This window comes from Rhinoraja longicauda, chromosome 31 (genome assembly GCF_053455715.1).
Source record: "Rhinoraja longicauda isolate Sanriku21f chromosome 31, sRhiLon1.1, whole genome shotgun sequence".
Classification (NCBI taxonomy): Eukaryota; Metazoa; Chordata; class Chondrichthyes; order Rajiformes; family Arhynchobatidae; genus Rhinoraja; species Rhinoraja longicauda.
This window is the reverse complement of record NC_135983.1, coordinates 16,407,716-16,551,894: the sequence shown is the minus strand read 5'-3', so window position 1 is coordinate 16,551,894 and position 144,179 is coordinate 16,407,716. Positions and strand designations below refer to the sequence as shown.

The window sequence follows — 144,179 nt, the reverse complement described above, 5'->3', positions numbered from 1 at the left end:
TGTTGCCCCACATCCCTGGGTACAGTGAATTTCCTTTTTTGCTTCAAACTCAGCAAAAATCTTAACTGTACATTCGCACAATCATATTTAAGTACAAAAATGAAAGAGTAGTAGATAACACTGAGGTTATACACAAGAGACGCCACGTTTCTGGATTTATCTTGTCAAGTTAAAAGTTGTTGGAAATGTAGAGCCTTGTCCATAAAGGCCAGTTGGCCTGACAGCGGCACTGGGTTGGACTTGCAGAGGTCGGCCTGGGCCAAGGGCCTGTTCTGTGCTGGACTGATCTAAGTTTGGTGCTTTTGCAGCATTGCTTGCTAGCAAGCATCAGTTCAAGGGAGTTCTGGCACCCAGCAAATGTGAAGAAGGGTCTCGACCCAAAAACGTCCACCCTATTGCAGATGATACAAAGCTGGGTGGCAGTGTGAACTGTGAGGAAGATGCTATGAGGTTGCAGGGTGACCTGGACAGGTTGTGTGAGTGGGCGGATGCATGGCAGATGCAGTTTAATGTGGATAAGTGTGAGGTTATCCACTTTGGTGGTAAGAATAGGAAGGCAGAGTATTATCTGAATGGTGTCAAGTTAGGAAAAGGGGACGTACAACGAGATCTGGGTATCCTAGTGCATCAATCACTGAAAGGAAGCATGCAGGTACAGCAGGCAGTGAAGAAAACCAATGGAATGTTGGCCTTCATAACAAGAGGAGTTGAGTATAGGAGCAAAGAGGTCCTTCTGCAGTTGTACAGGGCCCTAGTGAGACCACACCTGGAGTACTGTGTGCAGTTTTGGTCTCCAAATTTGAGGAAGGATATTCTTGCTATTGAGGGCGTGCAGCGTAGGTTTACTAGGTTAATTCCCGGAATGGCGGGACTGTCATATGATAAAGACTGAAGCGACTAGGCTTGTTTTCACTGGAATTTAGAAGGATGAGAGGGGATCTTATCGAAACGTATAAGATTATTAAGGGGTTGGACACGTTAGAGGCAGGAAACATGTTCCCAATGTTGGGGGAGTCCAGAACAAGGGGCCACAGTTTAAGAATAAGGGGTAGGCCATTTAGAACTGAGATGAGGAAAAACCTTTTCAGTCAGAGAGTGTGAATCTGTGGAATTCTCTGCCTCAGAAGGCAGTGGAGGCCAATTCTCTGAATGCATTCAAGAGAGAGCTAGATAGAGCTCTTAAGGATAGCGGAGTCAGGGGGTATGGGGAGAAAGCCGGAACGGCGTACTGATTGAGAATGATCAGCCATGATCACATTGAATGGCGGTGCTGGCTCGAAGGGCCGAATGACCTCCTCCTGCACCTATTGTCTATTGTCTATTCCTTCTCTCCAGAGACGCTGCCTGTCCCACTGAGTTGCTCCAGCATTTTGTGTCTAATGTGATAACAAGCTGGCCATCAGCCAGTGGCCTCCTCCACTTCCATTCCCGACCTCCTCCTGTAACATTTGGGGTCGTTCAAGCAACATGTGAATATTTGAAATTGACAGGGAGAATAAGCAGCCGGGGCTTTCAGCCAACATCACATGTTGTGATTGGGTAGCTCACAACTCAACGGTATGAACACTGAGGTACAAGGACCTGTAGAGACTGGTCTACAATAAAAGACACAAAGTGCTGGGGTAACTCAGCGAGTTAGGCAACTTCTCTAAAGAACATGGATGGGAACATTCAACTCTCCAATTTTAAGTAACACCTTGACTCCCCTCCTCGCATCTCTTTCCTGTCCTTCTCCCCCCCCCCCCCCCCTCCCCCCTCCCCCCTCCCTTCCTGGTGCCAATCCATTTCTCCCACTGTTCCACCCCTCTTTCCCCCATTGCCCATCCCGGTCCTCTTGCAACCATGTCCCTCTCTCTAGCTCTAAACCACTCATCTTCCCTCCGTATCTGACAGTCTTTAGTCTCCTTTGACCTCAGACCTCTGTCTCATACCCCATCCATCCTTTTACCTCACGCCCTTGTCACTTGCTCCAACCCCCCCCCCCCCCCCCCTCACCTGTATCCACCATTCACTTCCCTGGCCTTGTCCCAACCCCACCTCCCATTTCCAGCTTTCTCCCTCCCCTTCCCGCCACTACAAACAGTCTGGATAAGGATCCTGATCCAAAACATCACCTATCCAATTTCTTCGCAGATGCTGCTTGACCCACTGAGTTCCTCCAGCACTTTGGTATTTTTTGCTTTCAAAGGGGATTTGCCACAAGAAAAAATAATTTGCAAAGCTCTGGGGAAAGAGCAGGGAAATGTGGTTGACTTAAAGTAGTCTTTATTCAAGGTAATCTTTATTTAAAGTGTTCTTTATTCAAGGTAGTCTTTACTTAAAGTAGTCCTTATTCAAGGTAGTCTTTATTTAAAGTAGTCTTTATTCAAGGTTGTCTTTATTTAAAGTAGTCTTTATTCAAAATAGTCTTTATTGAAAGTAGTCTTTATTCAAGGTAGTCTTTACTTAAAGTAGTCCTTATTCAAGGTAATCTTTATTTAAAGTAGTCTTTATTCAAAGTAGTCTTAATTTAAAGTAGTCTTTATTCAAGGTAGTCTTTATTTAAAGTAGTCTTTATTCAAAGTAGTCTTAATTTAAAATAGTCTTTATTGAAAGCCAGACAGACTCAGTGGGCTTTTTACTGTGCTGTGAACATTTTACAATTCATTTGTTCAGTCCCTTCCTCTGTGCCTATTACCTGGCCTCCAGTCCCTACAAAATATTCATTTATTATTGCCAGGTAACATCGCCCTTGGAACAAGAGTCCTTTTAGTGTTGGTCAGTAAATGCATAATTATGTGCGCTGTTCTGTAACAAATTACGTTCCATTCTGCCCCCGGTGCATTTACTGAGGTGAATCCACTGAACTGACATTAATCTCAATGGGTTTTTGACAAAGGATGAAAGGGAATTATATTCAATAACATGGTACCAAAAGTCACTAACGACTCTTAAATCTAGCTGCAATAATTACTTCACTTGCGCTGTTAGAATGGGATATAAGGTCCCTTAATAACTACAGGGTCAAAGCTGGACCTATTTATGGTTCGGATAGTGCTGACACAGTACACTGTTGATTAAAAGTACCTTCCTGTGTGTTTAACAAGAGTTCCTGCTTAGCTGGATAATCAGCAGGAATCAATGTGCTTGAATAACTCAGCATGACCCAGGGAGGGGCAGGTACATCATCCAGGGTACCTGTTCCTCGTTGCCTCCACATCTCCCTCTGGTAGCAAAGAAATGCAGTGAAAATCAGACGAGGGTGACAGAGAGAAAAGATTGCAGGTGCTGTAAGCGGGAGCAAAAAAACAACGAGCCAGACGATCTTGAACAAAACGTGAAGTGTGAGGTCGGGCTACATCCGTGGAGGGAAATGGGCAGATGACGAATCGGTCTGGGACCCTTCTTCAGACTGATGGAGTAGAGGAGAGAAAGCTTGGAGAGAGGTGTGGGGTGTGGGGCAAAGCCTGGCAAGCGATAGGTGGGTACAGTTGACTGGGGTTTAATGGGCAGATGGGTGGATGAAGTGACAAAGAGGAGAGGCGAAATGGAGACGAGAGAGCATCAGATGAGGAGAGGAGTGAAATGTAAAGCCAGAGGGAGGGAATTGGGTAGAAGAGGATGGGGTGGGGGGAGGGGGGGGGTGAAAGGAGTGGATAAAAGGGAAATAAGGGATTCAGGAGCAGGAGATGAGTTTAGGAAGGAGGGTGACTGGGGTATGTAGGTGGCTTTACTGAGGCATAGGACGGGGGAGCCAATTTGCCCTCAAACAAGAGTCAGAACAAACGAAGGTGTAGCAGAATGAGATTTTGGAGACGTACTTTGACCAAGTGCTGGGGGTTGATCGGTTGCTTGTCTGCTCCCCGCACTCTGTAGATTGGACCACCTTCTCTGCTCTTGTACATTGACGCTGGGAAGGAGACGATGGTCAAACGGCTCCTGGAACGCGGCAAAACCAGCGGGCGTGCCGACGACAACGAGGAGACCATCACCAAGCGCCTGGAGACGTATTACAAAGCCACCGAGCCCGTCATCAACTACTACCAAAACAGAAAGATCGTCAGGAAGGTGAGGACGCCCCCTGACAGCAGCAATGTGGCTCCCTTCGCGGCCTGAGGACAACTCACTGATGGCAGCATCTCCCAGCTCCACCTGGTTATGGCTCAGCAAACCAGTAAAGCAGTGGCGATTATTCACAAAATGCTGGAGTAACTCAGCAGGTCAGGCAGCATCTCGGGAGGGAAGGACTGTGTCTGAAGAAGGGTCTCGACCCGAAACGTCACCCATTCCTTCTCTCCCGAGATGCTGCCTGACCTGCTGAGTTACTCCAGCATTTTGTGAATAAATACCTTCGATTTGTACCAGCATCTGCAGTTATTTTCGTATAAAACAGTGGCGAGGCTGGTACAGCCTTTACCGCACAGCGCCAGGGACCCCAGTCCGATCCCGACCCGTCTGTGTGGAGTTTGAACTTTCTTCCTATGATCACGCAGATTTCCACTTTCCCCTTACATCCCAAAGGCGTGCGGGTTTATAGACAGAACATAGAACAGGAATATGCCCAACAGGGACAATATTTACGCTCGTAGGCTGGTTGGTATACAGAACGAGGTGTCATAGAGGAGGTATATCAGGCAGGTACACAGTTAAAAGACACTTGGACAGGTACATGGATTGGAGAGATTGAGCGGGATAGGGATGAAACGCGGGCAAATGCAACTAGCTTAAATGTGGCTTGGAAGAGTTTGGACGAAGGGCCTCTTTACATGTGTTTGAGTCAATGTGCTGGGGTTGATCAACATCAACCTATGGAGATTGATGTTAAAGTGTGTCACCTATACAGTCTGCAGGTGCTTCAGAAAGGTGCAGATATGGGAAGATAAGGGAGGGTGGCAGGGTCGGGTATTTTTCACCATCGTGGGATTTTGTTGACTGTAAATTAGGAGGGATCTCTCGATTTCCTGAGTCGCTGACTATTTTTCTTCCCCACCAACTCCATAGATAAACGCAGAGGGCACAGTGGACGAAGTCTTCGCTCAGGTCGCGACTGCCCTCGACGCATTAAAGTGATCGGAAGACTAAAGTGTTTCAGCAATTCCCCTCCTCTCCCCTCGCTTCTTCCCAAAGCCTTGATACCCCCCCCCCCCCCCTCCCTTCCCCTCCCCCTCCCCGGTCTAAGATTTATGGACGGTGTTACAAAGGGAAAAAAATGTGGTTTTGGCCAAATTGGGCAAGCCAAGACTTTTCACCCGAGAAGTAGTTTGGCCCCATTTCTGCATCGTGTCCTGTCACTGTAGAGGATTAGCAATGAAGCTGCTGCATTAGCAACACCGGGCCGTGGAACACTGTCTGCGGAACGGAGCGGCAATGAACACCCCCCACCATCGCGATGACCCCCTCTCCGATCACACCCTCGCAGCTCATTTGCTCTGCACTCCAAGGTCCCACACTGAGCCAGAAGAGAGGCGAGTTCAGATGCGTCGCGGGTATTTTTTGTCCGATGATCTGTCAAGAATTATTGACGACAGAAAATATTATCACCGCCCACCATCATGTGCCCCCCTCGCCGACTGCCCGCTGTGGGATTGAGGTCACGATGGGGAGGGGGATTTTCTGTAATTGATATTATTTTTGGCGCATTCGGAAGCCGTGATTGTGTTTGCAGCCGTGAATGAGTGCGAACTGGTGGAGAATGTTCAACCGATCTCTCTTCTTCACCAGCTGTCAACAAAGAGATAGCTGGATCTCCAGCTGCTAGTGTAGGCTCTTCTGCGCTCACCTCCTGTGGGGTAAAGATTCAACCTCTGCCGCTTGTGATAAGTGTGTGACGTTAATGACTTGTGTGTGTGTGTGTGATGTACTCGCTATCCAAAGGTAAGGTCAGCGAACTGGATTCCAGAATCAGAGTACTCCCCACAACAACCACATTAAACACATGGCGAGGAATTCCTGCCCACAGTATCCCTAACATTAACCCCACAAAATGTACTCAAATACCTAGAATAACTTTGATTGGAATATTTAACACAAATAATGTTAACCATTTGGGCACAGTGTGCCTTGCGACTTTTCTATCTCCGTTTCTTTTTATTTCAGTGTATTTCATCGAGAAGTCTTATCCTCTTACTTAAAGCAACACTCCCACTTGTCTCTCCCCTCCCTACAACCCCACCTTCGCCCACAGGTGAGAGAAATCTCCCCGTAACGAGCCGATGGGGTTTCACTGGGAAATAATTGGTTTTTGTGCCCGTGACGCCCCCCCCGAATAATCCAAAATGCCCGACCGACAAGACTCTACTGAGACTCAGACTCTACTGAGACGGCCTGTCCCAAAAGCCCACGCCCAGCCAGACAATTCCAAGTTGACATCGGAACACAAGTTGGCCACTCAGCCCCTCCAACCTGCCCCACCATTCAGTGAGATCTCTTGTTGCCACCAACCTGCCTTGGCTCCCAACTCTTCCCCTGTCCTTTGTGACTTTCATGTGAAGTTTCGTTGCGAGCAAAGCACTTCCCAGTTAAAATACAAATCCTTTCAACTTTAACAACAGATAGCTCTGCCGATCTTCGGTGAAGACCGCACTTAAGGTCAGTGTACCACAGCTGACGCGCCTATCTGTCTTCCCAGACCAATGCCCCTCACAACCAATCCTGTCTGTCGAAGTCAAAGTTAATGCTCATTTCAACAATTAATCAACCATGCCGACTTTGTAACAATATAACTTGTATCAATAACCCGCCTGTGAAATTCTGAGGGTAGCTGTTATGACTTCCAGTGGCAGGATATCACGACCTGTGATAGTGTGTAGTCAGAATCAACTTCAGGAAACAGTACCCAACAGCCTTAATGACAGTCCCACAGAACGTTATAGGCTGCATGATCTTTTATCACAAGCTGTGTATCACCTGTTGTGTCGCCTTCTCTCTCTGTTTACTCTTAAAGTGGCTGCATTTTTGTCCATTCCTTGTGCAGAGTTTTAACGAACAAGCTGGTGAAGGAGTGGAGTGGGAGGGAAGGATTCTTCGGTTCTGATCAAAGTAAAATGCAGAATGTTCGTTTTCCAATCCAAATTTTCTTTGTTGTATGCACTTAATTCCCAGCGAGCGTTCTTGTTACAATTGTTAAGGATTTCACACTAGCTCATCAATGTGTTTTGTCCGCTCATCAATATCACACGTGTATCCAAAGCAACGACAATTCATAAACGTTATAGCCAAACTATAGATACTTTATATATCGTAGCTGTCTCTGTCGAAACCAAATCAGCAATATTGTTTTTCTAATGCTGTTGCAAACCTAAACTTGTACCAGTATTTATTGGAGCCTCGCCTGATGGGTGGATTGGAGGAGGTGACTGAATGTACATTTAATAAAACTGAACTGACCTCAGTGTTGTGCTGAATGAAATTTCTCTGCAATGATTTGACACACGGGTCTAACTTTTGTTTAATTCTTGGCAAAGCTGCATCCTATCTGCAGCAATGTAAGTTTGTGACAAAGAGAAATCTTACTTCAGGACGCTTGGTGCAAGGTTAGTGAGGATCAGCGCATCAGGCTGTGCGTGTCAATAGAATCTTCCAATTCCTTGATGCTTCAGACATAACGGTCCACATCAATTGAGGACCAGACTTAGTTTAGTCTGAAGAAGGGTCCCGACCCAAAACGTCACCCATCCATGCACTCCAGGTATGCTGCCTGACCTGCTGAGTTACTCCAGCATTTTGTACCCTCCCTTCGTTTAGTTTAGAGATACAACCTGGAATCTGGCTCCTTGGCCCACCGAGTCCACGCTGACCATCGATCACAATAGACAATAGGTGCAGGAGGAGGCCATTCGGCCCTTCGAGCCAGCACCGCCATTCAATGTGATCATGGCTGATCATTCTCAATCAGTACCCCGTTCCTGCCTTCTCCCCATACCCCCTGACTTCCGCTATCCTTAATCATCATCATATCATATATATACAGCCGGAAACAGGCCCTTTCGGCCCACCAAGTCCGTGCCGCCCAGCGATCCCCGCACATTAACACTATCCTACACCCACTAGGGACAATTTTTACATTTACCCAGCCAATTAACCTACATACCTGTACGTCTTTGGAGTGTGGGAGGAAACCGAAGATCTCGGAGCTCTATCTAGCTCTCTTGAATGCATTCAGAGAATTGGCCTCCACTGCCTTCTGAGGCAGAGAATTCCACAGATTCACAACTCTCTGACTGAAAAAGTTTTTCCTCATCTCAGTTCTAAATGGCCTACCCCTTATTCTTAAACTGTGGCCCCTGGTTCTGGACTCCCCCAACATTGGGGACATGTTTCCTGCCTCTAACATGTCCAACCCCTTAATAATCTTGTACGTTTCAATAAGATCCCCTCTCATCATAAGATCCCGCTCCAGTCTTTCAACATATGACAGTCCCGCCATTCCTGGAATTAACCTAGTAAACCTACGCGGCACGCCCTCAATAGCAAGAATATCCTTCCTCAAATTTAGAGACCAAAACTGCACACAGTACTCCAGGTGTGGTCTCACTAGGGCCCTGTACAACTGCAGAAGGACCTCTTTGCTCCTATACTCAAGTCCTCTTGTTATGAATGCCAACATTCCATTGGCTTTCTTCACTGCCTGCTGTACCTGCATGCTTCCTTTCAGTGACTGATGCACTAAGACACCCAGATTACGTTGTACGTCCCCTTTTCCTAACTTGACACCATTCAAATAATAATCTGCCTTCCTATTCTTACCACCAAAGTGGATAACCTCACATTAAAGTGCATCTGCCATGCATCCGCCCACTCACACAACCTGTCCAAGTCACCCTGCAACCTCATAGCATCTTCCTCACAGTTCACACTGCCACCTAGCTTTGTATCATCCGCAAATTTGCTAATGGTACTTTTAAATCCCTTCATCCAAGTCATTGACAAGTCATCCAAGTCACTGGGGCCCTCTACAACTGTTCATATCCCACTTTCTCATCTGCTCCCTGCACACCAGGGGCAATTTACAGAGACCAATTCACCTACAAACACCAACGGCCTGGGGATGTGGGAGGAAGCCCACGCAGTCACAGGGAGAACGTGCAAACTCTGCACACACAGCTCCCGGGTTCAGCATCGAACCAGGGTCTCTGGCTCCGTGAGGCAGCAGCTCTACTACTGCTGACAGCACTGGGAGTGAAATCCGTGCCCAAGTTGCAAGAATTAAACTGATTTCAGACTGAAATGGTACAATATTCTGTCCCTTTGCCCTCTAACAAAGGCTTGGTCATTGGTTTAATTTTCAGCCAATTATATTAACTCTTATTAAGAAACAAGCATTATTGATTCAGTTTCCCAGAGTAAATGAACTAGAGGGCATGGGTTTAAGGTGAGAGGGGAAAATTTTAAAAGGAAGCTGAGGGGAAACGTTTTCACTCAAGAGAGGGTGATGGGTATGTAGAACAAACTGCCAGAGGAAATAGTTGAGGCAGGAAATATAACAACATTTAAAATACTTTTGGACAGGTCATAACGGATAGGAGTTTGGCCCATCAAGTTTACTCTGCCATTCAATCATGGCTGATCTATCTCTCCCTCCTAACCCCATTCTCCTGCCTTCTCCCCATAACCTCTGACATACGCACTAATCAAGAATCTATCTCTCTCTCTGCCTTAAAAATATCCACTGACTTGGCCTCTACAGCCTTCTGTGGCAAAGAATTCCACAGATTCACCGCCCTCTGACTAAAGAACTTTCTCCTCATCTCCTTCCTGAAAGAACGCCCCTTTAATTCTGAGGCTGTGACCTCTAGTCCTAGACTCTCCCGCTAGTGGAAACATCCTCTCCACATGGGTGTTTCAATCGGTAAGGCCTAGAGAAATATGGGACAAACACAGTCACATTGGAGGTATTTATTCACAAAATGCTGGAGTAACTCAGCAGGTCAGGCAGCATCTCGGGAGAGAAGGAATGGGTGACGTTTCGGGTCGAGACCCTTCTTCAGAGAAGCTGCCTGACCCGCTGAGTTACTCCAGCATTTTGTGAATAAATACCTTCGATTTGTACCAGCATCTGCAGTTATCTTCTTATACAGTCACATTGGACTAGCATAGACGGGGCTTCTTGGTCGGCATGGACGCATTGGGCCAGAGATCCTGTTTTCCGGGCTATATGACTCCATGATGCTGGCGATCCAAGAACCTTTTCAACTGAGGGGTAACTTGGATCTGTTTTTGCATCGTGTGCTGCCATGGTAACTGTTTGGGGACTCTGGATGTCCATGGAACTGTATCAACTAAACTGGGTAGTGGAACATCACCTGTTGAGTCAGTTTCTCTCCACAGATGGCCGTGAGAGACTTCCAGTATTTTCCGTTTATACGGGGGTGAAGTCTCTGTTCTTCTGTACAATGCTTTCAAGCTGTGTAAGATCACAAGCAGGCCTGATTTCCTATCAGAGAGGCACAAGAAACTGCAAATGTTGGAATGTTGAGCAAAAGACAAAGTGCTGAAAGAACTCAGTGGGTCAGACAGCATCTGTGGTGGGAATGGACAGACGGCGTTTCGAGTTGGGACCCTGATCAGACATAACCCAAATGTTGTTTCCATATCAATAGTTCAGTGTATTGGCTTTCAGAATGTGCGGCATTGAATACGTTTATTGGCCATGTATGTGCATATACAAGGAGGCGTAGAGTTGCTACCTTACAGCGCCAGAGACCCGGGTTCGATCCTGACTACGTGTGCTGTCTGTACGGAGTTTGTACGCTCTTCCCATGACCAAGTGGGTTTCCCCTGGCGCTCCGGTTTCCTCCCACATTACAAGGATGTATAGGTGTGTTGGTTAATTGGCTTCAGTAAAGATGATAATAAATTGGCCCCGGTGTGGGATAGTCCTCGTGTACAGGGTTGGGTGGTGGGCCGAAGGGCATGTTTCCGCGCTGTGTTTCTAAACTAAACTAAATTTGCCTCCACGGATGCCGCAGAAGAGAGTGTTTATGGAGCAGGAAGCGGGTCCTTGTGTTTGTTTAAGAAGATAACTGCAGATGCTGGTACAAATCGAAGGTGTTTATTCACAAAATGCTGGAGTAACTCAGCAGGTCAGGCAGCATCTCGGGAGAGAAGGAATGGCCATGTCTGAAGAAGGGTCTCGACCCGAAACGTCACCCATTCCTTCGCCTTGTGTTTGTTTTACTTGCTCACCAACTGACACAGAGGGAAAATAGATGTTGCAAGCAGGAAGTAAGTTGTGTCAGTACTTGTTCTCGAAGGCAGCAGGTTATTTACGAAACTAGCAGGTTGCCACAGAATTACGAAAGTGATTGCACCTTATTACGCAAAATTCCCTCTGGTCGAGGGGGAATAACATTGACAGCTCGATAAATCTAACACTGTTTAGCGCCTGACCCAATCTCATTCCAGTGACTGCACAGAGCCCCGTACTGCCGATCCTGCGTTACTGAGTAAGCGCGGCGCTGTCAGATTATAATTGTCACCTGTACAGTGATACAGTGAAATGCTTGTTCTGCATGCTGTCCATTCAAATCGTACTAAATACAGGTACAACGGAACCTCTTCCAACACGCAGAGTCCCACGCATCAACATTAACTGTAGGTCAGTAGAACGGAGATGAGGAAAAGCTTTTTCACTCACAGAGTTGTAAATCTGTGGAATTCTCTGCCTCAGAAGGCAGTGGAGGCCAATTCTCTGAATGCATTCAAGAGAGAGCTAGATAGAGCTCTTAATGATAGCGGGTCAGGGGGTATGGGGAGAAGGCAGGAACGGGGTACTGATTGTGGATGATCAGCCATGATCACATTGGATGGCGGTGCTGGCTCGAAGGGCCGAATGGCCTCCTCCTGCACCTATTGCCTATTGTCTATTGGCAGCATCAGACCCGTGTGGACATCAATGGCTTGGGAGGTTTGGATGGGTGGTGGAGAAGGGGATGGGATTATGTTTCATTCAAAGACAACATCAGTAGAATAATTGCTTTATCCAGCCGGGAACAGCTGAAGATCATAAGTAATAGGAGCAGAATTAGGCCATTCGGCCCATCAAGTCTGCTCCGCCATTTGATCATGGCTGGTCTATCACTCCCTCCTAACCCCATTCCCCTGCCTTTTCCACATAACATCTGACCACCGCACTAATCAAGGTTAACAATGAGAGTAACCTGGGTCGAAAACACATTGTGAGCCTGAACCAGCAGAGAGACTGGGAGATGGGGAGAGGGAGAGCACGCGAACGAGGTGGATGGCGAGATAAGAGAGAGGTTAGAGTAAGACAAACATGGAGTCGGGTCATCACAGTCATGGAGACACAAGGAACTGCAGATGCCAGAGTCTTGAGCAAAACATAAAGTGCTGGAGGAACTCAGTGGGTCAGGCAGCGTCTGTGGAGGAAATGGACAGGTGACGTTTCAGGGCCCTTCTTCAAATGCTGCTTGGCCCACTGAGTTCCTCCAGCACTTTGTGTTTTTTTGCTCGATTCATGGGTGTGGCCACGGGAGCTTCCATTTACAGGACAGGCTAGATGTTTCCAGTGCTGTCATGAAGCACAAAGCCAAAGCATGCCTTCTGCTCTTGGAATTCCCTGGGTTTCGACAGAGCTCGAGTTGCAATCACTGATCTCTCTCTTGCATTACAACACGTACGTACATGACAAAGAGAGAATGAGCAAGCACTGAGCCGAGACGTATCCAATGTACTGCCCCACCCGGTGAGGACGATTTGTGAATTCCCCAATTGCGACAGGACCGGAATGAACACAAAGCTCCCATTCCCATCTGGTCACCACCAGGCTGGGCGTTCAACTGTATCCTGGGGCACTGCAGGCCTTGAAGGGAGAGGGAGCAAATGTAACCCTAACAGAGGAAAATAAAGGAAGAAAGAAAACGGGGACCAGTTAGCCTAATATCAGTACCAGGGAGACACAAGGAACTGCAGATGCGAGAATCTGAAGCAAAACACAAAGTACAGGAGGAACTCTGCCGGTCAAACGGCATATGTGGAAAAGATGGACAGACGAAGTTTCGGGTCAGGACCCTTCTTCAGACTCAATCTGCACTAGGGAATTTAGAGTAATTAAATCATAGTCTAACCTAAATCACAGGGAAAGGCCCTTCAGCCCAGCACGTCTTTGCACTCATCTACCCTAATCCCATTGACTAGACAATAGACAATAGACAATAGGTGCAGGAGTAGGCCATTCGGCCCTTCGAGCCAGCACCACCATTCAATGTGATCATGGCTGATCATTCTCAATCAGTACCCGTTCCTGCCTTCTCCCCATACCCCCTGACTCCGCTATCCTTAAGAGCTCTATCTAGCTCTCTCTTGAATGCATTCAGAGAATTGGCCTCCACTGCCTTCTGAGGCAGAGAATTCCACAGATTTACAACTCTCTGACTGAAAAAGCTTTTCCTCATCTCAGTTCTAAATGGCCTACCCCTTATTCTTAAACCGTGGCCCTTGATTCTGGACTCCCCCAACATTGGGAACATGTTTCCTGCCTCTAACATGTCCAACCCCTTAATAATCTTTTATGTTTCGATAAGATCCCCTCTCATCCTTCTAAATTCTAGTGTATACAAGCCTAGTCGCTCCAGTCTTTCAACATACGACAGTCCCGCCATTCCAGGAATTAATCTAGTAAACCTACGCTGCACGCCCTCAATAGCAAGAATATCCTTCCTCAAATTTGGAGACCAAAACTGCACACAGTACTCCAGGTGCGGTCTCACTAGGGCCCTGTACAACTGCAGAAGTACCTCTTTGCTCCTATACTCAACTCCTCTTGTTATGAAGGCCAACATTCCATTGGCTTTCTTCACTGCCTGTTGTACCTGCATGCTTCCTTTCAGTGACTGATGCACTAGGACACCCAGATCTCGTTGTACGTCCCCTTTTCCTAACTTGACAACATTCAGATAATAATCTGCCTTCCTATTCTTACCACCAAAGTGGATAATTTCACACAAATCCACATTAAAAATGCATCTGCCATTCATCCGCCCACTCACACAACCTGTCCAAGTCACCCTGCAACCTCATAGCATCTTCCTCACAGTTCACACTGCCACACAGCTTTGTATCATCTGCAAATTTGCTAATGGTACTTTTAATCCCTTCATCCAAGTCATTAATATTGTAAATAGCTGCGGTCCCAGCACCGAGCCTTGCGGTACCCCAATAGTCAATGCCTGCCATTCTGAAAGGGACCCATTTATCCCCACTCTTTGCTTTCTGTCTACCAACCAATTTTCTATCCATGTCAGTACCCTACCCCCAATACCATGTGCTCTAATTTTGCCCACTAATTTCCTATGTGGGACCTTGTCAAAGGCTTTCTGAAAGTCAAAGTACACTACATCCACCGGCTCTCCCTTGTCAATTTTCCTAGTTTCATCCTCAAAAAATTCCAGAAGATTAGTCAAGCATGATTTCCCCTTTGTAAATCCATGCTAACTCAGAACGATCCTGTTACTGCTATCCAAATGCTCCGCAATTTCGTCTTTTACAATTGACTCCAGCATCTTCCCCACCACTGATGTCAGACTAACTGGTCTATAATTTCCCATTTTCTCTCTCCCTCCTCTCTTAAAAAGTGGGATAACATTAGCTACCCTCCAATCCACAGGAACTGATCCTAAATCTATAGAACATTGGAAAATGATCACCAATGCGTCCATGATTTCTAGAGCCACCTCCTTAAGTACCCTGGGATGCAGACCATCAGGCTCTGGGGATTTATCAGCCTTCAGTCCCATCAGTCTCCCCAACACCATTTCCTGCCTAATGTGAATTTCCTTCAGTTCCTCCATCACCCTAGGATCTCTGGCCACTAGAACATCTGGGAGATTGTTTGTATCTTCCTCAGTGAAGACAGATCCAAACTACCGGTTCAACTCGTCTGCCATTTCCTTGTTCCCCATAATAAATTCCCCTGCTTCTGTCTTCAAGGGACCCACATTTGCCGTGACTATTTTTTTCCTCTTCAAATACCTAAAGAAGCTTTTACTATCCTCCTTTATATTATTGGCAAGCTTACCCTCGTACCTCATCTTTTCTCCCCGTATTGCCTTTTTAGTTATCTTCTGTTGCTCTTTAAAAGAGTCCAAATCCTCTGGCTTCCCACTCTTCTTTGCTATGTTATACTTCTTCTCTTTTATTTTTATGTTGTCCTTGACTTCCCTTGTCAGCCACGGGTGCCTCTTACTCCCCTTAGAATCTTTCCTCCTCTTTGGGATAAATTGATCCTGCAACCTCTGCATTATTCCCAGGAATACCTGCCATTGCTGTTCCACTGTCTTCCCTGCTAGGGCCTCCTTCCAGTCAAATCTGGCCAGCTTCTGCCTCATGCCTCTGTAATCCCCTTTGCTGTACTGTAATACTGACACTTCCGATTTTCCCTTCTCCCTCTCAATTTGTAGAGTAAAACTTATCATATTGTGATCACTGCCTCCTAATGGCTCTTTTACCTTGAGTTCCCTTATCAGACTAGCACTGCAGCCTACAGTTCCTTGGAAATTCAAGTGTGCATTGAGTTGGACTAGAGGTGCCAAGGTACAAGGAGCTACAGTGAGACAGAATCTCTTCAGATCCACCCCTAACCCTTTTACTACTTGCTTTAAACTTTAGTGCTCTAGATTTAGTTGCTTACATTATAGGAAGGAGTTACACATTAACTACCCTCTCTACGCCATTCATAATTTTGTATACCTCGATCAGTCCCCGCTCCAGGGAAAACAAACCCAGCCTCTCTACTGGCTCAGCAAGTGGAGCTGCTGCCTCACAGCACCAGAGAACGCTGTTCAATCCTGACCTTGAGTGCTGACTGTGTGGACTTTGCACATTTTCTCTGTGACTACATGGGTTTCCTTCCCGGGTACTGATTCCATGATCTGCAGTCCCTTGTGCCTTCATTCTACTGCCTCAAACTCTCCTCAAAGCACAATGACTTTGAAAGAAGTTCTCCCCCTCTCTCTGACGGGGGTTCTGTGAGACCCTCCTCCCCCCCCCCTCCCCCTCTGTGATTCCTACTGCTCTCCTGCTTTGCATGTGGATGCTCCAGGGTTGTGTAACAAGGTTTTGCTGAGTCAGCATCACTTACTGGAAAGGCCAAAGCCACACCTCCCACAGGGAAGTTAGAAGAGGAAGTGAAAATAATCCCGATCGCACTGAATAAAACTGTGTAATACAATCCCATTCAGTTTCTCCATGCCAATAGCAAATACTTAAAAACATCAATGTTGGAAATGAGCTAAAGAAAAGATTCAATTTTTATATTTGTTTTCATGTTTTTATTCATTAATATCCTTGGCTCCCCCAACTCCAGAAACTCTATCCAACTTGACTCAAGGCGACCACTCCTTTTGTCAATATTAATCCACAACTAGAGACACAAGGGCCTGCAGAAGCTGGAATATTGAGGAAAACACAAAGTGTTGGAGGAGCACTGTCAGAGGGTCGGGCAGCATGGGTTCGCAACGAAATGTCCTCTGTCCGTTCTCTCCACAGATGCCGCCTGACCCGCCGAGTTCCTCTAGAGCTTTGTGTATTGGTCAATAATCCTAAACCAGCTGTCAGGAACAAAACAAACAAAGCCAGTGCAATGGCCTTGCATTCTCCCGTTCCCTCCTAGTGACCGAGCCGCTCTCCACGTAGAATCTGGTGAATAGTAGGCATTCCTTTTCTTTCACTTTAGTCTTAGAGATGCAGCGTGGAAGCAGGTCCTTCGGCCCACCGAGTCCTCCCCGACCCGCGATCGCTGTACGCTAGCACTATCCTACACACGAGGGACAATTTACAAATTTTACCAAAGCCAACTAACCTACAAACCCGTACATCTTTGGAATGTGGGAGGAAACTGGAGCACCTTGAGAAAACCGACACAGCCACGGGGAGAACGTACAAACTCTGTACAGACAGCATCCGTAGACAGGATCGAACCCGGCTTTCTGGCATTGTAAGGCAGCAACTCTACCGTTACGCCACCGTGCCACCCCTCTTTTACAAATATTCCCAATTTCTACTTCTTCACTGACGGGAGTGCCTTCCATCCGGAATCCCTTCCATAAACTGTTTTACTTATCTCTGCCTCTCCTCCTTCAAGACGTTAACTTCTGATCATCAGTCCCATCGTCTCTTGTGCCCCAATCTCAAATTTGTTCCAGAGTAGCTCCAGTACTCCAAGTACATGTGTTAAAAAGGACACATCAGTCCGTGATTGAGGGTGGCACCTTATAAAATATGGAGGTGTGGGGAGGGGGGGGGGGGGGGGGGGAGGGGGGTGGGAGGGGGGGGGGAGGAGATCAAGACCAAAATGCTGGACTAACTCAGCAGGTCAGGCTGCATTTGTGGAGGGAATGGGCAGATGGCATTTTGGTTCGGGACCCTTCTTCAGAACCAATATTCAGGATTGCAGCATCCACAGTTCCTTGTGTCTCCATCAACTGGCATCTAGCAGTCCCAAGCCACTATTGTATTAACAAAGGTTCCATCTGACAAACACATTAAAAACATAAACAGTGTTCCATATCCCTGGGCAGCTGCATGTAAATGACACCGTGGCAACACTCTGAAGAAGAGTAGGGCCATTCATCAAGGGTCGTAGCCATCTTTACAAAATGGATTATCACTCATATGACTGACAGCCTTTTATAGGATCTCTCAATGCACAAACTAGCTTCCGGTTTTAACTCACAGACAGCCACGACCAGATGCTAAATATAATTCAGTTGCTCTTAAGTGCTTTGGGATATCTTGAGATAGGTTGGGGATGCAGGTTCCTCCGTTCATAGGTGGCCCAGGGCTCCACAAGTTGGTCAGAGATAAATGGCAGAAGCAGCAGCAAGATTAACATTGCCAAATATTCCCAGGTGTTGAATCAAGGTCAAATCGAGATGAGGAATTGTAAGGGTAAAAAGACCCTAATGGGAGTCATCTACAGGCCCCCAAATAGTAGCCTCGACATAGGGTGCAAGTTGAATCAGGAGCTAAAATTGGCATGTCACAAATGTAATGCCGTGGTGGTCATGGGAGATTTCAACATGCAGGTAGACTGGGAAAATCAGGTTGGTAATGGACCCCAGGAAAGAGTGTTTGTGGAGTACCTCCGAGATGAATTCTTAGAACAGCTTGTACTGGAGCCTACCAGGGAGAAGGCAATTCTGGATTTAGTGTTATGTAATGAACCTGACCTGATAAGGGGACTCGAGGTAAATGTGCCATTAGGAGGCAGTGACCACAATATGATAAGTTTTACTCTACAAATGGAGAGGGAGAAGGGAAAATCGGAGGTGTCAGTATTACAGTATAGCAAAGGGGACTACAGAGGCATGAGGCAGGAGTTGGCCAAAATTGACTGGAAGGAGGCCCTAGCAGGGAAGACTGTGGAACAGCAATGGCAGGTATTCCTGGGAATAATGCAGAAGCTGCAGGATCAACTTATCCCAAAGAGGAGGAAAGATTCTAAGGGGAGTAAGAGGCACCCGTGGCTGACAAGGGAAGTCAAGGACAGCATAAAATAAAAGGGAAGAAGTATAACATAGCAAAGAAGAGTGGGAAGCCAGAGGATTGGGACTCTTTTAAAGAGCAACGGAAGATAACTAAAAAGGCAATACGGGGAGAAAAGATGTGGTACGAGGGTAAACTAGCCAATAATATAAAGGAGGATAGTAAAAGCTTTTTTAGGTATGTGAAGAGGAAAAAAATAGTCAAGGCAAATGTGGGTCCCTTGAAGACAGAAGCAGGGGAATTTATTATGGGGAACAAGGAAATGGCAGAAGAGTTGAACCGGTACTTTGGATCTGTCTTCACTGAGGAGGATACACACAATCTCCCAAATGTTCTAGGGGCCAGAGATCCTAGGGTGACAGAGGAACTGGAGGAAATCCACATTAGGCAGGAAAAAGTTTTGGGTAGACTGATGGGACTCAAGGCTGATAAATCCCCAGGGCCTGATGGTCTACATCCCAGGGTGCTTAAGGAGGTGGCTCTAGAAATTGTGGACGCATTAGTGATTATTTTCCAATGTTCTATAGATTCCGGGTCAGTTCCTGTGGATTGGAGGGTAGCTAATGTTATCCCACTTTTCAAGAAAGGAGGGAGAGAGAAAACGGGAAATTATAGACCAGTTAGTCTGACATCAGTGGTGGGGAAGATGCTGGAGTCAATTATAAAAGACGAAATTGGGGAGCATTTGGATCGCAGTAACAGGATCATTCCGAGTCAGCATGGATTTACGAAGGGGATATCGTGCTTGACTAATCTACTGAAATTTTTTGAGGATGTAACTAGGAAAATTGACAGGGGAGAGCCGGTGGATGTGGTGTACCTCGACTTTCAGAAAGCCTTCGACAAGGTCCCACATAGGAGATTGGTGGGCAAAATTAGAGCACATGGTATTGGAGGTAGGGTACTGACATGGATAGAAAGTTGGTTGACAGACAGAAAGCAAAGAGTGGGGATAAATGGGTCCCTTTCAGAATGGCAGGCAGTGACTAGTGGGGTACCGCAAGGCTCGGTGTTGGGACCGCAGCTATTTACAATATACATCAATGACTTGGATGAAGGGATTAAAAGTACCATTAGCAAATTTGCCGATGATACAAAGCTAGGTGGCAGTGTGAACTGTGAGGAAGATGATGAGGTTGCAGGGTGACTTGGACAGGTTGTGTGAGTGGGCGGATGAATGGCAGATGCATTTTTAATGTGGATATGTGTGAAGTTATCCACTTTGGTGGTAAGAATAGGAAGGCAGATTATTATTTGAATGGTGTCAAGTTAGGAAAAGGGGACTTACAACGAGATCTGGGTGTCTTAGTGCATCAGTCACTGAAAGGAAGCATGCAGGTACAGCAGGCAGTGAAGAAAGCCAATGGAATGTTGGCATTCATAACGAGAGGAGTTGAGTATAGGAGAAAAGAGGTCCTTCTGCAGTTGTATAGGGCCCTAGTGAGACCGCACCTGGAGTACTGTGTGCAGTTTTGGTCTCAAAATTTGAGGAGGGATATTCTTGCTATTGAGGGCGTGCAGCGTAGGTTTACTAGGTTAATTCCCGGAATGGCGGGACTGTCATATGTTGAAAGACTAGAGCGACTAGGTTTGTATACACTGGAATTCAGAAGGATGAGAGGGGATCTTATCGAAACGTATAAGATTATTAAGGGGTTGGACATGTTAGAGGCAGGAAACATGTTCCCAATGTTGGGGGAGTCCAGAACCAGGGGCCACAGTTTAAGAATAAGGGGTAGGCCATTTAGAACTGAGATGAGGAAAAACTTTTTCAGTCAGAGAGTTGTGAATCTGTGGAATTCTCTGCCTCAGAGGGCAGTGGAGGCCAATTCTCTGAATACATTCAAGAGAGAGCTAGATAGAGCTCTTAAGGATAGCGGAGTCAGGGGGTATGGGGAGAAAGCAGGAACGGGGTACTGATTGAGAATGATCAGCCATGATCACATTGAATGGCGATGCTGGCTCGAAGGGCCGAATGGCCCACTCCTGCACCTATTGTCTATTGTCTATTGTCTATTGAATCTCTCTGTGTTGGAAATTTGAACTCCTATCTAAGCTAGTCCTATTTACCTTGTCTTATGCATGTATGTCTTTCTAATGTTATTGTACCCGCTTCAACTACATCTGAAGAAGGGTCTCAACCCGAAACGTCACCCATCCCTTCTCTCCCAAGATGCTACCTGACCTGCTGAGTTACTCCAGCATTTTGTGTGTACCTTCAAGTACATCCTCCGGCGACTTGCTTTATGTACCCCACCACTCTGTGAAAAAGTTGCTCATCAGGTTCATATTAAATCTTTCCCCTCTCACAATAAACCTAGGCCCTCTGATTCTTGATTCCCCTTCCCTGGGTAAAAGACTCTACGCATTCATCCTATCTATTCCCCTCATGATTTTATACACCTCCATAAAATCATCTCTCGGTCTCCTGTGCCTCAAGGAGTGAAGTCTTGGTCAGAGCTCTCAGGAGAGATTGGGATTGTTATGGCTCATAGTCAGACTTACGATATTTCGACTTTGCGATGGTGCAAACGGCAGGGGGGGGGGGGAGAGGGGGCAAGGGGATTAGGGGGGATGGAGTGGGTGAATGGGGGTGGGAGGGTGGTTGTACGGAGGGTTGCCGGGCCCGCAGGAGAGATTTGGACCTAAAGGGTCCACGCCCGTCTAGTTTTCTTTTAAATGTTGTTATTGTACCTTCCACAACTACATCCCACTACGGCTCATCCCATACACCCAACACCCTCTGTGTGGAAAGAGTTGTCTCTCCTATTCAATCTTTCCCCTCTCACTTTAAATCTATGTTCTCTAGTTCTTGATTCTGCCATATCTTTACCTACATAAAGACAGGCAATTTGTGAACTTAACCAGCGAGACACCATTGCTCTGTTTCCAATTCAGTCTATGTTCTTTCTTTCTTTCGCCTCCATTTATATACAGTGTTGGATCCTTACTCTGAGTTTGATTGCTTGCTTTTCTGAATGCTTTTGACCAGATAGACATTTGATACAAATGGACTGAAGCTCCTTCAGAAGGTCCTGATGTTGCATCCAGCATCATTGTGGATACAAGAAACTGCAGATGCTGGAAACTTGTGCAGAACAAAATGCTGGAGTAACTCAGCATTTCAGGCAGTGTCTCTGGAGGGCCTGGTTATGCCTTTTTTTTGGGTTGGTATGTGTTCTCCAGAGATGCGGCTTGACCCATTGAGTTACTCCGGTACTTTGTGTTGAGTGTGAAGAAGGGTCCCTACCCGAAACGTCGCCTATCCATGTCCTCCAGTGATTCTGCCTGACCTGCTGAGTTACTTCCAGCATTCTGTGTTCATTGTGGCAATCCCCTGGTTTTGTGGGACCGCGTTACTGAATAATTGAAATCCAAATAGAACATTGTTATTTTTAATTGTGCAATCCGCTTATCTTAGCTCTTGTTTAAAAAAGTTAAAAATTGCCCTGTCATGTCACTAAAAATGAAGAGGTAATTGAAATATACAGAGCTTGTCATTGATGCTGTTTGAACATGTGGTAAAGTTGAGGCAGTGGTAAAGTCACATGGTGTTCAGATTTTGAAATACGTACATATTTATTCAGATTAGGCGTGGTACATAAAAAGTAATGGATGTAAAAAAGGTTTGTACGGCTGCAGCGTGATTTGTGATCAGTGGTGAGATTACATGTGGTGCTTTGCTTTGTAAAGACCAGCAGAGACTGTGATTTGAATTAGAGGTCATGATTGCCAAACTGGGCAGTGTTATTGGGTAAAGAGCATGGCCCAAACACGGTCTCAGGCTCCATGACAGAAGAGCAAGTGAGTTCAAACACAATGTTCAAAATAACCAAGCACAGAAAATAGATTTCAAGAAAAAAATTTGGTTTGGTTTGGTGTATTTATTGTCAGGTGTGCAGCGAAATGTTTGTTCTGCATGTTATCCAGACAAATCATACTATACATTAGTACGTTACATCCTCTCGTGGAACAGCACGCAAAGGTCGCCACGTTCCAGTGCCATTTTAAAACGTTCACGTCTCTGAAATGTCTGATCTTGCCCCAAGGAAGCCTGTCATTTCTTATTTTCTCACTTAGCGGCACGGGATCCCTGGTGGCACGGGATCGACACAGTTGGGGTCGACCTGGCCAAATGCAATGCCGAAATAATGGAATGACAGCCTCCGATACAAGCAGAACCTATAGCGGTGACCTGCAGGTGAAGTGTATTTGGATTTCCAGAAGGCATTTGAGTAGACACTATATAAAAGCCTGGTGCCCAGTGGAGGGAATCGCTGGTCTCCGGAGAACATGGATAAGTGACATTTCTGGTCGAGACGTGTTCTCCAGAGATGCTGCCTGACCTCTTGAATTCTCCAACACTTTGTGTCCATTTGTAAGGTTTTCAAGTTTGCTGAAGAGCCGAAAGTGTCTTTGTCTCTTTGCAGATGCTTTGTGGAGGATAGTTGGATTCTGCAGAAGGATATGGACAGTTGAGTGAGTGGACGAAAACTTGACAAATGAGGTCTACTGTCCAACATGAAGTCATGCACATCAGTGAGAGGAATTAAGAGGCTAACTATTACCTTGATTGGAGAGATTGTGAGTGAATGGAGTGGAAGGAATGTATCTGTCCTTTTAGATGAATATCAAAACATCTAGTAGATAGGAAGGAAAACGGCATATTATTCTTTATTGCAAAGAGGTTGGAGCATCGAAATGGCAATGTGTTGTTACAATTTTGCAGTTCATTAGTGTGATACACCTGGAGTATTGTGTACAGTTTTGATACCTTTATTTAAGACAAAAGATTTTACTGGCAAGTGACTGGGAGGTTGCACAGAAGAGGACGAAGGCCTGGGGTAGATCGGCCATGATCATATCAAATGGTGGGGCAGGCCAGCGTGGCCTGCCGGCAAAGTCTTGCTCCTTTTTCTTGTGTTCTTGTGTCTTCAAGGATTATTTTCTGGATAATCTTTCATTTTTTTACAAAAAAGGAACATTGGCGCATCTGGTAGAACTGTTGCCTCACAGCACCAGAGACCCTGTTTTGATCCTGACCTCAGGCGCTCTCTGTGTGGAGTTTGCGTGTTCTCCCTGTGACTGCAGTTTCCTCTCGCATCCCAAAGGTACACAGGTTCGTAGGTTAATTGGCCTCTTGTGAAAAGGGTAAGAAAAAAATTTGATTGAGCAAGATTAAAATTTGATGAGAAGTTAAGCCATCGTCCAATGTAAACTACATCAATGGTCAACCCTGGACCTTGGTACAATAATTTACATTTGACTTAGTTGGCAACTTGTTTCTTTTTGTTTTAACTGCCCACTTGGTAGTCCTTTTATCCAGGATTTGGAGTAAGACTCGACCAAGTGGGCCCAAACCTCTCCTGCATTGGTGCAGTGCCCTCTCCTCCTCCCCTCCCCCTCCCCGCCCCCCCTCCCCCCTCCCCCTCCCCTTCCCCCTCCCCCTCCCCCTCTCCTCCCACTTCTCCTCCCCCCCCACTCCATCCCCCTCAAACCCCTTTATCCTCCCTCCATCCCTCCCCCCTCCATCCCTAGGAGATAGATTTAAACTTTAAAATGTGAATAACTTTAAAAATATAACGCCGATTTCAATGAAACCTCTTCCATTAGCACCAAAGGGACGACAGTGAATAAGGTGGGCCTAAAATTGCCGTGCACCATTTTGGCTGTAGTTCAGGAACAAACAAACAAACAAACAAGAGTTTTAGTATTTAGATGGAAATCCATTGGCACAAATTTGCAATCAAATTGTATGAAGAAATACTTGCTTATCCAGCAGATTGCTGATTATTTGGTTGTTTGCTGCTGGCAATAAGTTACTATTTAACATTGACAGGGTAACATTAAAATGTGATGAAAAGCCAAGTCATTGCCTAAAGCAAATAACATCTAAGGTCATCTTTGGATCTTGGTGCACAAATTCAACTTTGACAAAGTGGCAAATTGTTTAATTTTTTTAAAATTAATGTCAAATAATAACATTTATATCTCACAGAAATATGGTTTTTTTTCCCTCTCTTTTCACTTTGAAGAGAATACTGATACACATTGGGTTAGAAGGAAAATATACGCTTTCAAAACAGCAGTATCTAATGCAAAAACATTTGAAAATTATTTGTAAAAGAAAAATGTTTGTTTTCTAAATATTCCAAACTACATCTATTGTAAAAGTAAGAAAATGTAGAAAGCTAGTACAAGCAGATTATGTATTTGCACTGGTCCTAAAGACTGAAGCAGTTCAAGGTGTTTCACCTCGCTAGGGGCTCATAGAAATGGGCACTCCCTTAAAATCAGTTTATTTAATGTATCGTCACTGGTAGAGAGATATGGTGAATGCTTGATCTGCATAGTACATGAGTACGACAGAGGTGCAGCTGGTGAAGTTCATGCCTCAGCGCCAGAGACCCAGGTTCGATCCTGACCGAGTGCACATTCTCCCTGTGACCATATGGGTTTCCTCCGGGAGCTCTGCTTTCCTCCCACATCCAAACGACGTGCTGCTTGGTAGGTTAATTGGCCTCTGTAAATTAGCTCCAGCATGTAAGGGATGCATGAGGAAGTGGAATCACAGAGAGCTAAAGTGAACATGTGATCGATGGTTGGTGATGACTCTCTGCGCTGAAGGGCCACTTTCAAAGGTCTCAAAGGTCTTTTATTGTCACATGTACCAAGTGATGTGCGAATTGCCATATAGCCAAAAGCAACAAGCCACACAGCAACATAAAAGTTAACATAAACAACAGATTCCCCACATTCCTCACTGTGATGGAAGGCAAAAACCATCCAACCATCTTTATTTTTATTCTTTATTCTCGGGGGCAGTTGAACCATCCGTCGGGGTGATCGAAGCTCCCGCAGCCGGTGGTCGAAGCTCCCACGTCGGGGCGGTCGAAACTCCCGCGTTTTGGAGTTCCCGAAGTCGGTCTCTGACTAGAGACCGCGGGCTCCATGATGTTAAGTCCACTAGCACCCATGGCTGGAGCTCCGAGGCCGATCCCTGGCAAAGGGATCGCGGGCTCCACGATGCTAAAGTCCCATAGGCTTCCCGCAGTGGAGCTCTCGAAATCGGTCTCCAGCAAAGGCCGCCCACTCCTCGATGTTAGGCCGCAGTGCGGACGGAGATACGATACGGGGAAAAATCGCATCTCCGTCGAGGTAAGAGATGTGAAAAAGTTTCTCCCAACCTCCCCCCCCCCCACATAAAACAAGCTAAAGAACACTAAAAGCATACATTTAACACATACTATTTAAACACAAAGAAGGAAAGGACAGGCAGACTGTTGGCGAGGCAGCCATTGCTGGTGCCACTCGGTGCTTAAAACTAAACTAGTAGATCCTCTTGTGGAACAGCATGCAGAGCATCACCACGTTAAAGTGCCATCTTGCAACTTCCAAGTCTCTGAAAAGTCCGATCTTGGCTGAAGATGACACACAATTTCCTATTTTCTCACTTTAGGGCCTGGTATCTTGGCGGCACTGGATTGACGAAGTAGGATTTATTCTGGCCAAGTGCGATGCCTTCGGCTCCTTCCACCTTCGGCTCCTTCCACCTTCGCTCTTTGCAGCTGCCTCAAGCTGTGCTCAATCTGCCCACTCACCCCACCGTTATAGGGTCTCCCGCGGTCACCTCCACCATACCACGACCCACGACCACCACAAACACCTGCAGCTGCCACCCGTCCTCTTCCACGTGCTGCGGTCATCATGTCCTGCTCCCCCTGCCGATCACCTAACTTTAGAATACTTTCCAAGGATCTCCAAGTTAGTTTAGTTTAGAAATACAGCATGGAAACAGGCCATTCGGCCCACCGAGTCCGCACCGACCAGCGATCCCCGCTCTTTAACACAATCCTACACACACTAGGGACAATTTACACTTATATCAAGCCAATTAACCTACAAACATGTACTTCTTTGGAGTATGGGAGGAAACCGAAGATCTCTGAGAAAACCCCCGCAGGTCACGGGGAGAACGTACAAACTCCATACAGACAGCACCCGTGGTTGGGATCGAACTCGAGAATCCGGCGCTGCAAGGCAGCAACTCTACCGCTGCGCCACCGTGCCACCCTAAGTTCATGGAATTAATAAATATCGTCACAGAGATTTTGAGTTCCGATCCAGGTCATTCTGACAATCATGCTGATCAGAAGAGAGCAGAAAAAGAAAAGAACTGCAAGGAAATGGGACAAAGAACATGGTGGACGGATCTGAGGCAGTACCTATGACAGTACAGAATAGATGTGCATCAGAACAGTTGGTGCAAGGTGAAGGTCAAATGTTAGCTAGGCCTTAACTCTCCCAGTTTGCATGTGTGCAGAATCCCCATCTCTCTCTTCATGTTCAAAATCATGAGAATTTACTAAATTTAAATCTTGTAACATTTTAATAATTAAAAATACGCAAAGTAGTTTGATTTACGTGCAATGAAGAGGACGCTGTAGCAAAAGGTTGGGCTGAAAGTTGAGTCATTGTGATGTTGCAATCATTGAGGAAACCTTTAAGAAAAAGAATAGGGCCTGTACTCGCTGGAGTTTAGAAGGATGAGGGGGGGCCTAATTGAAATTTACTGATTAGTGAAAGGCCCGGATAGAGTGGACGTGGAATGGATGTAGAGAGGATGTTTCCATTAGTGGGAGAGTCTAGGAGCAGAGGTCATAGCCACAGAATAAAAGGACGTACTTTTAGAGAGGAGATGAGGAGGAATTTCTTTATTCGGGGGGTGGAGAATCTGTGGACTTCATTGCCACAGTTGGATGTGGAGGCTAAGTCAATGGATATTTTCAAGGTGGAGATTGACAGATTCTTGATTAGTATGGGTGTCAGGGGTTATGGGGAGAAGGCAGGAGAATGGGGTTGAGAGGGAAAGATAGATCAGCCATGATTGAATGGTGGAGTAGACCCGACGGGCTGAATGGCCAAATTCTGCTCCTAGGACTTATGAATGTGAATACGATTGTTTCATGTGGAATTGAGTATCTTCATAATTTTTGCTATTTTCACTTATAGCAGGAAGTGATTTGATAAAGATTTTAATTACTGGTGGGGTGGTGGGACAAAATTAAGAAAATCAAAGTTGTCACGAAACTAATTTTTAACCAGAACATAAAACATGTTCTATATTGGTAGCAGTATATTGCACTCTGCTCTGTGGAATAAATGTTGGAGGCAGTGTACAATATACTGAATTGACAATGTAAAGTATTCAACACTACCAACCAGGGTAAATTCTAAGCAGAGAAACAAAGAACTACAGGGTCTGATTAATACACAAAATGACTCAAAGTGCTGGAGTAACTCAGCAAATCAGGCAGCATCAGAGAACATGGATAAGTGGCAGGAGAACTTCTTCAGAGTACGGATAACTTGAGGAGATTTTGCAGTGGAACAATTAAAATGAAAAGGCTCTCAACCCAAAACATCGCCTTTCCATGTTCGTCAGAGAGGCTCAAAAGGACAAAAAGTGCTTGTGCAACTTAGCAGGTCATGCAGCATCTCTGGAGAACATGGAGAGATGACATTTCGGTCTGTCATTTTGACATTTCTACATTTCCCCAGAGATGCTGCCTGACCTGTTGAGTTAATTCAGCATTTTTTGTCCCGAATTTCTAAGCAATAATTTTCCTGTGACTGAAGGACCTTGCATGAGGAGAAGTCACAGAATAAATGAAACGTGAAATGTCCAGTGCCATCTCACAGGTCCTTCAGTGAACTACCATGAGAAAGGAAATATAATGTCAACTAGTGAGGATTAAGACAGGGTTTGGGAGAGTGGGGTGGTGATATTATGAAATGCCATTGAGATTAAAATGAAGACTTTGTCAATATTTAAGAATAAGTCAGACGATTGAAGGAAAATGTGATAAGGAGATATAGCAATTCAGCACATAGAAGATTAGGCTTCCTAAAGTTAATCACAGGCAAGTGTTTTTAGTTGCTCTTGTGTTCTATAATAACAAGCCTTGGTAAGCAACAGTATTTACTGAGTGGAGCAATGTAGGTACTAGGTTACTACATTATTTGGAGAAAATATTGTGAAATGTAATGGTGTAAGAGCAGAAGGATCTGGCCTAATGAGACAGCCATTTATTTCTGACAAAATATATTGGAACAATATGGATTGCAGAAGGGGATTTTTTAAAATCTCATCAGTGGCAGAGAGTTCTAAATCCTGCTGTCCTGAGACTTCTTAAATTAACAATCCTTCTTGCAAAACAGCCAAGCCAAAATGTAAGAAAACTCGTCAAAAGAGTTTATAACAACCTGGTTTAATTACGAAAGGACGTATTTTATTTTTAAATCAGTGGAATATGTGAATGTTAAACTGCACTTTTCTTATCTTTGGGGAAAAACCCCCCCATAAAAACATGAGAAAACAAATTCAACTCAGTGGGTCAGGCAGCATCTCTGGAGGACATGGATAATAATAATAATAATAATGCATTACATTTATATAGCGCTTTTCTAAACACTTTACAAGGTTTACTAAAACATAAAAGAAAATAAATAGATAAATAAGTAAACGAAGAGAAAAGGAAAAAGAAGGTGAGGTGACGGTCAGTGGTTGAAGGCAGTGCTGAACAGGTGAGACTTCAGTGATGTTTTGAATGTGGTGACTGAGGAGGAGTCTCTGACGGTTTGGGGTAGTGAGTTCCAGAGTGTGGGAGCAGCGATGGAGAAAGCCCTGTCCCCCCAGGAACTGAGTTTAGTCCGGATGGGGGGGGGGGACAGGAGGTTGGCAGCAGCAGAGCGGAGGTTACGGGTTGGAGTGTGTCTGTGGAGGAGGTCAGTCAGGTAGGATGGGGCCAGGTTATGGAGGGCTTTGTAGGTCATGAGGAGGATTTTGTACTGGATTGTCTGGGGGATGGGGAGCCAGTGGAGCTTGTAAAGGACGGGGGTGATATGGTCACGGATCGGGGAGTGGGTAAGTAGACGGGCAGCGGAGTTCTGGATGTGTTGGAGTTTGTTAATGATTTTTGAGGGTGAACCATAGAGCTGTTGCAGTAGTCCAGACGGGAGGTGATGAAGGCGTGGATGAGGGTTTCTGCAGCTGTGGAGGAGAGGGATGGACGGAGACGGGCGATGTTTTTGAGGTGGAAGAAGGCTGTCTTGGTGATGTGTTTGATGTGTTTGTCGAAGGAGAGGGTTTGATCAAAGATGATTCCAAGATAGGTGATGCTTCGGGTCGGGACCCTTCCCCATGCACAAGTGCATGAAACTGTGCTGAGGGTGTTACAACAGTGCAGTAATGTGCCACCACATAACTCTGATAATATTCCTCCTTGGTGTGTTATCCTACTAAATATGATTAATTTAGTTTAAGTATGTGGTGCATTACTCCACTTTCACAGACTCTCCATGTCCTGTGAGGTAGCTCTTAACCAGTCTGATATCTTTGAACTGCCTTACTTCTTTCTCCAGTCATTAACCATACCACTCCTTTGCTTTTTGGCAAAAATCAGTACGGATAATGCTCCTCTCCTTTCAGTGTTCTCCACATTCAGTGTGGTGCATACAGAAAGGATTATCAGCGTCACATCTTGGATATGGAAGTCACATCAGACAACAATATTTCAGTGTCATTAAGTCACAGAGCCAGAGAGTTGTACAGGACAGAAACAGGCCATTCGGCCCACCTTGTCGCATACTGGGCTAATCCCATTTTCAGTCGTCAATCCTTACCTAGCCCCACTTCCCACGTTACCCTTTGTCCAACTACCTGGGATTTTCCAGGGTTTAAATTCAGGTAATATTGCTACAAATACAAAACCCAAAGGAATGGGAAAACATATTTTAAAGGACTACACCTCAATTTTAAAGCTCACCACACCCAATGCTTACTGCTGCAGTTTTTATTTCTTTTTTAGGGTTTAAAATGAGAACATGGATAATTGTACAAAGGTTGTAGTGAAGGCTGAGCCAGTCTGCAATTGTCAACTTTAACAAACCATGGGGAAAGTGTTTCTATGTACCTTCATTATTAACATTCCCAGCACTTAAGGTGAATGGGGAGAGATTTAAGAGGGACTTTCTCACTTGGAGGGAAGTCAGTATTTAGAACGAGCTGCTAGAGGAAGCTTTTGAGGTGGTTACAATTACAAATTTTATCAGAAATAATGATAGATGTATGGATAGGAAGGGCTTCGAGGGATATGGGCCAAATGCAGCTAATGAAATTAACCCAATATGCAACATGGTGGGCCGAATGGCCTGTTTCTGTCCTGTACAACTCTCTGGCTCTGTGACTCTATGACACTGAAATATTGTTGTCTGATGTGACTTCCATATCCAACATGTGACCCTGATAATCCTTTCTATTTGCACCACACTCAATGTTAAGAACGCTGAAAGGAGAGGAGCATGATCCATACTGAATATTGTCAGCAAACACTGACGTAGTGATTGGATCCCTGCAATTCTAATGGTTGATAAATGTTCTGTGAAGCATGGACCAGCCAAGGGTGAAATGGGGGGCAATTTTTAGGTCAATGGAATGGGGGGGGGGGGGGGGGGAGGAAGAGAATGGGGGGGGGGAGATTACTTTCTGTCTTGCAGTTACATCAGTTAATTATTATTGAAAATAATGATAATGCACATCTCCAATGTATATTGTGCTGGTTTCACAATTAATGGGACTGTTCTTCCATAAACATATACTTCCCTTTTAACTCATCCAACCTTATTAATACTAGACTGCCCCAACAAACTCCTACTCAGATGTTTCCTGAGTGAACAAATTAATTGGGCAAAGAGTGAAACAGTTTTATCATAAGGTTTTCAGTATTTCCCGGAGATATACTCTCCGGCACAGTGGCGCAGTGTAGAGCTGCTGCCTTAGAGTGCCAGAGACCTGGGTTCGATCCTGACTGCGGGTGCTGTCTGTACAGGTTCTCCCTGTGATCTGCGTTTTCTCCGGGAGCTCTGGTTTCCTCCCACACTCCAAAGACTTACAGGTTTGTAGGTAAATTGGCTTTGTATAATTGTGTATTGTCACTAGTGTGTGTAGGATAGTGTTAATGTGTGGGGATCGCTGGTTTCGGTGGGCCGAAGGGCCAGTTTCCGAGCTGTATCTCTAAACTACACTAAACTAAACGAACCATCAAATTCACGCTATTCCCATTCCCCAGCTGGTATGTCACAACAATTCAAAAGATTGTCCAAGTCATTGGTGAGACCACACTTGGAACATTGCGTGCAGTTTTGGTCACCCAGCATTGCTGGGAAAGATGTCACTAAGCTAAAAAGGGTGCAGAAGAGATTCAGTTGTAGAGTTTGGATAGACTGGGACTTTGGTTTCTGTGGGGTGACCTGATTGAGATGTACATGATCACGAGGGACATGGATAAAATGAACGCTCATAGTCTTTTTCCCCCAAGGTAGGGGATTCTAAAACTAGAGGGCATTGGCTAAAGGTGAGAGGGGTAAGTTTTAAGAGGCATCAGAGGCAACTCAGAGGGTAGCCTGCATCTGGAATGAACTGCCAGAGGAAACTATGGAAGTCGATTCAATCACAACTTTTAAAAGTCATTCGGACAGGTAAATGGATGGATAGATATGGAACAAACACAGGCAAATGGGGCTAGTTCTGTATGCTAACTTGATCAGCATGGAAAGATGGGCCGAAGGGCCTGCTTCTGTGCTGGGCTGCTCTTCAACTCTGTGCTCTTCTCTGCCTCCACCGTCCAAAGTATCAAGTGGGAGACCCAGAGCAAGGGTCCAATACACCTGTTGGTACCAGAGCAGAGGAAGGGGAGGGAGCGGGTCTGACTGCCTGGCCGGGCCGGGCCACGGGGAGGGGGGGAGCGGGCAGTGAAGGCACCTCCCATCCATCCATCCATCCCTCCCTCCCTCCGCTCCATTGGCCACATTCGCCCTGCCCCCCGGGTCGAGTCTGCGCACAGGCAGCGCCGACACGGGTTAAAGTGAAGAGCTGAGGGGCAGAGCGGACACCCACACACACGGCGACACACGGCAGCAAGCAAGCAAGCAAGCCCGGCACACAGGTGAGTGGCAGCGCGGCGCACAGGTGAGGCGGCCACCCGCAGGTAGAGCGGGTGGGTCACGCACTCACTCACACACACATTTCCCCCCCCTCTCGGCAGCGACCGTCGGGTGGAGCGCAGAGTACACACAGGCACACACACACACAGACTGAGAGAGACACAGACAGAGAGGGAGACACAGACAGAGAGAGAGACACAGACAGAGAGGGAGACACAGACAGAGAGAGACAGAGGCACACGCACACAGACACACAGACAGAGACACACAGACAGAGAGGGAGACACAGACAGAGAGAGAGAGACAGAGAGAGAGACAGGGAGACAGAGAGAGAGAGAGAGAGAGAGAGAGAGAGAGAGAGACACACAGAGAGAGACACAGAGAGAGAGAGACACAGACAGAGGGAGACACAGACAGAGAGAGAGACAGACAGAGAGAGAGAGACACAGACAGAGAGAGACACAGACAGAGAGAGACACAGACAGAGAGAGACACAGACAGACAGAGAGACACAGACAGAGAGAGAGACACAGACAGAGAGAGAGACACAGACAGAGAGAGACACAGACAGACAGAGAGACACAGACAGAGAGAGAGACACAGACAGAGAGAGAGACACAGACAGAGAGAGAGACAGACAGAGAGAGACACAGACAGAGAGAGACACAGACAGAGAGACACAGACAGAGAGAGACACAGACAGAGAGAGACACAGACAGACAGAGAGACACAGACAGAGAGAGAGACACAGACAGAGAGAGACACAGAGAGAGAGAGACACAGACAGAGAGAGACACAGACAGAGAGAGAGACACAGACAGAGAGAGACACAGACAGACAGAGAGACACAGACAGAGAGAGAGACACAGACAGACAGAGAGACACAGACAGAGAGAGAGACACAGACAGAGAGAGAGACACAGACAGAGAGAGACAGACAGAGAGAGACACAGACAGAGAGAGACAGACAGAGAGAGACAGACAGAGAGAGACACAGACAGAGAGAGAGACACAGACAGAGAGAGAGACAGACAGAGAGAGACACAGACAGAGAGAGAGACAGACAGAGAGAGACACAGACAGAGAGACACAGACAGAGAGAGAGACACAGACAGAGAGAGAGACACAGACACACGCACAGAGAGAGAGAGACAGACAGAGAGAGAGACACACACAGACAGAGAGAGAGAGACACACACAGACAGAGAGACACACAGAGAGAGACACAGACAGAGAGAGACACAGACAGAGAGAGACAGAGAGACAGACACAGACAGAGAGAGACAGAGAGACAGACACAGACAGAGAGAGAGAGACACACACAGACAGAGAGAGACAGAGAGAGAGAGACACAGACACACAGAGAGAGACACACACACAGAGAGAGACACACACACAGAGAGAGACACACACACACACACAGGCAGAGAGAGAGAGAGAGACACATAGCCAAACAGAGAGAGACACACAGAGAGAGACAGACACACACACACAGACCCATCAGCGGGGCACAGGGACGGGGACACACGGGTGTACGGGGCACAGGGAGGGGGACACACAGGTGTACGGGGCACAGGTGTACGGGGCACAGGGAGGGGGACACACAGGTGTACGGGGCACAGGTGTACGGGGCACAGGGAGGGGGACACACAGGTGTACGGGGCACAGGTGTACGGGGCACAGGGAGGGGGACACACAGGTGTACGGGGCACAGGGAGGGGGCAGAGTGGGCCCCATCCCTGAAGATTGACCATCCATCCGCTCCCACAGAAGCTGCCTGACCTGCTGAGTTCTTCCAACAGTTGGGGTTTTTTTTGCTCCAAAATAATTGTTTATGCAGTACAACCTAAAACTGCCCCAAGTGTAGGTGCAGGGAATGATGTTGGTGCCCATGACCCCAGCTTCAATGCGGTTGCAAAATCCTGTTGGCTCCCTGCCCTTAAAAAGTTGACCTGTGAAATCTATAACTTCTGTGCCAATGAAGTGTGATCTTCATTTTTTGTTTTTGTTTCCAGGCTTAGATATTTATTGGTTGATTAGGTTGATTATTGTCACTTGTACCGAGATACCGTGAAAAGCCTTTGTTTGTGTATTATCCAGTTAAATCAAATCGTGTTGTCTTTGAGGACAATCCAGTCACAGTGGCGCTGCTGGTAAAGCTGCTGCCTCACAGCGCCAGACCACCCTCACTCAAGCCCGACCTCTGGTGCTGACTTTGCAGAGTGTGAATGTCCTTCTTGTGGCTGCGTGGGCTCCCTCCAGTTGCTCTGGTTTCATCCCACATTACAAGGATGTGCAGGTTTGTGGGTTAAACGGCCTCTCTAAATTCCCCCGGGTGCAGCGGTGGATGCAAAAAGTTAGATAAATGGTCAACTAATTAATTGTGAGCTTGTCGATGGGGACTCAGTGGACTGAAGAGCCTATTTTCACGCTGCATCTTTCAATTAGAGTACAGCAGGTACCAGAGGGCAGTGCATAGGATCGCCCCTTAGCTTGTGGGAGGAATGTGGTAACATTTCAGGACTGGAATCAACTAATTTCAAGAACCTAATCGGCCAGTAGAATAAACATCTCCATAAAGCAACTGTAATTCGAGTTCCATCACAATTCAGGAGGTTGGAAACACTCTAGGAAATCTGGATTCTAAACTTCCTGATGGTGTAGGTAGAAAAGATATGAACGGTAATTGTAGTGGATTTGAAGAAGATGTGTCCCCTGATCTTCAGGGAGAGATGTAATGCATATAAGACGGAATTAACAGATTTCAGATATTCCCAGGAATACGCTTTCCCATAGAATGGCCTGAGAAAGGCGATGTTCCCAGGCATTGCGAGTTCCCTCTCGTGGGCAGGTGCCAGGTCAATTCTCGGTCTGAATCTTGCTTTCAAGGGGCTATGGTATGCAGGGCTGCTAAGTTAGCTGATAGCTCCATCCCACATTTGAGCTGAAATTGCCAGTTTAACCCTTACAGGGTAAGGGGGGCATAACATTTTAACATTACACTAAACTAAGGTGGGGTGGTTGATGCATGTAAAGAGAAGCTGGATGTAAGGGAGAAAAGAATATGTTCCTAGTTTTAGATGATGTAGTGGGGCAGGAATTCCCTATTCCCTTTATCATGTATCTGTACACTCGGGATGGCTCGATTTTAATCGTGTATTGTCTTTCCGCTGACTGAATAACAAGCAGCAAAAGCTTTTCACTGCACCTCAGTACATGTGACAGTGAACTAAACAATTGCACCATAGAACTGTGCTACAGGTTGTGTGGAAGATAGAAACATAGAAACATAGAAAATAGGTGCATGAGTAGGCCATTCGGCCCTTTGAGCCTGCACCGCCATTCAATATGATCATGGCTGATCATCCAACTCAGTATCCCATACCTGCCTTCTCTCCATACCCCCTGATCCCTTTAGCCACAAGGGCCACATCTAACTCCCTCTTAAATATAGCCAATGAACTGGCCTCAACTACCTTCTGCGGCAGAGAATTCCACAGATTCACCACTCTGTGTGAAAAAAAAAACGTTCTCAACTCGGTCCTAAAAGACTTCCCCCTTATCCTTAAACTGTGACCCTTTGTTCTGGACTTCCCCAACATCGGGAACAATCTTCCTGCATCTAGCCTGTCCAACCCCTTAAGAATTTTGTAAGTTTCTATAAGATCCCCCCTCAATCTTCTAAATTCCAGCGAGTACAAGCCGAGTCTATCCAGTCTTTCTTCGTATGAAAGTCCTGCCATCCCAGGAATCAATCTGGTGCACCTTCTCTGTACTCCCTCTATGGCAAGAATGTCTTTCCTCAGATTAGGGGACCAAAACTGTACACAGTACTGCCAGTAATTCATTATTTCCGTGTCATGCTACTGAAGACTGCTGTGATTGGTTCTTGTTCTATTTGCTACACACAGCTGCTGTGGCAAGACTCGGTGTAATGGGTGTGTTTTGTTACACAACTTCCACATATCCATTTAAAAAATGTTTTATCCAACAGTGATAAAATGCTAATGAATACTGGTTGCTGTAGAGTCGATAAAGATCTACTGAACATATTTTAAATGAGCAGCCACTTCAGATTATATTAACATCTGAGTTGATGTTTGATGTGTAGATGCACTCATTGCCTCTAGGCTATAGCTTCATATTTATTGGTCCAGATAATGAGGTCAAGTATGGTTTTGCTTATGAGGCTAAGTTTAACCATTTTAGGAGCTTGGGTATTTTTTTAAAACAGGAATCTTATCAGATTGCATAGAAGTGAAGTTTATTGTATCAGGCTTCCTGGGTCTCCTGTTGGTTGATCGTATTCATAGCCTTCACTGGATGGTTCAGGTGGGGGAGACCAGAAGGTTCTCGACCCGTAACGTCACTCATTCCTTCTCTCCCGAGATGCTGCCTGACCCATTGTGTTACTCCAGCATTTTGTTTCTACCTTCAATTTAGACCAACATCTGCAGTTTTTGTTCCGACACTCCTAGTTATTTGTATCTGTTTTTTTGTGCATACTCTGGGAGTTGCTGAAAGAATTCTCTCTCCACAAGCTCTTGGACTTGTTAATTCGTATCACAAATATTGTGTCAAAGTTGCTGTGTTCAAAGTAGATTGGCGTAACAACAGAAGTTTCGAATCAAAGTTTCAACTTTGAATACATTCCTCCCCTCATAAAATGTCCAACCTAGACAACAACCGGCTATTCAGTCACGGTGTGTAAAATAAAAAGTGGATAAACTGGATACATCCAACGCCTTCTTTTTAAAAAAAAAACTCCCATGGGAACGTTTATGCAATTGATTCCTTGCAGTTACTAGCTGGCAGTTACCGCGCATTATTGCAACATGTACATTAAATCTGCTGATGATTAGCTAACACCAGCCCAATCCAGTCACCTCTAAATAATTAAAAATGGGAGGTTCCTTCTTTAGTTTTAGCCTTATTATTGTAAAGCTTGTTTTGCATGCTATCCAATCAGATCAGATAATAGGCATGAATATAATCTACAAACTGTAAGCAAAGGGGAAGATACAGAGTGCAAAATATAGTTCTCACCATTACAGTGCAATAGTTCCAGAGACAAAGTCCAATACCTGCAATGGGGCAGAGGTGAATCTGACAGTATCCTAGCTTACGGAAGGACTGTTCAGAAGCCTGAAAACAGTGGGGGGGGAAAGCTGTTCACAAGTTATGGAAGTAGCATTAGGCCATTCGGCCCATCGAGTCTACTCTGCCATTCAATCACGGCTGATCTCTGCCTCCTAATCCCATTTTCCTGCCTTCTCCCCATAACGCCTGGCACCTGTTCCAATCAAGCTTTTGTCTATCTCTGCCTTACAAATATCCACTGACTTGGCCTCCACAGCCCTCTGGCAATGAGTTCCGCGAGACTCTTCCTGAGTCTGGTGGTGTACACTTTCAAGCTTCTGTATTTTTTGCCGGGCAAGAATAAGGAGGAGGAGGAAGGACTGATGGGAAAAGTCTTTGATTATGTTGGCTGCTTTCCTGAGGCAGTGCGAAGCAGGAGTATGTTGGAGAAAGTGTTCAAAGTGGGAAAATAATGTCAGAGGCCCAAGCAACTCCAGAAACTGAAACCTCGAGCAAAAAACAAAGTGCTGGAGCAAATACCCACAGTGTTATGATTTGCAGAGGATAGGTTATAAATTACATGATTACACACTTGCCCTAACAGCTGCCAATAAACAAAATCTGTTTAAAAATCAGGAGCTCAACCGGTCAGGCAACATTTGTGGAGGGAAGGACTGGCAACAATTCAGCATGGGGCTGGACAAATCATGGCAAGTGGATACAGCTGAGGGGAGTGACAAGGGCTACAGAAAAGGAGACGAAAAGAGAGTCTGAAAAGTAAAGGTGGACGGAGAAATATGGATAGTTTAGGTTTATTATTGTCACATGTATGGGTTAGTTTAGGTTTATTATTGTCACATGTATGGTGAAATCTTTTGTTTTGCATTGTATCGAAACAGATCAGACATGCTATACTTAAATACAATCAAGCTGAACTCGGGTACAATTGGTAGAGCAAAGGGTTAGATGCAGAGTGTTGAATATAGTTCTCAGCATGGCAGAGGGGATGGCATAAAAGAGAAATGTGGGATGGGAAATAAGAGGAGAGGAGCAGGGTGATGGGGGGGAGATGGGTGATTTTTTTTTCTAGTTGTATACAGTATTTTTGTTGGAAAGCCGGTGGGAAGACGTGAAAGTCTTTTGGACAGATTCTGAAGGCAATGGGATTATTGCTTTCAGGTGAGAGGTGTAAAGTTTAAAGGAGGTGTGTGTGGCAAGTCTTTACATGGAAGTGGTGAGTGTGTGAAATGTGCTGCAGGGCGTGATGGTGATGACGGGTGTGATAGTGGCATTTAATGAGCGTTTAGATGGGCACGTGAATTTGCAGGGATATGGATTATGGTTTGATGCCTTGAATTTGGGATTTCTGGAAATGTCATGGCACAGGGTGCTCAAACAGCAACTTTGCTTAGAGCTACAGCATGGCAATGCCATTGGGCCCATTGATCCACACCAACCATTTGATCACTGATTGACACTGATTCTACATTATCCCAGTTCCTCGTCCACAACCACCACACTAAGGACAATTTACAGAGGCCAATTGACTGACAAACCCATGTGCCTTTCATAAATGGGAGGGAACCAGAGGAAACTTGTGCAATCGCAGGGAGAGGTGCAAACTCCTCACAGAAAGCACCCAAGCTCAGGATCACACCCGGGTCTCTGGTACTGTGAGGCAGCAGCTCGACCAGCTGTGCCACTGTTCAGTGCTTAGAACAAACTACTTTTCAGCATAGAACTGCTGGGCAACTCTAACATATTCGTGAACCCAAGCATGATCCACCATCTTGTATCGGAGTTTCGACAACTTTGTTAGGCAACAATGCGCTCTTGCTGCAGTTGGCAATGGAGGATTGGAAGATCTAGCACTCTTCAATTTAAAAATGGAGAAAAGTATTGACTTGGAGAGCAGAGGCTAATCATTCTGGCAGTAATAGCGTGGCAAATTGTTGGGAACATCTCCAAATAGCGCAAAGCATTGCAAGAGGCAGGTGTTAATGATGGGGAGCAGTGCGACCTGAGGTGGGGGAAGATGGTGTCTGAGTAATGAAGACATTTGTTTAATGATGTAATGAGAGGTGTTCCCGTGTTCACCTTGCACGTTAGCAAGGACTTTGACCAGTCCCTCGATGGAGAGGGTAAAGTCTAGAGAAATTAAAGGGAAATGGTAAACAATTTGTATATTGACAGAAAGCAAAGGGTAATATTCGTGAGTACTTGTTGGCCATATGTACCAGCAGCAAACAGATTACATTATTTCTTGCTGCAACTGTAAAAGGCTTGTATTTAGTCAGAATCTTTGTCAGGTGCTGACCAAGTTGGCATATTGGGCTAGTCCCAATTGCCCCATGACCCTCTAAACCCTTCCTATCCTTTTCATCTGTCCAAATGTCTTTTAAAAGTTATATAATATTAAAAGTTATCCATTTCTTTAGCTTTTGTACAGTACCAGCTTTTGTGGTATATGTAAAAAGATTTGGCTTGGTTGAATTTAATTGAGAAGTTTGCCGCTGGAACCAAAAAGTGGGAGCTTGGTTGAAAGTGAGGAAGGAAATTCTAAGCCGTAGGAAATATCAATGTATTGCTTAGATGGACCAAAGAAGCAGATGCATTTCTGTCCGGAGGAGTGAAGGGTGATGCATTTGTGGATGACAAACATGGCTAGGGTGCAAGGTTAATGGTAGGACAGTAAGTCCTAGAGTACCTTAGGGAAGTAAGTCAGTCTGAAGAAAAGTCACCCATTCCATCTCTCAAGAGATGCTGCCTGTCTCGTTGAGTTACTCCAGCATTTTGTGTCTATCTTCGGTTAAAACCAGCATCTGCAGTTCCTTCACAGGCAAGTTAGGGAACATGTCCACAAATCCCTGTATGCAGCATAAAAAGTAGATAAGGTGTTTACGGTCTGGAGAGACAGAGTATGGTACTGAGATGGAGTATTCGCCATGATTTTACTGCATGGTGGAGTAGGCTTGAAGGACATTTACATGACATTGGGCATGTACTTGGGTAAAAACATTTTGGAGATGTGTGGGCAAATGGGAGTAGTTTAGATGGGGCATCTTGTTCGCATGGACGAAGGCCCTGTCTCCGTGCTGTACGACCCTATGGTTGAATGTTCCACTGCTATTTTTCTAAATGGATCCTTGCCTTCATTTGCCAAGGCATAGAACGCACGAGCAGGGAGGGAATTGTGGAACAACACGAAGCATTAGTTGGGTCCCACTAGAGTACTGTATAGTTCCAGCCATCACACTGAAGAGAGGATGCAGAGGATATTGTCAAGGATGTTGCCAAGGCAGGAGAATTATAGTCGGGAGAGGGGACTGTCTAGGCTACAATTGTTTTCTTTGAAATAAATTGGATTTAGGGGGACCTTTAAGGTGTACCCAATTCTCAAAGTCTGGGCAGCGTAAACTGTAAGAAATTGTTTCTCTTAGCAGAGAAGTTGATAACCAAGAGTCAAGAATATTTCATTGTCATTTGCAGTGGGACTGGAACAGCGTAATCACATGGAACAGCATAGGAACAGGCCCTTCGGCCCACAATGTCCATGCAGAACCTGCTAAACCAGTCTCATCATGTGATCCATATCCCTCCATTCATGCCATAACCACAAGCTAGGCAGTCACATTAACTCAGTCTGAAGAAGGGTCTCGACCTGCAACGTCACCCATTCCTTCTCTCCTGAGATGCTGCCTGACCCGCTGAGTTACTCCAGCATTTTGTGATACCTTCGATTTGAACCAGCATCTGCAGTTATTTTCCTAGTCATATTATCTTGCTGCAGCCAACTGCTGTCTGTCGGTCTTTCAGGCTTTGTTTCATTCTCTCTTGTTCTCCATTTTGAATCACTGCAAGAATCAATTCTTACCGTTTGTGCTGTATTAATGTAATGTGAATGATCTACTGTTAGTTTCCAGTCACACAACTTCAAAAGACTTTTGAATGTTAGTCATTGAAAATTACGTTCGTGTACCGAGCCTCAGCCAAAACATTGTTTTGACAATTAGTGAAACTGAAAGGATTCCTGCTCTTTCACACAATGATAAACTAACAGTAACGACCCGAAACGTCACCCATTCTCTCTCTCCTGGATGCTACCTGACCTCTGAGTTACTCCAGCATTTTGTGATACCCTGCTCTTTCATTTGTCAGAGTGGATCAGCAGAACCATTCTGTTTGGAAATACTAACAACCCTCTTTGTACCCACGGAATAATTTTGAATGGCACAGTCATCCCCTCTTGAGGAGATCGTTTGACCTAGGGCGTTTTTTTGACGAGGCAAGAGACTGCAGATGCTGGAATCTTGAGCAAACCACAAAGTGCTGGAGGAACTCGGGTGGGTCTTCCGTTGCCTCAGGCAGCATCTGTGGAGGGAATGGACCGTTAACGTTTCAGGTCTGGGGATCTTCTTCAGACTGAAGGGACCCGACCCAAAAGGTTGTGCGTCCATCTTCAGACTTGTGTCCCGATCTGAAAGGTCGTCCTGTCCATTCCCTCCGCCGATGCGGCCTGACCAGCTGCATTCCCCGAATACTCTGTATTTTGATCTAATTTTTATATTCCTACGATCATATCATATCATATATCTACAGCCGGAAACAGGCCTTTTCGGCCCTCCAAGTCCGTGCCGCCCAGCGATCCCCGTACATTAACACTATCCTACACCCACTAGGGACAATTTTTACATTTGCCCAGCCAATTAACCTACATACCTGTACGTCTTTGGAGTGTGGGAGGAAACCGAAGATCTCGGAGAAAACCCACGCAGGTCACGGGGAGAACGTACAAACTCCTTACAGTGCAGCACCCGCAGTCAGGATCGAACCTGAGTCTCCGGCGCTGCATTCGCTGTAAAGCAGCAACTCTACCGCTGCGCTACTGTGTAAAAATGCTAAATTTACAGCCTGTTTTCCGCCTGTCTTAAAACTGGATATTTAAAGTTCTGATGAAGGGTCTTTGACCTGAAACTTTAACTGTTTCTTCACAGATGTTGCCTGACCTGTCGAGTGTTTCTTTTATTTTCTGTATTATTCCAGATCTCCAGCATCTGCAGTTCTGTTGATTTTCGATGATATTTCATGTTGCTTGATATTTCATCTTTTAAATGTGATGGAAACAATTTTTTAATCAAATTCTGAGAATATTTCTCAATTTTGCTTTACGATGGACAGTTATGGTAATGTTCAATAACCTTGTTTTCTTTCTCCTCTTTCCACTCCCCCCCCCCCCTTTTTTTCTAATTCTTTAAGGCTAAATGTCTCAAGTAGCTCAAATGGCTCAATCAAAAGGCACGGTGGTTCTCGCCTACAGTGGTGGTTTGGACACCTCCTGTATTCTGGTCTGGTTGAAGGAACAAGGATATGAAGTTATTGCTTATCTGGTGAGAATAATTTTGTGGTTGTTTTGTTAGTTTATCATTGTGTGAATTAATCCCTATTCACTGGGTCGATGCTAAAATGTTTAACATATGGAGAGGACGATTCTATTGTATAATGCAACATAGTGTGTCATGAAAGTTTTGAATAAAAATGTGAGATGGGATTGATTAATCCATGTGTTTTCTTCATGCTTTTGGGAATTGCAATCTAGTCCACGCAGAAGAGAACATGCTGGAGAGGTTTTGGTGTCGACGTGACTTGGTGTGAATTATTGCACTGTGACATGCACTCTGTTTTTAATTTATCGATTTCATTTTTGCCGTCAGTACAAATCTCTTTTCTGAAGTCAAACTGACTGCGTTTGGTTCAAGGTGTCATTGAAAGACCAAACTGGCCACGAGGTTGCTCTTCCCGAATGTTGCACTCAACTGGTTGGATAAAGTCCTGGCTGAACCCATGGGCCCACCTCCAACTGAGCGAAACACATGACCCTTGGATGGCTGGTGCGTGGGGCAGTGAGGGCTGGGGTGTCCAGTTGATAATTAGCGGGGAAGTTGGGGCATTGAGTCAGAGTCACGTTGTAGACTGAAAGGACTTTGGTTAGGCTGCATTTGGAGCATTGTGTGCAGTTCATTACGGGAAGGATGTGGAGGGTCTGGAGAGGGTGCGGAAGAGGTTTACTAGGATGCCGCCAGGATTGGAGCGTATTAATAATGTGGAGAGTCGAACAAAATTGGATTGTTTTTTCTGGAATGTTAGAGGCAGGAGGAAGTATATGAAATTGAGAGGCATAGGTTGAGTCGACAGTCAGAATCTATTTCAGGGTGGATGTGCAGGATTGTAGATTAATTGGCCGTAGTGTGTAGGTGAGTGGTAGAATATGGAGGGGAATTGATGACAACATGGAGAGAATAAAGTGTAGGATTAGTGTGCAAAGGTGGTCAATGATCAGTGTGGGCTATAGGGCCTGTTTCTGTGCTGAGCGTTTAACTTGCACAGGGAGCTTTTGAAAATCTGTTTGCTTTCTTGCTAATTCCATCTGTAGCTCTGATTAAAACCCATCGCCAACTTGGGGAGGGGGGGGGGGGGGGGCAGTAAAGATCACTGCACTGTTTGCTGAGATATGCGTGGAGTTGCGAGTTAGCCCTTTCATACCGCATAAAATCTCACCGACCTACAGCCCACAACTGTTCCCCACCACTTACCCAATGAATATTCTGCTTTGTTTCGTGTTCGTTTTTCCTTGCCTCCCTTGGAACCTGCCTTGGTTCAGCTGGCAGTGATAATTAAGGGGCACTGCTAAAGGTTGCCAGAAGAATTCTTGAGTGAAATGCCAACTCGTGCTGAAGCTTTGAAGGCGAGCTAGAATTAGAAAGGCATAATCCTTGGGCACTGTAACATTATCCACTGGGAAAGCATTTGCTTTCCACCACAGTTTAAATTTTTTTTTCTTCTTTGACCAAACTTTTTAGTTGGGTTTTCTCTGCCCAGCTGCAGTGAACGAGCATTTGACTTCTGTGAGTCAAATGTTGTGGAGCAAAGAGTTACTGATGGTGCCATGGAATGATTATAACGTTATTTGACGTAAAACACAATGGTTCTAAAGATCCATCTCGTGACTCGCTCTGCAATCTTGATGAGTTGAAAGCCTGTGAATGTTTACACTGCTAAGTAATTGTTCTAACTTGCTGGTTCTTCCTTTTTGAAACCGGAAAAGTACATTTCAGCGATGACTTTGCAGCCTGATTTATAGCTGGAATAATGGGTGCGAGTGCAGATAAACTTTGAGACTTGCGTAGATATGGTGCTCCCAAACTTGCTGGCTGAGCCATGCCAGGCGATTCTCAGCGAGATTCAAGAGTGTTTAATTACCGACAAAGACAATCTTCCCTTTAAACAGTGACAACCTCTAAAGGGTGGCAGTAGGGGAGCGAATCACGCGTTGTTTGCAAATAGTCGTACAGCACAGGAATGGGCCCATCAGCACAACTTATTCATGACGAACAAGATGCCCCGTCTAAGCTAATCCCATTTACCTGTGTTGGGCCCGTATCCCTCTTAAAACCTTCCTATCCTCTGGCAGCTTGTTTAGGATACCTCTGGGTGACAATAGACAATAGGTGCAGGAGTAGGCCATTCAGCCCTTTGAGCCAGCACCGCCATTCAATGCAATCATGGCTGATCACTCTCAATCAGTACCCCGTTCCTGCCTTCTCCCCATACCCCCTCATTCCGCTATCCTTAAGAGCTCTATCCAGCTCTCTCTTGAAAGCATCCAACGAACTGGCCTCCACTGCCTTCTGAGGCAGAGAATTCCACACCTTCACCACTCTCTGACTGAAAAAGTTCTTCCTCATCTCCGTTCTAAATGGCCTACCCCTTATTCTTAAACTGTGGCCCCTTGTTCTGGACTCCCCCAACATTGGGAACATGTTTCCTGCCTCTAATGTGTCCAATCCCCTAATTATCTTATATGTTTCAATAAGATCCCCCCTCATCCTTCTAAATTCCAGTGTATACAAGCCTAATTGCTTGAGGGGATCCTCAAGTCCTTGCAACCTCTTTGTAAAACTTCTCTGCCCTCTTTTCAGCCCAATGGCATCCTTCTTGTAGCAGGGTGACCAAAACTGCGCACAATTCTTCAGGTGTGGCCATGCCAATGTCTTGGCACAACTTGGTATGGGCATGAATGTTTCTTGTAGGATTTGTCAGGTTGTATGAACTTTATATTATTTAAATGTACGTCATGTATTTTTTTGAAACAAAGTAATATCTCTCAGTGGTAGAATGGAAATTCTCTATGATGCAAGAGTTCCCTCTGGTGGCCTAGCATCTTTCTGTACGTTCTGTAATCGGGTGTCTGAGTCGACCAAGCTGGCGACATCGAGGACATTTAATTTAAGTTTAAGAAAAATATTGTGCTTGGTGTCAACAGTCTCAAAATGGGGCATCAGAGTTTCAAATGCAGAGTTTCCACCCATTGTTAAAATAATTTGAGAAATTGCCTAAAGAAATTATTTACTTGACCGGAGAAATTAATGGAAATGGGGATATAGATTTGGCATGGTGACTAATTTTTCCCTCTTATTCCAAACAAAATGATGAAATGGAAGTGATAGAATGGGACTGGTAATTGCTACTTTAAATGATGAAATACTGAGGGAATAGGCAGGTGATGAAAGATTACTTGGAAGTGAGAATGAACAAAGGGTCCACAATCCTGAAAGGTGTTTCTTAAAGAAAAGAGCAAGGGGTGCCTTCCTTTGTTAGCCGAGGCATTGGATCAAAACCCGTGGGAACATTAAGGAAAATAGTGAACTTGATGAACAAGACCAGGTGTCCCTGAAGGAGGCAGGCGAAGGGGTGTAGAAGGCGTATTGGATACTTGCCGCCTTCATTTGCATCACGGAATACAGAAGCAGGGGGGTTTATGGTTCAGCTTTGGGAAGTAAAGGTTAAGTCACATCTCCGAACTAAGTGCTGTTCTGATTCATGAAGCAAATATTAACGATTCCTTTTCCCGTCATAAACAGGCTGACGTAGGGCAGGATGAAGATTTTGAAGCCGCTCGCAAGAAGGCAACATTATTGGGAGCTAAGAAGGTAAAATTAATGTTCAGCTGTAATACCTGTGGTCCAAAATAATTCAACCTGGTGCCACCATCTGCTTTGGCTTGACAGTTCAAGGATGTGAGTGCAGAGCTAAGGCCCCGGGCTTGACTGTGACCTGTTTTTCTCCTCACAAATGCTGCCTGACCTGCTGAGTGTTTCCAGCATCTTTTTTTTGTTTTTGTTTTTTGTTTCTGATTTCCAGGCAGCAGTTTCCCCCTGATGAGACCAAACATGTACGAATAAAACTAATCATATTGGAAATACTCAGCAGATTGGGCATGTCTGTAGAGTGAGAAGCAGTTATCATTTCAACAGAAGGTTATCAATTTAACAAATCGATCAACCTATAACAATAAGTATAACTTTTTCCACAGACGCTCTCTGACTTGCTGAGTGCTTCCAGCATTTTCTATTTTATTTGACATTTCGGGGATCTGCAGCATTTTGCTCCTCTGATTCCAAATGCCAACTTCCCAATGCCCTTGTTCTCAATGTTGGGGGAGTCCAGAACCAGGGGCCACAGTTAGGGGTAGGCCATTTAGAACGGAGATGAGGAAAAACTTTTTCAGTCAGAGAGTTGTAAATCTGTGGAATTCTCTGCCTCAGAAGGCAGAGGAGGCCGATTCTCTGGATGCTTTCAAGAGAGAGTTAGATAGAGCTCTTAATGATAGCAGAGTCATTATGGGGAAAACTATGGGGAGAAGGCAGGAACGGGGCACTGATTGAGAATGATCAGCCATGATCACATTGAATGGCGGTGCTGGCTCGAAGGGCCGAATGGCCTCCTCCTGCACCTATTGCTTATTGTCCATGGTACTGCATGTAGTGTGGAATTCTGTGCTGCCATGGAAGGAAGCAGTCTCTGCAGGACCTTGACACAAGTTTGATTCTTCAGGAAATTCAAGCGTATATCAAGGAAGAAACCACTTTTACAAAAACAAAGCGCTGGGGGAACTCGATGGACTAGGTGACGTTTGGTCAGATGGCAACCCTAACCCAAATCATTGTCCATTCGCTCCACAGATGAAACATAGAAAATCGGTGCAGGAGTAGGCCATTCAGCTCTTCGAGCCAGCATCACCATTCAATATGATCATGGCTGATCATCCAAAATCAGCACCCCGTTCCTGCTTTCTCCCCATATCCCTTGAATATTGAAGGACGAGGGAGGTGATGGTAGAATACTTGAAATGCTGCCTGACCCTCCAACACTTTGGTTTTTTTTTCTTGGTCAAGATGCCAGGATTTTTTTCTGCATCCAAAGCTCCTTTAAAAGTAGTGATTTAATGTTGAGATTGCACACTCTTTCAGAATGGAAATGCACCCATTACAAGGACTGATGTTGATGCATCTTAATTCTGGATGTGATTTTTTTAAAAAACAAAATTGAGAATGGATTCTTTACCATTTTTTCTCCTTGATACTGGACGATTGACTAGAGTTCTGCTGAAATGCAACGTTGAACTGGAATGTTGAGCCTTGTGCTTGATGTGTTGATCACACAGGTGACGAGTTTGAATCTGTGCCGTGACCACATTAATATTCTTTGGCTTTTTTTTTGCATAAAACAATGCGTGCTGTGCTTTTGTTCCAGGTTTTCATTGAGGATCTGCGGAAGGAGTTTGTGGAAGAGTTCATCTGGCCGTGGGTCCAGTCGAGCGCCGTGTACGAGGACAGGTACCTCCTTGGGACATCGCTGGCCAGACCCTGCATTGCCAGGGGTCAGGTCAAGGTTGCGAAGCAGGAGAAGGCTCAGTTTGTGTCCCATGGCGCTACAGGAAAGGTATGGGACCGGCAACTCAATTTGAAACTCTGTCCCGACAGAAATAAAATGCCACTTTGCAAGAACTGATGCAGCTAATTACTGTAGAGGCACAGTGCGGAAACGGGCCCTTCAGCTCACCGAGTCTGCGCCGACCAGCGATCATCCTGTACACCTAGCACTATCCTACACACTAGAGACAGTTTTTATAATTTTTACTGGAGCCAATTAACCTACCGACCTCCACATCTTTGGAGTGTGGGAGGAAACCGGAGCACCTGGGGAAAACATACAAACTCTGTACGGACAGCACCTGTAGCCGGGATCGAACCTGGATCTCTGGCGCAGTAAGGCAGCAACTCTCCCTCTGCATCAATACTGATTTACTCCAGCTTTGTGTGTTTTGCTCAAGATTCCAGCATCTGCCGTCTCTTGTCTCTAACACTGAACAGTATTCTGGCTGGGAAATACTCTGCATGTTGCCACTAGGTGGCAGTATTTGTCCAGTGTCAGCCTAAAACTGGGCAGCATTTTACCACATCCTTAGATTGTCTCTCCTCAGGCATTGCCACAAGTTTGATTTTATTTCAATCCTCCCGGCAAATGCCACTCTGCCACTGCCCCTGGAGCAAGCCCTTTGCTACTTAGATTTTAGATTTAGAGATACAGCGCGGAAACAGGCCCTTCGGCCCACCGAGTCCGCGCCGTCCAGCGATCCCCGCACATTAACACTATCTATCCTACACACACACACTAGGGACAATTTTTTTACATTTACCCAGTCAATTAACCTACAAACCTGTATGTCTTTGGAGTGTGGGAGGAAACCGAAGATCTCGGAGAAAACCCACGCAGGTCACGGGGAGAACGTACAAACTTAATGCTGAATTGATTCGGAATGTGGATTTGGAGGTTAATTGGCCTCTGTAAATTGCCCCCCAGTATTTTGGGAGTGGATGAAAGATTGGGAAAATACAGGTGTCAGAAATTATTGGAAGAAGGCAGGAAAATGGGGTCAGGAGGGAATGATAGATCAGCCCTGATTGAATGGCAGAGTAGACGTGATGGGCCGAATGGCTTAATACTGCTCCTATCATTTATGTTCTTATGATCTTAACCCACTACAGTATCTGAAGAAGGGTCCTGACCCGAAACGTCGTCTATCCGTTCCCTCCTTAGATCCTGCCAAACAAACTGAGTCCCTCCAGCATCTACTTGTATCCCCACACTATCTTTAGCCTGGAATCATAATTTTCATCTTAACATATTGGCCGCGGTGATTGTGGTACATTTTGTTCTGGCGCTTAAGATGGCCATCTGAAATCTATCGTGGGAGCTTGCTCCTCTAGAAATAGTATCAGCAATATAAGAATAACATTTAAATAAAATCAGCATTTGCTATTTTCAAGCCAGTCAAATAATTCAGTAAAACAAGTATGGCCATAGATCATGTCTTCATTTTTCAATCTGACATCTGAACTTCTTTAATAGATATGGTGCTAAATAACTGCTGTACATATACAGTTTTGTTTTTCTGTGCAGTTCAGTTATTTATAACTAGGGGTGGCCCAGTGGTTCGGTTGGCAGAGCCGATGCCTCACAGCGCAAGAGACATGAGTCTGCACATTTTCTCTGTGTGGAGTTTGCACATTCTCTCTGTGACCGTGTGGGCTTCATTCAGGTGCTCCCGTTTCCTCCCATATCCTAAAGGCATGTGGATTTGTAAGTTAATTGGCCTCGCTAAATTGCCCCCAGCATTTTGGGAGTGGATGAAAAGATGGGCAGTCATAGAACTAGTGTGTACGGGTGAGTGATGGCCAGCGTGGACTCGAAGGACCTGTTTCTGTGATGTATCTCCAAATTAAACTGAAATTAGGAATATACCTTGCTGCATCTCTTGAAATTTCCCTTTAGCGGAAGGATTGGAAGTCTTTAATCAGATACTGGGCCCGACCCACTGAGCCTGTGTGTTTTTTTTAATACTTACTGGGGTTTCAACAGCACTGACCTCACTGTTCTGGGAAAGAGAAAAGGTTACACCATAATTCCTAAAGGTTAAGTGGGTGATTGAAAGATTTGAGAGGTTAGTTGAGTGGCAGCCCCTCGTATTCCTTTATTATCTCAGAAACGATAAATACGCTAATTGGGCTTCTTCATTAGTAACGGCCGACTTGACAGGAATGGGGTGTTTGGGTGGATGGGTTAATGTTACACTCTGCATCGACTTTATAGATTAATTGGCCTCCATGAAGTGCCTCCACAGTGTAGAGAGTGGATGAGAAAGTGGGATTACATGGAAGTAGTGTGAACTAATCTTCTGGAATATTTTGAGGATGTAACAAGTAGAATGGATAAGGGAGAGCCGGTGGATGTGATGTATCTGGACTTTCAAAAAGCCTTTGACAAGGTCCCACACAAGAGATTAGTGTGCAAAATTGGAGCACATGGCATTGGGGGTAGGGTATTGACATGGAAAGAGAACTGGTTGGCAGACAGGAAGCAAAGAGTAGGAATCAGCGGATCCTTTTCAGAATGACAGGCAGTAACTAGAGGGCTGCCGCAAGGCTCGGTGCTGTGACACCAGTTATTTACAATATATAGTAACGATCTTGACGAGGGAATTAGATGTGATTTCTCCAAGTTTGCGGATGACACAAAGCTGGGTGGCAGTGTGAGCTGCGATGAGGATGCTCTGAGGCTGCAGGGTGACTTGGATAGGTTGGGTGAGCAGTATAATGTGGATAAATGTGGGGTTATCCACTTTGGTGGCAAGAACAGGAAGGCAGATTATTATCTGAATGGTGTCAGATTAGGAAAAGGGGAGGTGCAATGAGACCTGGATGTGCTTGTTCATCAGTCACTGAAAGTAAGCATGCAGGTACAGCAGGCAGTGAATTTATACCTGGGATGAGGAAAAATGTATTCACCCAGAGAGTTGTGAATCTGTGGAATTCTCTGCCGCAGAAGGCAGTGGAGGCCAATTCACTGGATGTTTTCAAGAGTTAGATTTAGCTCTGAGGACTAAAGGAATCAAGGGATATGGGGGAAAAAAACAGGAATGGGCTACTGATTTTAGATAATCAGCCATGATCCTATTGAATGGCGGTGCTGGCTCGAAGGGCCGAATTGCCTACTCCTGCACCTATTTTTTCTATGTCACCCATTGCTTCTCTCCAGAGATGCTGCCTGTCCTGCTGATTTACACCAGCATTTTAAGTCTATCTTCAGTGTAAACCAGCATCTGCAGTTCCTTCCTACACAAATAGAATGAAATGCTGTTATCATACCACTAGATGTTCACCAAATTCACAACAATGACTTAGTAATGAGCAGCCTTAACATTTACTGCTCCAATTAATCATTGCAGGAGCAGTTTGGAGGTGAGCAGGATTTGCTGGATGTGAATAAATATGTGGCTTTCAATGTATTTAACTTTACTTATTTTCTTTTCAGGGAAATGACCAGGTTCGATTTGAACTGACTTGCTATGCACTTTATCCTGGAGTTCAGGTGAGGACTTTGTTTCATAATCTTTGCATGTATTTCTTGCAGCAAACATTGTCATTGCTCTTGCATAAAATTGTAATTATTCTGGAATGATTAATTTGTGTGCTGTTTTGATTACCCTGCTATACGAACAATGGGGAGAATGGATGGGGATTTAACATGAGCACAAGGGGCAACTTTTTCTACACAAGGTGGTGGATATATGGAATAGGCTGCCAGACGAAGTAGTTTAGGGAGGGACATTAAAAACATTGGCAAGATATTTGCCAATGTATGGATGGGAAAGGTTTAGAGGGATATGGGTGAAATGCAGGCATTCTGACTCTGTTGGCATACTGGACTAGTCCCATTTGGCCCATGGCCCTCTTAACCCTTCCCATCTACATCTGTCTAAAACGTCTGAAGAAGGGTCTCGACCCAAAACGTCACCCATTCCTTCTCTCCAGAGATGCTGCCTGTCCCGCTGAGTTACTCCAGCATTTTGCGTCTACCTTTGATTTAACCCAGCATCTGCAGTTCTTCCCTATATATCTGTCTAAATGTCTTTTACAAGGCATACTTGCCCTCCCGTCTATAGCTTCCTCTGGCAGCTCATTTCCAATACGGACTGCCCTCTTGAGTGGAAAAAGTTGCCCCTGAATTCTGGTTGTTCAGAAATAGTCGTACTACGAGGTGGTTTTAGTAGGACAGTGATACAACTGAATTCACCATCGCTCCCAATATTACCACCTGGTAGTAGTGTTTTGTGTGTTTCTCTCTTGTATCAACACAGAGAGGTGCTTCAATACTATAACACTTTTTTAACAATTTGCCGTCTTGGTTTTTCTTGAGAGCTTTGAAAAACACCTGCAGAATTTAACATATGTGTTCAACTTTCTGGGTTGGAAATATTAAAAATTGTGTTCAGGGATAAAGTTTTCAGGGTTGTCGAGGTGAATTCAAGAGCTCTGATTTTGCTGGTTTGATTTTTATCAACTTTGGTTGATTCCTTTTTGCTTATTTTTTCTTATCACAGATCATCTCTCCCTGGAGGAAACCAGAGTTTTATAATCGATTCCTGGGACGCAAGGAGTTGGTGGCCTATGCCAAGGTTTGTTGGAATGTTAAACTTAAATCATAAGATCATAAGTGATAGGAGTAGAATAAGGCCATTTGGCCCATCAAGTCCACTCCCCCATTCAATCATGGCTGATCTATCTCTCCCTCCTAACCCCATTCTCCTGCCTTCTCCCCATATCCCCTGATACCTGTACTAATCAAGAATCTATCTATCTCTGCCTTAAAAATATCCACTGACTTGGCCTTTACCTCCAGGAATTCCACAGATTCACCATCCTCTGACTAAAGAAAATCTTCCATCTCCTTCCTAAACGATCGTCCTTTAATTCTGAGGCTATGACCTCTAGTCCTAGACTCTCCCACTTGTGGAAACATCCTCTCCACATCCACTCTATACAAGCCTTTCACTATTCTGTACGTTTCAATGAGGTCCCCCCTCATTCTTCTAAACTCCAGCGAATATAGGCCCAGTGCCGTCCAACGTATGTTCTGAAATTGGATTAAAAAATAAATAAAGGTAACTTCAGTCTTGCTATCATAAGGGAAATACTTCATGTGTAATTGTTTAAATTGTAACAAATTTTAAAAATCAGTCAAAAATTCTAGAGCAACACGCTGGGTTAGACAGCATTTCTGGAGAACATGGATAGGTGATGTTTCGGGTCGTTCTGAAACCTTGCCTTTCCATGTTTTCCAGAGATGCTGCCTGACCGGCTGAGTTACTCGAGCATATAGTGTCTATTTTTTCTAAACCAACAGTTGCCTTTCCTTGCGTCAAAGAAAAACAGAGCTGTTTTTGCCACCAAGTGGGTTTGGGGATTTTTGTCTTGCAACTGCTTTTAAATTTAAAAGAGTTTATATCAGATTTCCACCCCACACTGGATACACACATTGGACAGTTTCTCTGGAGAGATCAGAAATCTGCCTAGTGTGGAATAATCCAGGTGTCACCCTGATGCAGCAGATGCAAATGTATATTTTCAGCAAACTTACCAAGAGTTGTACAAACGTGCACTACAACCAGTGCTTTTTATTTTGTGATGGTATGCCCTAGTGTGGCCTATCGTTACCTTTAACATGATATGTATGTTTATTAATCATGCTGTGAATGAATTATAACATTTATTTGTTTAGTTTGGGATCTCCGTAATGATACAAGCTAAAGTGTCCACAACATTCGGCATATTTATCACAACCCAAAGTGCTGGAGTAACTCAGTGGGTCAGGCAGCATCTGTGGGAGGGAATGCACAGGTGATGTTTTGGTTTGGGACCCTTCTTCAGTCTTGCCCAAAACGTTTCCTATGCATTCCTCTTCTCTCCACCCCCAACCCCCCCCCCCCCCCCCCCCCACAGATGCTGCCTGACCTGCTGAGTTACACAACCACTTTGTGTATTGCTTAAGATTCCAGAATCTGCAGTTTCTTGCATCTCCATGTTAATGGTTGATAAATGTAGCCTGATTTTTGATTGATATCCATATATATGTCCACAAAAAACACTGACTACAACCAACAGTATGGACTGGCATTTAAAGTAAAAACTAAGAATATTTTCCAAGACATCCTTGTTGTTAATGAGTGAATGCCATTCCAATACCAACACTAACACTAACACCAACACTAATTAGACTAAATGTGATATCTTGAACTTGCCCTGTATATGGGCATTGCATGCGACCTATTCTTGTCATTGTACAATAGTGGGTACATTGTTTGATTCTGTGAATCTATAATATAGGCCCTAGTTAAAAGCTTCATTGGTGTTATTTCTCAACGAGGAAGCCCAAGGACAGGGGCTGGAGTCATGGTATGAATGCCCTCTCTGCCTCTCTCAATGTTTGACACACACCAAATTGTAAGAATTTGATATTTGGACAGGTACATGAATGGGAAAGGTTTAGAGGGATCTGGGTGAAATGCGGGCACCTGAGGCTATTGTAGATGGGGCATCTTGGTGGGTGTGGGAAAATTGGGCCAAAGGGCCTGTTTCCATGCTCTATGACTATGATTAACTATTGGCAGGGTAAACTCGTCTCACTTGCAGTCTGAAGCACCTTGTTGACTTCATTTTAAGCTCCATTTCCTTTATATTAAAACAAAACTGGCTGTGCGATAATGTGCCTGGATTGCTCGAGTACCCAGCTACCCCTGACAGCCTCCTGCACTGGCTAAATAATGTTTAAATAGGTGGGATCGTACATAAACCTAGGGATTACACATCCTTGCCCTGACATCAGCCCTTTGGAAGGACAGGCTTGGTCGGGCAGAAAGTGTTTGATTGAGGATGTGTGGCTGAAACTAAATGTGTGTGGGTGTTGGCAATGCATCGATTGGCTGATGGGTACAAATGCCAAATAATGTTGTAGGTTTAGGTTTGAGATACAGTGTGAAAACGGGGCCACCGAATCCGCACCGACCAGCGATCCCCACACATTAACACTATCCTATACACTGGAGGGACAATTTACACTTGTGCCAAGCCTATTAACCTACAAACCTGTATGTCTTTGGAGTGTGGGAGGAAACCGAAGATCTCTGAGAAAACCCACGTAGTCATGGGAAGAAGGTACAAACCCCGTACTGACAGCACCGGACAGCAAGCGCTGTAAGGCAGCAACTCTGCTGCTGTGGCACCCTGGATAGAATGGATAGACGGGTAGAGACTGATCATCAATCTGAAGAAGAGTCCCAACCTGACACCTGCCGCCTGTCCATTCCCTCCACGGATACTGCCTGACCCGCTGCGTTTCTCCAGCACTTTTCTTTGCTGTTGCTTGTAACCTTATCCTGCATCAGCCAGGCTAGTGGATCTGTGCGCTGTAAATAGAATTGCCAAGTTATTCCCAGTGCAAATATTGGATGGCCCACTACATACAAATATAGACGTCACAGTAGATGTAAAAATTGTGCGTGTTAATGTGTCCACAGTCTAAATTCATAGTTATTACCTATGACGCCAAACTATTCTGAAGAAGGGTCTCGACCCGAAACGTCACCCATTCCTTCTCTCCTGAGATGCTGCCTGACCCGCTGAGTTACTCCAGCATTTTGTGCTACCTTCGATTTGTACCAGCATCTGCAGCACGCCAAACTAGTTAACATCTTTAGCAAATTCCTTTCACGTTAATTGAGCAAGTGCATTAATAAGCAACCTGCTTGTTTTGTCCAATAGGTTATATTTTACTGCATTAGTAAATACGCAACACAATTGTCACCATACAGTCACCGTTTACACAAGAGATTTCTTTACAACTGTGAGAATTCTGAATAACAACATGCTTGCAGTTGCACATCACGACCACATGGGGACAGGCAAAGCTTTTGGGAGAATGTGAAGCAAGAAAAGACCATGAAAGAGTTAGTGGTGTGAAAGTGGGTTTTTTGCCCCGCTGCAGGTTAAATTCCTGTAATCACACACAAATCTTCTGTAATCATGTCAAACACAACCACATTATTCTTGATGGCTGTGTTGCACAAAAGCATGTATAGAAATGTCAACAATGAATCTCCTGCAATGGTTCAAGTGACAGCAAATGACTCTTGTGGATCATAATATTTGAATTCATCAGTATTTTCTCGTACTCCTGAATTATTTCTTTACGCTGTGGAAATCCGGCCCCACTTGTGAGCCTGGCAGCATTCCGTGATTTTAAATGTTATTGCTTCTTGTCCGATTTGCATGCAGTTAAAAACGTGTTTAAAATATAAGCACCAGCCAGTTCTGATGTCGCCAAAGTTAATAGAATATAAACTAAACAATTAAACTACTGCCTGTAGTCTTGATTAAGAGGACTGGGATGCAGATAACGTTTTTGTTGTCACTTAAGAAAGATATCACGAGTGTTCTGTTAGTTTATCTGTTCTAATGGTGTTGACTTGGTTCCTCTGGAGCATCAGAGGCTCAGGGGACACCTGATCGAAGTATATTTGAAGTTATGAGAGGCATAAATGGGGTGGAAGGTCAGAAGCTTTTACCCAGGGTGGAAATGTCGAAGACTGTAGGGCCTAGCTTTAAAGTGGGGAGGACAACAATTAGAGGAGATGTGCAGAGCAAGTTGGTTTTTGTACAGAGTGGCAGGTGCCTGGAACCTGCTGCAGAGGAAGTGGAGGTGCAGGCAGTTGCAATAATGGCACTCTGGAGATATTTAGAAAGGCACCTGGATTGGCAGCAAATGGAGGTACATGGGTCACGTGCAGGAAGAGGAGATTGGTTTAACGTGGCATCGTGTTTGGAATGGACATTGGGTTGAAAGGCCTGTGCCTTTGCTGTTCTGTTCCATGTTCTTGTACCCACGATCTCCAAGAAAAAAACATTCGGCTGAAATCATTTAACGTAATGTTGATCCAATGAAAATCTCCATTCAACCAAAGATTTTGCCTCTTAACTATTGCACATTTTATTTTGACATTGGTGCTTGGTTACAACAAATCCATAAATGAGTCATCTTCACTTTATAAATGATCCTGTTTGCTTACCCCCGCACATGCAACTATTATAAATATGATCTGCATTGTTGTTGTACCCATAGCTGTTTTCTACTTTAATATAAATGAACCCAAAAGTGTTTTGTGCTCTTGTATCAAATCTCAACGTCCTTTAGCAAATATTCTACCGAAGAGTGTAATCTAACTTAATTAGCAAGTAACTAAAATTCTGCACATTTACAATAATGTTGCATATTTTTCTTAAGATGTTCCCCGCCCTTCATCTATTAACTCTTTTTAATTCCCTGTTTAAGATGAGCACTGGGAAGAATGAAGCATTTATCCTCGATAGTTCCCTCTACAAACCTTTTGTTTCCTTCACTGACAACCTCTTGGTCATTTGCCTTGGTTGGAACTAAACTGTTTCCAACCTTGCTCATATTTGACGCTGTTGAGACCTTCTGACCAAATACCTGCTCCATTGCAGGACCAGTTGCTTCCACTTCAGTAAAAGCACCTGTCTCGTTTGCTAGTGGAACTCTGATCCATGCCTTTGATTCCCCTCTGGTTGACTATTGCTCTGCCCAGACCATCACCCAAACAAGCCTCCCTTCCATTGACTCAATTTATACCTCGCGCTGCCTCGGCAAGGCCAGCAGCATAATCAAGGACAAGTCGCACCCTGGCCACTCCTCCTTCTCCCTTCTCCCATCAGGCAAAATGTATAGAAGTGTGAAATCGCACACTTCCAGATTCAGGACAATTTCTTCCCTGCTGTATTCGGGCAACTGAACCATCCTACCACAACTAGAGAGCAGTCCAGAGCTACTATCTATCTCATTGGTGACCCTCGGACTATCTTTGATCGTATTTTACAGGCTTTGCCTTGCACTGACTGTTATTCCCTTGTCCGTCTATACCCTAGATGGCTCGTTTGTAATTATGTATCAATAGACAATAGGTGCAGCAGGAAGCCATTCGGCCCTTCGAGCCAGCACGGCCATTCAATGTGATCATGGCTGATCATTCTCAATCAGTACCCCGTTCCTGCCTTCTCCCCGTACCCCCTGATTCCGCTATCCTTTAAGAGCTCCATCTAGCTCTCTCTTGAATGCATTCAGAGAATTGGCCTCCACTGCCTTCTGAGGCAGAGAATTCCACAGATTTACAACTCGTCATCGTTACGCTGACTGGCTGGCACGCAACAAAAGCTTTTCACTGTACCTCAGCACACGTGACAAGCTAAACTGAACATTACTGAGCAGACTGACATTCCACTCTTCATAAACTAGGAAGTCTTTCAAAATTCTATTTCCTAATAAGCATCAAATTCCATACATCCAACATCCCTGCTAACCAACACTGGCTACCAGTCCGGCAAAATTCAAATCCATGTTTTCAAATTCTTCACGACCTTGCACCTCTCTGTAACCTTTGCAGCCCGTGACACTCCAGTCTCTACACTCTGCATTCTAGCCTTGGGCATTCCTGATATATTCTTTGTTCCACATCATCTGCCAAGGCCCTGGACTTTGAAGTCCCTCGCTGAATCCCTCAAAGTCCCCACATCAAAAGATGCTCCTGAAAATGTATTACATTGACCAAGTTGACCCATTCTCTCCGCATCTGGTTTGGAGTTGAATTTATTCAATGTCTTGAATTCTGTAAAGCGGCACCATGTTTTAATCAATTGCGGCAACAAAATGCACGTCCGTGATTTGCTTTGTAACTAATATCAGGAATATAACACTTGCAGAATTTTAAATTAATTTCTTGGCCTATTTGCAGACTTTGGAGTTACTAAGGGGGTGCATTAGAGTTTCTTGGTAGAAATGTTCAAGCTGCAGAGAATAACTTCATGGCTGTAACTTTGGTTGATTATTATAAAATGTAACCACATTGTTCTTGTTTTTGGCAGCTTTAGCCTTCAGTTGGTGCATTTCCTTTCAATCGTTCCTGCATTACACTTGTCCACCCCCTTTGCAGCACCATATGAGACCTGTGGTTGAATAAATCATATAATTCACTCGAAATTATCTATCATTCCAGTGCTTTTTATTGTTTGGGGGGGGGGGGAGTGGAACCCAGATGGTGTACAGGCACCTCCTAAAAGTTAATAGCTAGATTTTCAATTTTTAAAAAATATTACAAAAACAAATTTCAAAAAAAAGTATTGATTAAATTAGACAATAAAGCCTTGAACAGCTTATATTATGATCATCTGCCATTGATACTAACAGTAAGGAGCAATGTGCATACCAACGCTTTAAAAAAAAAATCATTACTCTATTTCTTAACACTTAATATGTGCTATTTATTTTAACTTTGCAAAACTTTCAAGGGTTTTATTAATGGTAATGCATTTTTTTACAGTTTGGAAGTAAAATATTTGGTTTCTTTGAGCTAGTTGTAAAATTTCTATTAGTTAAATCTTTATGAACTAGTAGAGCCAGATACTGACTTAGTTACCGTGGTTGCAGACGACAAAGGTGAGATGTGCTGGGCCAGTGGAACAATCAGTGATACTGTTGAGAAATAATGTTCCATTCGGTGGATATGGCGAATGCAGTTTTTGTTTAGTTGAAGTTTATTAAAAAAAGAAACCAAGCCGAAGTGGTGGGCAATATTATCCTAATGCATCAAAGGCAGAATTGTAATGAGCGTGGAACTTCAGATTCACTGAGTCGAGGCGAATGAACCAGACAATTAATGGGATCATTTGTTCTCTCTCTGGTGATTCCTGCAGTTCCATTTTTGGCTGATTCTTATCTTGTGGTGTTTGCATTGACCAGTTACATCACTAAATGATTCTGTTCTTTTCAGTGTAACATTATTGATTGTGGGCCATATGTTGTCAGGTTGTTGACAGCGAGCTTGTGCGGTGGGTGGGAGGGAGGGAGGGAGGGAGGGAGGGGGGAGGTGTGGGCCCTCATTAGGAGCTGATTAGTGACATTTAAAGGAATGACAGCTGCAAGGGAATCGGTGTCGAAAGTAGATGGAATCTAATGTGGTTAAACTTAAGACAAATAGTGATGCAAGAGAAAGTGTTAACGAGTAGGCTGGTTCAATCAAATCCACTTTTATGTACAGAAAACAGTGTCCCCTCCTAGAGTATTGGCGTGAAGAATTGCAGTTCAGAATATCGAGAGTTGTTACGCTGGTGTTTTTAAATGTTGTGGCAGATTGAATGAACTTGTTTTCCGAGAGTACATGTGATTTATTGGGGTGGCCCTTCGAGGTGTTTAGAAGATAAAAGCATCAGGAGCAGTGGTAAAATATCTATTTAATCATGGTAGTTGGTGGAAGACAGAATAAAACATAATTAAAGATTGGATACTGAGATGAGGAAAAGCTTCAAAGAATGGAAGAAATATGGAACAATTCTTTAGAGGAGCTGTAGATTCTGGGTCAAATGGCGATGCTTGTAAAATTGAGATCATCGGTAGGTATGTGAGGGCTAGAAGATGGATGGACGTGAAGGGCTGGTGGTAGGGATTTACCACAGTTTAATTTGGAGTGGGAATAGCCCTGGACTGGTTCCTATGAAAGCTACCCCAGCTGTGTGATCGCAGAGTAAAGGCCCAGGTGTCCCTCCACACAACATCTTGCCAGTAAATTGGCTGAACCTCAAATCGCTGCTGTCCTCGTAACCTCAATCAAACTGACGTCTCAAATACTGATTGGATTCGTGATGCTCCTGCCTTGCAGAGTGAGGCTATCAGCGTGAGACTAACGGGGCCTAACTATGAACAGAGGATCCTGAAGCAGGACCCTGACCCAAATCATTGCCAATCCATTCCCTCCACAGACGCTGCCTGACCCACTGAGTTCCTACAGGACTTTGTATTTTGCTATCTATGAATCGCGAATGTTTAGAGGGATATGGACTAGCGTAGATGGCATCTAGGTTGACATGGACATATTGACCCAGAGTGCCTGTTTCCATCCTGCATGTTTAGATTAATTTACAGATACAGAGCAGAAATGGGCGCTTTGGCCCACCGTCCACACCGACCAGTGAGCCCCACACACTTACACTATCCTGCACACACGTGCCCCACACACTTACACTATCCTGCACACACGTGCCCCACACACTTGCACTATCCTGCACACACGTGCCCCACACACTTACACTATCCTGCACACACCAGGGACAATGTTATATTTATACCAAGCCAATCAACCTACAAACCTATACGCCTTTGGAGCGTGGGAGGAAACCGAAGATCTCTGCGAAAACCCACATAGGTAACGGGGAGAACGTACAAACTACATATAGACGAGCACCCATAATCTGGATCGAACGCAGGTCTCTGGCGCTGTAAGGCAGTAGCTCTACCGCTGCACCACCGTGCTACTTTGTGTAATGTTGTTCAACGATCTCGCTCAGTGGTTAAATGTGATGACCGTAGATCGTCATACCCAACAGCTATTCCGATTGTTTTGTGAGTGGGAGAGATACACACAGTCAAGTCTTTGTAGCCGGGATCGAACCGGGTTTCTGGCACTGTAGGCAGTGCGCCACCATCTCGACAGTATGTATCTGGGTTATCTTTGGAAATATATGATGCCCTCCGGCTTGGGTCAGGTTGAGCTAGTCCAGCTCTGTGTCAGTGAGTGCTAAAGGTCAGGATTGCTCTACAGCTGTTCCATGTCGCTTGCTAGTGGAGGCCCTGCTGTGCTGGGTCAACTGGACATGGTTGTGTGTGGCAATGATGGGTTGAGCTTTCAGCTTCAGTTCCACTTCAGATTGGCTGTGGTTTGGGTCGGGTTTCGGTTTCAGCAGAACATCTGATGCTGTATTTCCAAATACTGGTCGTGCTTTAAATTATTGATGGAATGAGAAGCGGATTGAGATGCCCTATCTGTAAATAAAGTCAGCACAAGGCAAATGCACTGTTTAAAAAAAATTAATATATCAGCTCAAATTTCTACTCCTGGTTGCTGAAAGTATCAGATGTTAATTGTTAAACTCGAGGATCTGCAGATGCTGGAATCTTGCATAGAACAAAGGCCAATTGGAGGTACAACCACTGGCTAGTCCTTTCCCAGGCAGTGTTGATTCAAATAGACACACAATGCTGGAGTAACTCAATGGTCAGGCAGCATCTCTGGAGTACATGGGTGACATTTTGGTTGGGACCCTTCTTCAGACAGGTTGTAGTTGGGGGAGAAACCTAGACAAGAGGTGGGGGTGAGAATTGAGGACCTATGAGTCTGGTTATGATTTTTTTTGTTTTGTTTTCCTATGTAGGGTATGGCTTCACAATGGATGTATGGCCACTTCTCCCTGGGTTTGTTCATCAGCCAAGGCTGGTTCAACCATGAGTACCTCAATGCAATAGGATTGTGCAATTGGATGCAAGTTCTGTTGCTAATGTGGCTTCCATAGGGTTCATAGCCATACAGCACAGAAACAGGCCCTTCAGCCCAGCTCATCCATGCTGATCAAAATGCCCCATCTAAGCTAATTCCATTTGGCCTAGACCCCTCTAAACCTTTAATATCCAGGTACCTGTCCATGCCTGTTTGAATGTCAGTATTGTAACTACCTGAACACTTGTACCATAGGGCCACCGAGTGTAAGAAACTGCCTCTCGATTCCAATTAAATCTTTCTCCTCTCACCTCGACCAATGATTTACATCTTGAAGCCAATGTGTAATTTCCAATAGAATCACTGAGGTAACTGTTTTGTAAAATGACTAAAGTAAAAGTGAGGAGAAATTTCTTCAGAGGGTGGTGAATTTGTGGAATTCTTTGCCACAGAAGGCTGTGGAGGCCAAGTCAGTGGATATTTGTAAGGCAGAGATAGATGGATTCTTGATCAGTACAGCTGTCAGAGGTTATGGGGAGAAGGCAGGAGAATGGGGTTAGGAGGGAGAGATAGATCAGCCATGATTGAATGGTAGAGTAGACTAGATGGGCCGAATGGCATAATTCTACTCCTATTCATTATGACATCATGACCTTGTAAGTGTGAACAAGATTGAGTTAAATTTCTTTGCCCTGAGTGGAATTGGATTCTGATCAAAATATAAAGTGCTAGAGGATTTTAACAGCTCGGGGCACAACTTTGGAGGGCATGGACAGGTGACATTTCAGGTCGGGAGCCTTCTTCAGATTGATAGTAGATGGGGGGGGGGGGGAAGCTGGAAAAGATGTAGGGGGGGGGGAGCTGGAAAAGATGTAGGGGTGGGGAAAAGACTGGCAAGTGATGGTTGGATACGGGTCTTTGATTTACAGATGGGTGGAGTGTGACCAGCTATTTCTTGGAAAAAATTACCTTGGGTGGAATTATTCTATAAAGCCCTGCTATGTATTAATTAAGAATCAATGGAAATTTAATTCTTCCCAATCAAAATATTCTTAAATTTGCTTTTGGTGTTGAGGAATTGAGAACGATCACTAACCATTTTCTTTTGAGATCTTCTTGTCAATATATAAATATACCAGAGTAGAAAATTAATAGCTGTGGATGTGATTTAAATAATTATTACTTGACTAAACTGCCAGAAATGTGGTTTGATCTGCCACTACACTATTTACTTTCTTATTTGCTGAAGATGTCATGATGTTATGACATTTTAAATTACACTGTGTGGTATTTTTCTATCTAGTTATCACATAGTTGTAGGTGATTTTGCTGAAAATGTGGCATTGAATTACTGAGGTTGCTCTACACAGGGCGACATAGTTGTGCAGCGGTAGAATTGCTGCCTTGCAGTGCCGAAGACTCTGGTTCAACCCTGACTACGGGTGCTGTCTGTACACGGTTTGTCCGTTCTCCCTGTGAGAGGGGTTTTCTCCGGTTTCCTCCCATTTTCCAAAGACATGCAGATTTGTAGGTCAATTGGCTTCTATAAAATTGTCCCTCTTGTACAGGTGACCATTGGTCAGTGCAGGTTCTCAGAGCCAAAGGGCCTGTTTCCACTCTGTGTCTCTAAACCTAAACTTACACGTGCTGAAGAGGGAACCTCGTCGGCATTAGTATTTCACTATTCCTTAACTTCCCACAAAGTGGGAGTAATGTTTTGAATAAGCCAACATAATCCATTTCCTCTTGTCCTCTCTGCTGTTCGGCAAAGGATACAAAAGCTTGAAAACACCTATCGCCAGATTCAGGGACAGCTTCTTCTCTGCAGTTACCCGATTACTGAACAGTCCTCCCTTAAACTCGGGCGCAGTCCCAATCTGCCAACCTAGCCCATTGCAGACCCTGGACTTTTTCGGTGTAACTGCAATGCTATATCCTGTAAAATAATATCCTGCACTCTGGCATTTTTCTCTTTGGGCTACCGGTTTTATCTGTGTTTGGCTTGATTTTATTAGTGGATAGTATAATTTGATTTGACTGGATAGCACGCAAACAAAAGCTGCCCACTGTATCTCGGTATAAATGACAATAATGATCCAATACCAATGTGGTGATGAGAAGAATGAGTAGTTGTCCCCACGGCTCATGTTAAAGTCATGGGTGTAATCTTTGATTTCTGGATTGAAAGTCATAAGAAGCCTTCCCAACCCCAAACTGTGGGTTCCTAGCAGGACATCAGTCTGAAGAAGGGTCTCGACCTGAAACGTCACCCATTCCTTCTCTCCTAGATGCTGCCTGACCTGCTGAGTTACTCCAGCATTGTGTGATACCTGTGGCTCCAAGCAGGAATGTGAAAGCATTGATAATAAGGTAGATGAAGGGATGCTTGAATGACGTTCTCACAGTTCACAAGAGGAAAGAGTTGACGCAGTGGTGCCTCGTTGCATTTTAAGTTATAATGTCCAATTCAATATGCAGATTGCTGTACATTGGAAACATCCTGCCATGAATACCTGTCTGCAGCAGTGTGACGCAAAAAAAAATCATAATACCCTTGAAGAAAATAAAATTCGGGTTTAGAACACAAAGGATTTGTGTCGGCTCCAAATGATAGTGCTAGACTTGCACAGCCGATAAACGTTCCGTGGGCATCTGACAGCACGTTGCTGTCAGCCAACTGTCCACTAAGAACAGACAGACATCTGGCACAAACCACCAACTCGATCTCTGTAAGCAATCGTATGTAAAATGTGTAAAGTCTAACCCAATCTGTTGGAATTTGAAATCCCAAATTACAAGTGAATTGGAAAAGGAGGGATGGACTGATTTGAAAAATGAGAGAAAAGTTGTTGTTTTTTAACTCAGGATTTATAACGTCTGGAATAAAACATCACATTCAGAAACTTTATTTTGCTGTTCTAGAGAGAATGTGGTTCCATTATTTTTGGTTTTGATTTAATCCATGTAATAATGAATATCTTCCACAGAAATACTTATTGGTGTATTGTTGTATTTAAGGCTTTAAAGGTCTTTTATTGTCACCTGTACCAATTAAGGTACAGTGATATTCAAATTCATTTACCAAGATACAGTGGAAAAACTCTGCCATCAAATCATACTATACACCAGGACAATGATGTTGTACACGAGTACTACAGATAGAGCAAAGAGGAAAATAGCAGAGTGCATGATAAGGTGCTGCAGCATTATGTTCAGAGAAAACAGAGTTATAGCACTTCTGTTAGAGGAAAAATACATCGTAGGAAAGTTGCTAAATATTAGTAGTTTAAGTTTTTTGCTTTTTCCTAATACTGTCAAAATGCACCCGTCTTGGTCAAAGAAATTTCAAATGTGGTATTTGCATTTCTTGGGTGCCATTCTGTAATACCACAATGCATTTGGCCTAAATGAATTGGACTCTTATCTAAAATAGATACAAGATGCTGGAGTAACTCAGCGGGACAGGCAGTAGACTGAAGAAGGGTCTTGACCCGAAACGACACCCATTCCTTCTCTCCACAGGTGCTGCCTGTCCTGCTGAGTTACTCCAGCATTTTGTGTCTATCTTCGGTTTAAACCAGCATCTGCAGTTCCTTCCTAGACTCTTATCTATGTGGGAGTTCAGTATCATAACATTGCAGAACTCAAAGCCAGTGTTCTGGGGAAGTGAGTAGGGATCCCACTATGACAGCTAGACTGTACCTCCAGACCACTAATGCAATTGATTCACGATCTGCCTCCTTGGTGCAGAAACATTAATGCAGTTTTGCCAGCACGGTGGCGCTGCTGGTAACCTGCTGCCTCGCAGCGCCAGAGACCCAGGATCGATCCTGACCTCGGGTGCTGTCTGAGTGGAGTTCGCACGTTCTCCCTGTAACTGTGTGGATTTCCTCCTTGTACTCTGGTTTCCTCCCACATCTCAAAAGGCATGTGGGTTTGTAAATTAATTGGCCTCTGTAAAATTGCCCTTCGTGTGTAGGGAAAGTGGGATAACATAAAACTGGTGTGAATGAATAATCAATGGTCAGTATGGACTCGATGGGCCAAATGGCCTCTTTCAGACTAAACATTGTTTAGAGTTTTGCATCTCTAAACGAAACAATGTGCACACCCGCTGTGAATGGGGAAAAAAAAGACATCTTAAATTTAATTTGGGAATATAAATAGTTTCCATTTATAAAATCACAGTATTGCCTGTTACACAATTGTAAGTTGTATCTTTATACATAATCTTTTAAAATGTGAAATATCCATGCAGTGCTGCTGTCAGTGATACAGATACAGGTCCTTACCCCTTGTAAAACCAGGGACAAAAAAAATAACACAAGAAATGTGGGGTGGGTGGGCGTGTTGGCATTCTGAATGAGCTGAAATAGGTGGGCTAACTAGTAGCCGTCTTGGCCCTGACTGTGTCCGTGTGGATCGGAGACCACCTCTTCGGGGTTGTACCCGGCGCTGATGATAACAGCCCACTGAAGCTAAAAGGCATTCAATGAAAAAACAACCTCTTGAAACCTAATGAACCATTCAGTGGCTTGGTTGCTCAAGCATTAACAATTGCTCCATCTTCTTGTGACATGAGGAAGGCACTTTGTAACAGTGGGTAACCTGTTGACATCACACTGATACAAAACTGCTGGGGGGGGGGCAGAGGGTTGGGGGGGGGGGAGAGAGGTGGGGGGGGGAGGGAGGCAGAGGGTTGGGGGGGAGTGAGGTGGGGGGGGAGGGAGGCAGAGGTGGGGGGGGGGGAAGGAGGGAGGCAGAGGGTTGGGGGGTGCAGAGGAGGTGAAATCGGCCCAGGTAAAAGTATCAAGTAAATAGCTGCCATTTAACATGTATTGTTAAGGAACAATAACGCACAACTGCATTTTGTCTAACTACAACTCATTGACAACCCATCAGCTACTAATGGCTTTATTTTCATGTTTATTCTAGAACAGATCTATAGGATATTTACTGACCGCTGCAGTTTATAATAGGAGTGCAAACGACCCATAACAGCAAGTGACTTATATAGTCTTTCAAACTCTGAAACGCACTGAAGCTTGAATCACGAGTCACTCTTGCCCTCCTGTAGTGAGCCACTACCATAGTACCTCCGACTGATCACCCAAAAAAAGACACCCTGCTGGAGTAACTCAGTGGTACTCCGGCACTTTGTCTCACACTGAATTACTCCAGCACTTTGTCTTTTTTTTGTTGTAAACCAGCATCTGCAATTCCCTGTATCAATTGATCGTCCAACCCCTATTTTGCCAGTAAAGATCTGTATTTCACGAGTGTCCTGCATTTGGATATTATAGAAACATTGAAAATAGGTGCAGGAGGAGGCCATTTGGCCCTTTGAGCCAGCACTGCCATTAGACAATAGACAATAGGTGCAGGAGTAGGCCATTCAGCCCTTCGAGCCAGCACCGCCATTCAATGTGATCATGGCTGATCACTCTCAATCAGTACCCCGTTCCTGCCTTCTCCCCATACCCCCACACTCTGCTATCCTTAAGAGCTCTATCCAGCTCTCTCTTGAAAGCATTCAACGAACTGGCCTCCACTGCCTTCTGAGGCAGAGAATTCCACACCTTCACCACTCTCTGACTGAAAAAGTTCTTCCTCATCTCCGTTCTAAATGGCCTACCCCTTATTCTTAAACTGTGGCCCCTTGTTCTGGACTCCCCCAACATTGGGAACATGTTTCCTGCCTCTAATGTGTCCAATCCCCTAATTATCTTATATGTTTCAATAAGATCCCCCCTCATCCTTCTAAATTCCAGTGTATACAAGCCTAATTGCTCCAGCCTTTCAACATACGACAGTCCCGCCATTCCGGGAATTAACCTAGTGAACCTACGCTGCACGCCCTCAATAGCAAGAATATCCTTCCTCAAATTTGGAAACCAAAACTGCACACAGTACTCCAGGTGCGGTCTCACCAAGGCCCGGTACAACTGTAGAAGGACCTCTTTGCTCCTATACTCCATGAGTATACAACCATGATCACATTCATTGTGATCATGGTTGATCATCCACAATCAGTAACCTGTGCCTGCCTTCTCCCCATATCCCTTGATTCCACAACCCCTGGAGCTCTATCTAACTCTCTTTTAAATTCATCCAGTGAATCCTAGATTAAATTTATCTGCACTGGAAATCCATTAATCTCCACATATATATATATATATTTTTTTTTATTTTTATTAAACTGAGTCCTCATGCAGGGAAAGTGTTTGGGCAGCTCTCCAAAGACCTGGGTCTGAAGAAAGAACCGACCTGAATCTTTGCCTTTCCATGTTCACTGTTGCTGCCTGACCTGCTGAGTTACTCCAGCACGAGTTCTTCACTGAATATGGGGAGGTTATGAAATGGTTCCGTTGTTCTTATCTTGTTGCAACTTTGTTACAATATATACCTTTAATGTTTCCTTTTACTGGGATTAGGTTTAGATTAGGGTTTGCAATCTACTCTCATTATTACAGACCTCTTTATAACTGATTTTGGTTATCGTGTAAGAAGCATCCTCACAATCATCAGACTCTTAAGACTCTTCAGTGACTCTGTCACTGGCTGCAAGTTACACTACGGAGGTCATGGAATTGACATGCATTTGCTTTGGTCGATGCTTAATTACAAACAATTAGCATTTTTAACCTGTGGTAACAAAAATATTTTTTTAGCTGTTAAAAAGAACTCTCTACACTCAATAGGTTAGGCAGCATCTTTGGTAAGAGAAATGGAGTTAACTTTTCATCCTGAGCTCTGGGTGGGTAGATGATCAAGGGAATCTCACTTGGAGCAGGACAAGGTTTCCTCGCCACACAACCCCAACGCCTCAGACCTCTCAATCTCTAAATGCGGGAATCGGCTGCAGGCACAGCAGTTATTGCCGTTCCCCAGCTGCGCTGGACGAGGTGGTGCTGGACGACCTTCTTGGGTTGCTGCACTCTGTGTGGTGAGGGAGGTCCCACTGTGCTTTCAGTGATGGGGCTCCAGGATTCTGACCCGGAGCCCTGGCAGTGATGTCCATGGGGGGAAAACCCTTGCTCGATTATCGCAGACAATCCACAATGAAGGACACCATTTCCCCTTCTTCCTCCCCTCATGGTGCGTTACTGTCACATGTACGGAGATGTAGTGAAATGCTTTGGGTTGCACACTATCCCATCAAATCGAACAATACTCTGAATACAATCAAGCCAACACACGTCTAAAAGGTAGAGTGTAGAGAAAGACACCAGATGGCAGAATATAGTTCTTGGTATAATAGTGTAACAGATTCAGAGACAAAGTCCATCGTCTGCAGTGGGTAGAGGTGAATCCGACTGTATCCTAGCCTATGGAAGGACCATTCAGAAATCTGATAATGGAGGGGAAGAAGCTGTTTCTGAGTCTGCTCGTCTGTGCTTTCCAGCTTCTGAATCTTCTGCCCGACGGGAGCTGGGAGACTGGAGTGGGAAAAGTTATAGTTTTGGTCGTGTTCAGGGCCGATGCTTTTCTCAGTACTGGGTGCGGTACAATTGCCAGGTAGCTCTTTGAACAACTCCTGATGCTCAGTTTGGAAGCGGTGTAACAGGTCCGTGTTAACTATGGGAGATACACGACAGAGAGGACACCTTCGTCTCCCACCTTCAGCAACAGACGTTTGATATCCACCAAGATGGATATCAAACTGTACAACTCCTTACCCTTCTGACATGGGGTAGACTGACTCTTTCCCCCCCCCCACCCCCACCCAAAATCTTTGCATGTCCCCAACCCTGGACTTTCCACTCATCACTTTGATTTTGTACTTCATGTATCTTATGTTTTATGACTGTTGGCAAACCAATTTCCCTCCTGGGATAAATAGAGTTCTATCGTAGCTTGTGCATTGCATTGAGGAGAAATAGCACAAATTGGAATGAAAGGACCATTTAAAAAAGAAACTTTTAATATTAAATTAAGTCCGATAGCTTAATGTATTGTTTTCATTTTATTTTAATGACCTAAAAGCAGAGATGATCATGGTTACGGGGCCCCGTTTCTTAGTTAAGACTGAGGTAAAGTGGTTTGTCATTCGTTTTATTGTTGTGCAAATTTCACTTTAAGATACAGAGAGCTCTGGCTGTGACATCTTTCTCCTCTGATCTGAACTAAAATGCTAGATAAAAGTGCCATAGCTGAGAGGATAAATGAGCATTTTCAATTTAAAGTGTATATACGCAGGAGAAAGAAATCACTTTTCTGCACTGTACGTAGCTCTTAAAAGCAGATTTCTTCCTGTCTGGGAGAACAGCTTATTACTTGTGCGATGTTTGTCCAAGATTGGTCTATTTCTTTCTTGAGCTGCTACAAGATATCATTTCTGCCTGCAGTAATATGGGCATCCTTAACTCTAAGATAATCGAGCGTCACGGTGATTTGATAGTGGGATATGTACAGGCGTGATGCCTACTTGATGGGCCATCTTTGAGCATTGTTTATACTTTCTGATTTTATATCTGCCGCTCGGCATTAGTTAATGTCATCGCTCTGCTAGTCAGCGTGGCTGGCTGCTGCAATCTTTCTTGTTTTGAGATTCATTTTGCCCTTCTTAGAAATACTGACCCCCCCCCCCCATCCCCGACAGTGAGAACATTGCTCACTATTGCTGTAGACCTGGGCAATAAAGGTGCTTAGGAATTAATCCAGAGCGGCAAGGATTGTCAACAGCATTAGTGCCTTATACTCTGCCTCTGAACCTCATTCCATTTCAAGTGAAACCGGGTTAGCATAAAGGTAGACACAAAATGCTGGAGTAACTCAGCGGGTCAGGCAGCATCTCTGGAGAGAAGGAATGGGTGATGTTTCGGGTTGAGACCCTTCTTCGTCGGCTCCTTACCATAAAGGTAAGCAGGGTCAGAGAGTCTGGTGAAGGGTCATGTATCTATACACTTATGTATCTATACACTGTAAATAGATCGATTATAATCGTGCATTGTCTTTCTGCTGACTGGTTAGCACGCAACAAAGGCTTTTCACTGTACCTCGGTACACGTGACAATAAACTAAACTGAACTGGTCCCGACCCGAAACAGCACCTATTCCTTTTCTTCAGAGATGCTGCCTTACCCGCTGAGTTACTCCAGCATTTTGTGTCTATCTTTAGCATAAAACAAGGCACTAGAGGAACTCGAAAGGTCAGGCAGCATCTGTGGGGAGAAATGGACAGATGACTTTTTGGGTCAGAATACTACTTTGTACTTAATTTACTCCACCACGAAGTGGTTTGTTCAAGATTCCTGCATCTCCTGTTTCTTGTGCTCCAACAGGATTAGCATGATCGATTTGGGATACATTTTTAAACGAGTACAAAAATTAATTGACTATTCGTGACTTAAAACCCCTCCCATTCATGGCAGAGTCTGATAGTTTCACCACCAACCAAAATCGCTGCAGATCCCGTAATAAGTTCATATGTTCTAGGAACAGAATTAAGCCATTCAGCTCTTCAAATCTACTCCAACATTCAACCATGACTAATACTGTAAGTATTTTTATGAATTTGGAATTAAGATTCTTCCAAAACTGAAATCTGCATTTTTTAAATTTCTCCCCAATTTTGAATTTTGAATCTTGAAACAAAAATCCAGCAATTTCAAATTTTCAATTGGGATTGAAGTTTACATATTTATATTCCTATTTTCTCAAGCTGCAGATAGAAATAATCCTCTGAATATTTGATCAATGTAGGGCTTATTGTCCCGAATTATCTAATTTTGTGTTTTGGTTTACGACATATGTGCTGTTGTGACATAACGGCACTGGTTTTTAAAAGGCTCAACGTCATTATTTTATTTTCTGGCCTTGTCACGCAAGTTTATTAATGTTGATTAATACCGGCGCCTTTTCCCCTTCTACAATAAATGCGCTGATCTAGATGAAAAAATTACAAATATGAATTGTTCTGTGCAAGATTCCAGCACCATATCTGAGGAAGGATGTGCTAGCTCTGGAGAGGGTCCAGAGGAAGTTTACAAGAATGATCCCAGGAATGAGCAGGTTAACCTATGATGAGTGTTTGTTGGCACTGGGCCTGCACTCGCTGGAGTTTAGAAGAATGAGGGGGATCTCATTGAGACGTACAGAACCAAGTGAAAGGCTTGGATAGAGTGGATGTGGAGAGGATATTTCCACTGGTGGGAGAGTCTAGGACTAGAGGTTATAGCTGTAGAATTATAGGACTTTCTTTTCGGAAGGAGATGGGGAGAAATTTCTTTAGTCAGAGACTGGTGAATCTGTGGAATTCTTTGCCACAGAAGGCTGTCGAGGCCAAGTCAGTGGATATTTTAAAGGCAGAGATGGATAGATTTTTGATTAGTACAGGTGTCAGAGCTAATGGGGAGAAGGCAGGACAATGGGGTTAGGAGGGAGAGATAGATCAGCCATGATTGAATGGCGGAGTAAACTTGATGGGCCGATTGGCCTAATTATACTCTTATCACTTATGACCTTGTGACCAAATTTGAATAATGCCAGATAGCCAACAACCATTGAGACAGTGACTCCATTTTCTGATCATTGCCACAATCAACACAGTGCACCCTCCACTAATTTGTGAATTTTATGATGAACCTGATGCACAACAGCCCTCTGATCAGGATTGAGTAATCTACAATTAGTCCAGAAATTGTGTCAGTCCAGCCACTGGATTAAACATAACACCATTTCCAAAGTACGCAGCATCCATAACTGAGGGGGAGAAAGACAGTGCTGGAGTAACTCAGCGAGTCATGCAGCCTCTCAGGAGAACATGGATGGGTGAGGTTTTGGGTTGGGACCCTTCTTCAGACTCCATTGAAATTTAAAAATCATAGTTTTTTATAATTGTAAATCAAGCAAAAAAACTTGATGTGGGAAATCTGAAATAAAGTAGGTGGAAGCTGATGAGTGATGTTTGACTTTTTAAAGTGGGGTTTAATTTGACACTGGTAATGGCACCTGCCAAATAGCACATTAAAATTGCCGGTCACACCGAAAAGTTTGTAATCCAAAAAGTTCTGTTCCGCAGAATAATGCCAACACAGCTCCCCATCACATTTCTTCAGTGCCTTTCTACGAAAATAAATTCAGCGGACACTTCACTCGGGATTTCAGTTTGCATCTTAACTGGTGGTGTTGATGTCGCCAATGGTATTATTGCAGTTAAGGTTAAGTTTATAAGGGAGAAAGGTGTACAATGCACTTGATAAGTTAGATGAAGTAGGTGTGTGGACTGTGAATCTTTCCACAAATCATGTTAGCTTGCAAATACTGTGGAGTATTACTTTTTGAAGTTTTGGGTTTGTGCACTTCAGACACCAACTGCACTATAAAATACTGCTAACATCGAATGCACTTTAAAATGAGCGATGGCAAGGAATGGCAAACGATATTAAATTAAAAGAACTGGATCGAAACGCGATGAAGCTCCTTAATTATATTCAATGCATGAAGTAAAAAAGATATTCAAGTGCTAATAACAAATGTTTATGGAATCCTTAAATGCTTTGTAAAGAAGACAAATTTGAACTTCTGTTTAAAAAAAAAATATGAGCAGTTTAATATTTCTGCTGGTGGGGACGAGCTTTTTGTAAAGTATGTTCTTGCTCTCAGCATCACTCCATAGCACGCGCCAGTTTGTGATTTCTTGAATCCTGTTTGCCTTGCAGGAAAATAACATCTCCGTGCCTGTTACTCCCAAAAACCCTTGGAGTATGGATGCCAACATCATGCACATCAGGTAAGAAGCTGAGTTTGGAATGGCGAGGTGAAGTAGATGGTGAATAATGTTAGTTTAGTTTAGAGATTCAGCACGGATACAGGGCCTTCGTCCCACCGAGTCTGCACCGACCAGCGATCCCCGCACATCAACACAAGCCGACACACAGAACCCAGAACTTAGAACCCAGTGGCATATCCATCTGGTTTTAGAAAGAGAAAAAATACAATTTCAAATGTGGATCTACTGTCGTAAGTACTTGGTTTTGGTTTATTATTGTCCCTGGCTTATTGTCACGTGTAACCAAATACAGTGAGACGCCTTTGTTTGCATGCTATCCTGTCAAGTCAAATCATACAAAACATGAGTCCAATCAAGCCGTACACAAGTACAACAGGTGGTGCAAAGAGAAAAATACCAAGTGCAGAATATCGTGTTACAGGATTGCAGCATTAGTTCCGGAGAAAAAGTCCAGTATCTGCAATGAGGTAGATTGTAAGATTGAAACTACACCCTAGCTCATAAGAGGATTGTTCAGTAGTCTGATATCAGCGAGGAAGAATATGTTCCTGACTTCACCTAAAATGCAAGAGTTTGTGATTCAATTAGCGACCGGCATGCATGTGCAGTACATTGTATTCTTTCCAAAATTTTTATTGTTTTAATTTTAACCACTGATAACTGATTTATGGTTTCAAGTATTTGTCATCCGAATGTATTCTCACTCTTGCATGGTAAATTTTATTCATGCTGGTTACTTTGATTTTCTGTTTTCCCACAGCTACGAGTCTGGCATCTTGGAAAACCCCTGGGTAATATTTCATGACCTTGAAATACTCTCCGTTATGCCATTAAGCTTATAAAGTGTTATGTGTATGACCCATAATTTGAAATTTCATGGGGGTAGGGGGTGAAATGGCAAGGCCAAGCCTGAGTTGCATTATCATCTGTGTTTTAAAGCTTTTTATTGCTGCCAAGATCAATGGGGAGGGAAATGCTCTGTGTGACATTGTACAATACAATGTCACATCCAAACAATAAAGAAGCAATTAGACAGATGAGCCACATTCGCAGAGGAGCGCTTCAGAGTTGCCAGCTTGCAGCGGTGGTTTCTCTCATTGTGAAACGTAGGGTCTTGTTTGATCGAAGGTCATGAACTAATACAATTTTCGAGGCAGCAGCATCCAATAAGCTGGCTTTTCCACTGCCATTAGCCATTTTCGTGTCTACTCTTACAGGCTTTTATCTGTTTTTACTATCATGTTTACTCATTTATATTAGAGAGTGGGTGGGTAAGCTGTTGATTGTTGTTTTGTATCGTCAGGAGGGAAATGTATTTTGCAGTAATGAAACTTTGCATGAAAAATTTACAAGGTCATCAAGTGAAGTAACGTGTGGACTCTTGATTACTAAAGATCTAAGGCAAGGTTTTGAATCCCTGTCCATGTGTGCGGCATCACTTTCGGAGCACATTGTTTAAGATGTGTTTATGTTGATGCAAAGAGTCTAGGTTGAGCTGTTGACGCAGTGTTAAATTGATGCTTAAATGGTTAATGACATCCCAACCCTGAAATGTTGTTGCCTTGATTTGAACCAAAAAAGCAATATAGTCTAATGTAGGAACAAGTTCCCAACCTGTAGCTCACAGAAATGATTAACTACATCTTGAATATACCCACTGCATCATTTGTATAGAATGCTAACAATTCCCTCATCCTACCTACTTAGCAGGTGACAATTGACATGCTATTTTTGTGAATTTTTAAAAGTTGGCATCAATTGTACTTTGGCCGATTTTTAATAGTGCGTAATGTGAAAAGTTTCCAACTATCATATTGTGAACTTTTTCCCCATTGTCAATGCAAATTCCTTTGTCAGCTATTTTAATGGAAGCATCAAGTGCCTAATGGGTTTAAGAATGCTTTATGCTATAACTCAATTGCTTCAACCCAATCTGCAGACTATTGAGGATTAAGTTGAATATTACCTTAATATCTTTTTGAGCACACACTCATGCAAAACGTGTTTGTGTGTTTGTGTGTGTGTGTGTGTGTACGCACCCTCACCCACGGTATCTTGTTAATTGTGTTGAAGCAGGAAAACTCACTGCTGGCTTTGGAATTTCGAGCTTGTGTTTAGCTTAGTTTTTTTTAGTTTAGAGATACAGCGCGAAACAGGCCCTTCGGCCCACCGAGTCCACGCCGCCCAGCGATCCCCGCACATTAACACTATCCTACACACACTAGGGACAATTTTTACATTTACCCAGTCAATTAACCTACAAACCTGTACGTCTTTGGAGTTTGGGAGGAAACCAAAGATCTCGGAGAAAAACCACGCAGGTCACGGGGAGAACGTACAAACACCGCACAGACAGCACCCGTGGCCGGGATCGAACCTGAGTCTCCGGCGCTGCAAGCGCTGTAAGGCAGCAACTCTACCACTGCGCGACCGTAACATCCTCAAAATCTGAAAATCAGACAGCGTTTCTGCTTCTGATGTCTGCCTTCATTATTGGTGCATGTCCAATAATGCTGGATCAGATGCCCAGAATAATCTACAGACAAATCTACAGACAAGGACGGCTCAGATGGTAGAGATGTTCCCTCACAGCACCAGAGACCCGGGTTCTATCCTGACCTCTGGTGCTGTCTGTGTGGAATTTGCATGTTCTCCCTGTGACTATATGGGTTTCCTCCAGCGCTTTGTTTGCTCAAGAATCCAGCATCTGCAGTTTCTTGCATCTCTGCCCTTAATGTTGGATGATGTGGCTGCCCTAATGAAGATTTTGTTTGCGAAGGATTTCTTTATTTTTAACTAAATCTCCTTTTACCCCACCTGGTTCCACGAGCCTGAAAGACACAACCTGCATCTTTTGGGTTCTCCTATCTCCACCCCCAGTTCATTCCATCTGCCCATCATCCTTCCCCTGCCTGGTTCCACTTCTCCCCTTCCAGCCACTGTGTGAACTTCCCCACTCCACTCCCCCACCTGGCCCTCTCTGCTGGTCCAATGGGTCTAGTCTAGACTCCACAACCTGCACCAGCATCAGGCTGCCTTTGGGACACTCCAACTCCCCACACTGGTGGTTACCAAAGAACAACAGAACGGATGATCATGGCTCCACATAACTTCCTCAGTTATAAGTTTTCACCCCTTGGCTTTGATTAACAACTGCCAAGTTATTTTCTCTGAGTGAAACCATCACTGCTACATACTCAAACCATCGGAACCTGACTTCTGAAGGTAGACACAAAATGCTGGAGTAACTCAGCGGGACAGGCAGCATCTCTGGAGAGAAGGAATGGGTACCGTTTTGGGTCGATACCCTTTGGTTAACAGCCGAAGAAGTGATGCTTGTTGAGCCCATCATTTTTATTTTGTTGGAACATCCTAAGTCATGTTTAGCAGTGGGACCGTGGCATGTATTGATTAGCTTCTTTCTAATTTGAGTTGTTTTACACCCAAACTGTGCCAAGTATATTTCTCAATGTTGAAACAAATAGGCACAGGAGGGCCTATGGTGCATAGAAACATAGAAAATAGGTGCAGGAGTAGGCCATTCGGCCCTTCGAGCCTGTACGCACCGCCATTCAATATGATCATGGCTGATCATCCAGCTCAATAACCTGTACCTGCCTTCTCTCCATACCCCCTGATCCCTTTAGCCACAAGGGCCACATCTAACTCCCTCTTAAATATAGCCAATGAACTGGCCTCAACTACCTTCTGTGGCAGAGAATTTCACTCTGCGCTCTGCCTCACTGGCCTGAGCAGTCACTATAAGAGTCCAGAAATCATGGTGAAGATCTATAAGAGGTTGGTGAGGCCACATTCGGAATCTGCATGCAGTTTTGGCCACCCCATTAAAGGAAAGATGTGGAGGCTTTGGAGAGGGTACAGAAGAGGTTGACCTCCTCTCCATTTTACCAGAATGCTGCCTGGATTAGGGAGGTATTATTTAGAATGAGAGTTTGGACAAACTTGGTTGTTTTCACTTAAACGCCAGAGGCTGATCAGAGATCTGACAGGTATATAACATTCTGGGACATTGTGAACTGAAGGGCCTGTTCGTGTGCTGCACATTTCTATATTCTGAGCACTCGGTAGATAGTTGCCTATGAAGTTTTTGCCTATCAGCAGGTCAACTAAATTTTTTGCTGCTGGAAATGTTGATTATTTTTAATTTTTAGAATTGTGAATTCTAAATCTGTACAGTTTAAGTGTATTTTCAATGATCAAAAGTCCTGCTCTGATTTATGCTGTTTGTTCACAACTGGTGAAAAATAATCAGCACAGCCACCACGATTATAAAACAGACCTGGAGAGCATCTTAATTTTATTTTTAAACGCTGGAGTTACATATTTTAATTAAATGCAAAGGCAATTGTACATTTGAATGTTATAATTAACAGCTAATCATAAGTACAAATTAATAGTTACATTGCTGTTTAATTGGCGAAATTGCAGCTCGTGTCTGTATCAAGATTTCGTTGTTTTTGGAACGAAGACATTCCATTAAATCATTAAATTATTTTTATCAACACAGTTTAAAAACCAGAGTTTTAAAGTTTAAAAAAAACCCCCGCAAACTTCTTTGATCAGACCAGTTTGCTTTGCAGTGGGACTCTAGGCATGCCCAGAAGGCTAATAGTGGGGAGTGGTACTAAGGGAGGGGGTGGTGAGGGGAATCTGTTCTGAATGTGTGCACTGGCGCAACAAGAACATTTGGCTACAGAGAATTGAAAGCAGATGGTATAACCATTTTCTGCTTTTGTGAGGCCGATTGAAGGGCAATGAGGCAGCTAATGTAGAAAAAGATAGAAATTTACTTGCTTTAACTTCACGCAGCACCCTGAAAGACTTCATTCAGGCCAAGCTCAACAATATCAAGCGATTGAATAAATGTTATCAGCATCGATAGCTCTACATGATGGTTTAGTTCACGGCCCATTTGCCTCCAATTTCTTCTCTTCACTCCTTTCTGGGTAGACTTTCTTCGGATTCTGTGAGGCTGACATAGCAGTCTGGCCTCCTACAGTGCGGACTAAATGGAACGCAGTGATACAGTGTACAAAACGATTTGTTTTCCTGAGCTGCAGCAAGCGGAACACCGAGCAATCAAGGAAAGCTGATCGAGCAGCAGTATATTCTCATTTTAAGAAGTAGTTGAGGTCAGATTAAAATGAGAGACAATCTGAATCCTTCTCTCAATGTTTGGTAAAGAGGAAAAAATAATTTAAAGTCAACTTTCTATGTGCAGGAAGAAATTGGTTATTGTGTTTGAATAAAATAAATATAAAGTAAGTTCAATATGCTTCAATTCGGTATCTTTCAAGCATTTTAATTTATCTTGGTGCATGGTGACATTAACACTACGGTGTTAATACCAGTGAAGATGATTGAGTGTGATGTTCATTAAATAAGAATTTGGAGTGAGTCACTAAATAATTTTTTTTTCTTCCTGGTTTTATTGCCATTCTGTGTTACTAAACATTGCTTAAGAGCCATTGCATAATAATTTTACTTGGGACTTCCTGCTGCAATCTGTAAAATCAAATTAATGGGAATCGCAACGTGGTCTGATGGATTTGGATTAAGTTCCAGAAATCTGAATTTTCCAAGTAAGATCAAAACGTTTCTCTTAGTGTCTGCCCCATAACACTGATACACTGACATATTGACTAGCACTTGCTATAACTGCCTTCCTCCTTCTGTATTTTTATATCTCACTATCTACCAATAACTCCGGGGGGGGGGGGGAATCATTAGCACCGAACACAAGAGTGGTATTTTTATGACTGTATAAAAATGTCACAAACTGAAATGGGGAGGTGCCTCCAAAAATAAAGTGTACTATGCGGATTACAAGATGAATAATTGGAAGGAAATGCAGATGCTGGTTTAAATCGAAGATAGGCACAAAAAGCTGGAGTAACTCAGTGGTTCAGGCAGCATCTCTGGAGAAATGGAATTGGTGAAGTTTTGGGTCGAGATGCTTGATTTTTAGAACGCCACTGCGTAGCTTTACAGTTGAACGGTACTTTTTGCGGCATAAAAGTTGGAAAGAAATTTTAAATTGAAATTGTTCTTAATCCTGAATTTCATCAAAGTAGATTGGTCTCATTCTATGAGGTAGTGCAGAGTGTCGGTCTGACCTGTTAACCTGTTGGGCAATGGTTCATGGAAGTCGAGAGAAGTGGGAGAAAAAGCCATTCATTGAAATCCATCTGCTTTCCTGCTTCACACTGTAATTGCATTCCTACCCTGGTCCCTGGCCATGCTTTTCCTTTCCAATTCAGATTGTCTCTCATTTTCAATGATGAAATTCATGAACGGCGTGTATATGTCGTGGGGACGGCCACTATTTATTGCCCTTGTGAATATGGTTGTGAGCCTTCTCCCTGAGTCTTTCTGATAATACTTCCACAATGCTATGACAAAGGGAGTTGCAGGATCTAGACCCAGTGATAATAAACAAACAGTGATTGCATGTTGTGATTACAGAAAGGGTATGAGGTTTTGGGGAGGGTGCAGAATTAGTTTGCCAGAAGGCTGCCTGGATTAGAGAGTACTAGCCGCAAGGAGAGGGTGAATGTACCAGGGTTCATTGATGCCATACGGCCAAATGCTGCTTTCAAAAATGATTAAATCAACCAGGGCGTTCCATTGTGTTTCCTGCACAAGGTTACTTCCTATTCCACGACACTCCAGAGAGAGCAGATTGGCCAACTTCTCCTTGTAGCAAGTACCCTCTAATCTGGCAACATTCTGGTAAACCTGCATAGAGGTGGTTTGCTTTCATTACATATAAAATATATCTGGGGAAGAGATTGAAACAAAAATTGCATCCATCTTGGTTCCCTCCACCCGATCCTTCTGCCAGCTGCAATGTATTGTAGGCTCTCTGAGATGCATTGCTGCACTTGGAGTCATAGAGTCATCGAGTGATAGTGTGGAAACAGGCCCTTCAGCCCAACTTGCCCATACCGGCCAACATGTCCTAGCTACACTAGTCCCATCTGTCTGTGTTTGGTCCATATCCCTCCAAACCTGTCCTATCCATGTACCTGTCTAACTGTTTCTTAAATGTTGGGATAGTCCCAGCCTCAACTAACTCCTGTGGCAGCTTGTTCCATACACCCACCATCCTTTGTGTGAAAAAGTTACCCCTCAGATTCCTATTACATTTTTCCCTTTTACCTTAAACTTGTGTCCTCTGGTCCTGGATTCACCTACTTTGGGCAAGAGATTCTGTGCGTCTACCTGATCAATTCCTCTCATGATTTTATGTACCATTATAAGATCACTCCTCATCCTCCTGCGCACCATGGAATAGATCCCCAGCCTACTCGACCTCTCCCTCTAGCTCAGACCCTCTAGTCCCTGCAACATCCTCGTAAATCTTCTCTGTACCCTTTCCAGTTTGACAACATCTTTCCTATAACATGGTGCCCAGAACTGAACACAATACACGATGCGGTCTCACCAATGTCTTGTACAACTGCAACATGACCTCCCAACTTCAATACTATACTTGTTGCTTGATTACCCCTTACTTCTAATTGTCAATAACAACCCAAAAATGAGAGCCAATGCAACTTTTGCATTCTCATGAGGAGGAATGTAGCAGCAGTGCAGGGGTCTGAAAGGTGCAAGCACTTTTCAAAGCCCATCTTGCAGATTTCAATAAGATTTGCAGTATCCTGAATTTAGAATAAGAAGGTCACCTTGTTCAGATCAAGACTCGAGCTACCACAGAATAAATGAATGTGCATTTAAACAGTCTAAGTCTGCAAGTTTGCATTGTATTTTATAATATTTTTCTGGTTTATGTATTTCTTTAATCAACCTATTTGCTAAATACCAGCAAAGGAGTTCACTTAAAACTGGACGTAGGTGTCTTTTGCAGATGTCAACATGAATACTGAGGCTGCTGATTATACGGTCAGAATTGTATAGCACGGAAACAGGCCCTTTGGCCCATCTGGATCATGCTGACAAAGTTGGCATACTGGGCTAGTCTCATCTGTCTGCTTTTGGCCCATTGACCTCTAAACCCTTCCTATCTGTCAAAATATCTTTTAAATGTTGGCACAAGAAACTTCCAGATCTCAATAGACAAACATCACGTATCCATGTTCTCCAGAGATGCTGCCTGTCCTGCTGAGTTACATTGCCCGATCACCACTATTTTACAAATTTATGTAAATGTAATTACCATCCCTTACAAAATTGCTTTGATCCATTCGTTCCCCAAACAGCACTATTTCTCTAGGTCTATTTTACTTTCACAACTTGGAACGCAGTGCCTCCAAGTTCATGGGTCTGTGGGCTGGTGATGTGTAGTGCCAAGCCTCGGCCCTTTGACTTGTGCACTCTGTGCAAGTCAAAAGTGAACAGTTTTGGTGTACGCAGAACAAAACTCCCCCAGTTAGTGTATTCGGGGGAATTCTCCACTATTTGTAGCGAGAGAAAGAGCAGGGAAGTAATGTTGCGAACCATTATGTCCCTTTGGACTATTACAGCGCAAATAAAGACCTTTTTTTGTTGTAAAATCACAAATTGAGATTGCAACACAACTGGTCGTCTTGTTGTGTGGATGAATTGATGACTGCATTCTACGCGTGCATTTTCCTTTAACACTTGTCCTTTTTTATTTCTGTATGGCATACTAATTGTAGAAATCTGACTTTTTTGGACAAATTGTTTCATGGAGACAAATTACTGATCCCACCTCAAATCTCTGACCAATCCATAAAGCACGCGTCCGCATTGTGGAATCGGGTAGAGAAATCTTTTAAAGATCTCTCTCTATTTTTAGTTTTAATGAGCTCAACATTATACAATTTCTATTTACTGTTTAACAACTTTTACAGCCCAAACGCCACTGAATGTTTCCTCCACTGAGTAATTGAGCTAACAGTCCAGTGTTGGAGATTAACAGACACGGATTTTGTTAAGCATCACTGCATTATTTTGTCAATCTATAAATATTTTGGATCTCTTTAAAGAGAAGCATTTATTTTGAAGGGCAAGGGATATTTTCAGTGCAATGCTAATTTGCAAAGTAAATTGCTATTCATCCCATATTGCTTTGTTCATCCCTCATTGCCGCGAATGAAAAGGCGTTAAAATTTGGCGCCCTTGTTTGATCCAATTTTATAAATGTGGTTCTTCACCATGTAGCCAAGTTGTTGTTTTTTTAAAAAAAAGCTCTAGTCCTGCAATGATTGATGCTGCCAGTATCTTAAATAATGCATTCCATCTACGGACACTGAATCATCATTCTCTAAACGGCTTGATCCTAAACTCTCCTACAAAATGCCCTTTTTTTGTAATAAACTGTGGTGGTCAGACATCTGCCAAGGTCGTGGAGCTGCAATACCAAATCAACTCAAATTTTATATCAACTGCAGCCTTTGCTGCTTGCTTGACTACCTTCTCCGAGCCTGCTCCAACTCCAGCTGAGCACATGTCAAAGGACAAGATGAAATCAACTTGAGGGGAATTAAAGGCAGGATTTTTCTTTTTTCTCCAACCTCTTAATGTTATCACAATCGTAAAGAAGTTATTTATTTTATTATTTCAGCAACCTATTGACGTTGTGAATTAATATTTACAGCTTTTTATTTGTAGATTCTCAGTACAAAAAAAACCAGGGAAACTGGAAGTTCTCTGTCATTGATCGTTTTTTTTCCCTTTAAAGATATTTTAATTTCTCAATGGATCCAGTGTGTGAAAGTACAGTTTGGGTAAACCTGGTTCATTTTCTTTGCTGAGGGCAATAGGAGCAAATATTGAACGATTGCAGCAATCGTTTCCGCGCCTCCAGGGATCAAACATGTACCTGTTTTAATTTGCAAAGAACTCTTCTGGGTGGAGCAGAATTTTGTAGTAGGTATGGAACTTGATCGATGCATGTTACGCCCTTGTTACACTGTGCCTTCTGCAGTTCCTATCTGGATTTCAGCTGCAAAGTTGCAGACAAACACAACTCAAAATGCCAGAGTACAACACTGCAATATTCTTTATTGTCATCTCCAATTAAAAATGGATAACAAAACAAAGTTGCCCCTGTTTTCAATCATGTTTATTCTTTCGCAATTGTGAGCTTTAATTTACACATTATTTTCACATTTGCTGGAATATGCATCTGTACCAAAGGGAAATAGACTATTATTACCAGGTAGCAAAGCAGTAACGGATTGAAACACCACCATTTTCTGAAGAAGCGCATAATTATTTCCTTTAGATTTCCTCGATGTTGGTGTAAGGTTAACAACGTTGTAAAACTTAGCCAATATTTCTTTTGCTAAAACCCATCGTTGAAACGGAAAGAAAAGCTGTGAGTGTTTTATCTTTTCTAATCTTTCTGTGGTTCTATGTGTTTCCCCTTTTCTCTTCTCGGCCTCTTATTTTCTGTCCCGAGTCATCTCTTGCAGTTCACCATCACCATTGGTCTTTGCTTTTTTTTGACTATTTGTGAGGCAACCTGCCGAATCTGCCTTTTTCTGCAGCAAAAAGCTGGAGATTTTATCAGCTTGCACATCGTGCCATTCTGTCACACAGCATGTAGGTCGTGCCACAGCTTTAGAATGAATTGGAGAATGAATTGAGTAGCTAATACATAAGTTGCAAGTTTATGCTCTTTTATTTTGCCTCATTAGTTTTACTTTAATTTAGAGATACAGCGTGGAAACAGGCCCTTCGGCCCGCCGAGTCCGCACTGACCAGTGATCCTCGCACATTAACAATTCACACTTGCACCAAACCAATTAACCTACATACATGTACATCTTTGGAGTGTGGAAGGAATTCAAAGATCTTGGAGAAAACCCACGTGGTCAAGGGGAGAAGGTACAATCTCCATGCAGACAGCACCTGTAGTCGGGATCAAAACCGGGTCTCCGGTGCTGTAAGGCAGCAATTCTACCGCTGTGCTGCCCTTGAACACAACACGTGTACTGAGGTACAGTTAAATGCTTTTTGTTGAATGCGATGTCAACTACCTGTGCTAGTTCTATTTTTTAAAAATATGGTGGAACAGTGGCGCAGGGGTAGAGTTGCTGCCATATAGCGCCGGAGACCTGGGTTCGATCCTGACTATGGGTGCTGTCTATGGAGTTTTTTGTGTTCTCCCCGTGACCCGAGTAGGTTTTTACCAGGTGCTCCGATTTCCTACCACACTCTAAAAACGTACAGGTTTGTAGGCTAATTAGATTAGTAAAATTGTCCCTAATTTATAGGACAGCGTTAGTGTGTAGGGATCGCTGGTTGGTGTGGACTCGGTGGGCCAAAGGACCTGTTCCTGCACTATATCCCTAAACTAAACTAAAATCGATTTTAAGAATGTCATGATGAATGATTAGATTTCTGCTCTCGTATTCACAAATGTGGTTAGAATTTTTCCATTGAAATGCAAGGAAAGTAAATTGCAATATTTTATGGGTTTTGTCTTGCAAACTGAGATTTATTGATTTCTTTCGTCAATGCTTTGATCCAGGAACCAAAATGTTGAATAAAACAAAATATTTCGTATAAATCAATCAGTGAGATGATATAGTTTTTTTTCCTGCTTGGAAATTGGCCACCAGAATGTAGCATCGCCTATATCGAGAACAGAATGTTTTTAATCAGTCTTTTGTGGTGTTGCTGCACCTTGAATAAACTCAATGTTTGTGTCTGGTTGGGAAAATAATCACAAGGAGCCAATCTTCCTTTCTCCAAACTAAGTAGCTCCAAATATCAGAGTGCAGGGGAGCAATTTTGGTAGGCTGACATTAAGTATAAATACACTATCAAAGAACGCTATCAAAAGTTGATATATTTTTTTAAATAACACGACAGAACCATGCACCAGATGGTATGCAGACAATGACTGTGGACCCACTGAAGTCTCCAAACACCCCTGACAAACTGGAGATTGAATTCAAACAAGGTAAGTGTTTTCTCACCCCCCCCCCCCCTCCCCCTCCCGCTCCCCCTCCTCCCCCCCCCCCCCCATTTTTAGTTTGGCCGGTGAGGTACAGAGAGGATGATAAATGTATAAAAGTATTAGAGGTGCATAATATTCCAAACTGCAACATTCAATATAGCCAATCGTATCCTATTTGCTAAAATATTTAACAGACATAAGTTGACTTGCATTGCGTGTCGTTCACAACTTTGGACATGACTGCTCACAATTTTTTTTGTTGTCAATTTACAATTAATTAGAATAGAAATTTGCATTTGTATAGCATTATAATTATTGGACATTGCACTCCAGCTGAGACCTAATCAGTGATTTATGACCATTTGAAGTGACCATAGCTTTTCTATTTTGTTTTTGTGTTTATAAATCCATCTGCTTTATTTACCAGCTCCGTAGTCTCATCCTGGAGTCACACAGTCTGGAACCGGGTCATTTTGACCCATCTCATCCATGCCAACAAAGATGCCCCATCTAAGCTCGCCCCATTTTGCCCATGTGTGCCATTATCCCTCTAAACCTTTCCAAGCCATGTCTTTTAAATGTTGTTATTGTACCAGCTTCAAATATTTCCCCTGGCAGCTTAAACCAAATTGGTTTGAACCTAAGCTTCTGTACCTAAGTCTTCTTTAAGTTTGCATCATATAGTTCATATTACTTAACCCATTATATAATCACCTTCTTCCTTCTCAGATTGTTCAATTCCCATTTTACTGCCTTAACTTTCATCTGCCATATATAATTTCACCAGTCTGTTCCCCATGAAGACCAATAGTGTTTTATTCATGTTGGACTGTTACATCATTTGCAGATTTTGGAAGAATGCACCATATCCCATAGTCTGGTCATTAATAAAAAATGAACAGTAGTGTTAGTTCTGTTAGCTGGTGACCTCATTGTATACTTAATGGATTTCAATTTTTTACCCAACCTATTATAAAGCTATTCATCAAAAGGCTTTCACCATATCAAAAACTCAGCCCTCTCCTATTAACCTGCTGTTATTTCATTGAAAAACTGAATCAAGTTGGGTAAAAACCACAAACCCACATCGGCTGTCATTCATTAATCGAGGATAAGAAAAGAACTGCAGATGCTGGTACAAATCGAAGGTATTTATTCACAAAATGCTGGAGTAACTCAGCAGGTCAGGCAGCATCTCAGGAGGGAAGGAATGGGTGACGTTTTGGGTCGAGACCCTTCTTCAGACTGAAGAATTAGAATGAGTCAATACAATATATCTTTATTGTCATTGTACAGGGGTACAACGAGATTGGGAGATGTCCTCAACCTTCTGAGTAAAATAAAATTAATCTTGAGCTTAAATGACTGTCTCCTGATCCACCAACAATATCCTCTGTCTAGCTTCACAAGCCTGATGAAATGACCTCTCCTTGTCTACTCTGTCAGTCCCTATCAGAATGTTGAACCTATCGCTGAGAAAGCCTCTCCTTGTTTTGCATTGTATATATTTTTTGACAAGTCATACTCAATCATTCATAGGATAACCCTTCCGACCATGCAATTGGTCGATTTGGGTAAACTGCAGCGACCATTCGCGGTGGGCAGGATCACCATTCGTAGACATATCTTGTAACATAATGAATGATGCCCACTCCGTCCAGGCAATACCCGTATGCTCTGCTTGTCCCCTATTTTGATTCGCAAGTTTGAATAAATATGAATCCAGAGATAGAGAGAGAAACGGGCCCTTTGTCAGACCAAGTCCACGCTCACCATTCACATGAATCTAATCCAATTTGTTATCAACTCTCCCCACATTCTCTCATCACTCAATAGGGGCAATATGCAAAGTACAATTAACCTACAAACCTGCACGTATTTGGGACGAAGGGGGCAATCCAGAAAACCCACGTGCTCACAGGGTGAGCCTGCAAACTCCACACAGATAGCACCTCTGGTCAGGATCAAACGCTGGTCTCAGGCGTCGTGAGGCAGTGGTTCTATCAGTTGTGCCATTATGCTGTCCATTGACATAAACAGTTTTAAAGTAGGAAAATAACTGCGGATGCTAGCACAATTCGAAGTTACTCCAGCATTTTGTGATACCTTAAACAGTTTTAATGTGCCTTTTTAACGGTAGATCTCCCATGAATCATTCCTGGATGTTGACATCCATATCACTGTCCCAATGTTTCTACGCAGGTTTGTGGATTGTAATCTTGTCATGAGTAGCCTTCCCCCGATACTTGCTAACGTGCCCATATTTCCCCGATGCTATTGCACAAATTTAACAAGAGTCTAATCTTGTCCTCACTTGTTTTTGCTTGAAGTAGCCCCACTTGGAAGTCCTGGCCCAGGTGTGAAGCTGCTGCTCCTTGAACACAGCAATCTTCTAGTTATAACATCACTTGCCAGCATATTGATACAGGTTACATGCTTGTAAGCGTTAAGAGCTGCCATATCATTAAGTACACTTAAAACTAACATTAAGTGTACTTAAAACTAAAAACCTCACATTACTTGAATATTATGTGTTGGTTTGACTGTTGAAACAAAAATGGAAACCAGTCTTGAAAGTGTTACATTATTAAACTTTCCCTTTAACACTGCTTTTTATTGTGTTTTTATTTCAGGGTAGCAATGCAGTGCTTTTCCACAGCACTATTATGTTAACATCTTTTGTGTCTGGGAATAGATGTGCCAAAATCTAATACATTTTAATGGCTGTCGTGGACTAAGCCCCCCTGCTATAACTATTCATTTAAGAGTTAATTTATTTGAAGTTTTAATCTAATTATTAACTATTTTTCAGACTTAAGTAGCATTATGAACAACAGGATGACTATGTTGGTGCTCGCGAGGATATGTGGAGCACAATAACACCGGCTCAAAAAATTGCCGGGGTTTAGTAATCATTAATGTGGAGCTTACACTTCGTGGAGAAAAGGCTAAAAAGGCTATTTTACTCTGATTGGCAACTGATTGCTGTGCTAAATGCTAATAAGGTAGACAGATGGATGTGAAGGAGATTAGAGACTGGCTTACTGCTTCGCCCTCTTCCACACCCCCAACTGCTTCCTGTTTCATTTATTGCTCATTTCGTGCAGCTATTAAGAAGCCAATGACATCTCCCTTTTTTTTTTTGTTGCCTGTTTTGGGCAATGATTAATTCATGGGGTTATTCCCCTTGATGGACTACTACAGACATTCACCTTTGTAGGGGCAGGATAATGTGGAGCATGTGTGCATGCCGACTGTGCTCTGTGTGCTCCCCACCATTTATCAGCCTGAAAAAGCCCATTCTACTCGCTCATTTGTCCAGCCTGCATGAGGTACTGGTGGGACAGAAGGTGCTGTGGCCTAGACAATGCTGAAGTGTGAAATTTAATTAGTAAAGGGCCTGGCCATAATTTCACGGCCAAAAAAAAAAGAAAGGAGTTTTTTTTTGTCTCGGTACAGCTTCCTCAGCGAAGGCTCAATGAGTTCTTAGTTACTCGGATATATTCATAGTTCATATATGTCAGCTCCGTTTAATGCACCAACCATGAAGTTGGAGAACCCATGCCTTAATGCTTTCTTTTTTCTCTCTCTCGCTCTGTTGCAGGTGTTCCTAGCAAGGTCACCAACCTAGGTGATAAAACTACTTGCAGCTCGCCTCTTGAACTGTTCATGTACCTCAACAAAATTGGGTAGGAGAATTATAAATGTTTTTAATGTGGAATTGCAGAACAAACTTTTTTGCTTGCGATGGTACACTCCCAAAGGAGGTGTAAACCAGCCCCAAGAGTGAGCAGGGTTCGGTTGGAGGGGGAGACTGTTAAAATACTTATGTTGCAAGAAATAATCTTGGAAATATGGTTATAAATTTTTCCGCTCCAGTTAAATCCTATTACTTGCTTATAAAATCAAACTGGAGGAATCACTAGTTTATGTGGTAAGTAAAAGGCTCCTTGCAGGTTTCTTATGACTTGAATGAAGATATGGAATCTGAATTTTTTTAACTTTGCCTGCATCTTGGCCAGAGAAATGAAATGAAATAAGCCGGTGTGAGCAAGTTGGGCCGAAGGGCCTGTTTCCACAGTGTATCACTCTGAATATGGGGTGGAGAGTTTGGTGTTTGCATTTAGTTTAATTTATTTATTGTCATGTGTACAGTGAAAAGGTAATTCTGAGTGGTATCCAGTTCAATCATGCTATACAAGAGCATAATAAATCCCCTTCTGGAACTCAGCAATTCTCTGCGTGCTGTTCCAGTGCATTCTGCAACTTCCAATTCTCTGAAAAGTCTCATCTTAGCACAAGGAGAAATGCTATTGTTATATTTCTCATGTTGAATGAAAACTTGATTGTCACATGTGAAAAGTCACAGTGAAATTCTTGTGCTTGCAAACCCAAGGTGTGCAAATATTCACCACATAGAGGGTGCTTACAAAGTAGGTACTACTTTGTACGCCAGGTCCCCCTTTGTTCTCCCCCTCGCTCTTCCCCTTTCTAACGGCGGTCTCCCCACGCCGGGTCATTCGTTGTTGTACCCCCCCTCACAGTGGTCCCCCCCCCCCCCACACCGGGCCCTTCATTGTTGTGTCCCCCCCATGCTGGGTCCTTCATTGTTCAACCCCCCCCCCCTCACAGTGGTCCCCCTCCCCCCACACCGGGTCCTTCATTGTTGTGTCCCCCACAATGCTGGGTCATTCATTGTTCAACCCCCCCCCCTCACGGTGGTCCCCTCCATGCCGGGTCCTTCATTGTTGTGTGTGTCCCCCACACCGAGTCCTTCATTGTTGAACCCCCCCCCTCAAGGCAATCCCCCCCATGCTGGGTCCTTCATTGTTTTACCCCCCCCCCCCCCCCTCACGGCGGTCCCCCCCACGCCGGGTCCTTCATTGTTGTGTCCCCCCCACGCTGGGTCCTTCATTGTTCAACCCCTCCCCCCCACGGTGGTCCCCCCATGCCGGGTCCTTCATTGTTGTACCCCCTCACGGCGGTCCCCCCCACGCCGGGTCCTCCTTTGTTCCTTCCCCCGACAGCGGCGTCCTCACTTCCACGTGGTCCGTCCTCGTCAATTGGTCGGCGCCATCTTCGACCGCTGCACCGACCTCTCCACTTTCGCCGCCGGTTCCTCTCCAGCTGCCTCGGTGGCGCCAACCCAGGTCCCAGCCGTGGGCTCCGTCGACCCGGGGGCTGGCTGCAGGCTCCGACCTGCGAGGTTCCGCCCTCGGCTACTCCACGGCCATGTTAAGGCCCGGTGTCCTGACGGCACCGGATTGATGACGTAGGAGTCTCCCTGGCCCAGTAGGCCAGCGAGATGCCCTCGACTCCTTCCACCGCCGCTCCATGCAGCTGTCGTAGGCTGCGCTCGATCCTCTCGCCCGTCCTGCTTTATGTAGGAGCTACTGCAGCCACCTCCACCAATACAATGGCCCACAACCACCACAAAAGCACCGTCCATCACCTCCAGCAGCCGCCCCTCCACTTCCATGCGCCGATCGCCATGTTTAAGTTTATTACTGTCACGTGTACCGACCGAGCTACAGCGAGAAGCATTGTTTTGCATGTTATCAATCAGTTCAGATAACACTATACATAAATGCAATCGTATCAAACTCGAGTACAATGGATAGAGAAGAGGGTGATAGCGTGCAGGATACAGTTCTTCACATTGTAGTGCACCTGTTGCAGAAGAAAACGTCCAATGCCTGCAGTGAAGTAGAGGAGAATCAAACAGTACCCCAGCTTGAGGAAGGGCCATTCAGAAGCCTGATAACAGAGGGCAGAAGCTGTTCCTCAGTCTAGTAATCATGGAGCTAATCATGGAACTTTAGGTTTTTCCCCGTGGGTGCAGGAGTGAGTCTGCAGATCATTCACCACCACTGACTGTCCCCTTCACCTTGCATTGCTGCCATCTTGGAATGGTCTGCTTTCAGGTAAGGTCCAACCTGGGCAGTTAAGGTATGGACACGGCGACCACTGTGTGATGGAGCATGACACTGAGCAAAGACGACTGTGTCCACATTGGAGGAGCGATTCAGTGTTTGGGGATGGGGGAGTGAGATTTGGACGTTTATTCGGGAGAATTACACATTCTGTAGGGGATACTCCCAATATTTCAGGTCCTCTGTTAGTTTTGAATTGCAGCTGTTGAATTATCTAACGAGCCATGCGTCCACTGATGCTAATTCAGTGGCTTAATTGCCTGTAGACAGGCACACAATGCTGGAGTAACTCAGCGGGACAAGCAGCATCTCTGGAGAGAGGAATGGGTGTCGATTCGAGCTGAGACCCTTCTTCAGACTGGTTAGGGATAAGGGAAGCGAGAGATATAGACGGTGAGGTGATTGCTTGTGTTGGCCCAATAATAACACAGATGGAAGATGTTCCAGCACCATTTGTACATGAGTCTTGCAAACCCATTGTGTTTGGCAACCTCTTGCCACAATTGCAATGGCAAGGTAGCTAGATCCTTGCATTTCCCCCAGATTTTCTTAGTAGACAGGAGGTCCACTAGCCCTTTACAAGGCCCAACACTGCAGTTCCCTGACTTTCTCAGTCCCGAAGAAGAGGTGATATTCCTGGTGAGATGGACTTCTCCAAAGCAATCCCCTAAATTATACAGCTGGCCTGGATTCTGAAGCATCGTTGTGTTTTAATTTTGTTCAGTGGCTTGGGAATTTGGCAGGAGAGGGTGGAAACGATAGGTTCCTGCAAGGCTTGGTGTTGGAAGTTGAGTAAGTATCATCCTGCCAGTTTGCACCAGGCAGTAACATTATCCAGGTGATAATATCAGTCAACTACAACAAGCATATTAGAAACTTGATGCTGAAAACTAAATTGGGAGCTTAGGTACCCAAAGAGTGTACGTGGTTCAAATTCATCACAAAGGTACCAGAATTTAAAGGATTAAACCATGGAGATTCTTGTGTAAGTTTGACACAAAATGCTGGAGTAACTCAGCAGCGTCTCTGGAGAGAAGGAATGGGTGACGTTTTGGACCGATACCCTTCTTCAAACCTTGACCTGAAATGTCACCCATTCCTTCTCTCCAGAGATGCTGACTGTCCCTCTGAGTTACTCCAGCATTTTGTGTCTATCTTTGGTTTTGAACCAGCATCTCCAATTCCTTCCTGCACTTGTGTAAGTTTGATTGTATTCCCCAGAGTTTGGAAATGATGGGGCTGACCAATGCAAGTCAAGTGGCAATAGGATTTGACAAAATAGGTGAAAGGTTACTGCTTCTGATAGTCCTCCTAAGTGAGGGGATGTGGACGGCTTAGAGGTGAAATTGGGAACTAGCATTTTGAAACAAAACGGGTTTGTGATAAGCTCTGTGGGGGGATTGGGTCGGCAATATTTCGAGTTCGGATCTGAAACGTTGCCTGTCCATTCACTGCACAGATGCTGCCTGACCGCTGAGTTGCACAGGCACTTTGTGCTTTTGCATAAAAGATTCCAGCATCTGCAGTTCCTTGTATGTCCAGTGATAATCTTTCCTCAGAAAGGCAATGGATGCTGAGTTAATTAAAGAAAAGAAATAGACAGTTTTGTTAGGTCAGGGCATTGATTAAAGTTGAGGTCCATAATGGCTATTGAATGGTGGGACAGGCCCAGCGGGTTGAACGGAACAATGGTGAGCCACAGATAATGGAATCAACAACGATGGCTTTCTTGAGGAGGGGTGAAAGTCACCCAGAATGCCTGCTCTTAATTATTGCCCTGCTCAAAAGACCATGAGTGTCAACAGCAGGTAGGCACAAAATGCTGGAGTAACTCAGCGGGACAGGCATAATCTCTGGAGAGAAGGAATGGGTGACTTTTCAGGTGGAGACCCTTCTAACGATGAGAGTCGGGGGAAAGGGAAACCAGAGATACAGACAGTCAAGTAGAATGGAACAAATCAATGAAACATATGCAAAAAAATTAACGATGTTAAAGGAAACGGGCCATTGTTAAGACACGTGTGGCTGTGGTAGCAAGCCTGGGTTAAAACGTGGTCATAGAGTCAGGAGATCAGGAGGAATTGCAGAGGTGGGGCAGGGAGAGAGGATGTTGCAGAACTTGTTGGTGAGAGGAGGAGAACCTCTTCAACAGTAGACATTCCTTGAGGAAATTTTGCAGTGGAGCAGACAAAATGTGTAGGAAGGAACTGTAGATTCTGGTTTAACCCGAAGATAGACACAAAATGCTGGAGTAACTCACCGGGACAGGCAGCTTCTCTGGAGAGAAGGTGACCCATTCCTCCTCTCCAGTGTCAACAGTATGGATCCACATGGAGGTCCCTGACAAATAGTTGCCAACACTCTCAATCTCAGCTTGCACGTCCAGGCAAAACGCCAATTGAAGGACTGGAGTCAGAAGTAAAATATCTCTCAATCAATAACAGATGATGGGAAGAGAAGAATGCAATGCCATGTGATCGTCTAACGCTTTTCACAGTGGCCATTTGGAATCACAGGGAGATGCAGCACAAAAATGGCCCCTTCTTGCATTCTCATAAACTCTTCCATTCACCTATACATTCAGGGTAATTTACAATGGCCAGTTAATACAGTAGCTCTCCAAGGAATAGAGTCCGATCCTGCACAACCTCTGCCTTTAGTTCTAGTCCTTGAGTCCTGGCAACATCCTTGTAAATCTTCTCTGCACCCTTTCCAGCTCCGCCACCTCTCCCAACCCCTGATCTCTGGCCACGGTTCCTCTACCCTGGGAAAGGCGCCATGCTCCAAAAATACCTTGAGCCTTAATTTAGTTTGGTTTGGTGAGAGGGTGTGGAAACGGGCCCTTCAGCCCACCGAGTCCACACCAACCCTTTCATTACTAGTTTTATGTTATCCCACTTTCCCATCAATTCATTACAGTCGAGGGGCAGTTTAGAGGCCAGTTAGCCTATAAACATGCACAGTTTTGGTCTGTGGGAGTATGCAGGGGAAACCCACATGATCATGGGGAGAAAACATGCAAATTTTACATCGACAGCATTCAAGATTGGACTCAAACCTGGCTTTCTGGTGGTGTGAGGTAGCAGCTCCATCAGCTGCACCATTGTGTGCGGTGAAAATTATTGACAGGGCCCCATGTTCAAAGATGGCCATTGATTGCTCACTAGAACTCTGGAGAGCATGCAGAGGTGACATTTTTGGATAGGCACTTTCCCATGTTCTCCAGAGATGTTGCTTGACCCGCTGAGTTACTCCAGCACAATGTCCTTTTGTATATTATCCAGCATCTGCAGTTCCTTGTTTCTGCTGATTGAATTTGGTAGAATAATGGAATGAAGATTCGGAGACAGTTTCTTCCCAGCTGTTATCAGGCAACTGAATCGTCCTACCACAACCAAAGAGCAGTGCTGAACTACCACCTCTTTGGCAACCCTCAGACTATCCTTGATCGGACATTGCTGACTTTACCTGAATGGAAAATAATTTCATCAGTATTGCCTTCCTACAATCTTAGTCATCAGTAACTATAGAGATACAATAGTTCTTTCCTTTTTTGCCACCTAAGGCTCCAATCACGGGCTCTAGGTAGTGTTGGTTCAAGATGGACCCAAAGTGCTGGAGTAACTCAATGCGTCAGGCAGCATCTCTGGAGAAAAAGGATAGGTGACGTTTCAGGTTGGGACCCTTCTTCAGACCCGAAATGTCACCTATCCACTTTCTCCAGAGATGCTACCTGACCTGCTGAGTTGCTCCAGTACTTTGTGTTTATCTTCAGTATAAACCAGCACCTGCAATTCTTTATTTCTACATAGTGTTAGTTCAAGGTCCAGTTTGTGGATGAAAACCCATAAAATGATTGTCTGGTGCTCTTCATGAAAATTAGAATGTCCAGGCTATTATTCTTTTGCCTTCTAATATTCTGGTTATGAATACAGATTGGTGATATAAACATTTGTCTGAATCAGAGAAGATTCCGTCACTAAAACTGCTTGGTGCTTTAATAATTTAAATAATATACGATGATCAAATAATATTCAAATTATGAATAATAAATAATGTAGAGGATGCAGAATAATAGTGAGATGTTATCGGTGTATTTTTCTTGTAGATAAAAGGGTGCAGGTGCACATATCAATTAAAAATTAAGCTACATTCATCAACTTTTTTTTTCAATCCACATAGCAAATGTTAGTGACACTTTAGCTCATTATATAATAACCAAACTCTAGTTCTAAACAAATAAATGTTCCAAATGGCACAGTGATGCAGCTGGGACCCAGGGCTTGGTCTTGACTTTGGAGTCTGTGGAGTTTGCATTTTCTCCCTGTGACCATGTAGGTTTCCTCCAAGTGTTCTGGTTTCCTCATTGTCCCAAAGGCATGTGAGTTTTAGGTTAAATGGCCTCTGCAAATTGCCCCAAGTGTGTAGAGAGTAGATACGAAAGTGGAATAGCTTAGAACTAGAGTGAGCGGGAGATCTATGGTTGGCGTGGACTCGGTGGGCCAATGGACATGTTTCTATGCTGTATCTCTGAACTAAACTGGTGATCCATGTTCAGTTAGAGATACAGAAGAGAAACGGACCCTTTAACCCACAGAGTCCGCACCGATCATGTTAAGCACAATTCATAAACATATGTGCCACGTTACAGTACCATCGCAAGAAAATAACTCGTGATAATTATCCTAATGTTTGAGTCAAATGTAAACTAAAAGGAGATCTCTTCTGCCTGGTTTGTTGAACTTTATAGATTGTCTAATGTATACAGAATCATAATTGAAAAATAGTTTCAAATTGATATGCATATTTTTCTCCAAACATGATTTGAAATTCAGACGGTGTCCATTTGAAACTGATGTGATTTATCGTCGGCTCTGTCTTTCGAGGGGATAAAAGGTCTGGGAAAGGGTTTATGCAATGCTAAATAAATAAAACGTGCATCAACTCTGAGTTTTGTTTAGATAGAAGTTTATTGTTTTGTTTTGTTCATGAAAGAATGCGTGACATAGCAATTATGTGTTGTATTGGGACAGAATGCTGCAATGATATAAAACTCAGCTTTATCCTCTTTTAAACTGTTATTTAAAAGATCGGGCAAAATGACTTCACACGCACAATGAGACTTGCATGAATACAGCTGTGATGTTAAAAAGGTTTATTTAAAAAAAAAAAAAAATCTTGTCTCCTGGTTTCTGTCACTTTTAATTGTCAACTTCCTCGCTTGCCATTCTTCTTAAAAAGCCACTTTAAGTGCTGTGTGTTTGCAAGATGAAAGCGGGATTTGCATTGCAATGAGTTTTTATGTGATGTTGAATAGACATGTATAAATGAGATTGGATTTACTGTATTTTTTTTCCTTGAGCCGACTGTGATGTCCTGAGTGGCTGCCGATCGCTGGCTGGACTGTGAGAATTCTGCATGGATTTTTGTCTATGTGTACCTTGAATGTGGCAGCCCTGGAGGTCTTCTTCCGGATTTAATCAGCTGCTCCCGACACCGCACTGCTGCAGCAGCATGCTGTCGACCTGGAGAATTGCCTCTTTGTGCACCACTCCACGTCTCCCTTCAAAGTGTGTGAAAAGATCAGCCTCATTTTATTCTAATCTGACTTCACTGCTATTCAGGCCCCGACAAAGTGCCGGGCTGTGTGCCGTGGAATTGTGCAGCCAAACTAAAAAATCTTGACATCCTTTAATGAGGCAGAATGTCCATTGTGTGAGTTTATCTCACTGTCTCTCAGTTGACTGGCCCTTTTTAACCTCCACCATATTAATGTCTACATCACTTGAGCCTATTAGTTAATGCCCTGTGGTACCTTTTATGGGGGTGATTTCCCCAGTCTGAAAAGGAAACTGAACTATGCCATTCATCCTTTTTTCCAGGAGTAAGCATGGGGTTGGACGCATAGACATCGTAGAGAATCGTTTCATTGGTATGAAATCACGCGGTAAGAGACTTCTGATGGATCCGGTTTAATGTTTTTTAAATCTGTTTTTTTTTTTTTCGGTTCTCTCCATACAAGCCAAGTATATATGTTGACCTCGCCTGACCGACTTTATCTGTTGCCTCCATTCAGAGGTTAATTTATTGATCTTCAAGTGGTTCCATGTCTACCTGCAGTCTTGTGTAGCCCAGGAGATCTTGTCTGAGCAACCCATAGTAAAACTTATCATGGAATAGCAGTTCTGGGTTTCGGAGTGTGCTGAAAATCTCCAGAATTGTGCTCTTGTTGTTCTGCTTCTTTTAGGACCATGGATCACACTTGGAAAATTATGTCATTATTTTAGAGTGATTGAATATAAGGGGAAAAAAGTGTTGAAATTAAAACGAACTGACACATGTTTGCTTGTCTATATCCTGGCCTCCTCTATCTTTAATCTTTGATCATCTCTGAATCTAGTCAACAGAATGGTTTGACTGGGCTTATATTCACTGGAATTTGGAAGGATGAGACGGGATCTTATATAAACATATAATATTCTTAAGGGATTGGACAGGCTAGAAGATGCAAGAAAAATGTTCCCCATGTTGGAGTCCAGAACCAGAGGTCACAGTTTCAGAATAAGGGGTAGGCCATTGAGGACTGAGATGAGGAAAAACTTTTTTGCCGGAGAGTTATGAATTCTTTGCCACGAAGGAGTGGAGGCCAATTCATTAGATGTATTCAAGAGAGAGAGAGAGAGAGAGAGAGAGAGAGAGAGAGAGAGAGATAGAGATAGAGATAGATGTAGCTCTTTGGGCTAACGGAATCAAAGGATATGGGGAGAAAGCAGGAACTGGGTACTGATTCTGGATGATCAGCCATGAACATATTGAATGGCGGTGCTGGCTCGAAGGGCCAATTGGCCTACTCCTGCACCTATTTTCTATGTTTCTATGTTTCATCCCGATTCCAGCAGCCATGTGCTTTGCTGCCAAGGCCTGAAACTCTGGAATTCCTTCCTCAAACCTTGCTTCCCCTGTCCATTTGCTTCTTTTAAGATGTAGAGTCATACAGTGTGAAAAACAGCCCTTTGGCCCAACATGCACATGGAAACCAACATGCCCACGCCAACCTCATCTACAATCGTCCCACCTGCCTGCATTTGACTCGTATCCCTCTAAACCTATCATATCCATCTACCTGTCTAAATGTTTCTTAAAAGTTATGATTGTACCTGCCTCAACTATCTCCTCTGGCAGCTCATTCCATAAACCTACATGTGAACGATGTGTGATCTGTGTGCATGTGATGTGTATGTGATATGTGATATTTTTGAAAAAGGTTGCCCTTCAGCTTCCTATCAAATCTTTCCCCTCTTATGTATTATAAGAAAAATGGGCTTGTGGTGGAGAGGAAACAAAGGAGATTTATGAAGATATTGTTGGGACTGGAAAATTGCAGACAAAGAGAAATGTGATAAGTTGAGTTTTTTTAAGAAAAGGAGACTGATGGGAGATTCAGTTGAGATGTATAAAATTGTGAGGATCTGGCTGTTTCCTTCTGCAAGGGGGTTTGAAACAAGGAGGCATAGATGTAAAGTAATTGATAGAAGGAGGGAGATGAGGAAAATGATTTCACCAACAGGCCAGTTGGCAGCAAGGTCTAGAACCGTCCACGTCTGGTGGTAGAGGCAGAAACCCTCATCATATTTAAACATTATTCAGATGCGTGCTTGAAAACCTTGTACCTGCTAGGCTGCAGAACTTGGCTGCATGTCGCATTCGACTGTACGTCGCATAAGGCTGAAGAACACTCTTGATTTTCACTGGCACAATGGGCCAAACGGCCAGCTTGTGTGTTACTGATTATAGTCGTAGTCATGCAGCACGGAAAAAGGCTCTTTGGCCCAACTGGTCCATGATGCCCCATCCACACTAGTTCCATTTGCCTGGATTTGGCTCCTATCCCTCCAAACCTAAACCTGGTTCTTTATGTTTCAGTGACTCTCTGGACCCTATGAGATATCTGAGCTTTTGGTTGCCTATCCTAACCAAATAAGTGACCTGATGTCTGATTTGTTTAATGCTCCAGTGAAATGCCTTGGGACATTTTTATAGACAATAGGTGCAGGAGTAGGCCATTCGGCCCTTCGAGCCAGCCCCGCCATTCAATGTGATCATGGCTGATCATTCCCAATCAGTACCCCGTTCCTGCCTTCTCCCAATACCCCCTGACTACGCTATCTTTAAGAGCTCTATCCAGCTCTCTCTTGAATTCAGAGAATTGGCCTCCACTGCCTTCTGAAGCAGAGAATTCCACAGATTCTCAACTCTCTGACTGAAAAAGTTTTTCCTCATCTCTGTTCTAAATGGCCTACCCCTTATTCTTAAACTGTGGCCCCTGGTTCTGGACTCCCCCAACATTGGGAACATGTTTCCTGCCTCTAACGTGTCCAACCCCTTAATAATCTTATGTTTCGATAAGATCCCCTCTCATCCTTCTAAATTCCAGTGTATACAAATCTAGTCGCACCAGTCTTTCAACATACGACAGTCCCGCCATTCCGGGAATTAAGCTAGTAAACCTACGCTGCACGCCATCAATAGCAAGAATATCCTTCCTCAAATTTGGAGACCAAAACTGCACACAGTACTCCAGGTGCGGTCTCATATTTTCATATTTTTCATATTTCAGATACAGCGCGGAAACAGGCCTTTTCGGCCCACCAAGTCCGCACCGCCCAGTGATCCCAGCACACTAACACTATCCTACACACACTAGGGACAATTTTTACATTTACCCAGTCAATTAACCTACATACCTGTACGTCTTTGGAGTGTGGGAGGAAACCGAAGATCTCGGAGAAAACCCACGCAGGTCACGGGGAGAACTTCCAACTCCTTACAGTACAGCACCCGTAGTCAGGATCAAACCTGAGTCTCTGGCGCTGCATTCGCTGTAAAGCAGCAACTCTACCGCTGCGCTACCGTGCCGCCCACTAGGGCCCTGTACAACTGCAGAAAGCATTTGCCAATAAAGGCACTCCATAAACACAGGTTGTTATAATATCACTTAGTAAAATTAGTGCAATTCAGTACTCAGCATTGTGAGGCAATTGTCCTTTAAGTTTGCTTGTTGCTGTTTTTATATACAATAGCGAAATTATGGCGAACTTAGTAAAGATGATTCCATTGAGGAGTAGAACGAAGAATTCTCCTTATTGGACGAGCTGATTAAACAAGTGCAGCTGATTATACTTCTGGGCTCTGAGTATTAATTAATTTAACTAGTAATCAGTGCTAAACAGAAATCAATAACATCTGTGAAAACCATAATTAACTGTCTCTCAAAGCTTCCTAAAACCTAATGGGATAATTTATATCCCTTGGTAAGTGCATTAATTGTATAGTAAACAGTGCAGCCTTTTGTAAACCCAATCTATTATCAGCCGAGAAAAATAAAACCATGGTTTTTAAACAAAAAAATGAATGGGGGACAGATGTGGAGTCGAACTTGGCAATGAGCCAGGGGAAATAGACAAAGAAAAGTTGGTATCGATCCCTTCAGGAGACCAACAAGACATTTTTGTAACTGAACTATGAGGCTTGACGAGGGCACTGCTGTTGATGTTGTGTACATGGATCTTCAAAAGGTGTTTAATTAAACCATCCTATTGACAGCTAGAGAACAATCCTGCGATCCTATCTACCTCATTGGAGACCCTCGGACTATCTTTAATCGGACTTTATCTTGTGCTGCAAGTTATCCCCTGTATCACGTATCTGCACACTGTGGACGGCTCGATTGTAATCATTTATAGTCCAGGAAAATAACTGCAGATGCTGGTTCAAATCGAAGGTAGACACAAAATGCTGGAGTAACTCAGCGGGCCAGGCAGCATCTCAGGAGAGAAGGAATGGTCGCTGACTGGTTAGCACACAACAAAAAGCTTTTCACTGTATCTCGGCACACATGACAATAATAAACTAAACTAAAATGTTGCAAAATAAGTACTAATAAAGAACAAAAGTAGCAGCAGGAGCATGGATATAACATTGCTCTGCAGGAAGCTGATTGCTCTGGTCAGTAGGGAGATGGATAATGGAGTTCCCAAGGATTTGTATTTCAACCAAAGCCATTCCTGTTGCATGTTGGAGAGGTTATCCAGAAGCTCAATAAGGGCAGGGCAGTACAGGCAGTCTATATTAACTTCATTGAGGCCTTTGGAAACGTTCTACATGCTAGGCTGCCCTGGAAGATTAGATCATATGGGATCCAAGGAGAGCTAGCTCATAATTGAATACATAATTGGCTTGGTAATGGGGAGCAGAGGGTGATGGTGGAAGGTGATTTTTCTTTCACTTGGGAGGCCCGTGATTAATAATGGACCCTAGGGATCAGATCTGGGGCCCATTGCTGTTTGTCATCGACATCAACGATTTGGCTCAGAAATTTGCAACTGGCATCGTAGATGATGAGGAAGATTATCAAAATCTACAGCGGGATCTTGGTCAGCAGGGTAAGTGGGCTGAAGAATGGCAAACACAATTTAATTCAAAGAAGTTAGATATGAATGGACGGAGCACTATTTAAAATGTGCCGATATCATAAACCGTGCATGTGCAGTAAAGATGATTGGGATGGACTTCCAAGGGACGGTGATGGACCGGTGGCAAATGAGCTTTAAACCAGAGAAGTGCCAAGTGATACATTTTAGTCAGAGGAACAAATAAAGGCAATTGAGATGAGGAGGAATTTCTTTAGCCAGACAATAATGAATCTGTGGAATTTATTGCCACAGACGGCTATGGAGGCCAAGTCTTTGGATTTTTTTATAGTGGAGGTTGTAAGGTTTCTGATTAAAAGGACGTCAAAGGTTACAGAGAGAAGGCAGGAAAATAGAGTTGAGCGGAAAAATAGACCAGCCATAATAATCAAATTGATGGGCTAAATGGTATAATTCTGCTCCGATGTCTTATGGTGAGTCGTGGGCACAGAGGGCAGAACACAAAATGCTGAGCTAACTCAGCAGATCAGGATGACACCTGGTGCACTCAGTTACTCCAGCACTTTGTTCTACTGCATGTGCAGTTCCTTGTCCCTTAATGAGTAGGAACTGTTATGCTGGCTTCACTGAAATCAAACTGGAACCTGTATCTTAGTGAATTGAATGTGCAGCAACATGAGACTTTAAACTACATAGAGCAAGGCAGGAGTTTGAGCGGTCATTTTTAAAAATGAAGGAGAAAAGGCCAGGCCAAGGCCATGGATAGCAAAATGGATGATGGAGTGAATGAAGGCTCATTATCTGAATTCACATGACATTCATAGCAAAGATGATGCAGAGAAATGGGTCAATGTAATTGTCCCTGCAGATTTGTGACTGGAAAATGATCAAGGCACTGGAGGCAATTGAAGAATTGTCTTATAAGAAAATAACTGCAGATGCTGGTACAAATCGATTTATTCACAAAATGCTGGAGTAACTCAGCAGGTCAGGCAGCATCTCGGGAGAGAAGGAATGGGTGATGTTTCGGGTCGAGACCCTTCTTCAGACTGAAGTCTGAAACGTCACCCATTCCTTCTCTCCCGAGATGCTGCCTGACCTGCTGAGTTACTCCAGCATTTTGTGAAGAATTGTCTTTCTCCATTGTAGAAGCAGAGGAGAGATAGTCATTGAGGACTTCTCCCACCTCCTGGAGCTTCACACACAGATGTTCACCTTGGTCTTTGATGGACCACAGTCTCTCCCTAGTTACTCTTTTTCCGAATATACTTATAAAATCATTTTTGAACTCATCTTAATCTTTGTCAAAGCTATCTCATGCCCCCTTTTTGCCAGACCTTAAACTTCGACTATCTCACTTTTAATAGCCTGCCTGTAGTGTTCTGATTTGCTGAGTTGGCCGTTTATAACCCAGCAATGTGAATATTCATGTTCATAAGTGATAGGAGCAGAATTGCTATTGAGGGCGTGTACCTTAGGTTCACGAGGTTAATTCCCGGAATGGCGGGACTGTCATATGTTGAAAGACTGGAGCGACTAGGCTTGTATACACTGAAATTTAGAAGGATGAGAGGGGATCTTATTGAAACATATAAGATTATTAAAGGGTTGGACACGTTGGAGGCAGGAAACATGTTCCCAATGTTGGGGGAGTCCAGAACCAGGGGCCACAGTTTAAGAATATGGGGTAGGCCATTTAGAACGGAGATGAGGAAAACCTTTTTCAGTCAGAGGGTTGTAAATCTGTGAAATTCTCTGCCTCAGAAGGCAGTGGAGGCCAATTCTCTGAGTGCTTTCAAGAGAGAGCTAGATAGAGCTCTTAAGGATAGCGGAGTTAGGGGGTATGGGGAGAAGGCAGGAACGGGGTACTGATTGGGAATGATCAGCCATGATCGGGGTACTGATTGGGAATGATCAGCCATGATCACATTGAATGGTGGTGCTGGCTCAAAGGGCTGAATGGCCTACTCCTATTGTCTATTGCCTATAATTAGGCCATTTGGCCCATCAAGTCTACGCCATTAAATCATGGCTGATCTAATCTCCCCCTCAAACCCCATTCTCCTGTCTTCTCCCCATAACCCCCGACACCCGTACTAATCACGAATCTTTCTATCTCTGCCTTAAAAAATATCCATTGACGACCTCCACAGCCTTCTTTGGCCATGAATTCCACAGTTTCACCCTCTGACGAAAAAAACCCCTCCATCTCCTTCCTAAAGGAACGTCGATTGTTCCTATATTGATTTCTCTAACTTCAAGTAATCCTTGCATCCCCTCTCTCTCCGTCCCTCCCCCACCCTAGTCATTGTACTAGTTTCGCTGTCGTTCTGTTGAGTTTCACTGTCTGTATAACTCGTTACCACCTAACCCACAGTCATCAATGGACTACTGTGGGCTCCACCTTTCCTTGATCATGGTTGCTTCCTGGGGGCTACAAAATGCACTAGTGTCCATGTAGGCTGGGACATAAGGAAAGATTGAGAAATCCAGGTGACAATCTGCCTTTGTTAATGGCTAATGTGGGATTTGTGTAAACAATCCACATTAAAATCTCTTTCTAAGATTGTTTGCCTATTCAGAACTGAATAACAATGTCATCTATGTCCTGTGGCTGTGTTTATTAACATTTTAATCACCTATGCTTTTGTTTACACAGGCATGACATTTAGAGCAGATATTGTGTATTCAGTTTGTGGGTTTTTTTGTGTGCTCTCTGCCTATTCTTGCCCTGGTTAAAAGAAAGAAAGAAAATTGTGAAGAGATGCAAAAATTAGTATTAACACCTCGAGCTGTAGAAATACTTTCATTGTGCGCCAGTCAAACAAAAACCGTAATTAAAAGGCCTTATGACTGCACATCAATTTAAAACTTGATGCATCACATCATATATAATAGATCAATGAATGTATTGTGTCTGCGCTATCAAAGAACGGTTGGGCCTATTATAGATATTGTTAATTGACAAATGCAAGATTTATATAGAGAGTGATTCTGTTGTTCCAAGGAGACAGTTCGAATTAATTGTCACTTGTTCCAAATATGTAGCAAGTCCTATTTTAAGTCCATTATAAATCGGGAGAAAAATAAATATCACATTTTTCCAGAAAATAAGAAGTGCAGGTCATGGTGGCAAGGCATTGAATTAATCACTGATTTCTGTAATTCTGTGCACTGTGCAGCCAACATTACATTATTTGAAATCAATTTGTTAAAAGCCTTAAGTGTTAACTTAATTAAAATTTTCCTTTCCTTCATTGAAATTCTGTAAACAAAATGGATACGTTTTCTGGGACAATTTGCCAAAGCAAAATTCCGTTCCTTTTCCTTTCTCTTGTCTTTCCTCCTGCCTCCCATCTTCCTTGTCAGCTTGGGTCTCTGTTCATTCAGTGTACAAACCCTGAATTGGGTGCAGAGCCATCTTAGTTAACCCTTCTTGATCTTAAGCCCCAATACCATCTGCAGGAAAACAGGATTAGCTTAGTTGGGATGTCTTGGTCAGCATGGATGAATTGAGCTGAAAGGGCCTATCAAACCGCAAAGCACAATGTTGGAGGAAGTCATGAGGTCAGGATGCATTTGTGGAGGGAATGGCGTTTCGGGACGGGACCTCTCCACAGATGCTGCCTGACCCACCGAGTTCCTCCAGCATTTTGTGGGTTTTGCTCAAGATTCCAGAATCTGCAGCTTTTTGTGTCTTTATCTTCCAGCTCCTTGATGCCCTTATCCTAAAGTCTATTAATCCTTGTCTTCAGTATACTCTGTAAATTAACAGACAACGCCCTTGGGAGTGGTGTGAGGGAGAAACAGTCTAAAGATTCATCATAATTTGAATGAAGAATTTCCTCCATCTTTTTTATTGATGTGACAAAAGGATAGGGTGAATGCATTGTAATTCTGACCATAAGACTCTGCATTCACCACATCTATTCCCTTCGTGATTTTGTACACCCATAAGATCACCCCTCAACCTCATGTGCTACAAGGAATAAAGTCTTATCTTGTCCAACCTTTCCCTATAGTTCAGGCCATCAAATCCTGGCAACATCCTCCTAAATCTTCCCTGTACTCTTTCCAGCCTAATGGCATCTTTATTTGCATCTGCCATAGAACATGGAACAGTCCAGCACAGGAACTGGCCCTTTTGGCCCACAATGTTCATGCCAGGACCAGCCTTTATCACCCTACACATTATTCATATCCCGCCATTCCCTGCATTTCCATGTTCCTGTACAAAACCCTCTTGAACGCCACTGTCATATCTGCCTCGAAGGTAGACACAAAATGCTGGAGTAACTCAGCGGGTCAGGCAGCATCTCGGGAGAGAAAGAGTGGGTGATGTTTCGGGTCGAGACTCTTCTTCAGACTCGACCTGAAACGTCACCTATTCTTTCTCTCCCGAGATGCTGCCTGACCCGCTGAGTCTTGCTATTGAGGGCGTGCAGCATAGGTTTACTAGGTTAATTCCCGGAATGGCGGGACTGTCATATGTTGAAAGACTGGAGCGACTAGGTTTGTATACACTGGAATTTTGAAGGATGAGAGGGGATCTTATCGAAACGTATAAGATTATTAAGGGGTTGGACACGTTAGAGGCAGGAAACATGTTCCCAATGTTGGGGGAGTCCAGAACCAGGGGCCACAGTTTAAGAATAAGGGGTAGGCCATTTAGAACAGAGATGAGGAAAAACTTTTTTAGTCAGAGAGTTGTGAATGTGTGGAATTCTCTGCCTCAGAAGGCAGTGGAGGCCAATTCTCTGAATACATTCAAGAGAGAGCTAGATAGAGCTCTTAAGGAAAGCGGAGTCAGGGGGTATGGGGGGAAGGCAGGAACGGGGTACTGATTGAGAATGATCAGCCATGATCACAGTGAATGGCGGTGCTGGCTCGAAGGGCCGAATGGCCTCCTCCTGCACCTATTGTCTATTGTCTATTGTTACTCCAGCATTTTGTGTCTCCCTTCAATTTAAACCAGCACCTGCAGTTTATTTCCTACACATCATATCTGCCTCTGTCACCAACCCAGCAGTGCGTTCTAGGCACTCGTCACCCCTTGTGTGTACATTTTTGAAAAACTTGCCCGCACCTCTCCTTTTATCACATTTATTTTATCACATTTTATATGTTTCTCTGATTGTGGCATCTACATGTTAAATTCAGTTCAGCTTGGTTCAGATTGTCAAGTGTACCGAGGTACGGTGAAAAGCTTTTCTTTCATGCTATCCATTCAGCGGAAAGATAATACATCAAGTCAAGTCAAATTTATTTGTCACATACACATACACGATGTGCAGTGAAATGAAAGTGGTAATGCCTGCGGGTTGTGCACAAAAAGAATTACAGTTACAGCACATAAATAAAGTTAATAAGTTACTATTAGTGTCGACAAAAATTTAGTCTCTGGGGTTATAAAAGTTGACAGTCCTGATGGCCTGTGGGAAGAAGCTCCGTCTCATCCTCTCCGTTTTCACAGCGTGACAGCGGAGACATTTACCTGACTGTAGCATCTGGAACAGTCTGTTGCTGGGGTGGCAGGGGTCCCTCATAATCTTGCTTGCTCTGGATCTGCACCTCTTGATGTATAGGTCCTGCAGGGGGGCGGGTGTAGTTCCCATGGTGCGTTCTGCCGAACGCACTACTCTCTGCAGGGCCATCCTGTCCTGGGCAGAGCTGTTCCCAAACCAGACTGTAATGTTGCCGGACAATCGTTGATTACAATCGAGCCATTTACACTGTTTAGATACATGATAAGGGAATAACGTTTAGTGCAAGGGATATATCCGTAATGTTTGGCAAATATCTGATGTTATGCTCAACGATTATTCCGAATACTAACATGAACCAGTCTGTGAGCATTTTGAAAATCGCTTTTCTATTTCTCTTGCCTAGGTAGGTAACTTAACATTTTATCTGTTAAATTCCACTGACTATTCTCTTGTCTACTCGCGTGACCTGCACTAAGAGCTGATTGTTTACCTAATCAGTGTTGAAAAGAAACCAAACTCAATAACCAGACAGAGGAATTTTCATGATATTATTTTCTCTTTGCCTTGGGGCACAGTGGAGTTGCTTGGCTTTTATTGCAGTGGAATCTATTGTATTTGCCCACCCAGATTCCACAGGACCGCGATAAACAACAGGTTCCCATTTTCAAATACATTTCGTCTTTTCTTTTGACACTTTAGGAAACCATTGAGCCCATCGGGTCTACGGTGACTTTCAGAGCAATAGTTCAATTTCCCTAATGTATTTCTGTGAAACCTAGCCCACGCAATCATGCAGACTACCTCTATTCTTGTGTAAGAAGGAGCTGCACATGCTGGTTTAAACCAAACATAGACACAAAATTCACTGCAGCAGGCAGCTTCTCTGGAGAAAAGGAATAGGTGATGTTTCGGGTCGAGACCCTTCTTCAGACTGAATTTTTGCTTCTTTAGCAATAAAAGTTTAAATTTATTGGAAAGAGCAAAATTAGAGTCCATCAATAAAAGTTATAGTCAACTAATCTGTATACTAAAACTCTCGTTTGTTTGTTCCTGAACTACAGTCCAAACGGTACACGATAGCGTGACAATTTTAGGCCCACCTTACTCACCATCTTCCTTTTGGTGTTAATGGATGAAGTTGCATTGAAATTGGTGTTATATTTTTTAAGTTATTCACATTTTAAAGTTTAAATCTATCTCCGAGGGAGGATAAGGAGGGTTGAGGGGGATGGAATGGAGGGGTATGAGAAGGGGGGGGAGGTGGGGGGGGGGAGGAGAGGGTGCTGCACCAATGCAGGAGAGGTTTGGGCCTAATGGGTCCACTTGGTCTAGTAGGAAATATAAGTTCTGAGGGCGTGCAGAAGCTAATGGTATTGATGCATTTAAGGAGATTTACAATGAAGAAAGAACAATAATATAGAAAGTCTACTTGATGCCATGTGCTTGGAGACCAATAAGGATTTATTCTCAACCATTGTAATTAAGACAGTATCTGGTCACTTTTCTCCAAACTGTTGATGAGCAGTTGGACATTGAGTTGTAATACAAATGGCTGCGGGCAATAAGATAGATGCAAGTTGAGATGCAAGATGTTTTGGAATCCTTAAAGGTTGTGAAAGTCGTTGAATTGAAGGAGTGGATCTCTTTGTAAAGTTTCATCCAGATAATGCTTAACGTGCTAATCCACATTGCATTTGAATTTTCAAGAGATCTGTGTGTTTGGTGTATTGAGAAAAAGGGAATGGTGTCAAAGTAAGGTTATTGCAGGAGCAAGAGTTGATGTCTGCTTCTGAGCTATCCCGGATAAATATTGAGAGGTAACTATTTGGGGGAAGCATAGTGGGGCAACAGTAGATTTGCTGCCTTACAGCACCAGAAACCCAGTTCGATCCTGACTACAGGTGCTGTCTGTACAGAGTTTGTACATTCTCCCTGTGACCATGTGAGTTTTCTCTGGGTGCTCTGGTTTCCTCCCACGCTCCAAAGACCTAAAAGTTTGTAGGTTAATCTGCTTTGGTAAAAATTGTAAATTGTCCCTAGTGTGTAGGATAATGCTAGTTTACAGGGTGATTGCTGGTGGGCCAAAGGACTTGTTTCTGTGCTGCATCTCTAAAATCTAAACACTGCTAATCTCCCTGTACCCAGGAGGACAAATATATGAGTTAAAAACAAAAACACTACAATCAGGAAAAAACAATTTGAAATTGCATCGTACCATTCCAGAATATTAAGGCTTTACAGAAATACCCAAATACTCCAATTTTCTAAATGCTTAAACAATGATTAGTTTAGAATATGAAGTATAATCTAGAAAATTTACTGTGTAGAAAGGTAAACTTGAGTAAAATGTCTCTATTCGAAGCAGAGACACGGTTGCCAAGTGAGTTTGTGCTGTCTTGTACCTATTGCTTGACGTGCTGTCAATATTCTCTTGAGTTCGTGTAAATACGAGAGAGCAAAAGATCCTTGAAATGTCAGACTTCCTTTCATCTACAGGCCAGATAAGCAGTTGCCAACACTTTGCCTCTGCAGCCTGTATTCACAAGTCAGCTTTGTATCCACAACCTTTTAGTGTCGAGCCGCTGTCAAAGCAAATGCTCCTCCACTCCGACGCCTACTGCTGGCCAGGTACCAGAACTGTAAAAGCGTAACATTTAGCATTATTGCGGTATTTAACTTCATTCTGTTATACTTGATTTAACACTCCAGTTCAGAAGTCACATTGAAATCATCGCACAGAAGGAGGCCATTGTGCACTGCCATTGCTATCTCTACAAATCGTAGCCCACTGCCCTAATTCCATGTCTCCACTGATTCTTGCAACTTTCATACTCATCCCATGCATATACTTGTGAAAATGTACATCTATATAAAAAAAAATTTTTTTTGCTTCTGTAATCTGGTGGCGAAAGATTCCACGTTCTATTAGTACTCTAAATGTGAAACTATGTCTACTTTCTCTGCATCATCTTTCCAGTCAATCCTCCTTGTTAATAATTTGCAAAATGCTGATAATAGACAATAGACAATAGGTGCAGGAGGAGGCCATTCGGCCCTTCAAGTTCAATGTGATCATGGCTGATCATTCTCAATCAGTACCCCGTTCCTGCCTTCTCCCCATACCCCCTGACTCCGCTATCCTTAAGAGCTCTATCCAGCTCTCTCTTGAGCTATTTGACTATTTCCTTTTGAAAATCTCTTGCATCTTTTCTCTTTTTCTTCACTTTCATTGAGGGGGAGGGGGGGGGGGGTGAGATGCCTTTTATAAAAAATAATTGTAAATGGAATTACTCATGAATTTTCCCTGTATAATTTTCACAGTTCTAATATGCTTATAATGGGGGTTGCTAAAGTGTAGTTTCTAACAATGGCATCAGTCTGAAGAAGGGACCCGACCCGAAGCGTGGCCGTCCATTTCCCTGCCTGATCCACTGAGATCCTCCAGCACTTTGTTTTGCCTCAACAATGTTCTGCTCAAAGTGCAACATCACGTTGATTTAAATCCATTACCTCTTTCTGTGCACTGTGGACCCCACTACTTGATTCAAAGGTTTCTCTGCACTTCTGCAAGAATTTTGCATCATATGCTTGTATATTCATCCCTTCTAATCAGACCAATTAGGATATAAATCGCTTTAATGCATCAATAAAAACTAAAACTTGCTACCTTTTTCTCGATTAAGCTGAATCAGCCAACTGTGTGCCTATCGCATGATCAGTTTTCTACATGTAATTCCTTTTTTTTTTCTTTGCACATTATTTAGTTGTGACATTTGTTCTTTCAAATATCGCCATTAGATCCTGTATATTCAGCTGACAGTTTCAAGTCTTATCTGAAGATAAGATTCTACTGTAAAGCACCCTTGAGCTTATGTCCTCAGTCTCTGGAGAGAGAAAAGCCGACTGGTGTTTGCCAGTCGGGAAGTCCAGAAGCTGGCTGCAGCCGGAGATGAGATCCCAAGAACAAGATCCAGAAGTTTGGAGATAAGTTTATTTGTTAATATGGTGTTGAAGACCGAGTTGTGGTCAACGAATAGCATCCTGATGCAGGTGATCATATTGCCAGTGAGATCCAGAGCTGAATATGGATGTGTAGGTTAATTAGTTTAGTTTAGAGATACAGCGCGGAAACAGGCCCTTCGGCCCACTGGCTCCGCGCCGACCAGCGATTCCCGCACACTAACACTGTTCTGCACACACTAGAGACAATTTTTACATTTACCAAGCCAATTTACCTACATATCTGTACGTCTTTAGAGTGTGGAAGGAAACTGAAGATCTCGGAGAAAATCCACTCGTGTCACTGGGAGAACGTACAAACTCCGTACAGGCAGCACCTGTGGTCGGGATCGAACCCAGGTCTCCGGCGCTACAGGTGCTGTAAGGCAGCAACTCTACTGCTGTGCCACCATGCCGCCCTTCAATTGGCCTTGACCATGTAAGGAATGGATTAGAAAGTGGGATAACATAGAAATAGAGTGAACAGGTGGTCAGCTTGGACCAAATGGGCTGAATGGCTTGCTTCCCTGCTGTATCGCTAAAACTAACTCTGGCATCATCTTAACATGTGTAGCAATGCAAAGTTGTCATCTTTATCTCCTTCATGGAGTATCGGAGCATCCTCTCTCCAGACATTGTTACACAGTCTTGAATATGTGTCCTTTACCATTTCCATCGATTCCTTCTCGGGAGTTTTGTTGTTCCAGTCATTTGTGGATGTTTTCTTGTTTAGCAACGAAGAGTCTGGTTTCTTGCCATTGGGAAATCCTCACCCTCTCAAATGTGGGCCATGACTAATAACTGAAGTGCAAATTGGGTCCTGAATGGGCTGTAACAATATGTGCTGACACTGAGATAAAGGAACACGAGCACAAACAGCAGAAAAATTAACCATTTGTGGAAACTGAAATAGATGAGCAAATCTGAGAGTCTAGAATTAAGGTCCACCTTGTATATCCAAGAAAGTTGCGATGATTTCTAAAAGACCTCTTGCATAAACTAGAGTATTAGTTGAACCAAGCATGAGGTTTTAGAGGTTAAAACTGAAGTCTGAAGAAAGGTCTCCCCATGAAACGTCACCCATTCCTTCTCTCCAGAGACGCTCCCTGTCCCACAGAGTTACTCCAGCTTTTTGTGTCTATTTTTGGTTTAAACCAGCATCTGCAGTTCCTTCCTACACATTAAAACTGAGAAATAGTTGGTTGAGGTTTTGTAGTTATTCTTGCAGGGGGTTGTACATTGATTGCGATATCAATGGGCACAGATACATTGAACTTGATTGCTGATGACTTCAAATATCCAAGGTGACACTTCAGGATTATACTTTGGTACTGAGCTGTCAGAAGTGCTTTCTTTGGAATGACATATAGACCAAGGCCACATCTATTCTCTCAGTATAACGTAAAACAAATCCCAAATTATTATTAGAGAGAAAGAGTGAGAGATATTTTCCTGATCTCCAGGCCAATACTGATCTTTTAATTAAGATCTCGGAATAGTTTTACCTAATTATTAAGTTTGTTGTTTACAGATGCCTCTATCTGTAAAGCTGTTTGAGGTGTTGAGAAAAAGGGTGTCAAAAGTAAAGTGTGTTTAGAAACATAGAAAAATAGGTGCAGGAGTAGGCCATTTGGCCCTTCGAGCCAGCATCGCCATGCAATATGATCATGACTGATCATCTAAAATCAGTACCCCATTTCTACTTTTTCCCCATATCCCTTAATTCCTGTAGCCCTAAGAGCCAAATCTAACTCTCTCGAAAACATCCAGTGAATTGGCCTCCACTGCCTTCTGTGGCAGAGAATTCCACAGATTCACAACTCTCTGGGTGAAGAAGTTTTTCCTCATCTCGGTCCTAAATGACCTACCCCTTATTCTTAAACTGTGACTCCTGGTTCTGGACTCCCCCAACATCAAGAACATTTTTTCCTGCATCTAGCCTGTCCAATCCTTTAAGAATGTTATGGTTCTATAAGATCCCCTCTCATCCTTCTGAATTCCAGTGAAATTCTTGCTGCTGTTTTACAGACCTGTTAACACAACAGCACACAATAAATATACAATAATCAATTATACAATAAATGAATAACAGTAATACTAGGTAACTAGCCCACAATAATGCAAAGTCCATAGTAGATAATCTTTGCTAAGGTTTGTGTTGTGCAGTGTTCAAGAGCCTGATGATTGTTTGCTAGAAGCCGTTCTGATGCTACCAAGCAAGCAAGCAAGTCTTGTTCAATATCAATTCAGTCTGAACTGTTTTTAATTGTGATGTTAAAAGTGCCAATCGTATATGCACCTCAGCAATATGATCATTTTCCAAAATAGGATAATATCTTGGTGCAAATTTAGTTATTGGTATACTGTCATGTTGACAACATTCTGCTTAAGTCAGTCTGAAGAAGGGTCTCAGACTCCAGAGATGCTGCCTGTCCCGCTGAGTTACCCCAGCATTTTAGACAATAGACAATAGACAATAGGTGCAGGAGTAGGCCATTCAGCCCTTCGAGCCAGCACCGCCATTCAATGCGATCATGGCTGATCACTATCAATCAGTACCCCGTTCCTGCCTTCTCCCCATACCCCCTCACTCCGCTATCCTTAAGAGCTCTATCCAGCTCTCTCTTGAAAGCATCCAACGAACTGGCCTCCACTGCCTTCTGAGGCAGAGAATTCCACACCTTCACCACCCTCTGACTGAAAAAGTTCTTCCTCATCTCCGTTCTAAATGGCCTACCCCTTATTCTCAAACTGTGGCCCCTTGTTCTGGACTCCCCCAACATTGGGAACATGTTATCTGCCTCTAATGTGTCCAATCCCCTAATTATCTTATATGTTTCAATAAGATCCCCCCTCATCCTTCTAAATTCCAGTGTATACAAGCCCAATCGCTCCAGCCTTTCAACATACGACAGTCCCGCCATTCCGGGAAATAATCTAGTGAACCTACGCTGCACGCCCTCCATAGCAAGAATATCCTTCCTCAAATTTGGAGACCAAAACTGCACACAGTACTCCAGGTGCGGTCTCACCAGGGCCCGGTACAACTGTAGAAGGACCTCTTTGCTCCTATACTCAACTCCTCTTGTTACGAAGGCCAACATTCCATTGGCTTTCTTCACTGCCTGCTGAACCTGCATGCTTCCTTTCATTGACTGATGCACTAGGACACCCAGATCTCGTTGAACTCCCCCTCCTCCTAACTTGACACCATTCAGATAATAATCTGCCTTTCTATTCTTACTTCCAAAGTGAATAACCTCACACTTATCTACATTAAACTGCATCTGCCATGTATCCGCCCACTCCCACAACCTGTCCAGGTCACCCTGCAGCCTTATTGCATCTTCCTCACAATTCACACTACCCCCCAACTTAGTATCATCTGCAAATTTGCTAATGGTACTTTTAATCCCTTCGTCTAAGTCATTTTGTCGTCTATCGTCGATTTAAAGCACCTGCAGTTCTTTCCTACACATTTGCACTGCTTCAGCTTGTGCGTACTCATTTAAGAACCAAATCTTTTTCGTAAAAGAACCTGCAAATTTAAGATCCTGGCATTTTAATTTTTAATGGTATAAGACCGATAAATATAAGGCTATTTGTTGAAGATTCTGCACCAGAGGCCAATTTTAGTTATTGCATCTGTAAATCGAATCCTCTTTCTCACTAACTAATCCACTGGCGGTTTTTCCCCCCTTCCTGGTGAAAAATCAGAATTGTTTGAAGCGAGCATCTACCAGTAGCTGTGGCCTCTTGCAGTATCCTCGCTCAACGGGAAAACATTAGGAGACTGCAGTGCATCAAGTCTGCAAGAAAGCTGAGTGCCTATCAGCATGAAGTGAACAGATTATTTGACTTGGTTCTGACAAGCAATTACTTAATTTTTACACGTGTCATCTCCTGTTTCCTGATGGAGCACAAGAAATCTGTCTTTAGACAGAAGTGCAGGAAGATTACCAGCTTCCAAAGCTGACTTACTCCTTTTTTTTGTTCATTCACCAGCAAGACAAATGTCAGAACACTCAATAGAATGGGAGAGGAAAGAATGTTTTACTAGAATAGTCATTGTTTATGCTCTGTTGACAGGTAGATGTGATGAATGTGACTAAACTGCCTAAAACAATTGCTGCAAACCCATTGCAATTGACAGAATTAAAGATAAATAAGAATTAAAGAAAATAAAAAAAATGGTAGGTAAAATTTACAAGTAAAGACAGGGCTCATAAACATTGGAGCTGGTATTTCCTAGTATTTGCCGTCAATTTCTCCCTCTTTTGTTCAGTTGCTCTGCTGAATCAAACTCTGAGAACTCCACTAATGCAACCTAAAATGATTCTTGGCCTTGATGTTTAATTCCCATTTTCATAGTAATATTTTAAAAGCATTTCGTGTAGGCAATAAAATGCCAAGTAAAATAAACTATGAAATCTCCCTCAACTGCCCTCCTCCCACCCCACTCTTAATTAGATCATCAGAGATAGGATCATCAGAGATAGGATCATCAGAGATAGGAGCCGAATTAGGCCATTCAGCCCATCAAGTCCACTCCACTATTCAATCATGGGTAACCTATCTCACCTCCTAACCGCATTCTCCTGCCCTCACCCCACAACCTCTGACACAATCTATCTAACTCTGCCTTAAATATATCCACTGACGTTTCCTCCACAGCCTTCTGTGGCAAAGAATTCCACAAATTCACCACCCTTTGGCCTAATAAATTCCTCCTCATCTCCTTCCTAACACATTTGTTTTGGTGTGTTAGGCTGAATGAAAGTAGGAAACGCTCACAAATAAACTGCCCTGCCTAAATGATTTAAACCCAGAAATGAATTGAATTGGACATAGAGTCAGCTGTGGTTCAGGGGACAATGCTCTCACCTGAGTCATGGGTTCAAAACTCACTGGAGAAACTGAGCACCAAAATCAAGACGGACTTATCGATGTAATACTGGGGAAATCCTACATTGTAGTCGGCGTTGACATCTTTCAAACAGGCCGTTGAGGTGTCTGCCCTGCCATGTGGACGTATTTAACAAAGCAGGAGTGTTGGTGTCTTATTCAATAATTACCTTGAAGTAGAATCACAAGGGTAATCAAGAGATTGTTGTTTGTCTCGGCCTGCAATGGACAAATTATCTGAGGCTGTTGTTATTAAAGTACTAACAAAGTACTTCTGCAGCAACTACACTGCAGAGGTATTTTATTAGTAACAGTAGTACTTTTAGACGGGGATGTGAAGCATGCTATGAATTTGCAGGTCTTTGACTGTGAATTTATGGTCATAGAGCTTGCCCTGCACAAATTCTGTGCCATCTTTCCTGTATTACAACAGCAATTGGTGAAAGAGTACTACATTGCCTGTGATGCAGTTTGGGATGTTCTGCGGGCAGGGAAAGGTGCTAAATGAATGCAAAGCTGTTTTATAGCTAATAGCGCAGATCAGTGTTAATGCCCATCCAGAGTTGTATATCTATCATCTCTTTCAAATTTGCATACCCACAATCATCAATTTGACTGGCTGAAATTTTCACTTGGATCAAAAGCCTACTTTTCAACATACTCAAGACTTTAAAATAAATGATTGCTAAGTATGTGACAGAAATCAAAGAGAAAGGCCATCCTGGTGGGGCAAAAAGGGCTCCTAATTCTCCATCTGCATCCCGTTGCGCGCAATGGCAATTCCCAGTTTTGATTGTGTGCGATTAAAAATACCCACCTCAAAATAACAAGCTGACAATCTCCTGCAGAGCACAAAATGCTGGAGGGTCTCAGTGGACCAGGCAGTCTGAAGAAGGGTCTCCAAAGAAGAGGTCTCTACCTGAAACATCACCCATTCCTTCTCTCCAGAGATGCTGCCTGCCCCGCTGAGTTACTCCAGCTTTTTGTGTCTAGTGTGGAGGAAATGGACAAGCAATACTTTGGGGTGGGGCAACCTCTTGAGACTTTATGCTTCGGGATGGGGAGGTGTCCCAGAGTCGGTGCCTGGCCTTGACGCAGTAGATGTCAGCCTGTCACACTACAATGGTACTTCCCATGTCAGTGGGTTAGATGACAATATTGGGATTGTTATCGAGTGAGAAGAGGGCTGTGCGTTCATCCGGGGTGAGATTGGAGTGGAGAAGTCAAAATGGTCTGAAGGGTGCCGACCTGAAACGTCACCAATCCATGCTCTGTAGACAGGCTGCCTGATCCGCTGTATTACTCCAGCATTTTGTGTCTCTCTTCAAGATGGTTGATGTTGCGTTGGCAGTTGGAAGTAACGTCCAAAGAGGGTAGAAGGCTGGAAGGGGGAGTCCATGAAAAGGAAAGTTGGATTGGCACAGCTGTGAGAATTGTTTCTGAAAGGGATGGAGGCTGCCTCACCTCAGTTACTTCTACCCACTGTTCCACGCTACGAATCAGCCCATTGTCATTAAATTGCCTGTCTGCCACAGGCACAAACAGGCTGTCAGGCGATGTCTTGCAGGTGCACCACAGAAAGCGTACTCTCAGGTTGCATCACAACTTGGTTTGGAAACAGCTCTGCCCAAGACCACAAGAAATTGCAGAGTTGTAGATGTGGCCCAGTCCATCACACACACCAGACCTCTCGCCATTGACTCCATCTACATTTCATGCTGCCTCCTAAAAGCAGTCAACATAATCAAATACTTGTTCCCCCTGTGCATGCCTCCTCCTCCTTGCTCCTTTCAGACAGAAGGCACAGAAGCTTGAAAGTGTGTACCACCAGACTCTGGGACAGCTTGTTCCCCTCTGTTACAGCTTGTTCCCCTCTGTTATCAGGCTTCTGGATTCCAGGGTGCTGTCCAATTCACCTCGAACCCATAGCAAATACTGGACTTTGTGCCTGGAACTGATGCACTGACAATGCTGCATTCTTATCTTCCCCTTCACTCTACATATTGTACTTGAGTTTGACTAGATTTAATTTAGGTATAGTATTATCCCATCTGATTGGATAGTGAGCAAAACTAAGCATTTCACTGTACCTCGGTACACGTGACAACAATAAAACTACTCCTGCCAGATGATAAGGTTGGGAGGACAGGGACTTGCACTCTTTGGGAATGATTTCCTTTCAGTGCCCTTAGTCATCAACTAATAAGCCAGCATATAAAGGGTCAGATTTAATTTTGCTGCATCTAAAACCTTCCTTTCACAAAGGATGCCAAAATACAATTAAAAGTAAGATTTCTTTTTAAATTTCATTTGAAATCTGTGACCATAAAGGATGGAAATGTTAGACGTCGCTGTGCAAGTCACCATCTTTTTAAATTTTATATTTTTGTCTTGGTGTTGGTCCTCAATGGTTGAGCCGTTGAACCCTGAAGCATCGCCTTGCACACCTCCCACGTAATGGCCAGAAGACGTTGGCATCTCTGTCACGTCGGCTCCTGTGAAACCGCTCCCTTTCTGTTAAGTTAACATTTTCCATATTATACAGAGGCTTTCAATCCCCATGTGGTCTCTGCTTGAAAAGAAATTGTGGTAACTTGCAATTTTGAATAATAGCAGGAAAGGTTTTGGTTTGCATTGTTGAATGAATTGCAGTTTATAATGTTCCACAATACACAAGGTTCGTTTGCTCTCCTGTCAAATTTGAACTTAAGATGGAGGTTCCTGTCACACCACAGGTTGTAGGAAATGACTGAATGTTATCGTTGTGCAGTTTAACACGAGTATCACCACAATCCTCCTAAATATTTAAAGTAGGAAAAATAGATAACTTAAAAATCCTGAAACTGATACCATAAATTCTTTTAACATTTGGGAGATATTGTCTATAATTCCAGTGCAGCTCAATTTGAGTTCTTCAAATTCCATTGCATTTTGATATTATTAGCAAAGGAATATCACCACATATTTTGGAATATTTTACATAAATTGGGATTTAATATCCAAATAAAAACACTAATTATGAATGGGTTGGGATTCAGTAATTGTATAATGTTTTTCTAATTTATAATGGATATATATGTAGAAGGAGTTTACAAAAAATATAAACATGTTATAATATACAAGGAGTTTACAAAACTTGCATCTTGCACAGTGGTGCAGCTGGTCGAGCCACTTCTTCACAACTCCAGAGACCCAAGTTCGATATTGATCTTGAGAAAGAGTCAAGAAAGTTTAATTGTCACATATACCAACAACGGAACAATGAAATTCTTACTGTCAGCAGCATAACAGCAATGTAACCACAATTCACACAGATAATATATGATAAACAAAAATTTAATAAATAAATAACCCATAAACTAGTGCAAAGAAAAGTCCTGCATGTAACCATAGTCCATAATTCAGAGCTGAGGTCAGTGTTGTGCAGTGTTGAACAGACTGATGGCTGTTAGGAGGAGGCTATTCTTGAACCTGGTCGTCAAAGTTTTCAGACTCATGTACCACCTTCCTGAAGGTAGCAGCAAAATGAGAGTGTGGTCAGGGTGATAGGGTCTTTGATACTGGCTGCTTTTTTGAAGCATCACCTCCCATAGCTCTTAATGATAGCGGAGTCAGGGGGTATGTGGAGAGGGCAGGAACGGGGTACTGATTGTGGATGATCAGCCATGATCACATTGAATGGCGGTGCTGGCTCGAAGGGCCGAATGGCCTACTCCTGTACCTATTGTCTATTGTCATAGACCACTTCAATGGTGGTACCAGTGATGGACCAGGCAGTGTCGACAACTCTCTGTAATCTCCTTTGTTCCTGGGCATTGGAGTTGCTGAACCAGGCCTTGGTGCAACCTGTTAACATACTATCTACCGTACACCTGTAGAAGTCCAATAGAAAATTGGTCGACATGCCAAATCTTTGAGGGAAGTAAATATGCTGGACTGTGTGGAGTTTGCACTCCCTGCCTGCAACCATGTGGGTTTCCCACGGGTGCTTCGGTTTCCTCCCACATTCCAAACTTTGTGGGTTGATTTGGCTGCTGTGTAATGTGTAGTAGAGTGTGTACACTAATGTGTAGTGTGTACACTAATGTGTAGTGTGTACACTAATCTGTAGTGTAGTGCGTACACTAATGTGTAGTGTAGTGTGTACACTAATGTGTAGTGTAGTGCGTACACCAATGTGTAGTGTAGTGCGTACACCAATGTGTAGTGTAGTGCGTACTCTAATGTGTAGAGTGTACACTAATGTGTAGTGTAGTGCGTACTCTAATATGTAGTGTGTACACTAATGTGTAGTGTAGTGTGTACACTATTGTGTAGTGTATGCCTGTGGTAAAATCTGGATGGAGTTGGGATGTGAGGTGAGAATGGAAATGGTATTGGTGTAAATGGGTGGTTGATGGCCAGCATGGACCGATGGGCTGAAGGGCTTGTTTCTCTGCTGTGTTGCTCTTTAACTCAAACTACTTTCATCTCCTTAAGTATATGCTCTTCAATTTCTAATTATAAAAGCTTTTAATTTTTTTTTCATTAGTTAAACTGTGCGGTCAGGCCCCTAAACAGCTATTCGGACGATGATCTGCCAGATACATCAGTAGCACGAATGATGGGTGTGCAGACTTTTTGTCCACAAAAGAAGCTGGGTTTTACCCAGTTATTTCTAATGATAACACCAGAAAAGATGACCCCATTGAATGGTGGAGCAGGCACAAGGAGTTGAATTGGTTTATTGCTTCTGATTACTGTTTTACTAATGTCTGTGGCCCCCCCCCCCCCCACATATGTTGGTTTATAGCTGGTATTAGTTTTTTATTATCACGTGTACTCGGATAGAGCGAGGAGCTTTTTATTTGTGTCAAATCAAATCATTATTATACATGAGTGCACTGAAGAAGTACACAAGTACAACAGGTAGGGTAAAGAGAAAACTGCCAGAGTGCCGAATATAGTGTTACAGCATTGCAGTGTGCAGTTTCAGAGGAAAAAGTGCAAGGAAGTAGGTTGGGAGATCGGGAATACACCCTAACTTATAGGAAAACCATCAGTAGTCTGATAGACAATAGGAGTAGGCCATTCGGCCCTTCAAGCCAGCACCACCATTCAATGTGATCATGGCTGATCATTCTCAATCAGTACCCCGTTCCTGCCTTCTCCGCATATCCCCTGACTCCGCCATCCTTAAGAGGGGAAGCAGCTATTCCTGAATCTGGTGGTATGTGCTTTTTGCATCTTCTGCCGGCAAGGAGAGGGGACAAGAGTGAATGACTGGGGTGAAAAAAGATCCTTGATTTTTGTTGGGTACTTTCTAGAGGTAGCGTGAAGTGTTGATGATGGTGGGGAGGCCAGTCTGTGCAATGGAAAGAGAATGAAGCTTCAGTGTAAATGTAGTAGATGAGTAATTTATGAAAAATGTATTGAAATACTGCGAGCATCTTCTACAGGATCAAATGTTAGTTGCCGTGTGTTACCGCTTCGGCCCAACTAGTCCATGCTGACCAAGATGCTGCATCTACTCTCGTTGCATTTGCCTGCATTTGGCTCCTATCCCGCTTGTATTCACTGGAGTTTAGAAGGATGAGAGGGGATCTTATAGAAACATATAAAATTATTAAAGGACTGGACATGCTAGATGCAGGAGAAATGTTCCCAATGTTGGGGGAGTCCAGAAGCAAGGGCCATAGTCTAAGAATAAAGGGGATGCCGTTTAAAACTGAGATGAGAAAAAGCTTTTTCACCTAGAGAGTTGTGAATTTGTGTGGAATTCTCTGCCACAGAAGGCAGTGGAGGCCAATTCCCTGGATGAATTGAAAAAGAGAGTTAGATAGAGCTCTAGAAGCTAGCGGAATCAAGGGATATGGGGTGAAGGCAGGCACGGGTTACAGATTGTGGATGATCAGCCATGATCACAATGAATGGGCAGTGCTGGCTCGAAGGGCCAAATGGCCTCCTCCAGCACCTATTTTCTCTGTTTAAACCTTTCCTATGCATGTACCTGTCCAAATGACATTTAAATGCTGTTATGGTCCCTGCCTCAACCACCTCCGCTGGCAGCTTGTTCTGTACACCCACCACCCTCTGAGTGAAAATGTTTGATTTGTGAAATCTTTTTTAACTTTCATGTTAAATGTATAAAATTGGAAATTGATTGCAGCTGTGTTGCTGAAGAAGATGTGCACTTTTACACCTGAAAAATATTTAAACGCGGTTGAGGATTAAGGTGTTTGAATAAATTGTCACGATTCACCCTACCAAAAAGATAAATCTGCTTGTTTTTGTTTTTCTTTGAACAATTTTCCTCTCTCCTTGTCCGCTGCCGGCTGCCGGGGCTCGTAAGCGGCTCGGAGCTGTATTTTACAAACCTAATCGGATTTTTCCAAATGCCTTCCCTTTTGAATGGGTGAAGAGGAGATACTCAACTGAAGACTTGGTGACAGCTTAATTTTCACAGCTGAGTCTCTCCCTGCTCACTGGCAGTTGCTTAATTACAGGCTTTCAGGGAGGCCACTGGGCTTGCATTGAGGGGAATCAGTACTTAAACCCTGTCATTTAGTCAGAATGTGTGCAGATAGAACAAGGAATCTGGAAATTTTCACTGCAAGGTGTGAAGTGGACTGCGTGAGTCCCAGTGAGCACATAATGACAGATGCCTTTTAAAGCAAGCTGAGACTGAATGGTGCCCAACTCTATTTCTGTCAGAAAAGTGATTATTTTTGTCACTCAACAATAATTTTTTTGTGTTGTTTCTTCCCCCCCCCCCCTCTCTCTTTCTTTTCTCGGTAAATGGTTAGGTGTCTATGAGACCCCAGGTGGGACAATTCTGTATCATGCTCATTTGGACATCGAAACCTTCACAATGGACAAGGAAGTGAGGAAAATCAAGCGGGATCTGGCGGTGAAGTTTTCTGAGCAGCTGTACAATGGTAAGCAGCAAACCCCTGTCAATGTTGTTCGGTCTGTCTGTGCTATCTGTCAAAGGGAGCCACCATGTGAAAGTCGTCCTCTTTTTTTTTTAAACCTTATTTGACCTGAGAAACCTGGAACGGAATCCAGGGAAGAGACTAACGAGGCTGCTTCTAAAACAAATCTTAAGAAATAGAATTATTAGCTTCTCTTTTGTACAAACGCTCCAAAATGTACATCTTTTGCTTTGTTGGGAGAAAATAAGACATGCACATGGTACATACATACACCAGGGCGGGTAGGTAGAGCAAGATGGGAATGTGATACCTTCACTCAAACAACCTGCTGCATTTAAAGTGCAGGGGTATACAGTCCATAGAGCTGTACAGCACGGAAACAGGCCCTTCAGCCCACTTGTCCATACCTACCGAGTCCCATTTGCCTGCATTTGTGGCCCATATTCCACCAGACGCTTCCTACCCATATCTGTATAAAATGTCTTTTAAGAGTTGTAATTGCATCTGCTTCTGTAGTTTCCACCAGCAGCTCATTCTAGATGTGGACTATCCTCTGAACCAGAAGTGGGAGGACAGCATTTTATGCAAGTGAGAATTGGGTTTCTGGCACTGCCCTGGTTATAGCCAATCTGAAGATGGCCCCTTAACCCTACTTCCCCTGTTAGATGGCCATCCTCCATCCACGTTGTCTTCTCCGTCAGTCGTGATTTCCCCGTCCTGAAATCAAGCTGCCTCTGATTAATCTCCCACCATTCATTTTTAAAATTAGAAACATAGATAATAGGTGCAGGAGTAAGGCCATTCGGCCCTTTGAGCCAGCACCACCACCACTGATCATCCACAATCAGTTCCTGCTTTCTCCCCATCTCCTTTAAATCCATTTATTACCCATTGCTTGAGCTGAGCTACTTGCTGGGGCATTTCAGAGGGTGATTAAGAACAACCCATGTTCAGTGGATCATAAATCATACTGTCTTGCAGCACAGAAACTGGCCCTTCAGCACAACTCATCCAAACCAACCAAGATGCTCCGACCTCACCTGCCCATCCGTTTGGCCAATATTCCTTTAAACTTTTCCTACGCATGTACTTGTCCGAATGTTTTTTAAATGATGTATTAGTACCTGCCTCGACTATTTCCTTTGATAGCTCGTTCTATACACCCAACATCCTCTGTGTGGAAAAAGTTGCCCCTCTGGTTCCTATTACATTTTTTCCCCTCTCATCTTTACCTGTGCTGTCTACACCTCACTAACGGCTGGTTCTTCATTCCTTACCTTGGGGAATACACAAGAACATGTGTCAGATTTCATCCCCTGAAGGACAGTAACAAACCAGATGGGTTTTTTTACAACAATCTGGTAATTTTATGGTCATTATTAATTCATTGACTATCATGTGCACTCCAAACATAACCCTCCCTCACAGGATGTTACCTGGGCTTGCGGGCTTGGAGAGGTTACACAGGCTGGGATTTTTTTTTCTTTTGTGTGTGGTGGGCTGAGGGGGTGACCTTATTGAGGTGTACAAGATCATGAGAGGCAAGGATAAAGTGAATGCTCACTGTCTTCTTTCCAGGGTAGAGGATTCTAAAATGAGGGGCCATAGGCTTAAGGTGAGTGGGGAGAGATTTAAGGAGCAACTTTATCACTCAAACAGTCGTCTGTATCTGGAATGAGATACCAGAAGTGGACACAATTTTAATTTCTAAAGGACATTTGAATGGATATATGGATAGGAAGGGTTTAGAGGCAAAATGCCAGAGAAAGTAATTAAGGCAGCTGCAACAACATTTAAAAGACGTGCTGACATATGTATAGATAGGAAAGGATGGGAGGGATACGGGCTAAACGTGGTCAAATGGAACTAGTTTAGATGGGTCATCTTGGTTCAAGTTGGGTCGAAGAGCGTGCTGTCGGGGTTTATAACGCTACGTTAACTTCAGTCAGGAAGCTCCTCACAATCAGCTCTGGACTTCAGCGGTACAGGAAATATTGTCATACAGCACGAAACAGGCCCAAGGGTACAAGATTGCGCCTAAGAAGTGGCAACCCTTGTGTACTGATTCAGTGTGGTCTACTATCTTACACTGTTATACCTGGTATGATTGTGGCTAATGTACAGTCGGATTGCCACGGAAATGTATACAAAATATAATCTCACCGTACTTCGTACACATGACAATAAGGTATCTTTGAACAATTGAGATGGGCAGCCAGCCTCATCAAAGACCCACACTCTCGTATCACTCCTGCCATGAAGAAATAGGAGTCTTCAAACTGTAACAATTCAAGTACAGCTTCTACCCAACAACCATCAGGCTATTGAACGCTGAGAATTCCAACTAAACTGCAAACTGTTTTGGTTGCACGAGGGACATTGGCCTTTGTTTTGTTTTGCACTAAGTTGTGTTTTATATTTATTGAACTTTTTTCTTTTGTTTATTATGTTATCTGTTGAGTACTGTGTTAACAAACCTGTTGTGCTGCTGCAAGTAAGAACTTCATTGTTCTGTTAAGGTGCATGTGACAATTAAACACTCTTGACTCTTGACAACTGGCCTCCCGCTCCAAGGATTATCAGCTTTTGTCGATGCTCCCTAGTGAAATGAATATTTGAAACAGATTTAAACCAGTAAATCCTTCTCTTCGGGTCCAGCTCAGGTGTTTAATCCTATTGTCTTTTTTTTTTAAAAGAGCTTGGAGTTGATAGGATTTATTTTATTAAAGTTTGGATGTTGTTTACAAAGAAATAGCACAAACCTTGGCAAAGGAAGGTGAGATCAATGATGGAAATTACTTTGGACTGGAGATGAAAGAGACATAATCTGTGCACCTGTAAATATTCTACCTCCCACACTTTTCTAATCACTGAAGTGATTGTCCTACTGCAGAGAGCTGTGCGCGTTCTAGATGAGCAAAGACTGATCACAGAGAAAATGACTTTGCTTTAAGACTATTTATTATGTCATGATACCATAGCATTGGGAAGAAACAGTTTACTCCTGACAGCACATGAAGGCATTTCTGGCTTTGGAGAATTGTTCTTTTCATTACATATATCATCACAGGTTCGAGTGTTAGTAAGGATTTGCCACAAATGCTGTTAAGGTATTAAGAGTAGTTCAGAGATTAAATATACATGGCATGATTTTTGGTTGAGGAAATTGAAGGGTAATGACCTAAAATGTAAAGCCAGATCTTTTGGGAATGAGACGCAAGAAACTACAGATGCTGAAAGTATCAAGTGGTGGAGGAACTCAGCGAGTCAGGCAGCATCTGTGGAGGAAATGGACAAGTGGCGTTTTGGGTTAGGCCCTTCTGACTGCGGTCAAGAATGCTGGAATATCACATTCAATTGCGTAGTCTGAAGTTGGGTCGTGACCAAAATGTCATCTGTCCATTACCTTCACAGATAATATCTGAGTCGCTGAGTTCCTCCAGCACTTTGTGTTTTGCTCAAGATTCATGTTAATAGAGAGTTTAGTTCTCATTTTTCAATTACTAAATTCTGATTGTGTTTTCAGAATTACAGTAGTTTCTTTTTACCTATCACACGTTCTGTCTCCATCTTTCAAAATAGAGAAACAAGTTTAATAATTAATTGAGTGATCTTGGAATTGACAGAATAGAACACAAGGCTATTTTGATTTTTGGATAGCAAAGCTTGATGCCAAAGTAGAGAACCCTTCTTTCTTCCCTGTGCTCTTTAGTAGAGCTGCCGCCTCACAACGCCCAAGGCATGGGTTCGATCCTGACCTCGGGTGCTGTGTGTGTGTGTGTGTGTGCGTTCTCCCTGTGAATGTGTGGGTTTCCTCCAGGTACTTGGGTTTCCTCCTACGTCCCAAAGACATGTGGGTTTGTCCGTTAATTGGCCTTTATAAATTTGACCCGAGTGGATGAGAATGTGGAACAACATAGAGATGGGGTGAAAGGGTGATCGATGGTCAACAAGGACTCGGTGGACTTGTTTCCATGCTGTGTCTCCAAACTGAACTAAAGTAAAATTAGAATTGTACCATGCTGCATCTTTGGAAATGTCCCTTTAGCAGAGGAAGTGGAAGTCTTTAATCTTATACTGGGCTCGGCCAACTGAACCCATGCGTTTTTTTTTTAATACTTACTGGGGTTTCAACAGCACTGACCTCACTGTGTGTTCTGGGAAAGGGAAAAGCCCCTGCAAGGGAAAAGGTTACACCATAATTCCTAAAGGTTAAGTGGGTGATTGAAAGATTTGAGAGGTTAGTTGAGTGGCAGCCCCTCACATTCCTTTATTATCTTAGAAACACTAAATACCTAATTGGGCTTCTTCATTAGTAACGGCCGACTTGACAGGAATGGGGGGGGTGTTCAGGTGGATGGAGTGGGTGGGTTAATGTTACACCTCTGGGACAACTTTGTCCGAGGCCTGCTTCTCGGAGGAGCTGCCGTGTTTTATTAAGGGTGTGACTACCACAGCGGATGATTTTGTTTTTGTTAATGTCAGCTGAAATTTTAGGAATACTTTGTCGAGGCAGTGATAACACTCAGCATTGTGACAGAATAAACATGAAACAAGCTTCGAGCTCTCCGAGTGTTAGAATGTCAGTTTCAATTGCCCTTCCTTTGAATTCCCTTGATGCGAGACACAATGGACTGGAAACATTGTCATTTTGCCTCTGGGTCTAGAATTTGAATAACGCTAGACTGATGATGATAAACTCTGGATCTGAAAGCTGTAAAGGTCTTAAGTGAAATGAGTTAAGGCTGTCTTGGCTCATTTCTCATCAAGTGAGTCTTTAAGACAAAGCAGCCCATAAATTGTCACTAAGTTGTCAGTCTTCGCTCAGAATGCAAGGAAAATAATGATTGCACCAGTGATGTAAAGGATTTTCACCCAGATATTTTATTATTTTACCTGTGCTACAAGACTGAATTTCTATACAATACTTTACATTAAATAAAAATTGGTACTCTCTATGTGGATCATGAAGCTCAATTTTCCATCCGAGTTTCCCATGCATGTGTCAAGAGTATTTAATTGTAATATACACTGGCACTGGAACAATGACATTATTTCTTTCTGCATCCTAACAGGCTTGTATACATAACAATGCACAAATATCTAATCGTTAATACAATTATTTAATAACTAACACCAAGTATTAATTATAATAGTGCAAAACTAAAGTCTGTAGGGCAACCAAAGACACAGACCACAGAAACGCAGAGTTGCTGAGGTTAATGTTGTCCCGTGTTCTGATGGTTGCTAGGGAGAAGCTGTTCTTGAACCTGGCGGTCACGGCTTTTCAGACTCCTGTACCTGCTTTCCGGTGGCAGTTGGAGAATGTTGTGCCTGATGATAGAAAGGGACACCCAGGGTTCTTAATTAGCAGGAGCATCAAAGGTTACAAGGAGAAGGCAGAAGAATGGGGTTGAAAGGGAAAAATAGATCAGCCATGATCGAATGGCAGAGCTGACTTGATGGGCCGAATAGCCTAATTCTTCCCCGATGTCTTATGGTCTATGGTCTTATCCAGCAGCGGAACATGGGTCTTCCGCGATTTTCATTCGCATGTGAATGCCGCATGGATAGTTCCTGAAAAAGCACTTGGAGATGACACTTAAAGCTTGCTTCAGTTGGAGTTGTTTTAACTTAACTTGCTCCTCATGCCGATTGTTCCTTGGGCCACCTTGATTGCTCCAATGTGACCCTGCCAACACCCCCCTGCCATAAACCAGCCCTCATGCCCCAGACTTATTACTCTCTGTCACCCACTCCGCCACAATGACGTTCTGTTTTGTGGTGTTTGGTCCTGCTATACACCACTCATGGCCATATGTTCAGTTCAGTTTATTTTATTGTCATGTGTACAGATGTACAGTGAAAACTTTTTGTTGCATGCTATCCAGCAGAATGACAATACGTGATTACAATCGAGCTATTTACAGTGTATCGCAGTAGGCGTGGAGATTTAAAAACGTGGAGCGATTGTAATATGCGATTGTAGGTCTGCTTCTGTGGCTGGCACGCAAATAGCCGCCTGGATTAGGCTCCATCTTGGAAGACTGCCATCTAAATGTAAGTTATGTCTGCAGGATACAGTAGATGAAGGCACTCTATATACATCAGGATGGACAATACTAGATAACCCATTTAAGCTAGTGTCATTTGGTCCATATCCCTCTAAATCTTTCTTAACCACACACCTGTCCAAGTGTCTTTTAAATACTGTCATTGTACATGCCTCAACTACTTCCTCTGGCCTCAACTACTTCCTCTGGCCTCAACTACTTCCTCTGGCCTCAACTACTTCCTCTGGCCTCAACTACTTCCTCTGGCCTCAACTACTTCCTCTGACAGCTCGCCCCTCAGATCCACCACCCTCTGAGTGGGGAAAATGGTGCCCCGCAGGTTCTGATTAAATCTTTCCCCTCTCACCTTAAACCTATGACTTCTGGTTCCCCCTATCTTTCAATATCAGCAGAAACGGGTGTTTATAGCAGATATATGTTTGTTTCAAATAAAATATGCAGTGAACACTATTAATTTGCGTATGATCTTTATGTGGAAATGCATCAAAGGTAACTGTCTTGGCTGAGGATTATTTTTGTGTAAAGTTTCTGTGACATTACTAGAAGCAAATAGAGTGCTACAGTCTCTGTCTTGAGGGAGTTTGAGTTGGCAAGATGCCTTGGTGGTTCCAAGGTTGGATTCCCGAGATGGTGAAATTGCCCTGCAAGCAGACTTTGAGTAGATTAGGTTTATGTTCTGTAGAGTGCAGATGAATTTGAAGTGATCACATTGACGTATTTCATTCTCACGGAACTGGACAAGGTAGAATTTGGTGGATGTTTTTCCAGCTTGGAAGTCTGGAAGTAGGGTGTCAGAATTGGTGATCATCATTCAGAGTTGCAATGAGCAATTGCTTCACCAAAGGTTGTCCTCTATGGAATGCTACACAGCAGAGGGCTGTAGTAACTAAGTTGGTGAGTATATCGATTTGCAGTTCATTAGATCTTTGGATCCTGAGGGATCAGCGGGATGTTCTGACAGCACCGGAAAGTGGGATTGTTTTGGAAGATCAGCAGTGATCACATTGAGTGCCAGAGGACACCCGAAAGACCAAATAATCCTTGACTCCTATGGTTGTATTGTGCGCAGGTCAGGCACATAGACAGATGTGCCGTTGGTAGTTTCTTGTTCACAGAGAGAGAGAAAGAGAGGGACAGAAAGGCAGGAGAAACTGGAGACTCTCGGCTCTCCAGAGCTCCAATTAGCAAAGTTATTTTGGAAAGATGCTCCTGGAGAGCACCTACAAAACCGTGTAGGTTTGCAAAATGAAACATATGGACCTTTGATTTCAATCTTGATAAGTGCTAGGTCAGGTCTTGGCTATTCAGTTAGATTTGCTCAAAGGTCTGAGAAGTCCCTCATGGGACTTTTCAACAAGCTATCAGGAGGCCGCGTCAAGCCCAGAAGAAAATAAGTTCAGCTGTTCATTCACAGCTCAAAAGCCTGCAGGATGAATTTGAACTGCCCTCTGTGACTTCATTGTCAAGCTTGGTAAGGCTGCGCAGAGTTGAAAGAAGCCATTTTTCAGCCCTTTATTTCTTTGAGAGGCCATCGCTTGTAATGATTTTGGTGATTCCCAGTAGATTTGTGAAGTTGTCATGTGGCGTCCTTTTGTTTTAGATGTTAAACACCAACCATTTCCCAGAGAGAAAAAAAGTAAATAGAGGAATCATTCATGCAAACGTTTGCAGATAATTGGAAGTTTTTTTGCACATAGGTTTTTCAAATAGTCAAATCCAGCAGTAATATCAAGTTAGGCCGCCGAGATTAGGTTAAAATTAAAGAATGTTTTCAATGTATTAGTAAAATTAGGGTATTGTAATTGCAAGAATAGATGAGGTGATAAGAATATGTGTTGCAGAAAGCAGCTAGGGTATCTATTGGTAAGAATAGTTTAGTTGTCAGGAGGCGATGAGTTGTGGTACAGATGGAAGTGTACATTGCAGAATCGAGGGAATATTAGTGAGGAGATTGTCAAAAGTGTTTAGCCGTCATATGTTCTGGCCATGGGACAATGAAATTCTTACTTGCCGCTGCTTAACTGGCCTATAAATCCACTCGGCAGAGCTCCATTAAACCTGTTCAATAGTAATGTCTGAAGGTGTTCAATACTTAGTTTCACAATGCCAACCTGGTGCAATGGGTATTAAAGAAGAGTAAAATGTGAACATGACCAGTGAAACGTTCTTTACCCATCTCGCTCTCTTTCCATTTTCTTCTATTCCTCTTGTATTTTCTCTCTTCCTTGCTCATGATTTTTGAAAAAAGCAAGAGGGGTTCTCTGGGGCACAGATCGACCCTGGGTCTCTGGCACAGTGTGGTTGCAGCTTTACCACTGCGCCACCCTTGATACACTGATCTGTGCAACTTTGACATTCAACTGGTGTGTGTACTGGTATTTAACAAGTACACCTTCATTATAGCTATGGTCGAGAATCTTTTCTGAACTTGCTCATTAGATTATTATTTTATCAAAGTAAAAAAAGTTCCACTCCCCCACCCCTTACAATCGGTCTGAAGAAGGGTCCCGACCCGAAACATCACCTACCCATATTCTCCAGAGAAGCTATTTGCTGAGTTACTCCAGCATTTTGTGTCTATCTTCAGTATAAACCAGCATCTGCAGTTCCTTTTTATTACTACTATTTTATAATTCTGTTCTGTTCAACGCATTTATTTCTTGATTTGGTAGGATTTTGGGACAGCCCTGAATGTGCTTTTGTCCGCCACTGTATCAATAAATCGCAGGAGTACGTTGAAGGGAAAGTTCAGGTCTGTGTCTTCAAGGGACAAGTTTACATCCTCGGACGAGAATCACCTACGTCTCTGTACAACGAAGCTCTTGTCAGGTAGGAAATATGATGTTCTTTGATTTCTTTAAAGTGTCCGTTGAACATTTTCGTAGCTATGAAGTCCTATCACAAGTGCGCCAGGACTCTTTAACCATTTGCCCTCCTGATTTTAAAATATCTAGTTGTTTTTCCAGAATAAATACAGCGTGTGGATCTGGCTTGCATTTTATTGCAACCCGATTTTAGCTCTTGCCTTTAAAGACTTGGATGAGGGAAAAAAATCTCTGATTTTAAGAGAAAGCCAGGACGTTAAAAAGGAGCAGGTGTAGTAGCTAGGATCAGGTTTGAATCTTCTAGTAGGATTGGTTAACAATTAAATCACTGTAACAACATTGCTGCTTAGAAATATTGAACAAGGGCTGCTACTTTATGAATGTGTCCTGCTGAACTATCCTCTCTCCAGAGGAAGAGTCACATCCGGAATTTGAATTAACAATATATTTTTGCTGCACTTTATTTTCCTGGCACATTGAAAGGAACAGCGTTCTAAGAACTAATGGCTGTCTTTTGGCTTCAATGTTTATGATATGTTTGGGAAATGTGAGGTATATCCTGACGTCGGTAGACAAATCAAATAGCATGTAACTTGTGTTTGAATTCTCATGTACTCCAGAGTGCATTTCATTTATCCAAATAGAGTTGCTCCCTTCAATTACATCCACTTTCTTTGTTGTTCATGCTTTTTGTCATTGAAATAATGTGCTAGGATCTGAATTTTGGAAGATCTGAAGATGTTCATCAATGCAGGATTTATGTTGACATAGCTCACGATATCGCCCTGTGTTTCTGGGTGAAATTATGTCATGGTAAATTATATTCATTTATCCATATACAAAGATGCATTACATTTTTTTTTCTTGGTATTGAGCCTGATGTCTTTTAAATATCAAGTATGAAGAGATAATGCATTATTGTTTATAGAGTGAGATTAGTTATTGACAATCTCATTGCTCAGAAAAATACTAACTCCTATTTACTTGCTTCTGATGCATGTTATGCTTATTGATTTCAATCCGCCAATTACAGCTACAAAAATAAATCCACAATAACGCACGCAGATCAATGGCCTGTGGTACCATTCAGGGGATCAATACAAATCTATGTAAAGTTTCTCGCAGTCCATTCAGAAGGCAATAAAATATGTCCTTTATCCTTGTGTTTTTTAAAATAAATAAACACTATTACTCAAGCAGTGTTAACATTGTATTGTGCTGCACCCGCAGTTTATTCCCCTTTTATTGTCAAAGCTACTTTTTAAGATTATAAAGATATTGAAATATTTTCACGCCTGAGAAAGAAAGGTGTCGGGTACGATAACTACTGCAGCTGATTTTTCTCCTTTATAAACCGAAATGTGTACAGAGTGACCCTTAATAATCCCCTTCTTTGTGGCGTACAGTCACAGAAGGAGCTAAATGAATAAAGTAAAAGTAATCAGGAGCACTTATTCACTGTCAGTTCCAAAGCGATGTCTCTTTCAGTTTCTACATCATTGCCTTTAAAATGTTTGAATGATGAAGGAATCATACTAATAAAAGAATAGGGTAAGCAGTACTGGAGGCTGGAAATGACTGGTCACAGTAGGTATAAAGTAATGTAATTATATGGCACACAGCCCACTCGATTGCACAAAAATAAAAGCATGGATTTCTGGAAAGACATCCAGCACCATTGTAAATTCTTCCAAATTGCTTGTTTTTTTTATTCTAGCAAATAATTCATCGGTTGCAATATGGACGGTAACTGCTGTGATGTTTTGAAACCTATATGGAGAGGAATGAAGACAAGCGGCCGTCTAAACACAGTTAAAACAGAGCAGGCTTTAAAGAATTATTTAAGGGAATATTACCGCAGTTTGCCTTTGGGCATCTGAGACCCTGCACCTGCAGCTGAGAGGTAGACAGGCAGATGATCTTCCCCTCCACTAGCAGTGCCGCTTGGAATTGCTGTCAACTACTATACAAGTGCAGCGATTTCTGCAACTGTATGTACAGATTAGAGGGTATTAGAGGGAAAAGCCTGAAATTGTTTTCTCTGGAGGTTTGAGGGGAGGCCAGGTCGAAGTATGTGATATTATGAGAAGCGGAGATAGGGTAGACGGTCAGAACCTTTTTCCCCCCACGATGGAAAGTCAAGGACTACAAGGCATAGCTTTACGGTGACTGGGGCAAAGTTTAAAGGCAATGTGCGGGGCGAGTTTTTTGGGTGCCTGGAATGCATTTCCAAGGGTGGTGGTGGAGGCAGATACGATAGGGGCGTTTAGGAGGCTTTTAGACAGGCACATGGATATTCAGAGAACGATGTGTATCACGTGCAGGCAGAGGAGATAGGTTAACCTGGCATCATGTTCAGCACACACATTGTGGGCCGAAGAGCCTGTTCCAGTGCTATAGTGCCGTCCTGTTCTACGTTCCATGTTCACAAGTAAAATGCACTGAGATAGGATCCGGTTTTTCTCTCCATAAGCCTTTCCTTTCTTGATCATGGCAATCCCAGATTTTACAATACATTTTAACGTAGGAACACTAATGTTTTGCATTGTAGTACAGTGTGCAATAGACCCTCCCAATTGCTTGGTCCCTGCCATGTGAAATTGCATCAAGATGCATATCTGAAAATATAAGTCTGGTAACTTTGTAGACCAAAGCTTTACTGCTTTTGGAACATCTTGGCTCAATACAACAACTCTGTTAGCAATCCCCAGTCCTGTGTATGAATGAGATTTTAACGACCCAGATTGGCAGTGACCAGGAGGGTAAGCCACAATGACATAATACTCCAAAAGGCCATGCTTTTTTAGATGAATGAGGAGCGCATAGACTTTAGGTGGGAGGGGAGAGATTAGAGGGTAGCTTTGTCACTCAGGGGGTTGTCCGTATCCGGAATGAGCCGCCAGAGGAACCTATGGAAGACGATACAATTATGACTTTCAAAGAAATTTAGACAATTAATTAGATTGGGAGCGTTTCGAGTGTTATGAGTCAAATGCTGGCAAATGGACAATTTGCCAAATTGTTCAGCATGGGCAAGTTAACCCAAAGGGATTGTTTCTGTTCTGTGTGGCTCTGTGACCCTCTATTTTTCAATATATGTCTCGGTTTCAACAACGTGAATAGGACCTCTTAAGGATAGCGGAGTCAGGGGGGATGGGGAGAAGGCAGGAACGGGGTACTGATTGAGAATGATCAGCCATGATCACATTGAATGGCGGTGCTGGCTCGAAGGGCCAAATGGCCTACTCCTGCACCTATTGTCTATTGTCTATCACTTGAAGGAGCTGAGGGTTTCAAATTTAAAAATGGAGTCTTTTCTTGGGTTGCCATCATCCAGTACCAGACGTGATGGAGCAAAGCACTGTGCCAGTGCCGGCTCTAGTCTACAGCCAGCAGCGGGCTGGGCAGTGCCAACACTGCACCAGTTGCCATCTGCAAGTGCCTTGCACTGTCCATGGCCTCATTCAGGCTACATTTTGTTGAACATTCCAGTGACTATGGTTAACCACACCGAAGGCCCCTCAAAACCCATAGTTTGTGACACAACCAACTGCACGGTCCAATTTAATTTTTATGGCCTTGCACATTGGGCGAGTACAATGCCCTGTCAGATTCTCAGCACATTTACTTGGCCACGTCGCCTTGAAAATTCTCTGCATCCTTGATATTGTCAGGTTATAACTGACGACAAAAGCTGCTTTTGATAACCGTTCTCTAATTCTTAAGTTCCCAATCTATGGAAGCTTTAAGTGCAGCCTACATGCTTTAGATCAACTAAATAAATAATAACTTGACTTTTAATTAAAAAAATACAATTCTGGTGGTTTAACTGAGAGTGTCAAAGAATAAAGAAAAAATCAATTTGTTGAACAAAAGTTGTCCATTGAAAAGTCAATATGTTGTGGCTTTTTAGACATGCCTTCTAACAGACAAAAATAAAAATCTGAGGAGTAAAATTAAAGTGTTGCATGTTTCATGGTCATGTTGTTGTCAAACTGCATTAGACTTGAACCATCTATTGATCCTGATTTATCTTTTGAAGCATTTGACCCTACATTTAGCTGGGAAAGAACACGCCGATGTGTTAGTGTAAACAAAACCTTGGATTCAAACACTATTCAGCAAACAGCAGCTCCTGAAGGGGTCCAGGAACCCTGGGGAATTACCTCACCAGTTATTTGTGTGTCAGGCATTAGTAATAGTGCGGTAATAATAATTAACTGAGGCAATTGAAATTGGGTAAGTGCTTCATAGTTTTCTCATTTGCTTTGCTGAAGTATTGTGGTCAACTACCTTATAACACCCCAGTTTCCCATATTTCTGTTATCTCCTCTGGCTCAACAACACACTCGACCCTTTCCCATTCCCATTTCTGAAGAAGGGTCCTGACCTGAAGTGTCGTCTGTCCATTTCCCTCCATAGACGCTGCCTGACCTGCTGAGTTCTTCCATTACTTTGTGTTTTGCACCAGATTCCAGCATCTGCAGTTCCTTGCGTCAATTCCATCATTTCCACCACACCTCCACTCCCTTCCACCAAGCATCTTCCTTATCTAGGTTTAGGTTTATTATTATTGTCAGGTGTAAAGCTTTTGTTTCACAGCTATCAAATCAAATTCGATTAATACTATACATGAGCACAATCAAGCCATACATTTAACAACAGGTAGTTTAAAGAGAAAAATACCATAGTGCAGAGTACAGTTTCTCAGCATAGTAGCAAGAAGTTCCAGAGGAAAAAGTTCAATGATCTCAATCTCATGCAGGATCTTCAGGAATTCCTGATTCCTATTCCACTTTGTGTGAAAAAAGTGACTCTCTACTATTCATACCTAAATGGTTTAGTTTTAAGTTTATTCCTCCATGTTCTGGATTTGTTTTTCTCTCTGAATCCCTTTACAGTTGTCAATTCTTCGATTAGAGTACCCAAGTACAGTGAAGAGATTGCAAACCAAGTATAGTCAAGGCCTCGTCATCATTTGCCCTTAGATTCTGGTAAAACACTGGAAGCATTATCGCAGGCCAGTATAATACAGAGATCTTTAGTGAAAGGTAAAGATCCATTTGCTCCCTGTTGCATTCTCCCCATGCCTCCATCTGCAATCTGATGCATAATTCTCCATTCCCACACCAAATTCATGCGTTTCTATGCCAGTGCAGATCCTGGTAACACCACTGTGGAATCTGGTGAATCTGTGGAATGCATTGCCATGCAAGGCTGTGGAGGCCTTTCGGATATTTTTAAGGGGAGGTTGACAGAATCTTGATTAGTAAGGGTGTCATGGGGAGAATGGGTTTGAGTGGGAAAGATAGATCAGCCATGATGGGCTGACGGAGCAGACTTCATGGGCCAAACGGCCTAATTCTGCTCCTAGAACTTATGACCAGCAAACTCCAGGTGAGATCCAATCTGCTCGATATTGCATTGAAAATTCATTTTATTTGACATTCTTGCATCTGAGACAATGTCCAGCAATCCATTTGCTTGTTTGATTACATTTTTGGAACTGTAACTTTAAGTTATCAAGCTGGAAAGGGTAGAGAGAAGATTTACCTGGATGGTGCCAGGGCTAGAGAGTGTGAGCTATACAGAGAGGTTCAGTCGGCTGGGACTCTCTTCCTTGGAGAATGAGGGCTGATCTTATTGAGGTGGATAAAATCATGAGAGGAATAGATTGGGTAGATGCACAGAGTCTCTTGCCCAGAGTAGGTAAATCGAGGACCAGAGGACATAGGTTTAAAATAAAGGGGAAAAGATTTAATAGGAATCTGAGGGGTAACTTTTTCACATAAAGGGAGGTGGGTGTATGGAACAAGCTGCCAGAGGAGGTAATTGAGGCAGAGACCATCCCAACATTTAAGAAACGGTTAAACAGGTGCATGGATAATACAGGTACGGAGGGATATGGACCGAACGTGGGCAGGTGGGCCTAGTGTAGCTGGGACATGTTGGGCGGTATGGGCAATTTGGTCAAAGGGCCTGTTTCCACACTGTATCACTCTGTGACTGTGATGTGTGAATATCTAAACATTTTCACTTCCACAGTTTCTAACAGGAAAGGTTCAGTTTCAAAAAATAAATGACCTCGCGCTTCTACACACTGAATTGTATTTGACGTGGTTTTCCCGCTCATCGATTATGCCCCATTTGCTCCCTGTCGTATTCTCCCCGTGCCTCGCAGCCTCCATCTGCAATCTGATGCATAATTCTCCATTCCCGCACCAAATTCATGCGTTTCTATGCCAGTGCAGATCCTGGTAACACCACTTAACACAACCTGACACCAAGACAATGGTTCCTGTCTCTCCATCTTATCAAGGTGTGTAAAATCATGAGGCAAATACAGAGAGTGAATGTCTTTTCCCCAGGGCATACGTTTAAGGAGTGAAGAGAAAGATTTAATGGGAATCTGAGGGACTCCCTTTTCACACAGAGGGCAATGGGTCTATGAAACGAGCTGCCAGAGGCAAGTACAATAACAACATTTGAAAGACATTTGTACAGGTACATGGATAGGAAAGACTTGGAGATATGGGCCAATGGGACTAGCTTAGATGGGGCATCTTGAACGGCATGGATGAGTTGGGCCGAAGGGCCTGTTTCCGTGTTGTATGTCTCCATGAATTTGGTACTTTGATCAAATTTTTATATATCCAGTGAGAAATTGTGTGATGGGCTTCAGCAGTTGCACTCTGCTGTGTTTGTCAATCTGAATTCACTGCAATAATGAGCATACTGAAGGGATATTAACCCGTAATGGAGCACAAAATGCTTGAGTGACTCACAGATTCCTTTTCTCCAGGGATGCTGTTGGTCCCGCTGAGTTACTCCAGCATTTTATGTCTGTCTTCTGTATAAACCAGCATCTGCAGTTCCGTCCTACACAGTAATGGAACATGTGATACATTGAGTTTATTTTTATCTCTTTCCAGCATGAACGTGCAGGGAGATTATGACCCACTCGATGCCGGCGGATTTATTAAGATCTGCTCCCTGAGGTGAGTGACTCTCTTACTCTCAGTGTCGTGAGATTCTTCAAAGGTTATTATTTTACTGTACTGATGTAGGTTTCAAAACATTTTCAGTCATAAACTGAAATGTAGAGCAACTTGACTCCCTGCGTTTCTTCGGTCTGTGTTCCTACACCACTCAGTGGCCAGGGACAGTAGGCTGTCCGGTTGTAACTGGGGTTGAGGAGTGAACGGCCTAGACGACATCGCCATCTTACAGTGTTTGATCCTCTCCCTTTAACATCTCCCGACTTCTGCACGAATCACGATCCAGAAACCGCCATGTTTAGAATCTCACGCACAATCACATTTTCACCTCTGCTCACATCTCAATTAATTTGTAGCAATTAATTAACATTCGGGCTGTAATTACTCTGGCTGAGAAGTTTATGAATTGAAAACCCACCTTGCATTGCGGTTGTGAAAATGTGGTATATTTTATTTTCATTTGGGGGTACAAAAATGTTGAAGTTTGTGGAGAACAAATTCTCGACTTGGCTAAAGGTTCGAATCTGTTTTTCTACAGACTGAAAGAATACCATCGGCTGCAAAGCTCAAAATCCACATGAGTGAATTCTGGAGTTGACTTTCCGCCATGCATTTTAATATAAAACCTTTTTGGTGAAATGCAAGTCCGTGGATATTGCCTGTTTCAATACAAATAAAGTGACGAATCTTTAACACACAAACACCAAGCTGACTTTTTGTCTCTTCTTCCCTTTCAATGAAGAACTTTCAATACATTAGTCTTTGATTTGTCTGTAAGTATAAAGATTATTTCGCTGGCTTTTGTGCATGATTTGGATAAAATATTAACACTCTCAGTGCAGATGCCATGTAAATAATAACGGATAAATCAAAGTGCTCAGTAGAGACAAAGCTTTGGTTTTAAAAGTTGATGGTTATAGGAAAGACAAATGACATTAATATTCAATAGATAATAGGTGCAGGAGTAGGTCATTCGGCCCTTCAAGCCAGCACCATCACTCAATGTGATCATGGCTGATCATTCACAATCAGTGCCCCGTTCCTGCCTTCTCCCCATATCCCCTGTCTCTGCTATCTTTAAGAGCTCTATCTAGCTCTCTCTTGAAAGCTAATTGGAAAGGGTGCAGGAGATCACCAGAATGTTACTTAGGGTTGTGGGCTTAAGTTTTGGGGAGAGCTTGGATAGGCTGGGAGATTTTTATTTGGGGCGTAGGAGGCTGAGGAGTGATCTTCACGAGGTGTACAAGGTTGTGGAACTTGTTGAAGAACAAGTTCTCTCACCAAAGCAAATTGCTCCCTTGAATGATTGAAACAATAACCCTATAACTTTCCTGGAAATGCAAGCTCAGGTGAATTCAGCTCTTCAAGAGATTCTGCTCTCTCTCTCCCACTCCACACTGGTTCCATTTGCCTCTTTTTGGGCAAAAGGAATATTTTAATCAAGAACTAGAGAGCACAGTTTTAAGGTGAGAGGGGCAAACATTAACGATGATGTGCAGGCAAGTTGTTTTTTTACACAGAGGGTGGTGGGTGACTAGAATGTGCTGCCAGGGGTGGTGGTCAAGGCAGATGTACGGTAGTGATGTTGCAGAGGCTTTTAGCTAGGCACATGGATATGCTGGAAATGGAGCGATATGAATCATGTGCGGGCAAAGATTCATTTAACTTGGCATCATGTTCACATGGACTTTGTGGGTCGAAGGGCTTGTTCCTGTGCGCTACTGTTGTATGTTCTGTCAGATTCGTTATAGCCTTAATCTCCCATCCATATAACTCTTGTGCCAGCTGCCCTCCTGAGCCCATGTTGTGTTGTGTGTGGCCAGTAATCCCCCAAGGTGACCACTATCACACTGCCGGTTGTACTGAATGATATCCTGGACCTGCACAAGCCCTTTAAATTAACCCTCTAGGGGTGGCACGGTGGCACAGGGGTAGAGTCGCTGCCTTACAGCGCCAGAGACCCAGGTTCGATCCTGACTGCAGGTGCTGTCTGTACGGAGTTTGCACATTCACCTTGTGGCCTCGTGGGTTTTCTCCGGGTGCTCCGGTTTCTTCCCACGTTCCAAAGGCATGCAGGTTTGTAGGTTAATTGCCATCAGTAAATTGTTCCTAATGTGTAGGTTAGAACTAGTGTACAGGGGGTCGTTGGTTGGCGTGGTCTCAGTTGGCCTAAGGGCCTGTTTCCTTGCTGTATCTCTATAGTGAAGCTGCAACATCCTCTGGCCTGTGGCCCACATTCTGTGCCAATGCTCGATTCCTGTCCATGGTTGTCAGAACCTTGTTATGCAGCACCCAGGGCCTCATCCTGGCCCAGTTGGACTTCCCTAGGGTGCAGAAGCCCAGTGAAGGGCAGGGATGGGAAGTATAGAGACAGTGTAATATATTCTGAGAGTATTTCATCTCCAATCTCAACCCTTATTTACCCCTGCGATTAGGATTGCCAACTTTCTCACTCCCAAATAAGGGACAAAAGGTGACGTCACCGCCCTGCAACCCACGTGACTTCACTCAGCCAATGGCCACGTGCTCCCGCACCACCAATAGTGGCCGGGAGGCGGGTTGCTATGCAACCTCTGTTAGATGGTGCCTGGGCCTCCGGGCCTACAGTGGCCCCCGGGCCTAATGTGGGACAGGGGGTTCCTGTATGGGACAAACCAATATAGCCCAATATATGGGATGTTCCGGCTAATACGGGACAGTTGGCAACCCAACTGCAATGTTCATGGATATGAGTAACTCTGCTACAGTTGCTTTCTCTTGCCTTTGCTTGGTAGTAAAAGTCAAGTTCTTCAGTCAGAGGGTGGTGAATCTGTGGAATTCATTGCTGCAGACAGTTGTGGAGGCCAAGTCATTGGGTATTTTTATAGCGCAGATTGACAGATACTTGATTAGTACGGGTGCCAAAGGTTATGGGGGAAGGCAGGAGAATGGGGTTGAGAGGGGAAGTTGATCAGCTATGATCGAATGGCAGAGTAGACTGGATGAGCCAAATGGCCTAATTCTGGTCATATGATGTGTGAACTTATGAAGACGTATTAAGTGTGTGGCTGAACAGCCTAAGACGACAAGGGAGGGGGGGGGGGGGGGGGGGGGACACTTTCATAAGTCAGGTGATTTGCACAAATCCCAGATCCTTAATTAATTTTCTCAGTCCTGGACGGTCTCCGAGAATTCCCGCTCGATGTGGTGAACTCCCAACACCAATCCCAAATCAGCAATCCCTGACCACAATCATGAGCCTTCCACATTCTGAATTGTTGGCCACACCCGGAGACCACGATCAACACAGGGGAGCCTGCGATCTTCACGGATATACTTGACTCCTGATAACAGTCTGGAGTTTCTCATCACTAGACCTGACAGCGAGCCTGAGATCGGCATCAACCTACCCAAACTCTCTAAGCCCTGATCAACTCCCCAGGGAACAATCCTGAGTCTTCAGCAAAACACAAAGCGCTGGAGGAACTCGGTGGGTCTGGTAGCGTCTGTGGAGGGAATGTTTGATGTCGGGACCCTTCAGTGAAACTTGACACGAGTTAACTTATTTTGAATAGATGTCCCTTCCCCCTTCTAATTCTCAGCGAAGCTCTGCTCAAAATACACCGATCGAATGCTTTCCAAACCCCAAAAGACGGATCATTTGCCTCTAAGGCAAGGACATGCAAACAGATGGTGAGCAGAACCCATTCCAACCCAAGTTCCAGTAGATTGACTTTGTCTGTTCATGAAAGGTGAGCACAAGTCATGGGGGTTGGGTCATTCAGTTGCCTGTTGACCAGGGAAAGGGCAGGGAGGAGTTCACAGGGCACAGAGTATTGTGTTGCATCAGTTTGTTTCCAACAAAGCGTCACTCAGCCCACTGTTCACCAATCACCTGCGTTTGGTTCACCTGGTACTTTTCCTCCAGTCACAGATACTCCAACTGGCATCTAATCCTGGTGCATGTGATAGCAATTCAGCACAGAAACGGGCCTTTCAGCCCAACTTGTCCATGTTGACCAAGAGGCCCGATCTAAGCTAGTCCCATTTGCCCGCATTTGATCCACGCCCTTATTAACCTTTCCTATCCATGTACCTGTTCAAGTGACTTTTAAATATTGTTATTGTACCTGCCTCAACTACTTTCTCTGGCAAATCATTCCATATACCCACCACCCTCTGTGTGGAAAAAGGTTCCTATTGAATCTTTCCCCTCTCACTTTAAACCCACGCCCTCTAGTTCTAGGAATCTCCTAGCCCGATAAAAATAAGTTCTAGGAATCTCCTAGCCCGATAAAACAACCTGGCAAAGTTGTCATACATTTTCTCTGCGCTCTTTCCAGCTTAATGGCA

General features: G+C 43.6%; 2 protein-coding genes across 5 annotated transcripts in view; both read left to right on the top strand.

The window, feature by feature from the left end:
- LOC144608208 (adenylate kinase isoenzyme 1-like) overlaps positions 1 to 7,360 on the top strand; it is a 93,987-nt gene extending 86,627 nt beyond the window's left edge. For all 4 annotated transcript variants that reach the window (XM_078425761.1, XM_078425760.1, XM_078425763.1 and 1 more), the window contains 2 exons: positions 3,856 to 4,047; positions 4,981 to 7,360. In XM_078425761.1, coding sequence (XP_078281887.1) covers positions 3,856 to 4,047; positions 4,981 to 5,049 — 261 coding nt within the window. In that variant the 3' untranslated portion in view covers positions 5,050 to 7,360. The remainder of the gene's footprint in view (positions 1 to 3,855; positions 4,048 to 4,980) is intronic.
- A 24,984-nt stretch (positions 7,361 to 32,344) lies between these two features.
- Positions 32,345 to 140,544, top strand: ass1 (argininosuccinate synthase 1). The gene is made up of 15 exons (XM_078426143.1): positions 32,345 to 32,486; positions 42,820 to 42,950; positions 46,482 to 46,550; positions 48,154 to 48,342; positions 51,775 to 51,831; positions 52,844 to 52,918; positions 74,296 to 74,366; positions 75,127 to 75,157; positions 86,196 to 86,286; positions 89,888 to 89,972; positions 98,099 to 98,163; positions 123,822 to 123,953; positions 132,697 to 132,853; positions 139,782 to 139,847; positions 140,386 to 140,544. The coding sequence occupies exons 2-15, from the start codon at positions 42,825 to 42,827 to the stop codon at positions 140,426 to 140,428; spliced, it is 1,257 nt and encodes a 418-aa protein (XP_078282269.1). The 5' UTR covers positions 32,345 to 32,486; positions 42,820 to 42,824; the 3' UTR covers positions 140,429 to 140,544.
- Positions 140,545 to 144,179: the final 3,635 nt, after the last annotated feature.

Excerpts from the sequence above, each read along its gene's own strand:
- ass1 (XM_078426143.1), top strand. The coding sequence starts at position 42,825 with ATGTCTCAAGTAGCTCAAATGGCTCAATCAAAAGGCACGGTGGTTCTC. Across the intron at positions 42,951-46,481 it reads ATGAAGTTATTGCTTATCTG|GCTGACGTAGGGCAGGATGA; the intron begins GTGAGAATAATT and ends CGTCATAAACAG. Across the intron at positions 46,551-48,153 it reads CATTATTGGGAGCTAAGAAG|GTTTTCATTGAGGATCTGCG; the intron begins GTAAAATTAATG and ends CTTTTGTTCCAG.